This window comes from Phlebotomus papatasi, chromosome 2, assembly GCF_024763615.1.
Source record: "Phlebotomus papatasi isolate M1 chromosome 2, Ppap_2.1, whole genome shotgun sequence".
Classification (NCBI taxonomy): Eukaryota; Metazoa; Arthropoda; class Insecta; order Diptera; family Psychodidae; genus Phlebotomus; species Phlebotomus papatasi.
This window is the reverse complement of record NC_077223.1, coordinates 16883398-17015297: the sequence shown is the minus strand read 5'-3', so window position 1 is coordinate 17015297 and position 131900 is coordinate 16883398. Positions and strand designations below refer to the sequence as shown.

Here is a 131900-nt window from a genome sequence, read left to right as displayed (position 1 = left end):
AACACAATTTAAAATCTGACCGTCCGATAAGGAGTCACAGCTCCAACCAACAAGATGCTTATAATTTATTCGTGGCGTACTAATTAAGCAATTCCGATGATCGTTTCTTGTTGTCGTGTTCAACACTCAAAGTAAATTAAACGAACCCGAGGAAGAGACATAAGGCTGTGTCACCAGAATTTTCTCTCCTTCATCACCATTCTTTAAAGACTGCCATGGATCAGCGAGATGGTGTATAGCTTAAGCGCGGATGGCGAGGTGTGAAAAAGACTGAGAAGAGGATCATTAAGTTACTCATTAAGTTGAACACAAAGGCGACAGACACCTCTTCAGTATGGCTCCTCGGACGCTGCTGGGGACAGTGGGCAATGAAGGTGAAAATAGAAGTAACATCTAAGAGGTTGGAAGCCTTCAAAACGCGCCAACAGACACTCCCTCGGTGTCGCACATCGGCAATTGAGTATCAATTTCCATTGATCACCGAGTGCTGGTTCTGTTTTGGCATCAACCATAAGAAAAGTATAGAGAGAGACAACAGGGATGTGGAGAAGCCTCTTAATGGCCGCAAGAACTTAACCAATCTTTATTTTTCCAGCTTAAAATGTGTAAGATGAACATTATGGGAACAGAAAATTGTCATTGAGGAACAGATAAATTCTCTCAAAATGCATCACAAACATCTTACCAGAGGTCTCAACAAGGAGTGATTTTACACACTTTGATGTTTATTTATTTCAACAGGAATTTTATATTCATGAGCAAAGGGTTGGACTTAGGCTGATAGAGCCCTATTTTAAGGGATTAGGAGGACTACGCAAGAAGCAAAATAGCTGCCTTATAGAACCAAGTATTAGACAAATCTTTTAGTTCACTTTTAAAAGACTTAAAGTGAAAATTTTCTGTGGAAATTCCTATAGCAGCTCTTAAGATCCTTAAGAGTGCGCCACTTGACTTATAGTAATCTCAGTGATGGAAGCAAGAGCGTTATAAGCAAATAAATAGGTTTTTGGTTCTATAGTGTCTTACTTAGGGAATTCTACAAGACTTTTTTAAGAAAAAAATTGCTGCTTAGGTAGTTCTCGAAAGTAAATATATATCGATTTAAATTTTGTAATGCAGTCTTTGTTTTATAAATTTAAAAGGTCCTCGAAATTAGACTTCTTTTGATACTAATTTTAATTGTTATTACCAGGGGAAGAATACGATATATTCGACGCTCTAACTAACATAGTGGTAAGTTCTCCCGGTTCTCCCTGGAAACAATTTATTTAAATTAATGGTCCAATGTTTTTCCCTTTGCCTGAGTCATTTCTTAGTGTGTTCCTTATCCATCAGATATCAGGACCGAACAGTGAGTGATAGCATCTGAAGCCTTTGAAAAATTTCTTCTATAAGTCTACGAAATTATCTCCTTCATAAATATATCTTCACGGTAATCTTCACTCCTGATATTCCGTTTTAAATATACGAATGATCTTCATTTATATCCATTTGTACCGTAAATTCTGATAACTTTGTATTCCGAAAGTAACTTTGCACGCATGCTTTTCTTAAATTCATGAACTTATGAATGGTACAAAAGTCTAAAGGACGGTCTAAAGACCATTCGTTGTGCTAGTACTAAAGAAAAGTTTACGAAAAGCAGGGTTGCAATGTCACCCTCATTTACGGTATATATATTCGAAGACATTTAAGCTCATTTAAAGATTGTAGCTCTTAAAGTCCTTTATGGCCTCTACACATTGGAAGCAATATTTGTCAAAAATTGCATTTTTGACAGAATTTTGACGTTCGCGCCTATAGCATTGCAGGTAATTTCCTTCAAGAAAGCAATTTTTGACGAAAATTGCTCCCAATGTGTAGAGGCCTTTATGCACCACCAATTCCATTTCAAAAGTAATAAAATCTTTGTTTTTGTATTGCATAATATTTTATAGGGGCCATACACATTCCGCATTTCATTGCGGACTATCTTAAGATCCTAATCTAATTTTATTGCCTTACTTTGTAGTGTGAAGACTGAATTAGACTTGAAGGCAAATGGTGTTATTTCAAAGTTTGAAATAATGTTTTTAAAATCTTTATTTTCGCACAGTATAAATATCTCTATGGAAGAATAGATTCGTATAAGATTAAATTAATGTCAATTCTGTTTTATACACATATTTTCAGAAATAATTAATACAAAAAGATCAGATTTGAATTTCAATCTAGTAGTAATAAGCAATTGAAATTGGATTGGGCGTTAACTTCAAGCAAATTAGGATTAATCGTAATCTAATTACATTTAGCATATATCCAGGGGCCCATCAAGCCTAATAAAAAGTGAAGCTGTTTTTCATTTTTCCTTGTAAAAATTTTGCAGATATTGCACCCCGTCTTAAACAAATTTGCTCGTAATTCTTGTATAATTTTGGCGAACATTATGAAATATGTATTTTTAGATAGCTTTTAATGCACGATTTCGAAATATATCAGACCGATAAGTCAATTCTCTTTTAGAAAAAACTTGCCAAAAATCTTCAGTGCATCTATGCAAAAACGTATGCAAAAATGAAATGTCGAGAGGACCCTGATATACCATTATTTTTAATAACATCACAAAATTTCAAATAGGTTAAAACCACATTGAAATTCTTTGTTTGGTATTTAGTAGATTATTCACTTAAAAGAGTGATTTTAACAATAAAACTTAGGTATTTTCTGTTTTAGAACTGAATGTCCAGGTTTTGTCAATGATTTTTATCGGGTTCGTCGCTTATTTTGTTGAAGTCTTTCGTTTTATTTAGTTCATATAATGCTAATATGATTGCCAAATTATTTATTTAATTGTAATTAGCAACATATGGACTAGAAAAGGTTTAAAAAATGGAAAATTATGTTAATTGTCCTTACAAAATCTGTACTAAAAGAACAAACAATTTAAAATTTATTTTGTTCGAAAAACCGTAACTATATTTTTTTTTTTATATTTATAGTGCATAAATGAGGTTATAATATAAATAAATATTTATCAAGACGGTCCAAACACTTTTTAGTACATGATTTTTTTTATTTGAGTACTAAAATCCTATTTACAAAATAACTTTTTGCTAAGTCCGTTTCGTGTAATTACGTCTAGTAATATAATAAAATCGATATGCATGGTATAAATAACAAAAAAAATCGCTGTACTAAAATTGTACTAAAATTTATATAGCTTTGAATATCAATTATTTCAGGCTTAATACTTGTCTGAACCCTGTAAGTGTGTATTTTTATTTTTAGAACATAGTCCTAGAAGGTTTGAAAACAAAGACCAGAACATGCCTTTCGCCCCTGACCGATATTCCTAGATTGACCCTGGTGCGCCCGAAGAACTCGCTGAGAATCAGACTTCGAAGCGTTTTATCTCTGTTTAATGCTTCTAAATTAGTTCGGAACGCTTGGAACTCTATCTCAACACTCTGCCTTGTTGAAATTCCGTGTGATTCTCCGTGCTGTGGAGATTGAGACATTTGCCCATGTCGCGGCGGAAGGGTCGGCCGGGAGGTGATGTTCAATTTTAATTGCCATTTTGGCACAAAGTGGCGCTCAGTGGTCTCACGTCTTTTTTATCCTTATTTTCTACATATACATATTCCCTCACGATGGCTCCGGCGAAGGTGGAGTTAATCTGTGAGGAAGGGCGTCAAAGGGAGGCCTTCGACGGCCAATTCGCCACTAATTAACGCGCATATGTGCAAGAAGCTCGCCGACGCGGCGCAAACTTGGAGGCCATAAATTAAATCACAACGAAATGTGCTTTATCCAGTCTTTTGCTGACCAATTGGTGACACTTTTAGTGGGCATCCCCATAGTGCAACCCTTTCGAAATTTAATTATGGAATTCTTTAGGATGGGAACTATGCTACCAGGATTTTTCAGTAACGTTCAAGCAAGAATAATGGTGTCATTAATCCCAAAATAGCCGGGCTCTTGTTTGTCTCGAGACATCTGCCTAGGAAAGACTTTAATTGGCCTAAAAGAGGCTCTCGAGTGTGAGTTTCATCGATCGTTTTGTTTAATTAATTAGAATCCAAATTTGGCGGTATGTTGGACTATCGATTGTAATTATAGATTTTAACGAGATGATCAACAATTCTCAGCCTCCCATCGTTTTATGAAGACTCTTTGGTCAAAATTCATCTGAAGAGTTGTCTGCTGGCGGGGGGCGCCTTGTAATATCCACGGTGAATTGTTATATTCACCATTCGGAAACTCTTCGGTAGTCAATTTATTTACAAGCCCAAAAGCGAGAGGAATTACACACGGACAACACCTTTTTCGTTGATGTGAATCCCATGTAAAATGAATTGCTTCGCGATGATTTTGCTATTTTTCGTCTCCCTCGCAAACAATGAATAAAAGAAGGTATTTCTACAAAAACGTTCCATCCTCTTTAACGCCCGAAAAAGAGAAGGCACCGAGTGATCTTTTGCCCATTACATAGTTAATTATTCTCACAAGACATACTGTCGAATTTTTCAGTCAATTCAATTTCAATTTGTGCTACACGATGCCTTTTGTTGGGAGGAAGACACCATTGAGACTATCTCTGAATTGATTATTGGTATTTTAGCCAATTTTGCGATGTGAGAGAAAGAAATTGATTTTTTTTTTCATTCTGCGGAGATTGCCTCTGAAATTTGAGCTGGAATAAAATGAAAATGAAATTCCAGAAGTGGAAAGGAATTTTAAGTCAATTGGAATTTAATAGCCAAAATAACACTAAATTTTTATTATTCACTAAAAGATCTTTCGTGCAAATTTTTGAATATTTTGAATTCCGACCGTTACTACTTCATGCATGTGTTCTTGGAAAATTCCTTTAAAATGAACACTGGGAATCCAATCTAAAGAGATTTTGTAATGGAAACCTTTTTATGGCTTTATTAATTGTATTAAAATATATTCATATAAAAAGATAGACCTAACCTATGCATAATGAAAACGTTCTTCAATAGATCAGCAAAAGTTTTATAAACTATTAAATTGAAGTATCAGTTCTCAATCGTTTTAAAATGTACGGAGAAATTAAAGATTGCAACAGTCTGAATTCCTTGAATAATAAGAAACACGTTATCCTGTTAAATGTTATACATTGTAGACCTGAGGAAGGGGCCAACAAGCTCCGAAACGTTGTCCGAGTAATAAAGGAGGAGAAGGATCTAGGTCAAATCTGTGTTTCTTATTATTAAAAAAATTAATCTACTGACCGATCATCTAATATTCTGAATTCCCTTATATCCAATTCGTTATAACTGTTCCCATTATCGCTGCAATTGTTCTCAATTCGTGTCACGAATACACGCTTTAGAAAAATTTAAATAATTTATTTATTTTTTTTATTTTTTCTTAATAATTTAAATATAAAGGGCTTTAAAAAAAATGTTTTGTTTAAAGCAACTTACTAAATTTTCTAAAGAAATTCATAATTTTCAAACTTTTTCTTGAAGTTTTTCTTATATTTTTACAAATTTGTAGTTCAAGAAACAAAATAGTTGCCTTATAGAACCAAGGCTTTGACAAGTTTTTTAATACACCTTTAAAAGATTTATAATGAGAATTTTATGTTAAAATTATTGTAGAAGCTTTTAAGCCCTTGAAGAGAGAGCCATTTTGCTTTTAGTAGTCTCAGTAACGGGACCATGTGCGCTATAAACAGATTATAAAAAAATAGTCTTATAATGCCTTCAGAGAGTTCTACAAGACTATATTAAGAAAACCTTACTTCTTGGGTAAATTTCTTAGACGTATGTGAATATCAGAGTATTGAAGTAAAAAAAGTATTTAAGAATAAGTGAACTGAAAGACTGTACAAAATTGTAAGTTTAAATGGTCTGCTTTTTTTTAAGTTTCATGTCTAATTAATAAATAAACAAATTAAGGGGTGCATTTAGAGCTTTCTACGTAATTTAATTGAGTTTTTATTGGGAATTTGTGAAAGATAATCCTAGAACGTCTAAATCTAAAACTATAATTTATTTATAGATTATTTATTTGTGACTGAATACATCAAACAATTAATAATTTGGTGAAAAGCGCCATGGAATCATGGAAGGTCTCTAAACTGGAATTGTTGTCTCAAAATTTGTTGAGATGATATAAAAATATGCATCACAACACGAAGTAAATGAAAGTTATGCAAATTCAGCGACCAAATCATTTATAGTCAGCAACCTAATTCTGCGGTAAATCTAATTCGAAATCTACCAAATCCTAATGATTTTTTACAATATTTTTACCCTGGAATACCTCGAAAGTCAAGAAAATTTCATCAAATGTAAATTCAGATCCCTTTCTTTCTCAAAGGATTTGTATATACCTATCCCACTCTTTCACACTCTTCTTCTTCTTTCGAACATCACAAGAAATTTCATTTAAGTTGTAAAGAGTGAGATAAACATATGCAAATGCTTGAGAAAGAAAGGGATATGAATTTTGATTTGATGAAATATTTCTGGTCTTAAAGGACTGCTGGAGGCACAAGAAATAAAAATATTATTAAAAAAAATTAATTGTTTTGGTAAATTTAAAAGAATTAAATTTCAAGATATGTCTTTAGTCATACCTTAATCTTAATAATCTTTTGTAGGGTCAAAAGAACACCTGTTCGTCAGGGAACACTTATATTGGCAATTGCGTCAAAATATTCAACATTTTCTTATGTAGGGGAATGTTGGCATGGTTCGCACAGAGTGAACCTTCAAACAACGCAAATTTTGTCTTTATTTGCAAAGAGCTAGTTCGTCCTTTCTTAGCCAGAAGATAGATAATTATTAAGCTCATGAAACGAAATGAAAAATGGTAAGTCAGGCTCTTTGCAAACAAAGAAAAAATTCGCATCGTTTGAAGGTTCACTCTGTGCGAACCATGCCTACATTCCCTTAATCTAGTAAAATGCAAGTAATGTGACAATTCTTTATTAATCTACCTTTTTCTATAAAGATAGGTGACCAAATTTCATATCCTAATGGTGGAAAATGTGGTGCCAATAGGTCATGATACGAAGGTGTTCCTTCGACCTTAATTAATAATTCTCTCATGCGAAGCGAAAATTTAAGAGAAATCATTAAATCTTGTCAATGACATTTTTGAAATGAAATATTTACCTTTTCTAATTTTATTATTTTGGATTAGTCTAAACCTCTGGCATGTAGACACATTCATTGTAAATTCAATAAAAGTGGGAATAAAATGCGGATGAAATTCTTTAAGAACATTCTCAAAATAGAGCAAGCCTAATTGAAAATCTTAATATTGATCTTTTACAGCATCAGTATCAATTTATTCTAAGAAGTACGTGATGCAACAAGTCTAAAACTACCGGAAAATTTCCATCAAATCCTTCTTAAATGCGTTAAAAGAAATTAAATATTTAATTGATGTGTGAAAGTGCAGCTTTTAGGAGAATCTCCGTGAAATTTGTCCGTCATCCTCCAACCCTTTTAGTGTCTTCTGTAAAAATCTAATTCTCAATGGCATTGAGAGCGTGAAAAAAATTAAATATTTGTTTCAAATAATGAAAAAGAAGCTGACTGAATACCCTCATGCTGCTCTAACGGTCTTAAGATCCAGAGGAACCTCTCAAAAGGTCCTGATGACTGCATAACAATGCGACGAGAAGGCAAAAGGATCCCATTCTTTTGATAGGAAGCTCCTGACCAAGTTGATTGAGGAGTTTCCATGACAAATTGTACGATTTGCTAACGAGACTCTCGCGGGAAATGCGTGAAAAATTGGAGTGAGATTGTTTGGGCGTGAGCAGAATAATTGATTGGGATTCAGTGAAGAGAAAATGATCCTGCAAATTGTCTGGGGCAAATTGATTAATTTCTCCCCAACCCTTCGAATGGGCAAAGCTGCTACGGATTTATTTTGAAGGCGCGAACTCGAGAACCCCAACAAAGGCTATTGAAAGCTCACCTCGCTTCAATTAATCATTTTTAATAAGTTGATTTTGTTACTTGGTCGCCGAGTTGCGCCAAAAATTGTTCTTTCGCAGAGTTGGAGACTTTTCTAAGGGTAGATTGGAATTCAAATTAGTGAATCGGTCCAACAGAGACATTTCTGTACTGAAGAAATATTGGAGATTTGACTAAATTTTTGAGCAGATTAAAGATATATTTTTGTTAAAATTAAATAGTAAAATTTGTTCAAAAGGACTTCAAGAAGATAAAAAAGAATAACCTTTGATATTCAAATTAAATTTTATATTTTTGATAATAGGTTAGGTATCAAATGTGGAAATGTAATGTACTAAAAATCACTGAGAAGTTTTGTTTCTTACAATTGTCGAATATTTTTATTAAATTAAAGAAAAAAATAATACGAGACATTAATAGTGCTATTTAAATATTCCAATGAAAAATGCAAATGGAAAATCTTTATCCTGAACATTTTTTTTAGAACATGACTGTTCTTACGTGCTTCTAATAGACTTTTCTTTGTATTGGTTCCTGTCACGACTATTTGGTGTTTATAACCTGGCGAGAATTTCGGAAAACAGTGAAGGCAGGACCCATCACAAAGTGTAGTCGATAATGCAGAAGCACTTGAGAAGAGTAAAGTACTAAAAAAAGCATGTTAGTTTCTCATTGGAATAGCACCATGAACAAATAATAAATTCGTGGGGGAGAAGTAGAAATTATTCCAGAAAAGAATATTTTTAAATAATTTAAATTCATATATCATAGTAAACTCAGATGAAATTTATAAGACTTCTATCAAGGAAAATTAGTAAAACAAATACATGAAAAAATTCACGATTATTTGAAAAATTTGAAGAAAGAGAATTCTTGCTGTTTCAGATAAAGAATTTCTGAGGAAACTTCTAAGTGAAGAAATTTATTTTATCCAAATTTCTGCAAAAATACCATGAAGTACTAAAATGTACAAATAATTTAAAATTTTTTGAAAATAAGTTATTAACTCGCTATTAATTAAATTACAATGTATGATACAGAACCGATAACAACATTTTTTTCTAAGAAAGTAAAGAAATTTTTAAACGTCAAAAGTACTAAAATATTCCGGATAAGGTAAAGTGCTCTCAAGTCGACCGGTTCCTTAATTCGACGTATGATCGGGCGTAATATTAGGCGTATGATCTAACATTAATAGGTCAATTATTCCATAAATAAATACGTTTAGTGATAATTTCATAGAAATCGACCATCAAACAGTCAAAAATTGGCCCATCGGTCGAGTCGAGGAACCGGTCGACTCGAGAGCACTTTACCTTATACAATTTAATGTCTAAATATATTCCTGAATTTAAATTTATTAAGAATGAATTTAAAGAATTTTCTGAAGAAAAAATATTTTTACAGTAACAATGCATTTCATGCTTGTTTAAAAAATTCCATGACATTCGGAGAATTAGAAAATCTTACTGTTTATATTAGTACAGATCTGTTCTAATATTAAATTTTGTATTAAAAACTTTAGAAACTGACATAAATGTAAACAACATATTTCCGTGCATGAAACTACTTTTGAGGTACTTCTAGTCTAGTTTTTAACACTTTTATGAGATCAAAAAAAAAGTAAAAAGAACGAAAAAAAGGAAAATTACGTTATTGTCCTTACGAAAATTGTACGTAAAAGAACAATTTTAAAAAATATTTTGTTCAAAAAACCAACACTAATATTTTCTGTGCCTTTTTTTTATAATGTATGAAAAAGTTTCTAAAAATTACATTTTTAGAAACATTTTCCAAACATTTTTTAGTACACGATTTTTTATTTGAGTACTAGAATTTTGTAACCCATATCGCTTCTTGCTTAGTCCCTTTTTTGTATAATTACGCCAAGTTTTAAACTATAATAAAATCTATGAGCAAGTAACAGAAAAAGAGCTGTACTAAATTATCATCATAATTTTCAATCTTTATCCTTATTGGGGTCGCGGGTTCATGACATTAAGGTAGCTTTTGCTTGTCCATCCTTCGCCACTTCAGGCAAGGTTCTGAATTTGATTTAAAACCCTGTCCTAGGTCTGCCTCGAGATCGACGCCTCCTAACAATAGCTTGCATAGCTTTTCTGGGGAATCTTTTTCGCACTGTACTAAAATTGTACTAAAATTTTTAACACTTTTCAAAATGACTATTTCGATTAAATATTTTTTTGGATTGAAAAATTGAATTTTCTTTACTAATATTGGCTTAGTTTTTAGTTTTTAGTACAGACATTCTTATATTTTTTTCTATTTCGAGATTTCATTTCAAAGATTTCCCATTTCTTGACCATCTCAACTCTGTTTCCATGTGAAAAATGCCTCGCGAAAAGGCTTGGAAAAGAGTCACAGTGGATGTGAAAAGGTGGATTTGCACCTTTTTGTCACCACGGCGTGCGAAGAGGAGTCAAAAGGGAGCCACGCAAGATGTCCATAAATCACCCCAAATGGACTCTGCCACCAATAATCTCAATAATTGGATGATTTATTGGTGAATATTAGCTGATGGCAGCCAGAAGAAGTGACTCCCGCTCCATCGTGAGTGTCTCACAAGTGCAACTGAACGTCGTAAATAATCCCCTTTGTGGCATCTTCAACTTCTCTCTCTCTTGGCATCGTGAATTTTATTTTTGCTTTAGCCCAATGGACTCCGGAATCTAAACAAATATTTTCCCAATTCACTCCACCACTCAATACGCAATTTACGACTTACCTTTTTATGCCTTCTGCATCTTCTTCATTCGATCTGGAGGAATGGACCAGAAATTCAAGAGATTGGCCTTAACTATCGATTTATTGATGTTTTTGGTAAGAAATTCATGTAAAAGGACACCAATAGAGATATCAAAGTTAATAAGACAAATTATAAATTTTTGGTATCTTGAATAAACTAGTTCTTAAGATTATTTTTTTAATATATAAAATAAAATTATTTAAATTTAAATATTAAGTAAATAAGTGACAGTTATAATTCAATTTTAAAAATCAAATTGCCAACTTTTAGGCGTTTTAAAAAATTCCCGGCTGCATTTTTAATAAGATTTTTCTCAAGGGGGAGATATTAGGGTTGAAAGTGGTGTACGGTTGAAAATGAAGTGCTTAGAAGTCTTTGGAAGTGGAGGTGCCCGAATATAAAGTCTTTTCTGCCTTATTCCGTATTTTTTCAGACTACGCTACTTTTAGTTGAAATTTTTAATTCGCGCGGCAGTATAATTTGAAAAGATCTTTTTTGACATTTTACAAGTTCGGTTATGACAGAACCAGCATAACGATCACGAGTGTAGAAAAATTCCCATACGCATTTGTATGTGAAAGTAAGAAATTGGCTTCAATTTTGAAGGCCACTCGCCGAGGAATAGTTTGTAATATTTTATGTTAGCGTAATTTTGAAGAGATCTAAGTGATGGATTTCCGTTAAAAAAAAAACATTTTGTAGGTTTATTGAGATCGTGTCCTTGCTCTAAAGATGATTAAAAGTGGCTTTGAAAATTTCGAAATAAGAATTAATTTTTCGAAATATCAATTCCATTTTAAACGGTCTCTAATATTGATAACTCGCTTTGATTGGTAATATTGATAACTCGCTATATGATTACCATATTTTTCACTGAAAGGAATAAGAGGAACTGTATAAATGTGGCCATATTTCTTCTGATATGCTGCAATAAAGATCCTTTTCTGAATCGGGATTGATTGGTGACAGGTGATGAGAAATTTCTCTAATACAACAATAACGAAAAAGGTCCTGAAAAAAATAGCCAAGCATGTGGCAAAAGTTAATTAGCAATCATTAAAAACCTTTCCCAAGAATGCAAAATGTTTTAATTTTAAAGGATTTTGGAGCCAAGGAGAGAATAAAGTTTAATAAAAAGTGAAGACACTTCTAAAGTGCTAAATTAGTTGTTGTACTCGTACTTTTGGTCTCTTACAGACTTTTCAACACAGTTTCAATAGTTACAAATAACAATACATTTTTTTTAAAGATATTCTATTTTCCAAAAGTTGCTTCATTGGTCTCTTAACTCTTTCGCGTCACACTTTTATTCAGCAGATGAATTCATGTAAAATTGAGTTTTTCCTAATGCTTTATGATCAAATATAATAGTTCAGAGAGGAAAAAAATTTTCAATTGCGTGAAACTTCGGAAAAACTCCGGGTCATATATGACCCTATTGTCCTCAAGGGAAGTGTACATACCATTTTCAAAATCTATATCACGGGCTTTTTAAGAGCTTTTTTTGCTTAAAGTTAATAATTTGGCCAAAACCATGGCAAACTGGATTGTCTTGATGAACACTGTACTCCTGGTGTTCAAGGAATCTTCCTGGTAATCCCTTGAACAGTCACTGTCACAATATTTTGAGTGGTATTTGGCAAAAATAAACTTATCTATATTTATCCACACACAATATAATTGCATAATATGAGACTGTTGCAGAATACTCTAAAATATTGCAAAATATGTTATAATTCATCAGATATAAGATAAAATGTCCAGGAGCAAGATGTCCCACCTGCATTTCACAAAGAAAACAATGTCCCAACTACATTTCGCTATAGGTTTGGGACATTGTTACCCTTGGGGACAATAGGATCGTATATGACCCGGAAAATTCTACACGCTTTTCTGGAAAATTGAGAGTAGTTTATTATATCAAAATATGCAATATACAATCTTTGGATATTCTATTTTGTGTTTCTAAAGAACTTTTTGCTGAAAAAAATAAATTAATATAAAAAATTTTGAAAAAGAAAAGTCATTTCACAAAGTTCGAAATTAGTGATTATTGATCTCAAATATTTTCTTTTCCTGAATATCTGGAGTATTGAGAAAATTAGCCAAGAATCTTACATCCTTCTATTATGATGTCGTGCACAAACCGATAGATTTCAATTAATGTAAATATTAAAAAAAAATGTTTTTTCCCCGGGTCTTATATGACCCTAATGATGCGAAAGAGTTAAGAAAATTCAAAATATATTGACACCTCTTCGTAAAACACAAATAATATTTAATTATTGAAAGTATGAAAGAACATCTCTAGCTAGAAATTCATAATATAAGCAAAATATTAAAAATATGAATAAAAATAAATTTCTTGAGATTTTAAAAGAATTTTTCTAATTAGGTTTTTCATCAGATAAAGTAAATTATTGATTTCTAAGTATGAGAAGTGCAGGAAGTACTGGAAGCTATTGCAGAATTTTCGAGAGTGTTGTGAAGTTTTGGAAGTGCAAAGAGCTCTGCTATACAAATTGTGGAAGTGCCTGGAAGTGGCGTACACATTTTCAACCTAATATCTCCCCCTTGATTTTTCCATAAATTGTCTAATTTAATATTTTACTGACCATAACGCAAAGCCAAAAATATAATTAAATATTGAAAATAGTTTATAAATAAGTTTAATTCTTTTCCATAATTTTCTTCAATTTTTTTTTAAAGAATTTTAAGAGTGTACCCAGTCAGTAATTCAATTCAAATCAAATAAGACTGAAATTTGCCGGCATTTCGGCGTTAAATATTTATTTGAAATCGTAACAGAAATCGATTATTCATTGAAAAAACAGCGCTCTCTAACAAAAGTTCTGCAACTTTTTGTAAATTCTCAAGATGCTATTGACAGTCCTCAATAGAGGTCACAGTGATCAGCAAGAATTGTTAGCAGTTTCATCGATTTCAATTGACAGTGACATTAGGACGCCCAGCGCAAAAATATTGTTGACATTTTGAATATGTCTGGCGAGTGGTGTGGACGCACGAATCCAAGCTGTGTTTCCCAGTAAATATTGTGGCTTTTCCAGTGAGTTTCCGTGAAAGTGCGTTTGGAAGGAAGTTGTACTTTGAGGAAATACCCCAAAGTGTTGGTTGAATTGTTATTTTTTTGAGTGAAAAGTGCTTTTTTTCTCTGTGTATTGCAACTCTGTTAGTGTCTCGCTGTTTGAGGGATTCCCAAGGGATTCCTGTGTTGATTGGGGGTGTTTAGTGGTTCAGGTGATCCCAATGTGTGATACAGCAATGGGAGAAGTGCCGCCGGCGGACGTTGTGGACTGTGCTGCTGCAGCAATGGAAGATCTCGCGAGGCAGAACTACTTCCTCCGTGAGAAGCTCCGGGAAGTGACTTCAGACAGGGACAGGCTACTCTGCGAAGTAGCCAATTTGCGACTGGAACTAGATATGGCTGAGCTCAAGAGACTCCCGGACGACAAGTAAGTCTCTATTTTTCTCTATTATGCATTTCAATATACTCCATGCGTGCAAGAGATCTCTGACCACGAATCTGGGTCACTTCTCTGGCCACTTTCGCACCTTCTGCCAATATCTCACCCATCGATTTCCACTGTCCGTTTGATTTTTCATCAACCCTCCGGACAATGAACTACCCACCTTCGGAGAGGCGCACTGTTGCGCGTCACCCAGAAAAATCCTGCGCACTACCCACTTCCCGTCACTTCCTGTTTCCCAACATCTCCCCTTCACCCCAGTTTTTTCATCCTCCAATCGGCTTGACTTCCTGCCCAGAATGTCCTTTCCATGGGACACTCAAGATAAGACCCAAAGATTGCAAAGAGATTGCAAAAGCTAATCGACAGAAAGTGCCAAGGGAATTACGAGCAACTATAATGACTTCTAAAATGAATTTTAAAAAATTAAAAAAAAAACACGAATGAAATATTTAAACATTTACTTTAGAAATGAACAATTACACAGATTTTGACATTTTACTATTTTTTTTAATGATATATTTTGGCTAAAATATAAAAAACATCTTAAGTCTGATATAAGAATCACACAAATGTTCTGGAAAAAAAAGAAATTACAAAGCGGCACAATATTAGCGACTATACTAAAAATTGCAAGAAATTGTCATAACTATTTTTAGTTTATTCCTCAGAAATTAAAAAAATCGGCACAAAAGTGGCAGTTGTGTACTAAAAATCGGCATAATTTTAGTACAATTCAGTTTAAAATTTGACAGATTTAAAGTAGAGTAGTCTCTCAATCAATCGGCTCTTTTTCAATCGGGCGAAAAATTTTGTTGACAATTTTCAAGTTTAATTATGAAGCTAAATTGTTCAAATTCGCTGTAGGTCTTCCTATTTTATCGTGATCCTTAATAATTAAGCGCTTTTTGTGAAATTTACAAAGGCTTTGACGCCCAAATCTATCGATAAACCGGATGACATTTAGCCCCAATTGCCCAATTGAGAGAGAGTCTACTGTATTTTGCAATTTAGTTTCTAATTCTGGGCAAATATAGCGGAGAATTTTTAGAACAAGAATAGGCAAGTTCTGGGATGTTCTAAAAATACTAGAATATTGCGTAGCTTATGAAATGACAAAATTTTCTCTCTAATTCTATTTATAAGAATGTACTAAGCTTTTTAGACAATTTATGATTATTTAATTTGTGCAAATTAAATGAATAAAAAAAGCACAAAATTTAGAAGAAAACATTTAGAACAACATTATTACAGTTAAATATTTATTTTTTATTTTATTATATCTTACAAATAAATTCGGAAATTCTATATAATATAATAAAATATAATAATAAATCGATATAATAAAATAAAGAATAAATATTCAACTGTAATAATGTTGTTCTAAATGTTTTCTTATAAATTTTATGCATTTTTATTCATTTGCACTAATTTAAGTAATCACAAATTGTCTGAAAAGCTTTTTTTATAAATAGAATTAGAGAAAAAATTTCATCATTTCTTAAGTTAAACAATATTCTAGTACTTTTTAGAACTTCCCAGAACTTGCCTATTTTTGTTCTAAGTTCTAATTCTTCTTATTCGGAAATTATATAAAAGTCTTTTGTTTTTTTTTATTTCAAAATGTCACTACTAAACTATACTAATTAAATAATTCTATTATGCGTGAGACTAATTCGTTGTTGCAGAATTTGCATTTGAAATGTTTCAAAAACTTTGAAATTAAAAGGTTTAGTTGAAAGGATTTAAAGATACAAATTCTTGATAGAGATGGTAAAATTTCAGAAATTTCACAGCAGTCGCCACCTACTTTAGGCGGAAATTCATGAAATTTCTTGAAATTTACCAATTGATAGATTGATAGAATAAAAACTTCAAAAAAGGATAAATTTGAAAATTAGTTTTTGAATTTAGATCCTCATTTATAGGTTACGTTTTCTCCTCATAAAACCACGAACTTTTCGGAGATTTTATGGTTTCGTTTTCCAATCTAACTAATTTTGTCAATTTGTCAATAAATGAATTGAGAATCTTTTGGAAATTACATTATAAATTTATCTAGAGTAAAGTGATACAAGTTGGACATATTGTTATAAGTTGGACAATTCGCCGGTACAAGTTGGACAGGGATTTTTTCTTGATAAATACAGTACAATTTTTTTTTAAGCACAAGGAACCAAATTATAAAACTAAAACATTAAAAATATACAAATAAAAATGAAGTACTAAATTTATCAAGAAAAAAAGCCCTGTCCAACTTAACTTTTAAATAAATTTTAAGACTGTGTAACACTCATTTTGTTAATTTTGAAATCATAGTATTTTTTACTTCTCTAATTTCCCGTTTTATAGTTTTTTTTTTAATTACTTTACTCGTTATTAAATATTTATTTCTGAAGATATTTCACTCGTAATGCGTTCTCTAATTGGTCAAATATTGGTCACACTCAGAGCTTTATCCAATCAGATACATTGGGCCTAAAATTTCATGCCTTCATTGGGAACGATATTTGTCAAAAATTTACATTTTGTAAATCGCCTACTACGGGTTAAATGTCAAAATTCTGGGCTAGTCCGCTCCCACCTGACGAACACCGAATTATCAGTCAAAAATTGATTAGGTATACGTATCGGTTTTCCTTATTGTCAAAATTCTGTCAAAATGACAATGTAGGGCTTTCCAGTCTCAAAAAATTTACCATAAATTACTTTATTGCAGAATATTGCATTTTCAATTAATTCAAAAGTTCTTGCCCAGGGAATATGCGTTTTCTTTTCCGTATTCCTTGTAGTTTCTATTTAAGTAAAATATTATAGAACTTATGAGCAGGCACTCAAGAATTTTATTACCATTCCTTATTCAAAAATTAAAATTGAAATTAATAAGTCGTTTGAGGATATTTTCAAACTTTAAACAGAAAAAAAATCCTAAAATTGTTCGTAAATGTTTGTTAATTCCCTCTGAGGACTTACGAAATTTTCGTAAATCGAAGAACCCACTAAAAAGTTCGTAAAAGTTTGTATTTTTTTACAAACATTCTTCGTAACATGATCATTTGACGAGACCACGAGACCTTTTTGTTCTTTTACAAACATTTTTTCGTCAATGTTCATTAAACATTAAACATTTAGTTAGACAAAAATGTACGATCAAATGTTTGTTAAAAAACAATAAATGCTCGGAAAATTATATTGTTATGTAAAATGTTTGTGAAAGAACTACAAACTTTTACGAACCTTTTAATGGATCCCCAGTAAGAATTCGCAAACATTTATACAAAAATTACAAATTTTTTTTCTGTGTGTAAGTACGACTAGTAAATTTAATTTACTCCTTATAAATCTTTCTCGAAGTACACTTATAAGACCTTAATAAGTATTGGTTCTATAAGTCAGTTATTTTGTTTCTTGGGTGGTTAATGCCCTAGACACACTTACGACTTAAGCCGGAAGACGGTTTAACGAAATTATAACAAAAATAGTGATTTGACTAAATTCCAATAGTTTCGCCACTAACTAAGGCATTTCTCGGCGTAAGCCGAAACACAGTTTAATCAGAAACGGATTTAAATCGACGACTTAGAATTTAAGTCGAACGACTCGATTTTTTTTTACAAAATTCGTTTTAATCAGTTTTTAGATACTTCTTAATACAGTAGACTCTCTCTCAATTGGGCATTTGGGGCAAAATGTCATCCGGTTTATCGATAGATTTGGGCGTCAAAGCCTTTGTAAATTCCACAAAAAGCGCTCAATTATAAAGAATCACGATAAAGTAGGAAGAATTACAGCGAATTTGAGCAAATTAGTTTCATAATTAAACGTGAAAATTGTCAACAAAATTTTCGCCCGATTGAAAAAGAGCCGATTGAGCGAGAGTCTACTGTACCCTCTACCTTCCCTGTGAATATTATACTTGAAAGATAATTATTTTCAAATTTATAGAGATTTTAAATCTCAAAAATCCTATACTCTGCATGTAAAATCTCAGCCTCAAGTCGCTCTACTGTAAAATTTGCCTACTGCGAATTATTCGTTTCTTATTCTGAGCGATCGAAATGTAATCTGATCATTATTTTGATTATAATTCAGTTAAGCCGTCTTTCGGCTTAAGTTATAAGTGTGTCTAGAGGGCATAATACTGCCACTGACTTATCGGTATAGATTTCCTATCAAATATGACATAAAACCTAAATTAGAAATCTGGGATTTGGGTCTGTGACGTTGCTGTGAATGCTCTAAATTTCTTCTCCATAGAATTGATTAGAAGAAAATGGATAATAATAACTACAGAAACAAATCATTGAACAAATACTCAATGACCCTTTGTACTTAAGTCCATAAACCTCACTTGAATTCAATTGAAATTTAATCCAATTGCTTGAGAAGTGATTAAGACTAAAGACAGTCGACTGCATTAACAGCGATAAGACGTGCTCATTTGTGTGTTGATTGATGTTTTCAATTACATTTTGAATTGTCTTTGTTTCAAGTCAACTTTAAACCAAATTGTATCTGCGGTTGTTTCCAAACTTTCCGCGGTGTCACGCTCATTGAATTTTTGGTTCTTGGGTGTTAACTCCAGCATTTTGCCAAATGGTTTTCCCCATCAGCACTTAGAATTTCACAGTGTTTAGATTTTATTGATTTGCTGGGAAAAATGTGGGATACTTTTTAACAGTGGCAGCAACTGTGCGAGATGGAACTGTTGTTGCTGGTTGTCGCTTCGGGTGATCTGCAAAATGTTAATTTTCTCGAAACAAACAATTAATAAACACACGGTCATTTTTGCCCCCAAGAGAACGTGCTACACTGCATTTTTGTCACGAATTTTATCGATATGAGCAGCACAAGTCAACGTGCAATTTTCTTTGGTGTTTGCTAACCAAATGTTTGTGAGAACATTTGGGCTTTCAGATGGATATTTTCCCTGGATTCCATTTAGTTAAAGTTCATGGGTGAAAAAAAATCGACAGGGGTGCATTTTATTTGAGGTGTTTCCAAGTGAGTCATCAGACTTTGTTTTGTTGTTTGATTCAAAGGCGGTTTGCTTATATAATGGTGTTCCTTTTACAATTTGGTTATGGGAGTTATGAGGTTATTTTAAATTTGTGAGGTTATCCTTTGTTTAACCTCAAAATTCGAGATTATTTTAGATGTGGTGAAAAACCAAAGCTTTCCATTTCCTCGCTATTTTCATCACTTATTTGGGCTTCTGAGATGCACTTAAAACAATTTGGCATGTTTCCAAAAAGCATTCCAAAATATAAAAAAAAAATGATTACTTAAAGAGCAAGTGAAACACACAATAGAGATAGACGGAACTCATTCACTGAGAAAAAAACGGGGGTGCGATTAACTTTTTTTCCTCATAACTTTAACACTTTTTAGGTGTAAAAATATATCAACATTTTTTAATGTTAATTTTACACCTTTTTTGAGGGTAAAATTAACATGAAAAAGGGTAACTTTAATCCCCAATACACCTAAAAAGCATAATATTTACACTGATTTCGGATCAATACTGCATGGTAAAATAAATATTTCCAGAATGTTATTTTAACTTTTTCGGATTTCTCTCATTGTTATTTTACTAACAATTAGGCATATGTCAACGCCAGACATTTTTGATTAGGTCAATTATAGTATTACAATTGGTAAAGTTAATTTTCATTTTTCTAACCTCAAACTAATAATTTTGAATTTTCTTTGAGGTTATGTTCACAAAAATATGAATTTTCAGCTTTTTCATTAAGAGTTTGTATTCTACACAAAATTCTTGATGTCTCTTTATTCTATAAAAAAATGTGAAACGTAAAAACGTGAAAGAAACGTGAATTTGAGGTTATGTTCAATTATACCCTCTTCTAACTTGAATATAGAATGATCTTCAACTTCTTAATAGCGTTTTTTCGGATATACCAAATTTTAATCTGTAGTCTGATCCTGGTAGTTATACAAGATGTAATTCTCAGAACGGTGCATCATACTGTTATTCTGAAGAATAAAAAAATGTGCTTAAATATGCTTTGACTTTTCAGGTTAGAACGAACATAACCTCATATTTAGGTATTACAAGCTTTTAAATTAATTTCTAAAAATGGCGTTCAAGATTTAGTTGTTCGACTGAGAGTTTAAATTATTTTGCTCCAGATTAGGACAATTTTGAGCATTTTGTCACCTATATTGAGGTTAAGTTTACGACAAATCTTCATTGAAAATTAACATATTTAACTAAATTAACATACCACTACGTCATGATCAATTTGATAAAAGTATACTCATTTAAAGTTTTTCTACAGTAGACTCTCTCAATTGGGCATTTGGGGCAAAATGTCATCCGGTTTATCGATAGATTTGGGCGTCAAAGCCTTTGTTAATTCCACAAAAAGCGCTCAATTATAAAGAATCACGATAAAGTAGGAAGAATTACAGCGAATTTGAGCAAATTAGCTTCATAATTAAACGTGAAAATTGTCAACAAAATTTTTCTCCCGATTGAAAAAGAGCCGATTAAGCGAGAGTCTACTGTATTTCAAAATATATCTTCATGTTTAGGTTATGTTAAACATAACCTTTTATATTAAATTTAAATTTTAAGTGGATTAAGTGAAATAAGGCCCTTCATTGAGATTATAAAATTATAACCAAATTTTGCGAGTAGGATTTTATTTTGAGGTTGTATCGCTTACTTAAATACGCTTTATTTTTTGAGGTTATATTGAACATAACCTCACATTCTCAAAGAATCTCTGGGCTAAATAAGACAGTTGAAGGTGCGTAAGAACATTTCTGTTTTGCAAAGTATCTGCTAAGCATTTGTAAAATTCTTTGTCGTGGAACGTGCCTTGGTAGAGCAATAAACATTTCATGGTACTTTGGACATCATTAGTGTCCGCGAAGGCGGCAAAATCAGAGCCACCGAAAGTGATGCTGAGCGAGTAGGTGGATTTCGAAGATCACAAGAACTGCCCAAAACGGACAAAATTGATCTTAATTGCACAAGATCGAGCGGTCATAGATTATGTTAGAGTGTCTGTAAATGTGACAGAAGTGCGTGGAATTGGCCAAATTTGTTAATTAGATTTTTTTCTTGTATCTTGTCAAATGTATCACATTTATTAATGTCATTTACCTTAAAAGTAAAGATTTTGTGGGAAATATTATTTTTGGGGTAATTTTTTGCTCTGTTGAATAGCTTTTTTTTATGGAGTTTTATTGACTGTAAAATAGTTATATTTGCTAATTTTTTGGGTGATTGCTTTTCTTTATCATTTGACCGAATTCTCTTTTTTTTTTGACACACTCAAAATCGACTTTCAGCTACTTAATTTTTCTTTCTTTGCTATCGACTGTTTGAGGATTGATGATCAAAGGTTGGCGATACTATTGATTTCTCTTTTTGAGATTTGCATTTTCATTGGAATTGAGATAAGAATTTTCCTAGGAAAGTCAAAAATTTGTAATTTGCAATTGTATGACGTGTGTATTTGTCTTGTTCTTTGTGTTTTAAGTGAATATATTTCTTCAAATGGTTGATGTTGAGAGAGAGAATATAAATTCTCCAATTCATATAATAAAACCAGAGTGTTTTAGAATTGAAAAGCGTAATCGAGAGTTGGTGTGAGTCAGAAGCAAATAAATTAACATTTGCTAGCTCTTTGGCTTTGTTTCTCACAGAATATAACTTCTCTATGTTGAATTTTAAAATTGCCATACAGTGTTTTCCACACATTTTTAACCCTTTCATACACTCTGGCAATTAATTGAGAAAGAAATTGTGATGGAACTTTGGGTTATAACATCGTTCCCATCCACCCAGGGTACAATCTCAGTTGGTGATCTAGCGATAAATGAACAATTAACACTTGATTGGTGTTGATGATATGCAAAAGAAGGCACTTTTAGCACCTCAACATTTAATTGAAGACTGGGATACAAGAGAGAATAGGCCTCTGGTGGGTGTTTTGTTCTAATTTTGAGACACTTTCCGTGGGATTTTCCTCCAGACAATTTCCCAAATTAGATCTTGGAGAAAGAGACCTCTTCGAAGAAGCCTCTTCAACCTCTCTGTGAGTCTGCTTTTGAAGTGAATTGATTTTTTTTTGTTACCCATTCAGCAATTGTTACTCAATTATCTGCCATCACTATAGTTACACAATTTTCTGTGAATTGATGGTTTGAATGGTTAATTAGGTGAATTTTCGCGTAATTCAATTTTTGGGCACAAAATTGCCCCTTTTACGCAATTAATTATAAAATCATTACATTATCACCACGTCACAACCACAATATCACCCCTTTATTACCATCAGCTTTTATTTTGATTGATTTATCGCGCAAAGTTGCACAGAAAAGAAATCTCTCTGTGATTTATAGCCTCGAAAGAGAAATGTTTCATGATTATATTTAGTTAATTGATTGTCCAGCTGAAATGCATCAATGCATGAACGCATCTTTTTTTTGCGAGAGCAAAGAATTTCTTCGTTGTTTATAGTTGATGTTTTTCGGGCGTGTGTTACAAAAACCCAGAATTACTGATCCACATTAAACACCACTCTTCCTCATTATTGTAAAATTTATATTAACTTTTTCTCTTTACAATATCACTTCCCGTGAATTATTTCACGATGTATAAATTAATTGAGTGGCCATGTTTTGAATTAGACTCACTAAATAAGTGGCAATAATTTCTTACGTCTTTCACTAAATTTGTGCCCCAATGAAATATTAAGTGTATGGAATAAGTTTAGAGATTAATTAGATGTTTCGTCATGTTTTTGAGGGTTCGTTTTGAGATTCACTAGCACTTGAAGTATCGTTTGAGTGGTACACATACAGATCCGTGTCAAAAATCCCCTTGCATATTTAAATATTTTATATGGGACTATCGAAACTATTGCTTAGTTTATTTTATTAAAGAATTTAAATGCCTCATATTGGATTGTTTTAATAAAGAAAATAACTTAACCGATCCTTGGTCTGGCTTCTTTTTTAGTACTAAAAATATAAAATGTAAAGCATTTTTTTTATTCTAAATTAATTCCCACTGAACAATTGCAAAATACTTTATACAACTGAATACAAGAATTGCAAATATTCGTCACAAATGTTGTAAATAATCATGTACTTTTAGTACATTACTAAATTTAGTACACACACCTGTTTTTAAATATTTTCAATATAGTATTACATACTCCTTTATTAACTTGTTTCTTTAGGAGATTTAGTATGTTACCTATATTATACCTTTATGGTTTGATGTACTAAAACAAATTAACATTAATAGTACTAAAACGTGTTATGTTTACATTTTAGAACATCCGATCTCAATTTAATATTTTGCACAAAAATGGATATCTACAAAGCTAATCACGATTAGTTAACAACATTTATCTGTCCTACTATCAAAAAGTAGTAGCATCACTGAGAGAAATCCGAAAAAGTTAAAATAACATTCCGGAAATGTTTATTTTATCCTGCAGTATTGATCCGAAATTGGTGTAAATATTACCCTTTTTATGTGTATTAGGCGTTAAAGTTACCCATTTTCATGTTAATTTTACCCTTAAAAAGGTGTAAAATTTACATTAAAAAATCGTCGGTTGCCTCAGCAACTGTGCTAACTGCATTTGCTTTGTGTCAGCATCGTTGTAAGCAACGCATCGCTGCGCGGCGTTTGCAATGAATGCAGACACAAAGCAGATGCAGTTAGCACAGTTGCTGAGGCAAACGACGAAATGTTGATATATTTTTACACCTAAAAAGCGTTAAAGTTACAAGGAAAAAAAGTTAATTGCACCCTCTTTTTTTCTCAGTGATATACTCCCTACTATATATACCAACACTGCAACAAAGTTGTCAAATATTCTGGAATTTAAAACACTCTTATTTGAATAGTTTACTGTCAAAAGTTGAGATTTTTTAAATAAGTATTCTTGGGCTTTTTTCTAGGCGAAGGTTTCCTGGCTTCGCACACACTGATTTCGAACACTTGATATTTTTCCATATTCTTTAAATGAATCTGACTTAATTTTTTTCAGGAATTACGTGGCTTAGTACTAGATATTAAATTGCATTGCCATTAGTCAGATTCATTAAAGGTATATGGGAAAACTATGCAGTGTTCGAAGCCAGAGTGTGTACGAAGCCTGAAAACCTTCCCTTAAAAAACAAATATCGATTTAACTTTTTAGTACAAGATATTCGCTGAATAAAAACTAAATGTGTAATTTTGCATTGTATTGTTATTATTTATTATTTTTTTTCTAGTTCTTCTACTCGCTTGTTTTCTTAGAGTGTTTCTATAAAATGATAACAAACATAAATCTTGAAAACATAAAAAAAAGAAATTAAAAGAATATTTGTACAACTTTTTAGAACTTAAATAGTTTCTAAAATCTCCATTAGGAGTACCATTGTTGACTGTGGAGATATGAATCAGTAGTCAGAGTCATCTATTAGCGAACAATAAAAGTAAACCAATAAAAAATACAGTTAAACATTTTTATGGTGGGAACTGTATAACTCTAGTGTTTCCTCTTCCGTATCGCAAGAGGGTAAAAACTACCACGGAAATTAACCCTGAGGAAGATTGTGTATACATAAAAAAATTATTCATGTTATACTATGAAGTTCTTAATTAAAAATATGCTACACATTCAATTGAGGGAAATTTTTTATACATGTGACGATCGTATCACTTTGTTGTCACACATTACATGGAGAAGAATAAGAGAGGAGTTCTTTCGTATATATAATGTTGGAAGAGCGAGAGGAAAAGTCTTTTGAGGCACCACAATAAATTTAATTATGAATGCACGCGTTCTCGAAAGAGCTATTTCTGTATGGATATTAAGTGTCTTTAATAATTTTAATGCTTGCACTAGACTCTAACACAAACACTGGATGGTGTGGACTTCTTTTGTGTTTTATTGCATCCGCATTACACGCCCAGCCAATGGGGTGATGATTGTGAGGAGGCTGGAAAGGAGTTGGAGAATCAAAGACGATATATAGAAATTTATCAAATTGAAGAGACTGCAAATGATTCTAAATAATTTTCTCTCACTTATGCACTTTGGAGGCAATTTTTCTTCATCAATTTCCAAGTTTGTTTGCCTGGGTGAAGACAACATTTTTTTATTTAATTTTTTTCTAAGTCCCCTTGCTCAGTAGATCTTGGTAGAATCTCTCAGATGGTCTGGAATGAGATGGAAAATGTTACGGTTTCTCGTGTGCAGTGTCTATCATATTTTTCTTTGCCATCGCTATGAATTAAGAATAGAAATAGAGTGAGAGAGGAGTACACAAGAAGACCGTTTTCACATGCTGAGAATTGTTAAGATAGAGTTGGAGGAAGATGAAAAAATGGATAGAAGAAAGGCGACTTATGTGATGCGCGAATAACATGATTTTTTTCACGTAGATGAAAATCCCAACAATATCTCATGCTTGGTTCTTTTCCATTCCACGTTCTTCAGCATTAGGGGAGAATGGGATAGTTTTAATTTCCGCGTTCTTTAATGTCAGGGAATTTCTGGTGAGGAGGGAGACTAGAACTCCTGACATTTGTGTAACATATAGCGAGAATTCTATCACTTGACTCACTGCGGGTCCTTAATGGTTTTATTAAAAAGATCTAACTTGCATTTTTATTAATTAATTGATCATTTTGGTAATTAATGAAAGGCGGTGTTCTCAATGCTATACGTTGTTTTCAACTTTGGAACGTTTTTGGGGCATGTTTCTTAGGGGATCTCAGTGGCGCAATAGATAAGACCGTTGGGTCTTGGGCGATGAGATCTAGGGGAAGGTTTTGAAGCTTCGTACTAAAAAAGGAGTCCAAGATTTAAGATTTTTTACTGAATGCCACACACACCGAATCAATTATATCACTATGTCAAAAAAATCTCCTACTTTTTGAGTTCATAATTCTGCCTCACAAAATTCCGGGAAGTCCTTGGATTTTCCTCTACAGGAAAATGAAAATGTAACGGCATTTTTTACGAGGGTGCCCTGGTTAACTCAGCTTCGTACCACTTTTTCCCACCTCTGTAGGCCTCATTTTCCCCGAAAACATTACACCAGACACAAAAATTTGGGCATTGCTACTTAGATGGAACTTTCATCTACTTGTTTTCACCATTTGTAGGAGGTATCACGCATTAAAAATCAATTTTAAGCTATTTTTCTAACACATGTTTTTTGACACTCGGAGAACCATTTTTTCCCTGCATTGTGACCGTCAGTTAAGAGCTTGGTTAGGTATGATTCTCTCATAATCACACATATTGTAATCCTCGGATTTTCTCTAACACCTCCAATTGGTTTTACAGAACATATGCCGGACGTAACTGATTTCAAAAATGACCAGCCACCTATTTAAAGTGAAATGTGGGAAGTTCCATTTTAAAACAAGGAAAATTGAATGAGAAATACTTAAAATACATCGAAGTGGCAATTTAAGAATCACATCTACCATAAGCAGCCTAGTTTCATTACTGCACAAATCAGAAAGCACTTATCACATCTATTGTAATCTTCGTATTTTCTCTAATACTTCGAATCTGTCTTACAGAACATTTTTTGAACAGCAGTGATTCTTAGAATTATCAGTGATTAATTTAAAGTAAAATATGAAAAATTCCGCTTGAAAAGAAAGCAAATTGGATGAAAAATTCTCAAAATGCACCGCATAGGCAATGAAAGAATCACACTTACCATAAGCAGATACAGGCTTAATGTTTGATTTGACAGAAGTGAAATAAAAACATCTGATGAAGTCTCATTTTGATGGGGAAGTGCGTGTTTTCCTTCGAGATTTTAGTGAAAATTGTTTGATATCCCAATTTTCTTGTGAATTTATTCAGTGGTCACTAATTTTGACAGATGTTTTTACGAAGCTGCAAAATTCAATTTTCCTTAGCTACAAGGGTGGTAATTTTTATGAATTTTCCTCCACCCAGAAAAACGGCCCCCTTCAAGCAAAAGATTTTCACGGTAAATATTAACCCTAATAAACCCTCTATAACTTGGAGTAGTTGCTTTTTCGAAAAGACACTTGCAGTGTGCAAAAATGCATAAAATATTACACATCATTATTATGATTTTAGATCTATTTTTTTATTTTTGCCTTTTGGACCCAGGAAAAAAGGCCTGGGCTTCCAAGTTTGTCAGGAAATGTGAGATGTAGGACTAGCTTTTAGATTATATGTCCATGGATGAAATTCATTTAGTAACTTGGAAAAAAATCAACTTTTACGAAGCTGCAACGTTACGAAGCTGCAAAATCTTCCCCTATGGTTCGACTCTCACAGTTGTGAGTTCGAGTCCCGTCCGGTGCACGGAAGAACCATTCACCACGGGGAAGGCGTTCCTGGGCGATCTACGATCAGCAGATTCTTCCAATACGAGCACATTGTAATACAAAATAAAGTGTCTCGACACGATTAATTAAAATAATGATAATGTTTCTTAACTATTCTCATATCATAAAGTATAATACAATAAGAGAAGGCTTTCAGGCTTCGCACACATGTAGCTTCGAACACTTCATATTTTTTCGATATTCCTTCTATGAATTTGCCATAAAAGCAATGTTTTAATAGCCAGTCTCATTAAAAATGACAATTACATATTTCTTGAAAAAATTAGGTCAGATTCATTAAATGAATATGGGAAAAAATATGAAGTGTTCGTAGCTAGATTATGTGCGAAGCCTGAAAACCTTCCCCTACCTAGTTAGCTTTTATCTTATTTACGATTGTCTTTCTAAAATTGTCATAAGATTCTAATCAAAATCTTTGTACAAAACTGCCCCCCTATCCCCTGTTGCATATAGTGTTGCTCTGTTTATTGTTTGTGTTTTCCCACCGTGGGCAACGATACCAGCGGGAAAATTAATTTGTAAAGTTCTTTCACGAGTCGCCACCATCCGGCTTCAATTTTCCCGTGAGGGTGATTGAAACTGTTACGAGAAGTCATAATAATAATCACTTCGGGGGTGAGATTATATGGTCAGAATGATGCGTCATGTTTGAAATTTGAATTAAAACGGTGGGAAATGTACGAGTTGAAATTTCAATTGTTGAAGCACTCCGATGTGTTTGTACACAATAAAAGTTTAAATTTCATCATGACCTTTCGTCCAAATGAAAATGACAAATATTTAATCAATCGATTCCGGGGAAGAGTCAATATAGCAACTCTTGGTTCCAAGCACATTCAGAGAATGGAAACATCAAATGTCCCCCGGAGGAAGAAGAGGGAACAAAGTGCTGACAGAGAGTGTCTGATAAGGGAAATGACCTTAACCACCATTATTTCCCATGAACTCACATATTGGAAGCTTATTTTTCTGGGGACACATTTCTCTCATTTCTCACTACTGGGGATCAACCTTGTCCACAACCGGAGTCATCCACATAATCCCACAATGATGAAAGGCTGTCACGTGCCCCGATTTAAATTTGGTGGGAAGGCAAATAAGAGCATCAGGGCAGAAAGTTGCATTAATTGATTTTTCAGGCATCATTTGCTCCCTGAATGATTTTCTCAAGGAACACACCAATGGTCTTCCACTCATGAAATATCGGTGGAACAATCGAAGTTTATTGCTCAAAGTGAGTGTGTATGAAAATAATTGAAAATTATTTCCTCGATGTTGGCTTTTTTTTATCTTAATGGCACTAACATAAATATTTGCTGTTTGACATTAGAGCTCTGGCGATGCTTGAGGATTTTCTATGAGATTTATTCTGGCTGAAAATATTGCTTTCACATCGTCATCATTTTGTATAATTCACTTAGTGGACGCTCTGATGGAGATTGGATTAGGGGAGTTATGGTCTCTATGAGTTTGGTCAGAGTTGAGCTTTCCTCTGTTGTGCTATCAAGTTTGGATATGGAAAACTTTTTTATTAAAATCGCATTAATGATGCCTATTTACTCTTGAGTTAAGTATTTAAATCAGGAAATCGTTGCAGGATTATAGGACTTATCATTAAATAATTTTATTTTAGGAAAATTATATAGTATTCGTACTTGTTATTGTTATTCAGAATTTAATCATTTGTTATATATATTACTATACAAAATATCAATTGTGTTTTTGGAAATGCTTAATTTATTAGTACTAAAGTGGAGCGGTGTATAATTGGGTGTTTAATTTTGATAATGTTTGGATTTAAATTTAAATTGAAACTGAATTTATAATCTTGGCACGATTTTGACCTTCATATTTCAATTAAGAAATTAATCTAGTGTTGTAGAGTTTTAGACCATTTATCTTTATATCTTCTTCAAATAATTCAGCATTTATTGAATTGCAAAACCGAATTATTATACATCGTCATAAAAAAAATGAATAGGTTCATTCCTGGAACTGAGATTGAAATTAAGATCATGCAAATTTTTTTACCTTGGTATTTCAAAGTTAAAAGTTATTGCAATTTTTTAGTTTTGTTTTTTAAATACCTTTATTTTAAAACTTTTCAGTCTCAGAATTGAAGTTAATGCCTTTTTAATTGAGTTTATTTAATTTTAATATAAATATAAATTAGGATCTTATACAATCTAACCTATAATCAGGCTTAAGCACATGGTTTAATAAGGGTTACAGACTGGAGACTTATAAGTGATCTTCAGACTAGAGGTTTAGCCCAGTTCCAGAAGATCTCAAAATCGTAAATAGCAAACAATTTTATTGCTTTTTCTAAATTTAATATGTCATTTGTCCTTAATAATCCAATTCTAAGGTAAATTTTTCCAAAAAATCTTGATTGTTGAAAAATTATTATAGTTAAGCCATATGGCTAAGTCTCAGATCTGAAGCCCGTATTATAAGTGGTGTTCCGACTAGAGGTTTAGCCCAGTTCACGAAGGTTTCCAATTCCTAAATAGCGAACAAATTTATAGCTTTTTAAGAGCCTAATTGCTTAATTATCTTTAATAATCCAATCCTTACGTTAATTTTTGCAAAAAAAAATGTGATTGATAAGGAATTAGAGCAGTTAAGTCATAAGCCTTAGATCCTTTTCTCTAATTCCTTATCATATCAATCAAGATTTTTGGTAAAATATTGACTTAGAATTGGGTACTAAAGGAAAATTATTCATTGGATTCTGAAAAACCAATAAAATTGGTTGCTGTTAAGAATTTTGTAGCCTTAAGCAACAGGGCTAAGCCTGGATTTTGATAAGCACTTTGGTCCAGTTTTCGAAGATCTTGAAGTCCTCTATAACAAAGAATAGTATTTTTTCAAAATATAGTGGGCCATTTGCCTTTAATACCCTACTCTGAGTTAAAATTTTCTTAAGTCTTGTTTGATTAGAAGTTAGAGAAGTTAAGCCATATCAGTAAACTTTAGTCTCCGTATAAAGCGGTCCTTATACGGGTTTCAGACATAAGGCTTAGCCATAAGGCTTAACTTCTCTTATTTTTTATCAGTTGAAAATTTTTGGAAAATCTTGACTTAGAAACGGATTATTAAGAAAAATTAATCTATTTCAATCTGAAGAACAAATTGAATTGGTTGCTATTTAGGATTTTGAGTCTTTCGGGAACTGGACTAAACCTCTAGTCTGAAGATCGCTTTAGACTAGAAGTTTAGTCCAGTTCCTGAAAGTCTTATAATTCATAATAGCAAATAATTTTTTTCACGTATTCATAAACTAATGGTTTATTTACCTTTAATATCTAATCTTAAATCAAATTAACAAAAAAATCTTGACTGAAGGCCGTATGTCTGAAGCCTGTACGAGGTTCCTTCTATATCAAACAAAACATCAAGACAAGACATCAAAACAAGACATCAAACAAAATATATCTCATTCTTATGAGTCAAATACTTATTATTATCGTATTGATTAGTGTCTTACTCTGACCTTGGATTTTAACTTTAGGAACCTAGCTTATCCGTACAGGCGCTCTTAAAAGGTTTCCATATTAGAAGTTTAGCCCAGATCCTCTATGTTTTGAATTTTCAAAGAGCAAGAAACCGCAATAATTTTTCAAGTTTCAACATTTAATTGATCAATTTAACTGAAAATAAATTAGTGCGATATTAGTCATAGTGACGAAACTTAAGTCTGAAGACTGTGACCCCTAAAGTCGTCTTTAGACCAGAGGGTTACCCTAGTTTCCAAAGGTCTCACATTTCCCAACAACAAGTAATTCTACTGATTTTTTTGTCAAAATCTGATACTGTGCTGTCTCTTTATATGCACAGCTTTTGTGTCGGTTTCATTCAAAATCATTTTGTTTACATTTTGACAAAGTAATAAAGAAAATTATTTTCTTGGTAACTAATTTTTCTTGTTTTTAATTTTCTTAATTTTATTTTTTCTGTCTCTTATTATATTTAAAATAACACGGGAAATTCTAGAACAATAAAAAAATGATAATTTATTAAAAGAAAGAAAAAAACCGTTGGGAATTTAAAAAAAGTTGTGCATATTCAGAGAGAGAACTGTCAAAAAAGTACCCAAACTGTGCATATAGCGAGACAGCACTGTAGATCAATTTACTGTCTTGGGTACTTCTATCCTAGTTTTAAAAAAATCTTAAAATTCCCTTTTTACAACATCAATCCAGTTAAGTCAAATGGATAAATCTTAAGCCTGAATCCTGAACAAATAATACGCAATAAGTATTATTTTTTCTGAATGAATAAATTATTAAATTTTCAAGAAAATCTCAATTAAAATCTTCCTTGCTTGGCTGATTACTAGGGGAATGTAGGTATGGTTCGCACATAGTGAACCTTCAAACGATGCGAATTTTCTCTTTGTTTGTAAAGAGCTAGGTCGTCACGTCTTAGCCATACGATAGTTGATTATTAACCTCATAAGGCGAGATGAGAAATGGTAAACCAGTTCTTTGCAAACAAAGAGAAAATTCGCATCGTTTGAAGGTTCACTCTGTGCGAACCATGCCCACATTCCCCTAAGTGATTTTGGGGTTTAAAATTGGACCTCATAGTCCAATTCAATAAGGCGTGAGACTTTCTATTCTAATTTCATTTCCAAGAGCATTCTCTTAATAAAACGCTAATAGAGAAAGGCTAGTCGGTCTAAATCTGTCTCCAAAAATTCTCTTTTTGTTCTTCTATGAAGAGTGACAGTTTAGATTAATAGTTCTGTAATCAGTTCCGTGATTTTCTCCCTAGAATATTCATCAACAAACATTAACCGTCGTACTTCAATTTTCCAGTCCAATGCAGACAGTCGCGACAAAGATTAACTTTACAAAGTGATCTTCCAGTTCTTATGATCATTTATTATGTCACCCTATTAGCACCAAAAATGCCTTTTATTAAGAATGCTTTTTGTATGTTGGTTTTCCGTCAACTACTGAAATTATTGTTTCACGAGGAGGGCGATTATTGATCTCACACGAGGAATAAATGCTAATTGAAGTCTCGTGTTTGGATACTTGGAGCCAACATCCCATATAAAAGACCTATTGAAAGTTTTAATGCCTTTCCTCTCGGGGTCTTCAAAGTCACCTGGATGAATTTTTCAGCAGGATGCAATATTTGCCGCCAAATTGCACGAGACATAAGGGCAGGTGTTTTAGTGAAATTGCATACACCTGCTCCCTCTTTCTGGTGTCTGACTCACCCCTTTTCGGGGTCATATTGACCTCTCATCCACTTGGATGAAATGGTGCAATTTGTCAAAGTGTGATCAGTGAATTTCCATAAATTTTCCAACCTTATCATTTGGTTAAAGCTGAACGGAATATCATTTTCAAGCACATTTGTGTGTTAAAAAAGTTTTTTTTATCAATAGTTCGTAGTGCTTGGGGGTTCTTTTATGGCACAATTTTCATAGTATATGTGCTTTGGATTATGTTTTGCGAGGGAATAAGCAGTAAAAGAGAAATATATCACTTTTTGATAATTTGTTATTGCACTCGGTATGTGAGTGATTTTCCAAGAGAGCGGCAATAGCACATTTCAAGGCAAAAAGAAACCGCCACAAGGTCGCTTTTTGGAGGCATTTGGTGACCAAATGTGAATCTTGATCACTTCATGGGGCTTCGTTCAATGCTGCACATCAATTAAAAGTGATATTTTTGCGATGGTGTACAGTATTTAAAAAGTTGTGATAAACTAGTTTAACAGGTTTAAACATGCGCAAGAACTATAATTTTTATTTAAACGTTTTCGGGGATAAACGGTATAAGATAGCGGACATTGGGGTTTGATTGTTTTGAAAGAAATCGTATTCTTTTTTATTGGAAATATCTCAGGGTGAGAATATAAGCTAAACTACTGATCTATCGCTATAGGGGGATCGGGTTATTATCTCATCATCTGCACGATCGATAATTGATCAATTAACTGGTGGAATTTGTGTCAAGTGACTGAGATTCATTGATTGTGAGTATTTTATTTTTTTTACGCAAAAATTAAATGAAGCCAGGCGGATTTTCTTGAATCGCACATTCTCCCACAGTTGAGAAAAATCTAATTAACTCATTAGAATTTTGATTGCTGTCTTTCTTCTTTGGGTGTAAAACATCAACCTATTTAGCATTTAATGGGAATAACGATGGGATGTTCTAAAAGCGCGTCTCATGCTTTCTGATGGGAGTGGATACAACAAAAAAAAACTGTCCAGACGAAAATTATAAATAGAGATTCTCTTTTAGTACATATGATGAATGGTGAATTTTTGGATGGAGAGAGGAATTGAGGGTAATATCTGAGAGTGAATTAAAGTGTGAATGAGTCCAATGAACTCGTCAGTATCTTCCGGCTATGAGTGTCTGGATGATCATCAGCTGTCGCTGGTTTTGTGCAAAAGTGACAATTAAAAGTGTTCTCTCTTGTATGCTCTTGTGCAGGTGATTCATGATGAACATAATAAAAAAGAAGAACGAGTTATGTGACGGCAGGAAGAGACAATCTCACATTGTGGTTGAGATACATTATTCTTGACATAATTTCTTATCTTTTAAATAAAAGAATCAAGGAGTAAACCATGTGGAAACAAACTAAACAAGTCCTAAGGCAAAATATTATATGTCTTCCAATGTAAATATTCTAGTCATTCATTATACAGGAAAACTGCAATAACAAATTGAGTATTTATACTCCTTATTCTCAAGAATACAATTTTGGTTCGAAAATATGTTATTTTCGTAGAATTACTTGGAATTTATGTATTTGAGTATTAAGTAATAACAGAATACAATATTTTCTTACAATCAATATACTCAGAAAAATTTGTTACCAAGGCACAATTTTGTATGCTGTATGATTTTAGAACATGCACTAAATATGATTCTATGTTAACTTTTTGAACACGTTAGAACTCATAAGTTTCTGAAGAGGATGAAGTTGTTATTTGTATAATCGTTTTTCATCGTGTTTCTTTTTTTATGATTTTCTGATATATAATTTTGTGCTAAATAATCAAATATTACACATTTTTTCATGAAATATAATTCAGAAAGAATTTTTAGTACACCTCGAAATTTAAGAAGAATTTTTTAAGAAATCTGTCTAATTTGCAAATTCTTTTGATTTGGAATAAAACCAATTTTATAACATGGCAGAAACTTATGCACTCCCTAAAAGTCAAAGAATTTCACATATTTTTTAGTACTGAGGAATTTATTTCCTTTGTTGTAAAAATTTCGCTGCAAAATTTTTGGAATAAATTGACAAGGTTCTAATTCTCGTTCTGCATGGACTTTACTGCCAATTTTCCCATTATTGCCTAACTAGAATTCGTACTAATATTTTAGTTAAAATTCTCTTAATTTTTTGTGACTTATAAGTGTCGTGTACTAATTTTTAGTACATTGGATTTTTTCGTACTGATTACATAGTGGTAAAATATAATTGTTTATTTGGTTTTCGATGTCTCGTTTTCAATTTTATTATCTTTATAACTAAGAACAATAATTAATTAATTTATTATAATTTTTAGTATTATAAACAGTACATTTCTCTCAGTGTAAGAATTAGATCATAAAAGAACAATTATACTGCTGGATTTTTTCTCAAAATATATAATGCGTCTTACACATTTCCAAGAGCAAAGAAATAATACTAAGATATAAATGTTGAAAAATAAATCAAAATACAATCGCGCGAAGTGCGTGTTTATGGAAAATTAATTATGTACCACCTGAAGTTAGTGATTAATTCAGCAAATGCGAAGACAATTGCTGATGATTGTGTCAAGACAATGCGTTTCTTTTCCACTCAAGTTTATTTTTTTTTAGTATTTGACTGTTTTGGGTGTGGATTTGCAGAGAGAGACTGCATTGATGAATGAATGCCTCAGAGAATTATTCCCTCCATTGTTGGGGGGGTCTTCGTGTTTTCTGCCACCATGTGAAATACCGTGGAACAATTCACAATTTCATAATCAAAATGAAATTAGTAATTGCAATGGATGTATGGATATTGCATTTTCAATTGGAAAACGCGAAAAGCATGACAATCTCATGAGATGGTATACGCGGTTATGCATTTTGTTTACAATTTGTCTGTTTTGGACGAAAAAGTTTCTGCCACTATTATTGGGAGTTTATTCAGGCGGAAGCTCTCCAAAGCCCAAGTGAAAGTTCACAAGAAAGTATATACTATACTTAAGTATTTTATTGAAAACTATTTTCACGTTGCACCTTCTGTCCTATTTTCTCATTTTTATTTCTCGGAAAATGGTAGTGAATTGGAAAGTTCAAGGCTTCCAAAGTGAGCAAATTTATTCCAATGAGATCATCAAAGGGGTTGGTTCTGTGGGTGCGATTCTACTGAATTTTATGTAATGGACAAAATAATTTTTGGTTCATGAATTCTCTCAGCGTTTTCCCTTTTATTTTTCCTCAAACACCAAAAATTTGCCATGACAACATGAAGTGCCTTATCGCAGATCGAAAGACGTTTGCGTGGAAAGTTTTCTTGCAAGGGGGGTTTGGAATTTGAGGGTAGAAAAATGCAGCTCACGGGAGAGAAATCCCCTCGAGTCACTTTCTCATAGAGAAGCTCTATATATTATATGGGAAATAGAGAAACTTCCTTTTCTTGGTGTAATGAATCCTCACAGGAGGAGTCAACAGTATTGCCTTTCATTTTAACTTTCAAAAAGCTTTTAAATTTGCCAATATATAAATTCTGTGGGGACGTGAACTGAATAATAAAAATGTCATTGTTGTTCAACAAAAATTTAACACTGCTCTAACTCTAACTTAGAGAAACATTTTTATGCCTCACAATTTTTCACTAAATATAGGAGTAATTTAATTTTAATACTCTTGTTAAGAGGCCTTTTATAAAGTGGAACTTTTTATAGAACTTTATCAAATTTATTAATTCAACATATTCGTTACCAGAAAATTAACATCAAAAGTGTTTTTTTTTTGTTTTCTTTTTTTCGTGACGCCTAATGCCCAGCGCACAATAACTTTTGTTTCGTAAACATGTTTTTGATTTTTCTATAAGTGAATGTGAAAGTTTTCTATTTCAAACCTAAATCTAGTCATCTCGCTCACTCTCATAGAAAATTTTGAAAACATGTTTATAAACAAAAATTATTGTGTGCTGGGCATAATAAATTAATGCCAAGTGCACAGTAACTTTTGTTTGTAAATATGTTTCCATAATTTCCTATAAGAGTGAGCAAGATGACTAGATCTAGATCTCATTCACTCTCATTGAAATGTTTAAAGCACGTTTGTATTTCAGTCACTCTTAAATAGGGGGAAGTGGGGCACATTTGAAAGTGGGGCACAAAATTGGGATTTTTCTTATATTTTTAAATGTAATTAAGCCATGTCATAATGTCATTTAGCTTCTCAATCTGTTTGACTAGCTAAATTATATCACGATAAGGCTCAATTTTATTTAAAAATGGGTGAGAAATCCCAATTTCAAATGTGCCCCAGTTTTAAAGGTGCCCCACTTCCCCCTACAGTTTTGAAAAGATGTTTTCGAAACAAGTCACTGTGCGTTGGGCATAACGCACAATAATTCGTTTTTGAAACTTATCATGAGAGTGAGCGAGATAACATAGATTTAATTTAGATTTCACTCACTCCCAGTGAAATGTAAAAAATATGTTTATTAAGCAAAAGTCATAATGCATTATGACCAGCGCACAATAACTTTTGTTTGTAAACATGTTTTCAAAATTTCCTATGAGAATGAGCGAGATGACTAGATCTAGATCTCATTCACTCTCACTGAAATGTCAAAAACATGTTTAATAAACAAAAGTTATTGTGCGTTGGGCATTAGGCATTATGGACAACGCACAATAATTTTTGTTTTGTAAACATGTTTTTTGAAATTTCTATGAGAGTGAATTTAACAGAGATCTAGTCATCTCCCTCTCTTTCATACGAAATTTTCAAAATAAATGTTTACAAACTAAAGTTGTTGTGCGTTGGGCATTATGGCTGACACATAATATCTTTAATTTTGTAAACAGATTTTAAAAAAACTGCCTACACAGAAAAAATGTTTCGTAAAATTGTTCGTAATTGCTAGTGAATTTCAAATGGGGACTTACAAAATCCAAAATGCGTAAAATTTGTACTTTTTTACAAAGATTATTCGTAATATATGATCACTTGACGAGCATTTCGACCACTCAGAATATAATGCGACTAACTCGATTTTTTGCAAAATTCGTTTTTTTCGCTTTTCGGGTACTCCGTGACACCCTCTACCTTCCCTGTGAATATTATACCGAAAAGTTAATTATTCCCAAAGTTATATCGGTTCCGATACTTAAAAATCCTATGATCAGCATGTAAAATCTCAGCTTTAAATCACTCTTCTGTAAAGTTGGCCATTCGCGAGTTAGTCGTATTATATTCTGAGTGGTCGATTTTTTGTTCTCTTACAAACCTTTATTCGTAAATGTTCGTAAACACGCAGAAAGATATTCATAAAATTTTGTCAATTGTTCGTAAATTTTTGCCAAACAAATAAAAATGTGCTTCTAATTGCTACTTGTAATGCAAAAATTGCTTGTAAAAAAACGAAAAATTCTCGTCAAGTGTTCATTGTTCATGTTACGAACAAAGTTTGTAAAAAAGTACAAACTTTTTCGAACTTTTTAGTGACTTACGAGCATTTCGAAAGTCCCCAATAGGAATTAACAAACAATGTTGTGAATTTTTTTTCTATGTATGAGAAAGTGCGAATTGATCAGAAGATTTCACAAAGTCCCACTGAAATGTCAAGAACATGTTTACAAAGTAAAAGATATTAATGGCCAACGCACAACAACTCTTGTTTTGTAAACATGTTTTTGACATTTCAATGAGTTTGAGAGAGACCTAGATCTAGTTATTTCCCTCACTCTTATAGGCAATTTTGAAAACATGTTTACTAACAAAATTTGTTGTGCGCTGGGCATAATACGCTAGGCATAACATAAAATAATCGCTCTTTAGGAATCAATTCACAAGATGTTTTTGTCCTTTTCCAAGGCTAAATTAAACCCGAACCGTTGTTAAACGATAATAATAAAGTGCATGAGGTAAAGTGCCCTCAAGTCGACCGATTCCTCAATTCGACCGGTAGAGTTATTTATATTTAAATTATTTATATTTGCATTAATATTTGGCGTATGATCTAACATTAATAGGTCAATTATTCCATAAATAAATACAAATCAGTGACAATTTTATAGGACACCGGTCGAGTCGAGAAACCGGTCGACTCGAGGGCACTTTACCTTACTCAATGTCCTGAGCTAAAGTACCGTGTTAGCTTGGATACTAAAAATTACGATTTCTTTGTTTTGATATTTCGTAAAGTAGAACTCTATGTTTAATATCACCTTTATTATCATATGTTAAACTAATTTATAAAAATGATAATAGTAAGTACTAAAAACCCTTATGGTCTCTACATACTAGAACAATTTATGTCCATATTGAAGAGTTTTTCCTGCACAGGTGTAGAGAATTTGCTTCAATATGAACATAAATTTCTCTAGTGTGTAAAGGCCATAAGGGTTTTTAGTACTTACTATAGTAGAACTACAAGCCATTCTCGTAGTTTAGATTATCAAGATTGTTTAAATTTTAACACAAAGACTTTGTGTTTTAAAAACATTGTTTTGAAAACTACTGTTAGGTTTCATTCCTTCGCTCTAACACCTTAACAAAGAAAGTTTTGGTATGTACTAAAGATGTACTAAACTTGATTACGATCATGTACTAAATTTTTTAAGATTCATAAATTTGTTAACTTTCCGCTTCTTTATGTAAACGAAGAATTCTTTATGGAGTATGGGTGGAATCACCGTCCGATTATCTTTATTATTTTATTGTATCATTCTTAAGTGCGCTATTATAAGTTTTACTGCCATTTTGCTATTCTTTTGGAAAAGCTCTCTGATTTCCCCTGAACACAGGGTGAACGCCCATTCTTCGCCAAGCCCCTGTTCTAGGCAATGTCCCAAGAGTTCTAACGACACTGCAGTGGCATGATTTTTAATGCGATTTTGATCTCAGATAAACCGTTCTTTAACCCACGTGATGTTGGGTAAAAGAGGCATAAGGGTGGGTTTTTCTGAGGCATCCTGTATGCGACATCATAGAAAGCATAAAAGGTGGAAGAAGATGGTGAGAGAAGAAAAGCCGAGACATGCACGAAGTGCCATCGGGCCTTTATGGGGTGCTTTTGCCCATAACAATTGTGAAGAAGAGGGAATATCCGAAGGGGGACGCACGCATTTTGCAATTGAAGTCACATCGTGAAGGGAAAAAGCACATCGGTACGGCCAAAAGGGAGGTGAACGTCCAATTGAACGAATCGCGAAATTTTCCCAACTTGTCTATATATTTTCTCTGTGTCCTTTTTAACTTTATTCCTCTGAAACTGCCATACTCAAAGGTGATGCTTTTTCCCAGCAATTTGTGCATTTTTCACTGATTTTCCTTGAGGACTTTTTGTGAGATTTTATAGTTTTCTTTTTGTTGGGATATTTGTGCATTAGAGATTGGGAGGAGTCTATTGGAATTTTTTGTGCAGTTGGGAAAATCGAAGTGAGGAAAAGTTGAAAAATTAACCTGAGGCATTATGGATGAGTGTGTATGATGAGATAAGGAAATTGGCTTATGCAGTGAAAGTGAAGTGTAAAGGGATGAGCTCGATAGAGAGCATCTAAGGCTCTAGGCTAGAGCTCAGTGAAAATTGTGTCTGTGATTTAGTGAGACAATAAAGTGTTTCTCTGAGGTATTTTTCCATCCGATTTTCACTTAAGATTTTGTGGTATATAACGTCTGCATATTAGTTGCTGCAGGCATATGTAACGTCATATGGTTGATTTTTGGTAGTGCAAAAGACAGTCTCTAGAGTATCTTGAGTCTCCCTCGCGATTCATCCGTCGTACAAGAGCGACCATTTATCGATTTTTCCGTTTACATGAGTTCATACATAGCATTTTATGGGTGCTAGAGAGAGAGAAAATCGACAAAATAGCAATAGGGGAGAGTCACGCAGCTCTCCTGCAAGCAACATTTTGTGAAGAGGGTTGGCGAAAATATCTCATATTCGTGTCGCTCTAGTTGTACCATCGTTTAAATTGAAACACTGACTCTGCAGACAACTTCCTCACAAGACGGGCAACTACATACAATCGTCCCCAAAAGTGGTTTTGTGTCCCTTTTATTTCCAGTTGGGGTGAAAAATTGCACAATAGCACGTCTTTTAGTTGTCCTGCAGAAATGTGATATATTATTTTACCCTCTTGAATGTGATCAGTTGCTCTTCAAGGTAAACTTACCAAGTGTCTGTGTCTATCTGAAATATAAAGTAAAACTCTTCCGGTCATCTGACCATCCCTGCTGATATATTTTTTTCCATCGAGAATCTGTACAAGAAAATCATTCAACGTGTGGGGAAAAAATCCTGTGCAACGCAAACACTCACCGAGAGTGAGCAATATGAGTGTTGCTGACGTCTACGGGTGAGTTTTTCCCATTCAATTTTCTCCATATAGCTAATGAATCTCCACACCAGAGGAATTTTCCATTTGTACCAAATTGATTTTGATGCCCCGAGGATGCTACATTTTCAAATAAATGGATAGCAAATGAAATTCTGGATATATTATCGCACAATTGCATCAAGACCAACTGAATTTTATATTAGGAGGAAATTCAAAATTTTTAAATTTATGCAATTCTGGTTAATTACTTAATTGCGAAAAAAGGGATTAAATTGTACTGCTAATAGAGAAATTACAAAAAACAAAAAGATAAAAAATTACATCTGAGTTTAAAAATAAAATCAGTAAATAGAAGTTAATAGAGTTTGCCGTTTCCATCGCTAATGAGCGATATGCAACCTGCCATGGAAATGGACTTTTTGGCACAGTAACTGCAATATTAGAGGCTTTTTTGTGGTTGGTTTTGTGACAAAATAGCAACCTCGAAATGTTGTATAACATAATTTTCACACAATGAAATTCATGTATTTACAGCGATCTCGACCTTAAATTAAGCACTAGAAAGTGTTATTTAATTAATGTCAAAATGTTAAAATGACAAAATCAGAAAAATAAGACGAAATTATAATTGAAAATCTTACACACGTAACATGGAGAACAATCCTCTAAAATTTGTATTAGAAATCACATGGCAAACTTTTAGTACAGAGTTTTTTTAAGCATTAATTTATTACACAAACGTTTTTGTTGCTATTGTGAACTGGGAAACATTACAAAAAAATATGCAGAGAACCGAAAAATACATTGTAGAAAGAAATACTATTACTTATATTTTAAAATAATATGGTTTCAAGTTTTAGTACATGTACGAAAAGTCTGAAAACAAAGCAGTGACACAGTAGAAAAAATATGTGAAATTATAATTGAAATTTCTTCTACACAATACGATAAACAATCCTCTTAAATTCGTATTAGAAACAATTTGTTAAAATGTTAGTATGTCGTTTTTATTGTATTTATTTAGTACTCATACATTTTGATTCTCATTTGTTTAGAGACTTGACAAATCAGGAATAAGTAAAGACATACGATTTATAAATTTACACTATAACGTGTACTACAAGATAGTCTGATTTTATAACTTAGTACATGTACGAAAAATTCAACAAATAACCATGGCAAGTGAAGAAAAAATATGAAATATATATTGGAAATTTTAGCACACAAAATGATCTACAACCCTCCTCAACTCGTAATTGAATTCATTAATCAATTTAATTAATTTCTGCGTCAAACCGTCCAAATGGTGACATCGTCCCAGAAAGTGTTTTATGAAGTCCAAGTGTATGTAATTGTTCAAGTAATTCCCCAGAAACCTGATAAGAGCTTCCCCATACCTACCCATACCTGAGGAAGGAGACAACCAATCTCCGAAACGTCGTAGCAGGAGGAAATAGAAAAGTTTTTAAAAAGGTCTATACCGTGTTTCTTGACTTAAAATTCATTAATCAGTCCAAATTGATCAGTTCACTTAATTTTAGTACAGCGCTTTTAATAGTATTCATTTACTATAAGCAGATGTATTTATTGCTATTTATTTGTTAGATTTAATTGATCAGCAAATTAATTGAAACATCCATCTTGGAATAAACACTGTATAATCTATTTTAAAAAATAGGTTTCCATGACTTAGAACATGTACTAAGAATCCATATTATATTCACACTGGAAAGTACATTATATCGCTATGATTTCATAAAATATTTGATTCTCTTGAGTCTCTTGAGTAAAATTTTTCATGAAGATTGACTCATGAATTTTCAGATAATATCCTGCATTATTGAGTAGCACAACTCTTTTATGAGAATTACTGAAGATATTCAATGAAAGTTCTTGTTAGAATATTCTCTGTAGAGATTTCTGAGGGAAAATTTTTGAGGGCACAATGAACGTCAAAAAAAAGAAAAATATATTTATTCGCGGAGAATGTGGGATTTTCCAGAGGAAATTTTATAGATAATTCTATATGAGTCTCTGGCAAACATCCAAATGTAAATCTTTCTTCCTCTCTTGGTCTGTCCATGACACGAAGAGCATTTTGTGCAAGAAGTCATTAAATAATTTATATCATGTTCTCTCACACCGTTTTTCACAGGCTAAATTGCATCTTTTAGAGACAGACTCTATATGAAACTGATACTACTACTAAACGTTCATTGAATCTCGAAATCAGATGGAGAGATATTTCTTGCATAACATTTTTGGGGAAAAATTGCCAAAATTGGCATAACTTCTTCATTCCACCCACTGATGGTTCAATAATAAATATTTGTGACACAAATATTGCCAAGGTGACAAATTGGCGCCAGATTTTTATTCAATGATGACTTTATATTTATTTCTTTGCTGTGGTTTTCTTGCAATATCTCGGATTTCTCTCCGCCTCTTGACATTTTTCACGTGCTTGAGGTGTCTTTTTTTCGGTGGTAATTCACAAGATTGGACCGTGGGACGCAAAGAGGAACTATATTGTCACGTTTCTTGTGGTTTTTGATTAGTTGGATAGGTATACCATTTGTATGTTTTGGACACTTATCAAATCAGTTTTGTTCGTATACTGTGGGTGGATAAGCTTCCTTGAAATTTAGTACAATATTTTTTAGAACAAAAATAATGTATTTGTTATTTTTTTTTAATTTGTAAGTTGTAGAACATAAACTCTACGAAGTACTAAAAGTTAAGTACTATTCCTTGATTTTTAGGATCGGTTTTTTTAAATATTTATAGCGCAAAAACTATCTGATTACCAACTCTGTAGAAACTTTGGACAACTTAAGAAAAAGGTAATTTATGAATTTTCAAGTGACAAGTCCCCGCAAATTTCCGTTTAAACTTTGTCAAGTACTAAAAAATTTCTAATTGATTTACTTAAATTGAAGTTTGACTGTTAAAAGTGCAGGATTATTCATCCATACGTTTGACAACTACTAACGATCATAAACTATTCCGGGATTTGAATTTGACAATCTTGACATTTTAGAAGTTTTACTGTCAAAGTTATCAATTTTTTATAAGAATTTTTGTTTTTTTAATAAACATATATTCATACAAGAAATTCAAAATAATTTAAAGGTAAATTTAGTACATAAATATTATCTTAGTACTAAGATTTTTCTAAATTACAAATATGTCTTTTTACTATGTGTTTAAATTATCTTTATATTTTTCTAAAACAAATTTATACATAAATTCGTTTACTTTTTATTGTTTCCTTTAGTACTTTGAAACTAAGGCTGTAATAATATTATGAAACATTTATATCGTGTTTAATTACCACCTATAATGAATGTTGTTTGTTTCTGTTTTAAAACTTTGCAAATTTTTTCCAGCATTAATGTACTGAAAATTTAACCTAATGGGAAATTAATTTAGCAAACTATTACATTTACAACTGAACAGAGTAGAAATTCTAGAGTGTTGTGGTATAACTTTTCCCTGAGGAAATATTTGAATTATTTAATTCCCTCATATTAAAAGCGCAATTTCGTATTTTGGCAAAATTCAAATATTAGGTCATCATTTGATGATAAAAAGTTGAAGATAAGAGTATAATCCGCGATACGGAAATTGATAAAATTTCTCTCTATTCAATTGTAGGGCGATAAAAGCTGTGAAAATGGAGTATTTCTCGAAAATACCGATTTTACTATCAACATTTCCAATGTTTTCCTCTGGTATTCTTTTTTTGTGCACATATTTATTTATCTACGTCATTTATTGTAGATAATTTGGCATTTTGAGGGAGAAAATCAAAACTAGTGAGTCAGAATTTTTCCTGTTAAAAGTTTCCATCAATGATGAATCGAATACCCGAGAGATTTTATGTGGAGTATCAAATTGGGTAAAAATAGATTTTTCTCCAATTTTCACTCAAATGGAATTTTCTTTATACCTGAAAAGTTTGGGAGGGAAAGAAGCGGTCTTTTCGAAGGTACAAAGAGAGAAAGAATAAACATCCAAACGTGATTTTAATGAGCAATTTTATATTTTCATTTTGTGGTTTTCCTATGCTCCTGGAAGGTCTGGTTTTGATTCTTCAAATAAAAGTGCATGGAGTTTTTCGCGTTGCTCATTTTCAGTCCCAGATTGCGATTGAATTTGTGTTGTAGAGTGTCAGAGAATTTCCCCATGTAAAAATATACAGAAAAGTGAGTGAGAGAGAGCGTGAAAAGAAGGAGGAAAAATATGATTATAGAGCACGAAATACTCAATGTTTACACTGATGGAATTTTCTTTTTTTCTTGTTGTGTAAAAATACGCAAAGTGAGTGGCACTGAAAGTCTTTGTGGAAATTTACTTTTCAATTTTTTTTAAAAGAATTTTTGAGGAAATTTTAGGTGCACTTTTGCATTTATTTAGTGATTATTTCGCTGAAGTACTTCGCAAAAAGAGGCCAAATTAAGAGAAGTCTAAATGAAGCATTTTATTCAATAGTGCATTTAACTTTCAATCTCACAATGTATCTGAAGATACAAACAAATAAATTTTATAAATAAAATAAATAACCAGGAAATTTGTTCAAAATAAGCATAAATTTTAAGTCTATCCATGATGTTATTCCTGATTCCTGCATTTTCTTCTCAATGTATTTTCTCTTTAGTCCCAAATAATTTTACTTGTATTAAATTTTTATTTCAATGCTTTATCCATTAACTAAAACTCAACTCAAGGATCATTATGACAGATGAGTTTCATTATGTATTTTTCATTTTTTTTTATTCTATCAAATTTTTCTTATATTTTATTATATATTTTTATTTTCAACTAGGCCATTAATCCAATTCACTTTGTACAAACATCAGTATTTGAATGAAATTATTTAATTTGCAGTCTGCAATATTTTAGAGAGATATTCGTTTGATTTGGATACAACAAAAATTGAATTATTTAAATTTTTCTCGTCAAAGAGTGAATTTTAAATGAATTGAATTTCAGTAACAAGCTTCTTACAAGAATTATTTTAAGTTATTTTGATAATTCAAGTATTATCATCTATCAGTCTCTTAGGAGAAATAAAAGAAAATTCACATTAATCGAAGGCATGAACGTTCGAAGGGAGGGTGCTTTCCCCTATAGGGGGTTCCGGGATTATGCACATATATTATGCATGTTTGCCTGCTATTGGGAGCAAATACACTCAGTCCCGGGATTAAGCACATTTTCGGGACCGAAAAAAACGCGCAAAACGGCACTAGGGGAAAGTGCTCTCCCTTCGAACGTTCATGCCTTCGAATAATGTGAATTTCTTTGGTTTTTCATAAAATATTTGCACTAAATTATCACGGAATTATCAACAATTGATGATAAGCCAAGTAATATTTGATAGAAATGTGTAAGTCTCTTAGGAAAACTAAAAGAAAATTCACATTGTTCGAAGTCATGAACGTTCGAAGGGAGAGCACTTTCTCCTACGCATCGAGAAAATTTGTATATCCGCAGGGGCTTTCTTTTGAGTAAATCGTCTGTAGAACGAATTTCGCGCGGAGTAAAAGTAGTTCATAGAAAAAGATTCAACTGTTTAATAAAAGTGCGTTAACAGTACTTTTTAGCCAGAGTTCTTCAATAAATGGTTAGAATATTTAAAAAAAATTATATTAATAAAAGCAGTTAAAGTTTTAGATAGATACATTCAGGCGATTTCAAAAATGATTTCATAAATTAACTCGCAATTTGAGGCAAACTTCCATAATTATACGTGCATAATTCCGTCAGGTGCATAATCCCGAAGGATTTAATGCCGGGACTGAGTGTATTGATCCTTTGAAAGTTGCACTTTGAGACGTCTTTTGAAAAGGATCACCTGCTGAGAACCCTCAAAGTAGGAAAGAACCTATATATGTTTGAGACGCAGTTTGAAATGTGATCGATTATTTTTTTGATTATAAATAAATGTGACAAAAACACCAATCGATTTATTTTAAAATAATTTACACTAGTGTGTTTACAAAGTGTTATACAAAATTTCAAGACAATTTCTGAGTTTTGATCTTAAAGTCAAAACATAAAAATGTATCTCAAACATTCCGGCTCTCCCCTACATGAAATTTTTATTAACATTTTTCAATAAATTTCTCTGGAACACCACACAGTTCACTTTAACTCCTACATTTTCCCATTTGATAATGTCATTTATTTGGAATTCTGCTACTGAGGGATCATTTTAAAGGATAATTCTGCCATTTCTAGTAAGATTTTGCTCTACAATTTCTGATAAGACAAGTACATTAGTACTCAATAATTAACTTGTAAGACTTTGCTCTCACCCACGGAAACCGTTTATCTTAATTTTCCTACCCGATATTGTTTTATTTGCGCTGAAAATTCGATAAAAAAAATTTTCACTTTTCGAAAATATTAATTTCATCCACTGAAAATATTCTGTTGTTCTTTTTGAAAAGTTCGAGTTGAAGAATTTTTCACAGGATCACTATAGGGCAACCCTTACCTTGAATTACTGAAGTGATCTTTTTAAGAAAGATCAATTTTACTCATTTGCTTTCGTGAAATTGAGCCTTTTATGTGATGTGATGACCCTTTTAGGAGGTTACCCAGTGACCCTTTCATTTTTACCGGTGTATGCAAATATTTTTGCACTGTAAATGTAAAAAAAAAATTATGAACATTTAACGCCGAAAGTCGAGAGAAACCTCTGTCGGCTTTGCTTAAATGCTCCTGTAAATTATTCGAGAAAAATTTCCTGAATGTACCTAGGGTAAGTGTGTCAAATTCCGCCGGCTTGCAATTCCGGCCACTTTTTTTGTTCCTCGAATTTCAATGAATTTTAGTTTTTGCGTACTCCAGAGATCATACAATGCAAAAACATAACAAAAATGTCGTTTTGATAAACGAGATAATGTGAAAAAGACACTGAAAGAATTCTAGGAAGGCAAGGAACTTTAAGAATGTAGGTGACAGAAATAGGCCAACAAAGCTGTGTCTACATCTTTATTTATTTTAAAATAGAATAAGAATGATTTGTTGGAAAATGAAAATGATAAACTGCGTATAAAGTCCCAAGCAACACTCCTTAAAAAGAAGGAATTAAAAAATCGATTTGTATTAAAAATGTTACATTTCAAACTTGAGACTTTGGCGCTTGCATGCAACTATGCCGAAATTTGGCACAGTTACCCTATATGCAAATTTTCTAGATTCACTAAACCATTTCACGAGCTTTTCTCTGGTCCGGAAAATGTGCATAATCCCGAAACCCCCTTAATTGATCTAAAAGGCATTCAAACCCAAGACATTTCCACGCCAGAACAAGGGCTCTAATCTATCATGGTGCTATTTCATTGAAAACTAAAAAAAAATAAAGAAAAAAATCTCTTAACACATGAATGGGATGCCAATAGGGGATACTTTGGTAACATTGAATACGCGGTGGCACCAAACATTGCAATTTTTTACTAAGATGTTTGACTTCAGAGGACGAGACCGGTATGAATTTGTAGATACTAGCGGGATGCTTGTCCACTGAAGAAAAGATCGTCATAGTCCAAGTAGTTTAGAATGAAAATCAATGTTCGGTGCTATCTCATATTCGATGGTGTTACAGTTTCTCCTATATTGAAACAATGCAATGAAATAAAATAAAACACACGGGCATTTTCATGTGTTACAGTGCTATTCCAATGGAAAATGAACATGTTTTTTTTAGCACTTTACTGTTCTCAAGTACTTCTGCATTATCAACATTTCCTTTTGTTGGTTACTGTCTCGACTGCCTTCCCCAGTAATTATCATGTCCAAAACCACCAAATACTTGTGAAAGGGACCAGTACAAAGAAGAGTCGATAATGCAGAACCACTAGAGAACAGTAAAGTACTAAAAAAATGTTAGTTTCTCATTGGAATAAGAACAATAATAGTACTATTCCAAAAACTGAATAGAATATTAGAGAATGTAGAGGAAAAATGAAATTTTGCCTTAATATTCTTTAGTACATGATCACATCAATCAGAAAGAAATACAATGAAGTGAGACACAGAGCCATGTTTTCAATCATGAAACATTATTCAGCGGAATAGCCCCATTATTCGTTTTCTTTAAAATTATTTTTAGTTCAAGAAATAATTCATCACAAATATTTCACTTTTTTGTACTCTTTAAAGAACAAATTTATTTCAGGAAAAAATAAATTTAAAAATATTGCACTTGTTTAAAATGTGAAACCATGGCTGATTTATTTTGAATCCTAAAATACTTTCGCTATGCACGAATTTAAATGTGGTGAAATATTTATTTTTTTGTCATTCACCTAAATTCTTATTTAATTTGTCCACATTTCGCCATGCGATGACATTAAAGGCTAAAATTTGACACAAAAACCTACATTTTGACATTAACGCCTAAATTGTGACTTTAACGCCTACATGAACGCCCAAATGCGAATGGATCCTTATGATTCATGAATTTGCAATATTTGTACTGACATTAGGGAAAGCGAGTGGATATGTGTGAAAAGACTTATTTACTGAATGGTCTGTGGATGGCATTTTCATCTGTGACACCAAATCCCGTGGGTGTTGATTGATTTGCGAGACAGCATGAATTGTAAATTCTACCCCCACGATGTCCCAACATTTCCCCAAGTTTCAAATTTTACCCCAAATCACTGATTTGTGAATGTATGGTCTAGTGGATAAAGTTTAGTAAGGAGGAGTGTCGATGGTGCGGAAAACTCCCACGCAATGAATTTACGATGCGAGGGAATAGTGGTTTAGTGGAACTGTCCAAAATGCGACATTGAAGTATGCATTTTGGGATGGGAGTGGAAGCTACACTAATCAATGCTTAAAATTACACATGGTGTAAGTGTAGAAAAAGAATTGGAAATTTACTTAAAGTAAAGTGTTAATTGATGTAAATTAGCTTTTTATTGCCATGGCAGAATTTATCGAGGAGTTTTTGCCATTCACTGTGGCACAATTTCTCAATTATCTTTCAGTCAGAACATGAAGCTTCTCGTCAAGATATCGCGTTTTTTGATGAACTGAGACAGTTCACTGATTTTCTGGGAAATTTGTGTCGAAGCGGTCGAAGCCATTGAAATCAAAAGTTGTTATTTTCAGTTTCAAAAAGATTTGACCACAGATATGGATGAAAAGAAATAAATTTTATGTCTTTTACCTCAATGTTCTCAGAAAATTGTCTGTGATTCCTAAATGGGTATGGGAATTAGCTACCAATTTGCTGAGAATATTCAGTATTTACAATAAATAAGTAATAATCGATGCGAATTAATGATGCCAAAGATGGAAAACATATCTTGGAGTATTAAAATTTTTATGTAATATTTACGAGTAATAAAATGCATGGGAAATAACGCTTCAAGTGTCTATGGCGTGGATGTCAAAAGGGAGGGGTGTTTGTTGCAAAGAACACAATAGAATGTTCTTTTTTCCATTCTATTTTCAACATTTTAATTTCCTTGAGAGATTTTCTCAAGTAGTATCGAATTTCTTCACTGCTGCATAAGTCATTGATGGACTCAGCATACATTGTAGGCGTCTGGTTGGAGAGTGAGAGTGAAGAAGTCATTAGAGACTTGTGGAGAAATGATGTAACACTCTTGGTAAAAGAACTCTCCAATGGAAAAAAATAACAAAACATTTTTCAATGAAACATTGAAACAATAAAATTCATATATTTTGGGCAATAAAAGAGATCGATTAGTAGTCGCTCGACTGGTGGCACTTTTGTTGATAACTAATGGTAGTGTTTTCTTATATGGTGACAAAAACTGCCACTTGCCTCAGAAACGTGATCCGAAGTGACTATGTGAGGCGAATTTAATGAATTTCTGCAAGAAAGCACGTAATACGTTGGAATAAACCGCCAAAATGTAAGAAGTCTCCAAAGCTACATCTATAAGCTTGGCAACTTGTTAGCGAATTATGTCATGTGCTCCGAGATGGCACTGTATATAAGATTGGTTTGAGTATTTGCTACGAGTTTAGGCTTTAGGCTAATGAAAATTTCACTCGTAATTTTCAACAATTTATTTTCTCATAAAGTTCTTGTTCATTGTAAATAGTAACGGAAATTAAATTCGCGATGCAGTAGAGTTCCTCAAATTTGAACATTTGGAGGGTGTAGATGACATTTCTCACTCCTCATATTTGAACAATATTTTCAAAAACGTAAAGGACTTCATGTAAAATTTACTTTCCTAAATTAAGGAAAATAATTTTAGAGAAAGTTATCAATTGAATTTGTTCTTAGATAGGTGGAATTTGTTGAGGAAATTAATATAATGCGACAATACTAAGGAAACACAAGAGAAAAGTAGTTTCAATTCAGAGTCCATGCAAAATTTCTTTTACGTAATCTCATTTTTTTACATTTTGAATGCAACCGTCGTTCAAATTTTAGGAGTTCAAATTTGAAGAACTCGACTGTATTAGAAAAGATTTTAGGGCTTGAAATTTCAAGCAAATCAAGGGACAATATAAAAAAATTAAAAATATGTTTAGCTCCACTAATGCAACACGTTTTCTTTGATTATTTATTTATGTAGGCCAAATTAGTTGAATTTTCCATTGAAAACTCAATGATAAGGTAATGCTAACTATACAGCTGTCAAAATGGAAGCTGTCAATGGCTCAAGCAGTCAATATAATTCATCAGCGTCACCTTGTCCTACAAACTAGTAAAATTAATTCCACAATTTTTAGAAGAATGGATCACATTTGATCTCTTGAAAGGATCACTAGTGTCTCCTGAAATATATGCACATTTATCACGATAAATTAAATATTATCGTAAACTTATTACTCATATAAAACCTAAAATAAAACAAACTCACAGGTACTCTTATAATATCTATCTCATTTGAGCGAACACCAAAGATTACTTCTTCATTGTATTTATTCGTTTATTCCAGAAGTGGTAAAACAGGGACACTTTCAAAGAATCCTCGGTGATCCTTTCATTTTGCCAGTGCAGAATTACCTGAGGAAATTTTAAGAATATTACGCAAAAAAATACAACGGAAGAAAAATAGCTCATCTAATTATACAGTGGTTGCAATTTTCTGTTGATTAGAGATTTCAGATCAATTTTTGCGTCATTTACTTTCAAAATTTAATATGTTTTTTTTAACTATATTTTTCCTTAAATATTTACCACAGATTTTCATTGTCTTATGGATAAAACTTAGCTACGTTTAAAATTTTTTTCTTGCAGGCATGAGGAATAGTGATTTGCAGTACGTTCTTTTTTTCATACGGCAACCCTTGGCTTTTCTGGTATGCCTAGAAATATCAATTCATAGACTTTTTCGTTTATTTAAGCAAAATTCCATGACTTTCACTTAATTTAACTAAAATTAGCCAGAAATATGACAAAAATTTTAAACAAAATGATTAAACAATAGTCACTTCATTGTGTTTTTCATTGGAAAACATGGTCGATCGATGAAAAATTTGATGGTGAATAGGTACACTTTTAATTTTTCTGAAGAAATTAAAAAAATAAAATTTGTGAATATGAATGGATTTTCGCTTTATTTGGAGCAAAATTTACTAAATAATAAAATAGTGGTATAGAAAATATATAAATATAATAATTTAGTACTGTATTTATCATGAAAACAATGACGTTTCCATTTGGAGTAGCGAAAAATTTCCATTTGGAGCAGGTTTTGAATTAGCTTAATTTACCCTACCAGTCTTACAAGAAATTCTCTTATGAATTATGAATGTAATGGATGAATGTAATGAATTATGAATGTTATGAATGTAATGGAACGTTTGTTTTCCGGGGTCAAAGACAAGAGCGATTTCTAGATCCAATGGCGACTAATTGCAATCGATTCTATTTTTGATTCTTAATTCTTTTTTATTAAATCAAAGTGCAAATCATATCAATTATCTCATCGTATTTTTGGGATGATATGGATAGATTTTAATAGCTTTATTGCATAGTTATTCCAAAAATGAAATCTTCGAATTCAGGGGTCTAAAGTTTGCCTTAGGCGTCAAAGGTCAAAGTTTGAATTTGTTCTATTCCAAATTTAAACATTAGAAAAGCACAGTTTATCCTCGGATTATCTTTATACTTCCCTTAATATATCTATCTTTATTCTAAAATAATATTATTTCATTTAAAATAATATTTTACAATGTCTTTTTGCCTTTTCTGAACTCTATAAATTACAATAAATTGCATTCCTGAGAATGAAATAAATGAAACCTAAAGTTAAGTAAATACCAAAGCTCAGCTTTGTACTGCAGTTCATCTTTCTGCCACACGATGGTGTTGTAGATGCTGTATTATGCTTAATCGTTGAAGAGTTTTTCAAAAAAAAAAAAATATATAATTTGCATAATTACATAAAAATATGGTGTTATTTGCAAAATTTCCATTCATGGCAGATGTGCAAAGTATTCGGTGATACGATTATAATTGCGCAATTTTGTTACAAATAAAAGTAAATAATCCGCCCCCATTTCGCCTCCCATATTTGCTTAAAACTTCACATGATTGCACAATTATAATTATTTTTAATTAAGATATGCAGAAATTGAGGTGGATTTTTTCCCCATTATTGGTGCCTTATGTATATCAAATTTCCACCCACTCGATGGGAAAAAATATGTGTTACAATGTGTTGTTCACGATAGTGTTTTTTTTGTGAATTTTTGAGTGGCACAAATTGAAATTCAATTATTTTTTTTTTAATATCACCATTGAAGCTTTTGTCTCACTTTGTCACATCCCATTCACTTTTAGGCACGATGAAAGGCAATTACAGGGCTTAATTGACAAATAATGCTCTTTGATGTGCAACATTTACTGATGGAACTATTAATGGAGTTTCTGTTGAAAATTAGCATCCGAAGTTGGGTGATTATCTCACTTTTCCGTAAAATAATTGCATAATTTATTATCTACCAATATTTTGCATATCAGTTGGTTTTATTTCAACTCTGAATATTTTTCCGAGATTGCATTTGGAGTTAGCACCTTTTATATACAGAAAAAGCTGAATAAGCTTGAAAGGCTCGCTGACTCTGAGGAATTTTTGATATCTTTTCATTGTTTTGATGTGATTTTTTTTTGGAGATATATTTTGAACACTTTAAATGGTCTGCCTGAACACTAAATCTCAACAATGAACTTTACAGCGAAAATTTTTATAGTTAATGGCTTTCTGGATGGCAGACTTGGTGCTGAATCGTACGTTTCATCGCAAAGTAATATATTGGATATTTTATTGTTCTAACATGTGTTCCAGACTTATAAAGTAAAAGAGTGATCGATTTTTATAATTTCGAACAAATTAATTCGGATCAGAACGGCTAATTTTTAAATGATCAAAAATTTTAATATCGCTTGACAATAAACAAAAATTTCAATACGATTTTCACCAAAGAAAACCATCTCCAGTTTTACCAAGAGATAAGGCATTCGAAGAGCAGTTTCGAAAGCCCAAAAAGATAAATACTACTTTTTGTTTTGTCCGTGTGGTGGCTGCAAAATTTTCTATTCGATTTCCGAAATGTCGTAGGTGTCAACAGAGTGTCAAATCTTCATTTTAAAAGGGAGAAAATCAATTAAACGAGGCACACAATATACCCGTCTTATTAATATATCCATTAATTAATTATTAAATTATTAATTAAATTAAATTAAATTAAATAATTAATTTAAAAAAATTAATCATTGAACAAGTTTCTTGCTAATTTCATCGCGTCTATTAGCATTGCGCGTCTATTAGTAGGAAAATTCAAAATTCTGTTTGAATTTTCGAACATCCAAGACGCTTTTATAGAACCAAACTCCGACCGTCAGTACACCGAATTAGTATAGCACAGTAGCCTCTCAATTTCGGGCATTCAGAACCGAAATGTCACTTGATTTTTTACTCACCAAGTTTTATTTTATACTGACCAAATTTTATTTTTTACTGACCAAATTTAACTTTTTACCGGCCAAGTTTGACTTTTCTCCGACCGAATTTGATTTCTAACTGACCAAATTTTATTTTATACTGACCAAATTTTATTTTTTACTGACTAAATTTGATTTTTTACTGACCAAAATATACGCTGATAAAATTTGATTTTTTACTGACCAGATTCTTTATTTTGTACTGACCATATTTTATTTTTTACTGACCGTATCTTATTTTCTACTGACCGTATTTGTTTTTTTACTGACCAAATTTGGCTTTTTACTGACCAAATTTAATTTTTTACCGATTTTTTTAAAAAGTTTTTTACTGCCCATATTTAATATTTTACTGACCGTATTTTATTTTAACTGACCACATTTTATTTTTTACTGACCAAATTTTATTTTTACTGACCAAATTTTATTTTTTACTGACCAAATTTTATATTTTACTTCTCAAATTTTATTTTTCACTGACCAAAAAGTCGTAGCCTGTAAAATCACATCATTATTAAAAGACAAACCATGGTAAATTTGAGCACATTTGCTTCATTCGAAAACTTGAAAAATGTCAATAAATTTTTTTTCAAATTTAACTGCTGCCCGAAATTAAAAGTAGTCGGGTCTTAAAGAGCCGAATTAGCGAGAGTCTACTGTATCTTTAATAAAAAACTTTAAAAAAGACAATACCAGGTGCCCTTAGTTAAAGTTGGTATTATTTCTTTAAGCTCACTATTCTACTTTCTATTCGAACTTTCGATACTTTTGACAACTTTGAGATTACTCAAGTAATAAATTTTCCTGTAAACTATTACAATTTTTTTCTACGAATGTTATGAAATTTTTGCAATCGATAGAAAATTTAGTATTTTAGTGCAAATATTTCTTTAGAATAAATCGATTGTCTTATCTACTTTATAAGTTTCGAAATCTTTCTACTGACTAATTTTATAAATATATGGAATATGTAATAAGATCTTATTTCAATACCTTTTCTCGCTCAATCGTTTTTTTTTATTTCTCTACCACCCAATTAATTAAGTTTTTAGAGCCTAAAATTGGTCCATAGAACCATTCCTGCAATGACTTTTATTGATGACATAAAACACTTTTAATTTGGTGAAGCGCTTTGCTTTGTGCTTTCCATGGGCGGATATTGTTCAAGCCGGATATGAATATTCCAAAAGAGAGTGGTCACTGGCTCAGTGCTTTTTCTTTCCATCCCAGAGCAAATTAAAAAATATGTTATTTATTAATTTCTTTTCACTCTCTTGAGAATTTCATGGAAGTTTGGAATAAATTAACAAATTTATTGATGTCAATCTCATTTAAAATCTCCCTCCAGATGTAGGTGTTCAATTTGTGTCTATCGTGCGACACAATCAATGGTAATTTTTCTGATCTAGAAGAACCTTTTCATTCTTCTCAATCTGTTCAGTTCTCTTTTCATCGGTTGATTTGTGCTTCTGTGAGTGGGTGACTCCTTCAATCAAGTTGCTGGGAAACTCGTTGAACTTGTTAATTTCCATTCAGAGGCGTTTTGTGCATGTTGACTTTTGTATTTCAAATGTCTTATTTCATGTTTTTTTTCTCTCTCTTCAACTTATTTATTCTAAATGAAAAGAATAGGAAGATGAACATTAACAATTGAGAAACTCTCTAAACCCATTTGATTCTCCTAAATTGTAGCAATTCTTACATTGAATTTTCCTTTGGAGCTCATTTATTTACCACATGGCTTTCACTCTCAACTTTGTTTGGAGAGATGGGATGGGATAGAGCAGAGAATTCTAAAATCAATTGAATTTTTATAGGCAACAAATGCAATAGAAGAGGTTGGGCTTTGTTTATTTTGTGTTCAAAAAGGCACAGAGAAGTAGGAAGACCTTTTCTGAATGCCCGAACACTTGGTCTCTTTTCTATGGCTTATAAATTAATTTCGCTATAGGGTAAAGTGGTACAAGTTGGACAATGGTACAATTTGGACAGGGCTTTTTGTCTTGATATATTTAGTACTTCATTTTTATTTGTATATTTTTAATGCTTTAGTTTTATAATTTGGTTCCTTGTGCTTAAAAACAAATTTTGTACTGTATTTATCAAAGAAAAAAGTACCGGCGTATTGTCCAACTTGTAACACTAATTCCAAATTATATCACTTTACCCTACTAAATAAGAAATGTAAATAAAAAACTACGCAACTAAAAAAAAAGGAATGCTTTTTTTTAGTTTCGTTTCATAGAGCGGTCTTATGAGGGAGTCTTCGAAAAATCAGAAGACTTATACTCTCGGAAGATTTGTACTCTAAGCCTCAGACAGACAAAACGAGGACTGGAAAATACCGGAAGATTACTGTTCCAAATTTTTTAGATTTGTAAAATTATGTTTAAATAAAAACACTAAAGGTAGGGTAAATGCCCTAATTCAAAACCATTTCCAGGCGCTTTATCATTGACAGAAGATTCAACACATTAAGCTCATATTTTTTCTGAAGAAAATTACATAAATTTGCTCCTTGACTCTTCTAGAATGTTACTGTTTAGTGAAAATTCTTTAGATATAATTTGAAAAGTTCTTAAATACAAGAAAAATACTCGAGCGTAAAATGCTTCTATTGGAAACATATTAATCCAAATGGAGACAAGGGAAAGTTTCTAATTGGAAACAAACAGTGTAAGTGAAACCGCGACGAAAGGCTTCCAAAACCTTGTTGAGTTGCTCTTGAGTGCAGGATTTGTTCTTATTCCTGGTCTTTTTTCATTTCCCATCTAAAACAATAAAAAATCTCTCCAAAAGAATCATATTTCCGGGGTTTCCTATTGAAGTATTTGCAGACACTTCAGAAAAACCTTTTTTGTTCATGAAATAGGTAATTATTTCATTTGAAAACTTCACGTACCGTTAAAAATAAAGATGAGAACTTAATTTAACTAAAATTAGCCAGAAATATGACATAAATGTTAAAGAAAACGAATAAACAACAATTACCTCATTGTGTTTTTCATTGGAAAACATGGTCGATCGATGAAAAATTCGATGGTGTAAAAAATTCTATGAAAAATTCGAAACTGTGATATAGAAAATATATAAATATAATAATTTAGTACTGTATTTATCATGAAAACAATGACGTTTCCATTTGGAGTAGCGAAAAATTTCCATTTAGAGCAGGTTTTCAATTAGCTTAATTTACCCTAATGGAAAATATATGATGAATAATAAAATAGGAACACTTTGTTTTCATTAGTTGATTGCTCGATCGATTCTGCGATCTTGTGTTTCTGAGCACTGTGCCCAAGTTTGAACTTTTCCTTTGCCAAAGATTCCAAATACAGTGGCACCTAAGGCACAAAATCCTGCAGCAATATAGAAAACGATTTTCCATTCATCTTTGGATCCATTCTGAACCAGGAAACCTACTATCGATGGACCCACGACTCCTGGAATGACTGCAATAGTGAAGGAGATCCCCATGATAACTGACGCATAATTAGGTGCAAAGTCAAGGATGTTGGAACTGAAAAATGTAATATACATTAATTGTTGAATTCAGATTCCGTTCAACGATAACTTACTAGTACGTTACTCTCGTAACAGCCGTAAGCCCTATTGCAATTATGAGGGAAGTACTAACAGCTGTTGCACTGTTCAAGTTGGGTACAAGTGATAGTAAGCATGCTGTTACGAGGAATCCAGAAGCAATAAATATCTTCCTAACTTGTTGAGTAGTAAGAATATTTCTAGACCGAATGAAGTCACTGAGTGGACTAACTAAGTACACTGTTATGATATATATTAGATATGGGGCTGCAGCTATTATACCAGTTTGTCCTAAATCGTACTTTAGAACATCATTAAGAAAAGTTGGAATTTCTGCTTGAAAAATAATACTGCACCAAGTATCACAGAAGTTGACAACAGTGATAGCAATAACGGCTGACGAAGAGAAGATAGCCTTCCAAGGTGTTCGAAGATCTTTTTTATCACTTAAATTTTCGAGGTTACACTCGATGTAGGCTCTTTCTTCTGGCGAAATTCGGGGATCACTTGCTGGATCTCTTTTGATGTAGATCATCCAAATGATAAACCAGACACAACCTATGCCTCCTGAACAGTAAATAAAAATTTAGAATGAAAATCTGTGCCTGCGCTATAAGCAAACTTTCTCACCGAAAAGATAAAATATACTCTCCCAACCAAGATATTGTGCTAGTAAACCAGATACTAGGAAAGAAGTAAATGTTCCTATTGCACATCCACTGTGGACTATCCCAGTAATTGTAGTCCTTTCGTAAATCGGAACCCAATGGGCATATACGTCTTGAATACTTGGAAATACCAAACCCTAAAAATCATCACTTCAATAAGGAAAGCTATACCAGTAGCCGAATTTTACAATATCAAATTTGAGAATGAGATTTTCAAATTTGAGAATCCTATTCTCAAACTCACACTACTCAGAATACTCACATTGATTTGAGAACGTTTTGTTTGAAAAATCGCACGCAAATCGCACAATAAGATGCTCAATCATATTGCAATATTCATAAAAAATAATAAATAGTATCATTTTAGATGTTTTTGAACATATTTGTTTTTAGTAAATGTGAAAGATGAAAAGGTTGAGTTTACTGAATTATCAAACTCAAACTTTTTTGCTCAAACTCAAACAATTTTACTCACATTGAGTTGAAACTCAACTCACATTGGAGACGCTCAGAGCAAGAGTGGTCTCCATTGTATGCCATTCCCTATTAAAACGGTCTACTTTTGCTCTGAGCATCTCATTGTGCAAGTTGCATGCGATTTTTCGAACAAAACGTTCTCAAATCAATGTGAGTATTTTGAGTAGTGTGAGTTTGAGAATAGGATTCTCAAATTTGAAAATCTCATTCTCAAATTTGATATTGTAAAATTCGGCTACAGATAATTTAAAAAAAAAGCATATTTACATCAAATAAACCCAGTAAGATTCTCGTAATTACCAAGGGTATAACCCCCTGTTTAGCCGCAAGTGGTGAAACTAACATCAGGATGGATCCGACTCCTACACCAACACCAAACAGCTAGAAAAAATTATTTAAAGTTTCGCCTATTCAAATAACATCTCAATACTTACAACATGTCCACCAAATCGGGCAGCTAAAATCCCTCCAATAAATTGTGTCCATATGCAGCCGTAGAAGACTGAACTAAGGATCAATCCTTGTTCCTTAGAGTTCCAGTCAAATTCTTGCTTTTCAACAATAGTTCCATTCACTAAAATCACATTCACTTTCTGAGTCATTGCAACAATTGCAACACTCATGCTCAAATTTGTGGTGTAAGTATTAAAGAAGCCTAGCATGCTCATAACAGTGACGATGTATCTTCGAAATTTCCATATTTTCCAATTGAATTGTTCCTTTGCTTTTGGTAATCTATTGCAGTGAAAGAAAATTAACCCTGAATTCATTTATTTGACAACATTTTCACTTGCTTTTCATCGCTTTCGGTTATTGTAGGAGCTAAATCCTGAGTGGACACTTCAAACTTTCCAGAAATTTCACTCAAATTCATTATTAACGTATGAAATCTGGCTTTAAACTAAAACAGGGAGCCACACAGTAGTAGAATAAATAGGTGAGATTGTTATAAGATTCTCTCCTCTGATAGTGAAGATCTTGTGTGAAAATTTACATTTACAACAGCACTATACACCAAATAGATTTCAATTAAATTATTTCAAGTTTACCGAGCTCATGACGTTAACATTTTTCACTCAACTGCATTTTTTGGGATGAGAATTTTTATTTTTATGACAAAACTAAAAATAGTTTTTATTCAGATTCCTATATCATTATTTTCTTGGAGTGTTATTTTTATCCTTTGAAAAATTGCAAAAACAAAAAACATTTATCATTCATTTCTATTTTTATGTACAGTATAGCAAGAAAGTGTATTAAAAGTTGTATTGTTATTGTAAATTGTATTGTTTGTATTACATTTTGTGTTGTAGATTTTAATTAAACACGTCATGGATGAAACTAAACTAAAAAATTAATTTCGATTAAAATCGTATATATAATGTTTGCAAATTAGGTTTTTCGCATTTTTCCGTATTTAAATTTCTAATGATTCTCGATTTGGTATACCAGAGAGTTCAGTTTTGAAAGAAAATTTCGGAAACTAAGAAAAAATCCACGAATTCGCTCCTATGACACAGAAAAATTGCATACCCTCAGGAAATATCTTAAGAATCGGTTACGGAAACGCCGTGATATATGCAACACATTATGAACGTCAGTTTTTTGGCTTTATCAGCGCTAACAGTTCATAGCAAGTACATTTGCATACATTCAGGAGAATTTCAAAAATGTTTTTTTTTATGAATTACCTCCCAATAGTAGGCAATTCATATAAAATTCTTTTAATCCGCTTTCATTAAACCCGGACTTCCCTGTATTAAAATAAAAGAAATAAGTGTTCAAAGATGTGCTAAGAAGGATAATTCTTTCCGTTCACAGCTAGAGTTTGATTCTCTTAAAGTGTCTCCACTAAAAAGAAAATAATGCTGTATTTCTTTCAAACAAAATGTTTGTGCTTTGTTATAAAAAATTATGAAATTCCACACTAAAAAGCTATATGTTAAAATTTAGGGGAGACCGGGGTAGAATTAGCCAGCAAATGAAATTTTTCATTGCGTATAATTCGTAGAAAAAATGTTTGTATCAGACTGATAAATATTTCTTTGAATACGAAGGAAGGTATTTTCTTCGAATAAATAATGGTTTCCTCAATATTCCTTCTAAGGAGAACTATAACATGCCATTGTCTAATTCTATGTGTGGCTAATCTACCCCGGTCCCCCTACTCAGTGTTTATATTTATGGAGAATTGCAACGGAAATAAAATATTATGGATTTGGTTCCATTGGATTGCAATTCTTACAATAAAGTGATGACTTGACACTTAAAGTATTTTAAAAAAGTCGTTTTGAATAAGTCTTAAGTCGCCTTACGGAAGTTTGAAAAAATGAAAACATCTCTTTATAAGCATTTAAGAGTGATATTCGAATTTTTCAAACTCCGGGTTATGAGCACATGGAATCTTCACTGAGAAAAAAAGAGGGTGCGATTAACTTTTTTCCTCAGAACTTTAACACTTTTTAGGTGTAAAAACATATCAACATTTTTAATGCTAAATTTGCACATTTTTAAGGGTAAAAATAACATGAAAAAGGGTAATTTTAACCCCTAATACACCTAAAAAGGGTAATATTTACACCGATTTTGGATCAATACTGCAGGGTAAAATTAACATTTTCGGAATGTTATTTTAACTTTTCCGGATTTCTCTCAGTGTATGCATTTTGTGTCGGGATCTGATTCTCCAATAGTGTCTCGGCTAAAATATAAAAGCTTTTCATTTGTATAAAATGCCATTGATGTTTGAAGAATTCACGAATTTAATAATACTACAGAAATATTATAAGCACAATTTCTTAGATATTCACCACAACAAAATAAAAAACTGACAGAAGTTGACATTCAAGACACTTCGAAATTCGATCAGGAAATACTCTACCGTGGACAAAACGAGAAGTAAAATGTCTTTTTTACTTTCGAAACCGATTTTCGATTTTTTTTCATTTTTTTTTTTTTTTTTTGGAAAGCTCCGGTTTTGAGCACTCGGAATGAATCTATAGTAATTCACTTGAAAGATCGTTTAAACACTTATTTGATACTGGTTTGTAAAATGTGTTTGTTTTATAATAATTAATTCAGGTTAATGCTACATATTTTTTGCAATTGTGCTCAAAACCCTGATAATTTACATCAAGTCTAATATTTAAGCATCAGAGTGCACAATATTTGTTCTCTAATCCAATAAGGTTTCGCACATCATTTCAATGTGCTTCATCTCTATAATAAATGAAGAGAGGCTGTATGAAATGGCATAAAAAACTTATGTAAACTCTCACATTTATTAGTGTTATGTACACATATCATGATCATGTTGGAGAAAGAGGAACGTTTTGATGGTGAAAGATGAAAGCATTATGCAAACGCACTTTGACTTCAAGCATAAAGTTTGTGATTTGATTGAGGAGTGCATGTAAATTGTCTTTTGGCTAGAGTAATGTACGTGTGATGAAAAATGTGGGAAAGAATTGAAGAGAAAAGGTATTTGAAGAATCTAATTGCAATTAATTTTATTAGTTTTTTTTTATTGAGTGATTTTTATAGTGTTGAGAGTTAAACGCCGTGGTAATAAGTTTCATTGAATGAACTTTTTGGAAGAGGTATAAAAAATCCTTTGTAGAATTTCTTCATCAAGTGTCCATGTTGAATCCCGCTTGAGGCTATAGGTTTCCACCTCGATTTTTCACACGATCCATCGTCTTGGAAGCTGCTGGTGTGTCTCCCTAATCAAATATTCATATGAGAGATCCACAAGTCTTGCGTAATCTCCCGTTTGGAGTCAGGTTTGAGTCACTTGTACTCAATGTTGAATGTAATTTTCTTTGCTACATGAAAAAAAATCAAATTTGTGAGATAATTGGCCGTTTGTTCTTTCGATGGGTCACAAAAAGAAGCAGTCTAAACGTGTGTTAATCCCATCATTATCAAATTATTCAATTTGCATGTAGCAACTCACTGACCGACTTTGCAGATGGATTGAGGGGAAAAACATTCATGGAATTTGTACAAAGTGTTTCTTCAATGAAAGTGAAAACTATGTTTGGAAATTTTGAGCGAAATAATACATATAAGAAATATATTCCGTTACTGGCGCTCTTTTGTATTCAGCAGATTTTTTTTATGTCCAAATTTGTGTCTTCCAAAAGAAGAAGGAAGTGTTGAATAAATTTGCGTGCCGTTGACCAAGATTTTTGGCTGTTCTTGTAGACAACACTGAAAAAGAGACTCGACTTAATTTTTTTTTGGTGAAAAAAAGAAGTGGTTAAAATTGATGCCTTGGCCAAGATAATACTTCCATATTAGGTTAAAATTCAACATTTTATTATAATCCATAAAAAAAATTTTCCTCAATAATTAAGCTAAAGATCGTATTATGAGAAAAAAAATTATTGCGTGGTCGAAAAGTCGAAGAATTGACGAGTTGAGCTGACTTAAAACAATCAATAAATCATGGTTATAAAAAAAACAACCACAAGTTCTTTGAGAAAAATCGCGTTGGTGGCTGAAGAATTTTCTTCTGCGCCAACTCAGGTGCTTCATGGTCGATGGGGATTGATCATAAGAAGAAGATTCAAGTATCGGATTTATTGGATGCACGCTGGAAGCCGTTATAGTAGCTATGAGAAGTGCTTTTTTTTCGAAAGTCTTATAGCAGCAAATTGACTCTAATTCTAAGCAACTCAAATGTTGAAAATCACGTAATTACAGTGCTTTGATCACTATCTAACACTAAAATCATTCGTATGATTTCTCAGAATATTTCTGCCTTCTCCCACCTGAACGTCATCATCGTGGTTTTGACTTCAGGTGATCGACATTCTTAATTAGATCATAGATCATAAACTGATCGATGAAGTTGACGATCGATCTTCTCATAAAGACATGATAGTTTTGTAACTCAGGGCCTAGAGGAGGCTTTCGATTTTGCTGATCTTGTGATCATTGAAAGTATCGTGATACGTGATATACTTGAGATTGTTATTATAAATTGCACTTGTAGAAAAAAGAATAAAATATGAGGACTTGAAAAATATTAAGATATCAACTAAGGAATAAAATATAACCCCAACAGCGAATTTCTTCCTAAAGGAATAGTTCCTTTGAAGAATTTAAAGAGCTTTTTCAATAGGGGAGACTGGGGCAAAAAGTAACAAAACGGATATTTTTTTTTTTACAAGCTGCCCTAGCACCCCAGAAATTTCTAATTACTGCAGTTTTATAGGAAATTTACTGCTCTACAACTTTGTGAAAGTCATTTTCCTCTATTTTATAAGGAAAAACATTTATCGAGCTGCTTTCTAAAAAGTAATTTTGTGACCATTCTCAAAAATGCTGGGGGAAAGAGTTCCAGGCGTACCAGGTATGGGATATTATCACATTTTGATTTGCTTTATTACGGGATTTCGTAAATTTAAAAAAAATACCTAGGTGGACATATTTTCATAGGAAATTTATTCCTTTCCACGGAATATATATCGTGGAATATATATCGTTTAGATATTACCTAAACGATAAAAGCGCTTTTCAAGCTATTTTAGGAAAAAACACACAAAAGACTGCAAATCGTTTGACCAATGCAAACAAAAAGCGGCGAGACATCGTAATGACGTTTTTTCTCGCCGTGAGATATCGGAAATTGCTTCAGTCTTTGTTACTTTTTGCTCTATACCTATTGTTACTTTTTACCCCAAGTGGTCATTTTTAATAAAATGATTTCTGGAGCAAAGCATCTTTGTAAAATTCTAAAATAAATATTGGTTTCGTATTCAAAGAAACCAAATCATTTAGGAAATATTTACCAGTGCATCAATTTTGGAAAATAAGTAGGTCAAAATTGATATCTGCTGTAAGGAAAATATTTCAAAAATGTGGCTAAAAATTTCAATATTTTTTATTTTATAAATTCCTTGTTCGAATTCTAAGAAACTTACCACTTTGAAGAAGGTCTATTACGGGCTTCAGACCTAAGGCTTAGCCATATGACTTAACTTCTCTAATTTCTTATCAGTCAATATTTTTTTTGGAAAATTTTGACTTAGGATTGGATTATTAACTCTTTCGCGTCCATAGGGTCATATATGACCCGGGGAAAAAAGTTTCTTTTTGGCTATTTACATTAATTGAAATCTAACTGGAGTCTTGAGAAAATGAGCCAAGAATCTTACATCCTTCTATTATGATGTCGTGCACGAACAGATAGATTTCAATTAATGTAAATACCCAAAAAAAACTTTTTTCCCCGAGTCATGACATTACCCTATGGACGCGAAAGAGTTAAGGGCAAATGACCTATTACACTTTGAAAAATCAATAAAATCGGTTGCTGTTTAAGGTTTTGAGACCCTCCGGAACTGAGCTAAACCTCTAGTCTGAAGACGGTCTATGGAGGCCATCTATGGAAAAAAAATTTAAACCACTATCTCTTTTATCTTGGAAGATATTGAATTTTAAAAATTTCAATTTGTGACTTTTTGCCCCAGTCTCCCCTACTTATTTGCTAAAACTTTGTATAATATATTCAAGATAACTAAGCCTAGGTGATTTCCCATGGGGTATTAAAAGTATTTAAAAATACATAATACATTTCTCGATAACTTATTATCTAAGAATTTTTATATCTTTGAGAGTCATGATTGCATGAAGGTGCCCCACCCTCTTCTAGTTTTGAAATTTCTGAAAATTTATCACTGTGTATTTTTTTTTAAATAAAAAATCTGATAAAATCTTTTTGTAAAAGCGCGATCTTTACGTGATCTTTTGATCTTCGGGTGAAATATATAAATTTTATTTCTTCTTAATTTATTACAAATTTTCAATGATCGCGATCTTCAAGTGAAACTTGCCCTATCTTCACGGAGAAACACGAAAGTGATCTCTTCGACCCTCAATCATGGTGTGGTCGATTGATCTCTATTGGAAGATCAAACTGAAATATCGATGATCCAGACTTTTCCACGATGATCTTGTGGAAAATTGTGGGTATTTGGGCTGCCTTGAAGATAATTTTAGCGTCTCAAACGATGGGGGATTGATGAGTTTTCCCCATATTCATCAAATGGAGACTTTAAATGATGATTTGTGCATTTTTCACGCCATTTGGTGTGTTCCCCACCGTGAATAGATGAAAAGCTTAGTGAGTAAACGGGCGGGAGAAGCTCCACCATTACTGAAATATTGTGATCTTGCGATCGCCTGAGTCGGTTTAAAGCACATTCACTTGTATGAGAGAGAGTTTAACTTGGTGAGTCTCTATAGAAAATGTTCATGAGTTTCAATATACGAGAGGCAACATAGTGCTGTGTTGTTGGTTATTTAGTCGCTTATTCGAGGTGATTCGTGTTGGGTGTGTGTTGGATGAAAATTCATGGATTTATTGTTAATCTAAAAGTGCCAGGAAAATATTCTATTTTGAGAAAACTAATTGCTGGTGAAATAATTGTGAGATTGAGATGAAAATGTGTTTGTGATCAGCTGTAGATTTTCTGAGGACTTTCCTGGATTGTTCTCGTGATTTAGTGTGTCTTAAAAAGAGAAATAAGATAACAGAGTGGTTAAAAACAGTGAGAAGCCAAAAAGTTAATATTAAGAAAAAAAAATCTTGAATAGTAGTTTCAAGCCAAAACTCGTTACTTCAAAACTGTGCTAATCTTACCAAGTGTGGCTATGTAGAATTGTGATGTAATTGTATGTTGAGGAGAGAAGAAAAGAGTTACACTGCTGAGATTGTGAATCGTGGAAAATTGGGTAGAAAATGCATACATATATGGATACAAAAGTGTAAAGGAAAAAAAATGATATATCTTATTACGTGATTTGTGTTGCAAATTCAAGCATTATCGAATCATCTCTTGCGAATATAGTATAATATGCTAATTTTTTTCTCTATATACATATCTTTCTACCAAAGAGACACAAATAAGAAAAGACTGTACATACAGTTGTTGAGAGCGTAAAAAATATTACATATGTAAGAAAAATCAGATATTTCCGTGTTGAACATGGGAGAAAAAGAAAATTGATTACCTTTTGCGCGTTTTGGCTACAGGGCAAGAGGTTGTCTATAGGAAGTTTCATCTCAACAATGTGTTGTTTCTCCCAGTGATTGACTCCAATTGAATTTAAATCAATTTCCGGACTCGTCACACTCATTTACACACTCAATGAACACCTTTTTTTGCGATATTGTTACAACAACAACGAAAAAAAAGTCAAAATCACGACTCCACCTTTCTCTTTAATCAATTCTTGTTCGATAGTGTCTTGTTTGCAGCTCATTTGACTTTCTTTGCTGTGACTCCCAGCTGTTTTGTTCAGCAACACCGCTAATTCGGTATTACAGGGGCACATGTCCGTTTTAGATTATTATCCAGGAAGCGACTTTAAAAGTTAATTTCCAATTATTTTCTCTTTAAATACCCTTAAACACTTTCAATTTATTTGGTTTGATGAGCATTTATATTTGAATCAAATTACTCCACATTTCAAGTATGAAAATATTTTATTATTTAAATAAAATTATTTAGAAAAAAGGCCGCCAGGTGAAAGCTATGTTTACAATCATGCAAAAAAATTTAATGAAGAATATTTCTAATAATGCTCTTGAGATTGTTACGTTAGATGAATATCTTATAAATTTCCTATCAGAAAACAATTTCTAAATTGAGAAAAATCACCATACACCCCTGTAATACAGTATGAGCGGGATTAAAAAATAAAAAAAATGCCTTGCAATTTCATGTTCTCGTGGATCAATTTGGGGTCAATTTGCCTCAATCGCCAATGGTCATGGTGCTATAAAGATCACTTCTTGCCACACAACAGCGTTTTATGAGTTTTTAATGTCGCTGGGATATTTATCCTAATATAGTGTTTGGAATTTTTGCTTATTTTTTCCGCCAAATTTAAGAGTTCGATGGTATCAGAATGTTTCACTTGCTTCACAGTCCCTGTCACGAGATTTGTATCACATTGTCCTTGATTGGAAGAAATATACTTTTGTGGCCTTTTTACTCTTTAAAGCACAACTGTATGGTTTAATACACTTTTAATTATGAAACTTTCACACAATTGTGCCATATGTGCTGACGCTAGGTCTTTCTCTTTCTGGCAAATGACATTTTTTTTTCATATTTGGAACACATTTAGTGATAAATGACCTTCTGGTTAATTTCTTGGTGTTTGTGGAATAGTTTTTAATTGGGAGCTGAAACAGGTTGAAATTATTGCTGGTCAGCTCTGTGGTAGATTAAAGTCAAAATAGAAAATTAAAACAAATTCGAAATAGGGTTTAAGGAGCGCATTTTCGGCAGAGAACACTTATTAGCACTTTCGTCAAAATATTTAAAATTATTTGATATAAATAAAATGTAAGTTATATGAGGTTTTTTCATTAATCTACCTTTTCCTATAAGAATAGTTGTACAAATTTCGTACATCAAATGGTATAAAATTGGGTGCTAGTAGGTCACGATACGATTTTTTAAAGTGCCAGTAGGTGTACCTTCGACCCTATTAAGTTTCCTAGGGAACGTAAGGAGCTAACGGAAAGTTTTTCAAGCTTATTTTTGGTAATTGTGTGCTAAGTGTACAACAGTCCCTGAAGAAAAATATTTAACCTGAAAATGGAGAACGGACGACAGAGGAGTTAGATCCTATCGAAACGAAATTCAAAATAGTTTTGATTTTTTTTACATTACACTTCTTTTAAAACACAAAAAAACCTAGTTTCGACTTGTCACCGCAGCGATCACGAATGTTGTTGAAAATTTAACAGAAATAAGCAAGAATTTTAGCTTTTTGGTTCAATTTCATTACTTGTGGCTCTGGCACACCTTTTAGATTAGGAAAATTTCATAAAGTAAAAATTCACTGCTCTTTTTTCCTCAAAAGATTCAAATAAGTCTATCTCACTTATTTGGTCTCAAAATTGGACTGAACTAAATTTAATTTAGTATGATGTTCAAAAGAAGAAGAAGAGTGCGAAAGAGTAGGGTAGACATACGCAAAGCTTTTAAGAAAGAAAGGGATGTGAATTTTGACTTTATGAAATATTCTTGATCTAAAAAGTGTGCCGGATCCATTAGCATTTACTGTTCTTTGGGTGACGACAAAAAATTTTGGTCGATTGAAATTGATCGTCGTCGAAATTGATCGTCGATTGAAATTGATTTCTTCAATTACTAAAGACCAATTTTATTGTATGTTACCTATAAAATTTTAAATTAATTAAAGAGTTACTACTCCAATTTTGCAAATCAATCAATTTAAAGTGCGTGCAAATCTTTGATGAATGCTTCTTCGTTTCGTGTCAATTGATCCAGAGTTGTGAATTCGAAAGTGCTTTAAAATGATAAAAGTCTTGTGCCTTTACTCTCAAGGGAATTGAATTTTCTGACTTTCTTTGAAATTGCCACTCTCTGCGATTTCTTTTCACCATTCCAGCTCCATAAGTGAAGTTATTAAATTACAGAGAATCTTCCCACAAAATTTGATTGAAATGATAGCCCTGGATTGTATCTCTCTCTAGTGGTTCGCGTTGAATTTAGAGTAAAGTGAAAAGAGTGTGAATTATTGATGATTTTTAACTCTCACTCTTCTCCCCAATTTTTTGTGCATTTAACATTTTATCGGGCAATTCTGCGCGCTTCTCAGACTTTTCATAATTAATGGTTTTCTTTTTTTTTCGCACGAAACATCATCTGTGCTATTTTTAATTGGTGAAAATTGCGTATCCACGTGTCAAAATGTCGTTTTTCATTCCCAAGAGGTGCTTCTATCGCTAAATTTTAATCATATGAGACAATAGGAAGACCTTGATGTCTTGCTCTTTCACCTATTTCGTGTGTGGTTTTTCCCAAAATAATTTATATATTCTCTGTTATTTTTTTTCCTACTGAAAGCTATATCATAAAACTTATGAAAAAGACAAATTATATCACTCTGTGATGACTCGAAAGTCAAATTAGTGTGAATTATTTGTGTAAATTTGATCTTTGATGGCGTATAACATTTTTTTTCCTATGTGTACCTTTCTTATTTATGCCTCATTGCTCCTCATCTCTGGACACACAAATCAAGGCTTCGTTCTTATGTTTTTTTTTCCTTTGGTAGACGGTGAATAATTGGACAATTTAGCGACAAAAACAATAGCAATTTGTTGATTGGTTTTTGCTTAAACAACATGGAAAAAAAAAGAAGATGTTGTGTTTCCTCAATAAAAATACTTCTAAGAAAATTACTGAGGCAGCCAAATTACCAATTATAATTAATATTATACCACAAATAAGAGGCACACAAACCACAAAAATTTTATCTAAAATGTTTAAATGGCTCCCATGGTAATGTCTATCTTTTGAATACATTTTCGATAAAAAAGTAACTCCAGTTTAAACTTGATTAAAAGTCGTGAATTTTGGAATAGCATCCGTTTGGTAGATTTTCAAACAGACGGTTTCTAAGAAAGTGTATCACTTTTTCACCACTTTGAGTGGTAAATCACGAAGAAGACCAGAATTTGAGGGATGATAAAAAATAAACATTTTACTGAGATTTTAGGCTGTATAAAGAGTTGGACAAATTTATTTATGATTTTAGATCAATTTTATTTTATTTTAGTACATTTTAGTACAATATTTTATTTTAGTTTACACGATCTAATAAGAAATATTTATATATTTCCTTAAACTCACCCCTAAAATTTACAAAAGTAGTATGTATTATATTGGGTAATTTTGAGGTTCTTAAGTGCTATTTAGTACACTTTAGTAAATCTTTTTTTTTTTTAAATCTATTCAAATGGCATTTCACATAAAGCTTCATCAAAATTTAATAAAAGAAGCAATGCAATTTCAAATTTAAGACTAAATATTAATTTATGTTCTTAAAAATGAAGCGACATACTTTCTAAACATCTTAGTATTTTGCACTATACTAAATATATTTTTTGTACTAAAATTTTTAGTACTAATTTAATAGAAAAGCTTTCAGTATTTGAAAAAAAATGTCGCCTTGTTTCATCTCATGATGTAAGTGAAAGAGAATCACTTTAAGACATACAGCATCAGAGTGATGATGAAAAACATGTAAAAGCTGTGCTAATAATTCCAAACATACCATCAATTTACACAGAGCTCTCTAGCATCAAATTCAACCATCATCGCAAGTTTCTGTGATGTGAGTAACATGTGTGTATAAGCAGACAATCTATTAATAGAGGATGGATATTCATTGATATTAATCATATGGATCGTATCTCTGTGCTCTGTTCGTTTTTGGGATATTCTCTTTTTGCTTGGGTGTATAATAATGTGTGAATTCTCTCAAGAAGTGCTCTCTGTTTGTTTGCCCCAGAAGATGATGCTGTTGATTGTCATAGTGGATGCAAAATATAACTTTCATTTGGGTTGAAATTTCAATTGGCCGAGGTCAATTGCCACTGGTAGGCAATTGTTCCCAGAAATTGTTGGCTTGCGCTTATTGCTTGCTATATATATATATATATATATACCCATAGAGATTGACTAGGGCGAGTGAATATTGCGGAGTGACCTACTTCTGCCCTATCAACTCCACGCATCAGATGGCATACCATCGTCCATATACAGTTGTTTTTCTCCAGTGCCTGAGCACTCAAGATGCTCATCAAACTCATATTTCCAGTATGTATCAAAAAATGCATCTTCTTGGTCTTCTACTACTTGAGTAACTTGAAACACCAGATTTAAGACAATTACTCCGGACAGGCTCCATGGTTTTATGACTGCCTTGTGGTCACGAGAATGACAACAAACTGTATATAGTGATTCATGAGGCACACGATGACGCCACTTTTAAGGTGGTATGAATTCTTGTCAAGGAGAACAATTCTGCGAAGTGTCGGAGCTTCTGGTTCAAGGAAGTTGTTCGTAGAGATGTTAGGATAGGGGTGTCTAAAGTTCTCAAACTGCATTCATATCAATCAAATGTCAAGTTTAATCAAGATTGAAAAGTCATTGTCTGTGCAGAAATTTTCTTATGACTTTAGAAGAGAACAATCGTGATATCTTAAGAGTAATGTGAGGGCGAAACTTTACTTTCTAGGACCGTTACATTTGGACCCATTATCCTCTAATTGATAGTTCTTTCCTTAAAGGCGTGTTGAATTTTTCTCGATCGTTTTCCGGATTGAATTCTCTAAATCTGGAGGTTTTAACCTTGATAGTTTGATGTTAACGTATTTTCGTAAAATTCTGGAGCCCTATAAAATTAATAGGAACCTCTTCTAAAATCTCTCAAAAACCAACAGTATGGTAAAGTGCTACAAGTTAGACAATGGTACAAGTTGGACAGGGCTTTTTTCTTGTTAAATTTATTACTTCATTTTTATTTGTATATTTTTAATGCTTTAGTTTTATAATTTGGTTCCTTGTGCTTAAAAAAATTTAGTACTGCATTTATCAAGAAAAAAACCATGTCCAACTTGTACCAGCGAATTATCCAAATTGTAACATTATGTCCAACTTGTATCACTTTACCCTATTAAAAAAAATGCTCGATTTGTCTTCGCGAAATATATTTTTGGATTTACGGTTTACGGAAACATCACAAGAACCTCTTATTAATCTCATAACCAAATGAGCGGTGTTTTTTTTGTCAAGCTTCCTATGAAGGGCTCTTAAGTTTTCAAAACAAAGTGGTTTGAGTATACTTTTTTTTCTCAGATTTCAAGTTCTCGCCATAAGTTTACAAAACATTATAGCATTTATTTAGAAGTGGGATTTACCCATATAAGAAACATGTGAACCTCTTGTTGATTAATGTCTTTTTCATTGCAAATTCTCGCGAATTTCGCGATCGTGCCTATTCGAGTGGCAAAAGTGAGGGGTCCGTGATGTACGATGGGATCCAAAAAGAACGGAAATTGCCGAGAAATGTGAAATAGTGGCGTTTTGTCTAAATGGTCAAGTAAACAATTGAAAGATTGAATAGCTATTTTGATGGAAGATAACAAGATGTGGAAAAACCTCATCTTACAATTCTCCCATCATCATCTTAAAATTCTTTGACATGGTAATAGGTTATTAGACAGAGATGTGTTGGGTTGAAGGGAGAGGTCAGTAAATGATGGTTAATAATTTGTCACGGACTTAGTGTGTTGAAATTGTACGCCTTCCTATGCTGGATGTCCATTGAAAATTATCCATGTGAAAAATGTAGTTTCATGTGGTGAGAATATGGATGAATCACAGTTTCAAGAGACACCATACAAATTCATTACATTTGATTATTTGTCTACCCCCGCAAATTGAAAAAGATACCTTTTTTTATTCACGTCTACGGAGTTGGATTTGAGTGGGAGAGGATGTGTATAAAATTGAATTCAATGGAAATTGCTTCCCATCACATGTCTTTCTCGCTTTTTTGTCACGCTTTTTAGGGGGGAATCTCTGTTCAAAATTAAGATGGTCCATATGATCTTGCCACAGTGATCATGTGGAGAAGCGTGAGATCTCTTTGATGAGGTTTTTCCTGAGTATCAGGGGATTCAGGGACTTCTAACCACATCGATCACCATCGATCTTATAGATGATCTTGAAAACTTTTCAATTGATCGTGTGGTTGGTGATCGCATGCAATTGAGTGATCATGAGTTTAAACAACTCCAATTAAACCTTGTGTAGTCTTATTGATGTTTACACCTCCAGCTTGGATGCTCTATTGATGAACTGTGATAGTCAGCAACAAAAAGATTGTGATGAGTTAGTTTTATCTTGTAGGAGCTGTGATTCTTTCATTGTGATCCAATAAGAGAGAAATTCCTGTAAAATATTCAAAACAGTATTGTGTTTAAACCCTTTGTTTTTAGTTCAAGAAATTGCGTAGGACCAGTCCAGAGCACTTTAGGCAAATTCCGAAATAGAATTTGATGGTAAAGAATGAGCCCAATCTTACATTGAATGTTTAATAAGGTATCAAAGTTCTCTGGATGACTTTTTTACGTTTAAATGTTCTTTGTCAACTTTTAAGAGCTAAATATTCTCGACGATCAGCCTGAGTCTTATTTGTTCCCTCACATGTTTTTAAAAATATGCAAAGATATCCTCTACCTTGTTAATGTGTGCTCAACTAGGAATAGTTGACTGAATCAGGGGCCCATCAAACCTATTAAAAAGTGAAGCTGTTTTTCACTCTTCCTTGTAAAATTTTTGGGAATTTTGCACCGCGACTTAAACAAATTTGCTCCTAATTCTAGTATTATTTCGGCGAACATTATGAAATATGTATTTTTAGATAGCTTTTAATGAACGATTTCCAAATATATCAGACTGATAAGTCAATTCTCTTTAGGAAAAAACTTGCCAATAGTCTTCACTGCGTCTATGCAAATGGAAAAATGAAATGTCGAGAGGCCCCTGACTGAATAGTAGCATCACAATAGCTGTGATTTATAAAGAATCACAGGTGGGAGAGCAATTATTTCTGATTTAAAGTTGAATAGATTCAATGACTAAAACACCTTAAACATCTATTTCTAAACGAATACCGCAAAATGTTTACTGTACTGAATTCTAAACCGTGTACTCTTTTTCTTCTCTTCTCAACACTAAAAAGTGCGCCTTTTTTTCTCTTCAGTGCAGTGTTTTAGTGTGTAGTTTTGTGGGTGAATAAGAGAAACCAAATAAAAAGGCCCCTGTGAGTCATGAAGGAGCTCATGTGTTCAGAGAGGAAACACAATAAGAAAAAAAATCGTTGAATTTGAATAAAGGTAGATGTTAGGGGTGACGATATAGTGTTGGCCAAAAAAGACAACCCGAGCAGACAATAGTGTTAGCCACTGTTGTGTGGTCGCTGGACTCACTCTGCATACATAATACAATGCCTGAGCCGGATTTTCCGTTTGTTGTTGGTGACGGAAGCAGATCCGTCGTTGGGCCAACCATGGTGTTTGTGGGCGATGGAAGGAGTCGTATAAGACGTGTCGTTAGAACCACAACACGTCACGTCACTGTCGTGAGTTACACTTCAAATAGCTCCCAGAGCAGTCGAACTCACACCAGTCACCATGTCACGACAGTCAGGTAAATTGCATTTCGCCAACGCAAGTTGGACTTTCTGCCAGAAAGTTGAGTGGGTGGGGTATTGTTGCTCTTTGGAATAGTTCTCGGTCAAGAGGAAATTGAATTTTCACTCAAGATGGTCATGCTACTAATGGTTCTAACTTTAATGTGATAGTTTGTGAAGGAGTGTCTTGTACATAAGTTTGAAGAAGTTGTAGTATTGATTACTTGCATAACAATGTTGAGAATCTGGAAAGAATTTTTTTAAAGATTATTTCCTTGAATTGAAATACACAAACCTTTTATCTTAAGGATACAGTATTTTATTCAGGAACAGAAACTTCTACAATCCATCAGCAACTCTGGCCTCTGGAAATCTTCCTAATGGCTTCTATACACTATAGGAATTTATGTACACATTCGATAGTTACATTAGATCCCGGCATTATGCATACATTTTCGGGACCGAAAGAAAAACGCGAGAAATGGCATTACGCATCAATCTAGCCCCTTTCGGTTTTTGGATCAGTACCTTTTTGGACATTGTATGGTACACGGTAATCATCAAGATTTTTAAAGATTTTTGAGTTTTTAGAAAGCCGTCGGGAGTCCGGGATATTTTTTACAATCACTCTTGGAAACTCTTGGTATACCAGGAATTTCCGAAAATTCGGAAAATGTTCAGAAGTTCGCGGGAGTCTCAATAAACCGGAACAGTCTCCGAAGCCGTCGGATCTTGGAGAAACCTAGAGAAACCATAGGGATGCTAAGAACCTTTGGTAACACAGGGATCCCTTGTAAGACTGAGAAACATTCGTGACTTTAGGAAACTCGAAATATTCTCGGAAATTAGATAAATCTTTGAGAATTCAGAAAATCTTCAGAAATCACTGAGACCTCAGCTAACCCTGGTCTCCACGGTACAACATTTTCTTTTTTATTTGTTTTCTATCCTTCATCTTTTTGTCGTATGGATAAATTAACAATTACACATTTGTGTTTGTACACAACTTTTACAATTTTTGTGTAAAATTTCATAAAATTATTACAAAATGTGTAAATATTATTTACTATATGTCTAACAATAAACAAAAAAAAAGTCCACTAGCTCCTGTATCATGTGAGACAGGAGATTTGATGACGGCTAATTCAGCCGCTATTGACGTGGCCCGTTTCTGGGCAAGACATGTATAAGTATTTTTATGCCTCGACTCGATTAATAAATAATAAACAAAAATACACCTTTATATAAATTTAAATTGAAAATCCTAGTAAAACAGCATATGATTTTAAACTGTATACCCTTTCGAATTTATTTTGTTGTATACGAAATTTTTGATCATTTTTAAAAATTAGGAAAATTGGTTAAACAAAGAATGATCCCAAAAAATTAAAGGATCAAGATATATTTTTTTCACTCTTCCTGTCGTCTTTTCGAGTATAATTCTTAATTTAATTTGAATATAGGGTCGTAGGAACACCTCTTCGACGAACCACTATTGACACTTCTGTCAAAATGTTGAAATTTGTTTAATATATGTAATATGACGTTTTTTCTATAATAGGGGAGACCGGGGCCGAATTAGCCACGTATAGTATTAGATAGTAGTATCTGATAGTTTGCCTGTGAAGTAATATTGAGGAAACCACTCTTTATTCTAAATTATATATGGGCCAATCCATCTCAAAACGACCGAAAAAATCGCAAATCGAGGGGTCATGGTCTTAGATGTTTTTGAATTTTACATATGTTAAAGTACACGATAAAATAATATACCCCTATTTTTTTTTTCGTCCGAAAAAAAAATCCTGGCCGGAGATACATGGCGTCAAAGATGGCGCCTCGCGCTTCATTCCTCAATTGCGATTTTTAGCAAATATTTTAAAATGCTCTATTTCGGGAACGGGTTGAGATTTCTTCTTACTCTTTTTTTTATTTGAAAGATAATTTTATACTCTTTAAAACGATATACTTGATTTTGCATTATCTGCTTAAGTTTTTTTGTAACGGTCTTTTAAAAAATTTTTGAAAAAACTTAAAAATTAATTTTTCTCAAAAACCCCATTCTCAAAAATTTTGATTTTTTTACTGTTGATCAGTAACATTGAGTACTATATTCCCTGAAAAGGCGAGCTTCCACTTTTGCACTTACTTTTTTTTAAAAATATTTGAAAAATTACCATATTTTCAAAATTAAAAATAACCAGTTAAACTCAAAATTTTGAGTTCAACTTTTCAGGGAATATAGTACTCCACAATACTTATAAACAGCCAAAAAATCAAAATTTTTCGAAATCAAGTTTTTGAAAAAAAAAATTTTTTTTTAAGTTTTAAATAAAAATGTCTTTTATTGACAAAAATCAAACTTTAAGATACATTTGACACATGTGTCAATATGTAGATTTTTTTTAAACGGAATTTCAAAAAAAAATTTTTTTTTAATTTTTTCAAAAATAATCCAAAAAAATTTCCAAATTTTTTTTTTGAAAAAGTAAAAGAAAACAAAAAAAACATAATTAGTACATGTGTTTAATATGATTTAAAGGCTTATTTTTGTCAATAAAAGACATTTTTATTTAAAACTCAAAAAAAAATTTTTTTTTCAAAAACTTGATTTCGAAAAATTTTGATTTTTTGGCTGTTTATAAGTATTGTGGAGTACTATATTCCCTGAAAAGTTGAACTCAAAATTTTGAGTTTAACTGGTTATTTTTAATTTTGAAAATATGGTAATTTTTCAAATATTTTTAAAAAAAAGTAAGTGCAAAAGTGGAAGCTCGCCTTTTCAGGGAATGTAGTACTCAATGTTACTGATCAACAGTAAAAAAATGAAATTTTTTTTAGAATGGGGTTTTTGATAAAAATTAATTTTTAAATTTTTTTAAAATTTTTTTAAAAGACAGTTACAAAGAAAGTTAAGCAGATAATGCAAAATTAAGTATATCGTTTTAAAGAGTATAAAATTATCTTTCAAATAAAAAAAAGAGTAAGAAAAAATCTCAACCCGTTCCCGAAATAGAGCATTTTAATATATTTGCTAAAAATCGCAATTGAGGAATGAAGCGCGAGGCGCCATCTTTGACACCATGTATCTCTGGCCAGGATTTTTTTTCGGACGAAAAAAAAATAGGGGTATATTATTTTATCGTGTACTTTAACATATGTAAAATTCAGAAACATCTAAGACCATGAAGGGTACCCCTATGGTCGTCTTGAGATGGATTGGCCCATATGTACTTCCCTTCCTATTCATTGAAATATTTATCAGACTCATACAAACATTTTTTTTTACAAATTATACGAATTTGAAAATCTCACTTGGTGGCTAATTCTACCTAGGTCTCTCCTATACTTCTTTCTAATTTCAAATTTCATATCCCAAATGGTACAGAGTAGGGTATCAATAGGTCCTCCTGGCACTAGGTGTGCTTACAGCTCCTGTCTAAAATTGATACAAATTCTTTGTTGAATCACGCTCAGTTCTTCTATTTATACATATCTACAATTGGAACATCGAATAAACGGATTCTTGCAAGACCCTTTTAATATTTGGAAATATTTTACATAACATGACTAATTTTAGTAATCAATACCAACAATCGCAAGTTCTATACATAATTTTGATTTGTATGTGAACACTCACTGAAAATTGCCTTTTCGTTTTTAATACTGCCAAAACTGCTGCACGTGATGATAGAAAACCTTGATATACCTACTGGAACACTTATCTCTATGTATGTATGTTTTGCATGATTGCACATCGCATAAGAAATTGTTGTTTTGGAAATTCGCACACGATATCGATCGCAACTGTTGCAATAAATTCAGTGCTTTAATTGAAGCATCTTCAATGGAGATTCTTATCTTGAAACAAGTCAGAAAATTGTAGGTTTTTGAATGTGCAATATTGCCTAATCACGAGCATATATCAGGGAAGAAATTGAAGCTTTCGAGATTTGGATGGTAATTTAATTAGCACCTTGAGAATCTGAGCAAGTTTTAGCAATTATCTTTTAGTCACCGAGAATTGTAAATGTTTTTTCGCCTCATCTTGTCTTCTTAGCAGTGAAAAAAGGCGCGAAATTGATGAAATCATCGCAATAGGTCAATCGTTTCTTGCTTATTAACGAGCTCAGTGGTTGAGACATGCTGCTCAGAGTTTTGGGATCAAGAGGGGAGAAAAAAAAGAATTCAATGGAATGTTTAAAAAAAGAAATGTAGGGGATTTGTATTTAAAAAACAGGTTGAATAGTAACTTAAAAGTGTGTTTTTACCTTTGATTCATGGCCACGAGGCCAATGCAGTTTGTCAATTTTTAATGACTCTTTTTCTCCTTCGTTCTTATTGTTTTGTTATTTTCATTTACAGTCACGTACATCATTGTTATGATATTTCATTGTCTCAGCTTTTTCGACTTCCACTTTTCTGATGGATAGAAATGTGTGAAAGGAAGGGAAAATAGGTACAAAGTGAAATATTATCACCTGTTTTGAGGTCTCATGGTTTAAAATTATACCACGGATTTACTACAACTTTGGATTTTGATATTTGTTTTCGCAAAATACTTTTCAAGTCCAAATATTTTCAATAAAACGTGAGTTCAATATTAAAGGTGAAAACATATTGACCGTCAAAACTAGAAAACAGTCAGCTGGGACACGTACTAAATAGCAATAAAGAGTTCGTGTTAGTAATGCGGCCAAAATATACTATTTTTTTCAATTCTAGACCCCACTTTTCTTTATATTTGCTTAAAACTCTTCCTTTTTTCTCAAGAAAATTCTCTAGATCTAGGACTCATGTCATGACATTTTATGTGTCTCTGCTCACTGTTGATTTCATCGTGCAAATCTTATGTTGCTATTCCAATGAAAAATGAAAAGAGAAAATCTTCCTCCAGAATATTTTTTTAGTACACGACTGCTCTCATGTGTTTCTGCATAAGTGATTGTTCGTTTTATTGGTTCCTGTCACAATTGATGGTGCTATTCCAGTGAAAAAAATGAACAAGTTTTTCTTACCACTTTACTGTTCCCAAGTGCTTCTATATAAGGTAAAGTACCCTTTATTCGACCGGTTCCTCTATTCGACCGGTAGATTTATTTATTCAATTTAATTATATTTGCTATAATATTTTGTGTATGATCTAACATTAATAGGTCAATTATTCTTTAAATAATACGAATCAGTGACAAATTCATAGAAATTGATGAAATTCACCATCAAATATTCAAAAATTGACCCACCGGTCGAATAGAGGAACCCGGTCGAGTAAGGGTACTTTACCTTAATCGACTATTTAGTGGATTTTAGAACACAGCGAGAACATAGAGAAAACAGTCGAGACAGGAACCAATACAAAGGATAGTCGATAATGCAGAAACACTTGAAAGTGAAGGATTAGCATGAGTTTTATGGATTCTCATGGTAAATCTGTGAAATTTTGTAAGAAAGACAAATTTCCCATCACCTTTAGTGGAAAATTGAGGGTTTAAGTTTTTCATTTGGCTCTGAGGCATTTAAAAAATAATTTTCTTAACCACTGTGCTTGGGTTGATTATCCGAATGAGAGAAAGGTCAGCGAGTTCTCTTGGCTTTTGCTCTGACGAAGGCTGGCAAATGCATGCAAAATGTTGAAACAATAAGGTGACTGTTCTGTAATTCGTGATTCTTGTCTTATTATCTCAATCGGTTTATTTTCTCAGTCCAAACCTTAATAAACTGCTAAACTAGTTTTCTCAGATATACCGTTTTTACCTCACTGCACATGAGATAAATTCACGTTGATTTTTCTTGAGATGAATTTCCGGTTCAATTTGTATTTTATTTTATCCAATGTGTGTTGTATTGGACTAGAAGAGTACCTCTTTCAAGATGTTTTTTTTTTCTATCTACCCATAAGCTGCACTGAGATATTATTTTTATTCAATCCAATAATAGTCAAAGAGTGGCACAAAGTAGCGCAGAGTTATATGAATGAAAATTCTATTGATGGACAAAACTGTAAATTCGTTTAATAAATTTCAATTGTAATGAAATTTTACGATTAAATGAGTCCCAAGACTAAGTCCACCATCATTGCTTCGTGACCCGAATTCACTCTCTCCATTCCATTGCTCAATTGACTCCATTTGTTCCCCATTTTCGCCTCAGTTCTCTGCAACATATGTAATCATTTCGCTGGCTAATTCTATGCTTTTATTCTAACAACATGCCCTGGATGCGTAATGCAGAAGAACAAGCGATGAAAAGGTGTGTTTATAATCTTCCAACTCTGGTCAGTGGAGGATCATACCACCTGGATTGACTTGGAACAAATACTGTGGCCGTCATTATGGAAATTGTGAAGTGTGCCACCTGCCTTTTTTTCAACTCCACCTTCTTTGCGTTTTTCGGTCAAGATAATCCCTCGACGGTGCCTCCGAGCGCTTAAAGATCTTCAATGCAATCTTCTGGCATTTGTTTATAGCATTGACAGTGAGAGAATTCAATAATTAATACAATTAAAGTTTCTTTGCCTGATTGTAAACATTAACCATCACTTTTATGCTTTCCCAGAATTCTCATAAATTATGTCTACCGCACGCAGTTTTTTTTTTTAATGGAAAAACAAATGCTTTATTTATCATTTATACTTCTTGTTATAACAGCTGGCACCCTTGCAAAAAGACATAATAAGTTTTTGTTCAGAATATCATTCTATATAATCGGTTAAAAGCTAAACAACTTCCTGGACTTAAAGCAACATTGAATTTTTTTGCATAATTCTATTTCAAGGAGATTTGTGTATGACTGTTATAAAACTTTTTCGGCTAAACTTCTTACAAATCGATTGCATTTATAACAGAAATACGTTGTTTATATATTTCCTGTTATTTTGCGTGATGAAAATTGAAATAAAGCTAGAGTTGAGTATAGAAGCAATATAATATCGCTTTTTGAAGTCACAAGGGCATAACATTGACATTAAACTTGGGAGATAAGTTAGAGAATGAGATAAATTTGAAGCTGTTATACCCAAAAGTCATAATGCTAAACGTCAAAATCCAGAAAGGGCCAATTTTCCGAAAGACAAAATCCCGAATATTCAAAATCTTAAAAGGGCCAACTTATACAGAGGATAATGTGTAAAAGGCTATTTATACCGCTGCATTAGATTGGGATTGAACTGTTCTAAAATCGGATTTCGGATAATTAAGTCTTAATCTAAGGCAGTAATCTAAACGATTTCATTGAGGTCATTTAGACTGTCGTATTAGATTCTTACTGAGTTGTCCCAAAAACCGATTTTGGGACAATTTAATCTCAATCCAATGCGGCGGTGTAAACGGCCTCTAAAACGTGTAAAACAATTTTATATTTTAAGATCGTTTTGAATTCTTATTACTTTTAAATGACACGGTGGAAATGAATAGTAGAAATTAAATTTGGTCGGACAAATATCAAGTTTGTGCAGTATTTTATTACGATATTTATAAGCAGAGAAATTTTCATGCAGGATTAGGGTAAGTGTGCCAAATTTCGGCATATTTGCATGCAAGCACCAAACTCTCAAGTTTTAAATGTAATAATATTTAATAGAAATTGATTTTTTTTCATTCCTTCTACTTAAGGAGTGTTGCTTAGAACCTTGTAGACAGTTTATCGTCTGTATTTACTTTAAAATCGTTCTTAATACATTTTAAAATGAATAAAAATGTAGACATAGCTTTGATACCCTATTTCGGCCACCTTCATTCTCATAGTTCCTGCGCTTCGGGAATTCATCCAATATCTTTTTCACGTCATCTCGTTTGTCGAAGCTACATTTTTTGTTAGGGGAAAGTGCCCATGCTTGATACTATTGGAAGCTTCGTAATGACTAAATTTTCTATGTTTCACAATATATATGTGATTCATCTCAACCATATTTTAAAAACTATGGGAAAGTGGCCAGTTTTTAAAATATATTGCGGAGTCACGTTTATTGAGAAACATAGGAAAAATTTTGTCATTACGAAGCTTCCAATGGTATCAAGTATGGGCACTTTCCCCTATGCTTTTGCATTGCATAATCTCTAGAGTACGTAAAATCTAAAAGTTCATGGAAATTCGAGGAAAAAAAAGGTGGCTGAAATTGCAAGCTGGCCGGAATTTGGCACACTTACCCTATAAGCAGAGAAATTTTCATGTAGGCTTAAGTTAAATATAAAATAAAGTTTTTCATTTGCCGTTGAGCAATTAATACTTAATTAATTAATATTAATCAGGCCAATATTTGTAATAATTTAGACCAAATTTAACTGTCTAAATTTAAACTTTTCCTGTTGATTTGTTTTTGGCTCTTTTGAATTTATCTTCAGCATTATTCGACAGAATTGTTAGTTTTTTTTATGAAAATTAACACACTTATGTTGTACACTTAAAATATATGTAAGAAATAATAGGAAAACATAAAAATTTAAGTTATTGTTTTAACGGTCTGATTAATCCTACAACCTCACATTCACTATCCAAACTAAAATTAAAATAAAGACATTAAATTGAGTACTTTTTTAAAAGATGTTGTAAGTAATGTTATAATGGGCAAAAGTTTTTTCAATCAATAATAAAAATTTAACTAAAATTTTCTCTGAAAACCTTTGTCTATTCTTTTATCGTGTTGGTGAACTTTTAATTGCAAAAAAGGCCTCATAATTACATTCATTTCTTCTTCAGGGTTATTTCAAATTGAGCTGCAATTTAAATTGCTGTTCATTCCAGGAAGTGCATACATACTGCATACAGAAATAAAAAAAAAAAACTGTCGTGTCAGAACATTGCCCGAGAACAATTCTTCCGCTCATTTGGCAAAATAAAATTCAAACTATTTCAACTGATGATATATGGAGTGCAATTGTTGATCAAATTGCGTCAAAGAAGTGCCGACACGGGGGCAAAAAACACGTGGCAAATATTTTAAATTTTCCTTTCGTGATCATCGCTCATAAACATAAAATTGATCTATAATTTGATGAATGATCGCAATGATGGCCATTTAATGGTGTGAGATATAAAAATGTATCATGAAATATTAATTTCTTGTAGAAATTCACAGTAACTGATGGAGTGGAAAAAAAGAGTGGTTGGGCTGTTTGAAGGAGGTGGAGATGTTTATGAAATGCACCTGGCGTGTGTCTGCAATCTGGCCGAATGATCCTCCGCGCATTGTATGGCCTTTTGAGAGCATTTCAGTGTCGGAGGATGGCTTTTTGGGTGCTTTTGGGAAGACAGAAGAAAAATTATTGGGAAAAAACATCTGCCGTTCGATGGCATATTTTTTCCGAGGTTTTCGAGAGATGATATGGGTTCCACAAGACACGTTCCATACCTCTGCATCAGCCCTATCTGATTCAGATAGGGCAGTTTGCGGAATTTTCGCTTTGGATGTTCGTATTTACGTAACTTCTTGTTTTGAGTTTTTAAACTAATCTCGAAAACGATATATTTAGCTAATGTAGCCAACAATATCATCTATTTAAGCGAAAAAAAATTAAACCGATTATCCAAAGACGGAAAGCAATAGCCAAAAACGAAAAAGACATGTTTCCCATTCCGATTTTCGGGATAGTGGACAAAGAAAAGATCGTGCAACAACAATGTAGTACACAATTTTGTCGCGATTTCTTCGAATGGGTCACTGAATATTCACCTGTAGTCAATTATTGTGATTTTTTCACCTCAATTTGGCTGCATATGCTCACCAAGCAGACTGCCAGCTGCTTGCAATTTTTGCTCTCGGGCAAATCTCGAGGTGATTTTTTACTCTACTCTATTTTTTTTTCTCCCTCGTGGTTAGGTAACTCCTTTTACTTTCATACACTTGCTGTCTATGCTATTTATTCATATTTTATGTGTGTATTATTATTTTTCGCAAATCACCAACATAGCTTGTGTTGGCTTTTGACTTATGGATTGATCCACTTCGTGCTACAATTTTTTTCCCTTATTTGATCAATATCCACGGGTGATTTTTTTTCTAAATGGTTCTCCAAGTCATGTTAGAGTAACTTCTTTCCTATGCTGTTGCCCATTAAGCGGATGGTGTGGAAAAAGAAAATAAAAGAAATACAGCGTTGCGCCTGAAATAGTAATACAAGGAAAAAATAGATATTTTTTAAAGAAACTTTTATTTTGAAAAAGGCAATTGAGGTCACAAAGTAGTTGTCACCGTTGCATCAGGTATTTTATTTAAATTTCCTTTTAAATAGTAAAGAAGTTTTATGTGGTTAATGAAAAGGTCATATTTATGATGCACTAACTAAACTAAGCCATAAGATGAAATTAGAAAAAATTGTCGCAGGTACGAAATACATTAATACATATTGTATTACAGTTTTCGAATACCAGTCAAAATCCCGAAAGGACCAAATTCTCAAATACCAAAATTCAAAAGTTTGCGATTAAAAAACAAGAACCAAAAAAGAAAAGCAATACAAAAAATTTTATTTTTTCCTAAGAAAAGGATTCCTGTCAAAATTCCAATAGCCAAAATCCCGAAAAAAGAACCATAATCCCGAAAACCAAAGTCCCAAATTGTTAAGAGTATCATATCCACTCCCTCGATTGCACCTGTCCTAGATAGTGGCAAAGGGAAATTGTCTGTGTTTTGAGAAATTATATCCCACATAAATCCTCCGTTCAAGATTTTGACCATTCGGGATTTTGGTTTTCGGGATTTCGGCTTTCGGAATTTTAGCGTTCGGGATTTTTGGTTTCTGGATTTTGGCCCATTCGGGATTTTGGTTTTTGGGATTTTCGGCTTTCGGGATTTTAGCGTTCGGGATTTTTGGTTTCTGGATTTTGTCCCATTCGGAATTTTGGTTTTCTGGATTTCGGCTTTCGGGATTTTAGCGTTTGGGATTTTTGGTTTCTGGATTTTGGCCCATTCGGGATTTTGGTTTTCGGGATTTCGGCTTTCGGGATTTTAGCGTTTGGGATTTTTGGTTTCTGGATTTTGACCATTCGGAATTTTGATTTTCGGGATTTCGGCTTTCTGAAATTTAAGCGTTCGGGATTTTTGGTTGCTGGATTTTGGCCCATTCGGTATTTTGATTTTTGGGATTTCGGCTTTCGGGATTTTAGCGTTCGGGATTTTTGGTTTCTGGATTTTGGCCCATTCGGGATTTTAGCTGTCACCACAATTTAATTTTAGATTCCGAAATATTCCATTCTTAAGGACAACGATTTGTTTCAAATGAGAAAAAACATTTTCCTGAACTGAAGTTTGCTGTTGTCCACATTTAATCCCGTATTTTAATTTCTTAAAATATTTTAATACCATTACTTTCTTTCTAGTTGCTTTACGTGTAGTGCTTCAATTTTAAAAACTAAAATCTGAAGAGAACTAAAAAGTAATAAATTAAAAAAAACTGCTAAATAAAAATAAACTGAAATTAAAGTTTTTTATAAGATGGTAATAAAGAAAAAGATATTGAGTTTATTTTCTGAATCTTTATTTCTCATCACATATTATTTTAATTTTTTAGAGTCCGTTCAATTGTTGTGTTTTAAAATAAATTCTAATTTTATTTCTTCATTTAATTTCTAATTATTCTGTTATTTTTCTAAAAGTATATTTTATACTCTTTTTTTTGTCTGAAATCCACCTCGTTAGCCCTGAAACTGAACTAAACTCTATATGGTAATAGCCCAAATTAATAAAAACAATTTATAGAATAGAAAACGCTTGCCTTACTATTTCTTGCTCAGCTCTGTTGAAGAAAAGTATGTTTTGTTATTTTTTTAGTAACTTGTTGGGTATAAATTAGTCTCAAAGGGATTTTACCATGTTTCTCTCTCTCTCCCAAAAGTCAAATGACAACCAAATGTGCCGAATGAGGACAAATTTTCAGAGTTTTTCACTTGTAAAACTCTCCTACATAATCCCGGGTATCATGGAGTGTGAATAATTCTGGTAGAAAAATTGCCTAGAATTCTATTGAGAGAGACATGTATCGGAGAAACATGAAATGTTTATGGTGATCTTGGACTTAAGAAATTCGATGGACCACCCAACACGTATTGGAACCAATTAATTATGGGCCTCTTGAGAATTTTGTTCAGAAGGATGCTTTTGTTGTGTATGGATTTTTTTTTAAATATTGTTTTCTGTGTGAAAAAAATCAAATTTTCCACTCTATTCCATTTCATTTCAACTCAAATGTGGCTTTTTTATTTGAGGGTGGTAAGAGGTAAAAAAAAACACGCTGAAACCTCATAAAAAGGACAAACAGTGAAGGTCGTGTTCATTTATACGAAATCATAAAGTCTTGTTTACCTCCAAGGACCGTGTAAAAAATGTTAATGGTCTTATGGGATGGTTCATGAGAGGCTATTAAAGAGATTACTTTCGACAATTGTCTTCCTTTCGTCAGCGCCTTTAGAAGATATAGGAGAGGATGGGGCAGTCCTACACAAATTGAACTAAATTAATGTTTTTGATTTCAAGGCCCTATTATCAAGCTCCATTTCTTAAGTTCGGGTTTTATGAAAATATCATATAAGAAACAATTTATAAATATTAATTTATTGTTCTAAAAATATACATAAATCTAAAGATGTATTTGTGTGGAGCTGCCCCATCCTCCCATATGGCAATTAAATCAATATTAAACAGCTGCTATGAGATCTCATGTCTTTCTCCATCTCCATTCTTAAGGAATAACAGAAAGATTCTTCATCTTGACGACACGTTTAGTATTATCTCAGACAGTGGTTTCGGTGTTTCAGAAAGAGAGTATCGAATGACGACAATTTTTGTGTAAATTATCTCTTTTTGCTCTCACTTTGTGTATTTTCTTCATCAACAACTTGAACATCAAATAATGAGTCAGTCATGGTAATTTTCATTAACCACCTGACAAACACTTTTTTTCACAGTAGTCTATATAGATTTTCGCCCAATCAGGAGCTCATATGTCTGGGATTTTTTTTCTCCAATGGCAATTATCTTCCCCTTTATCCATTTTTTATGCCATCTTGTGCATCGAAGATCCGAGATTAAATTCGAATAAATTTGTGCCTGTTGAATAATATTCGAAAAAAGGAGGAAGATGGTGAATGAAAAAAAATTGGTATAACACAAAGAGATTGTAAGGCTTTTGTCCGATGAACAGCTGCTGTCCCTTGAGGAGGCGAAAATAAAACATCAGACACATCAACAAAAAGCATAACAGAGCAGAAGCAATGAAGATTCAAGACAAGGTAAAGGACCCAAAATCCTCAACCAGACAAAAAAAACTGATTCAATTTTGGGTAGAAATTCCAAGTTACTTTTTATTGCAATTCCCTCGACAGTTGTTGACATAGAAGATGAAATTTGCAACATATTTCCTACAATTTGGTACTCTTACATGAAATATTCTCTGTGCTTGGCTGCCGCCCCTCGTGAGCCACGCGAGATTGTCTTACACAACCCTCCTCATCATTTCAATCCACGAAAGTCGTAAATGTATGATGGAATTGCTCCCCAGAAATCTCGTGTATCTTCCTTGTGTACTTAAGAGTTTAGAGTTCTGAAAGTTTGATTCGAATCTTGAAAGTTTCGGTAATATTTCCCAAAGATGTTTTGTAGGTGGTACGTAGACTATATGGGTTTAAAGGCTAAGCGAGATACCTAAAACGATCTTTAGAATAGAAATTTAACCCAATTCCTGAAAGGCCTTGCATTTCAAAATAGGCAATTGCAGATTCTTCAAAATCTCTGATTAGATTACAATGGAAATGTTTTCGAAAGTGTTTTAAGAAATCTGAGATGATTATTGAATGTCAAGGACCTGTTAAGTAACCTACTTACTTACTACTTTGGGATGTCCCTTTGGTGACATATTGAATCGAACTCTATCGTTTGTAATCCACAGACTAGCCGACTACCAAACCCGGTGGGCTTATTCCCTTTTGGCATCTTTGATGCCACCATATCATCCATGGAGATGGCCTGCCCCTGTGTGTGGTGATGGAATAACATCACAGCACTACCACTTCCCTCCCTCTTGCACACATTACGGACAATAAGGTTTGCCACCTCTGACTCATGCTGCGATCATGGGGAAGAGGGGGTAAGAACAAAGAGACGGACGAGAGAGTGATTAGTCTCCGATTGATCACCAACCTGAAAGGACGTGTGACGGGTGTGCAGTCCAGAGGGAGTGAGTGGTTGGAAAAGGGGAACGGGTGGCAGGTTGAGATCTCGTCCCTGACCCCTTCTGACCCTCTAAATACTATTGCCCTGGACATTAAAGACGTTAATCCCCATCTGAAGTTTACACGTTTAGTACTTAGATATCATTGGACAAGGCTTTGAAGTCCTTTCTGATCTTCCGGATTCTGAAGTATATTTTGTCTACCGTGGGTGATGGTGACTACACCCTTGTTTTTCGTAAGCTTTTCAGTAATCCTAGCACTCAAGGGTAATTTTTAGACTATCCGTGTAAGTGCCCTTATGGTCTTTAGATTATCCTTAAGTACTTGAATTAAAGAGAAGCTTACGAAAAGTAGGGGTTCAAAGTTTCCAGCAGAGTACAACGTCACCCGCAACTACGGGATATGAAATAGCTTCATTTACTAGACTTTTACTTAGAACACTGTTGAATTATGTAATTGTACTTGGTGTATGAGGATTAATAAGAGAGTCTATCTAGCCCCTATGTTTTAAATCTTACTATTAAAAGAGCTGTGGACTTTCAAGACATGGGTGTTAAATGTAGGAGTCTAAAAGAGATTAACCTAGCGCTAAAGCGCTTCATACATTCATTTATTCATTTTTCACCTTCTTATCCCTAATGTGGTCTGTGGTTTCCGGGTTAGAGCACTAAGTTTAGGCCTCTACGGCTCTTTTTACGTAACTACCTCAGGAAGCTTATCGGGGTCTAAGTCGGTCGAATGAATTTCCCCATGGAAAAATTGCTCTCAAATCTTAGTCGCAGTAGATAAAAAGAAAACCTAATGCAGATTTGGAACATCATGGCTTTAATAGTAGTAGAACTTGGTGTAGTTCTTGTATCGATACTTGCTGTGTACACCTGTGCGAGTCTTTGCCGTATAGTATTGTTGTCAAGGCAATTGGTGGAAGTCGGCTTTCACGATGGTTTCGTCGTCCATTAAAACACATCTTTCAAAACCTTTAAGAAGGTGATCATTCAGCTTTCTGGACCTTGTTTTGGCGGACTGTCGTTGCATATCTGCACAATGAGGTATAGGTTGGGCTTTATGTGTCACTAAATCATTCTTCTTCTTAATTTTATGAACTAAGTAGTGTGAAATACCCGTCTTTTTGGCCACATTTCGGAGGGATAGAGAAGGGTTCCTCTTAAAGTACCCCAGCATCTTTTTCGTCGCGGTATTGAATTACAGGCTTCTTACCACCAGCTTGCTTTCGAACAATCGTCTTTGTATCCTTGAATCGCAATACTACCTTTCGGACTGTTGAGTGCGACATTCCGGTGAGTTTTCCTATTTCTGCATAAGTTGCATTTGGATTTTGTAGGTAAATGTCAACTATCTGTTGTCGGATTCTCTCCATCTTCTTGAGATATCTCAACCAAAACTCAATATTTTTTAACGAGAATGGTATCAAAATGAAACTAATGAAATGCACTAAAAATGACAACTGACAAACAAAAAGTAAACAATAGTTGAAACTATCAAAATCATATCGAGTGTTGGGGAAATTCAAACGATTCCACTCTTTATTTCAAGATGTTCCAAAGTTTGATCCTCAATTCGTTTCAACCACCCGGGCCTGGATCTACCCTAATCAGTACTTAATGATCTTACGTTCTACGTCATAATGACATTTGTTTGTGCATCCTGTCCTCGTCTGTTTAAAATGCCTCCTCGTTGTAAATCATCCAAGTTACGGACTTTAATCACATTTTGCAAAATTTGCAAAATTTGCAAAATTTCACAGACACCCTAATGTCTAACGTAACTTTAAAAGAAACACCTCTGTTTTCATCTGTGGAAAACAGGAAAATTCTGTTATCATTCTGTCATCACCTACCTTCAGACACATATCTTTCCATCGTGTGGTAACCCTCCTGTTTTTCGAGAAAATTAATTCGTGTGTAGCTCACCTTTTATCATTTGAGGGCCTCGTGTGTTGGTGGAAAGTGAGAATGAAGGAGAACATGAAATGCACGAAAAATTCAATCTCTTGTACTAAATAGCAGGGGCCTGAAAAAAAATACGATGGAATGGGAAGCAGCTGGTGCTGAAGAAAACGGCCAGATGAGTGAAAGAAAGAGAAAATCCACTGAGGATTCCGAACAAGAAGTGTTCTTCAGGAGAGGGCTTCAACCCAAATGGCTTAGTTACTGTTTGAGCCTCGTTGATGTTCCACGCGTTTTTCCGTGGGCAAAATTCGCGCGGTATTTTCTTTAGCCAAACTTTGGAATACTTTGGGGAGAATTTGTGGTATTCTTAAAGTGTGATAAATATTGTGATTGTGGAGTGAGAGATCCTGAGGGAAATCTCACCGAAGAATATGCTACTATTTCCTATTTGTTTCAAGTAAATACTGAAGAGTGCTTGAGTTAGGAACTGTTTTATGAAAATAGTTGAAAAGAACACTTTTTGTTGATTTTGCCTGTGTTCTTTGTGTTTTTTGTTTGAGTTCTGAACTTTTGCAAGAATGATCATTTGCATTTCTGGATTTATAATTGGGGGAAGGTAGCAGAATTATATTTTATTTTTTTTTCTAGACTTTTTTGAAATTGAGTTGTTGAGCTTGCTTTATTTTCTTCTTTTACGTTGCTACAAACAAAGTAATAGTTCCATATTCATTTCCATTTGATCAACCATGTAGAACGCAATCGAGTCAGTAAATTACAATGATGACAATGTTAATGTCTCTTGGCTTATGTGTCTGTTGTCTCTGAAGGTATAAAAGAGACATCTGTGCCATCGGATATTTAATTAATTTTGTATCATTAAAATTGCTTTTGAATGCAAAGAGCATTGCTACATATTGTGAACACTGTAACTAAGGGAAAATTGTCCATTTGCCTGTATTTTTCACCTCAATATTTCTTTAATGTGAAAGCGACTCAACTGTCCAATATTTTCACAATGAATTTCCTCATTAACGTGCACCAGATACTCCCATTTCGAGATGAAGGGAAAGACGGAAAATTGCCTTTCTGTTTGACCAACAAATGAGATTATGGCAAGAACGTTGATTTCACATCAATTTCCTACAAAGTTTCTTGTGGCTTTTTTGTGAGCTCTCTAAAGTGTGAAAAATCTCTAATAACCCGGTGAAGCAATTAAAATAAAAACTCTCCGAGTTAAATAACATCGAAATTGTTAGTAAATTGTGAAGGTGAAATAAATTAGATACGGTGGATTCATCAAAAATCTGTCGATTAAAAATCAGTTTCGGAATAAGGAGATTAAAAAGAGTATATATTGAAGGTTGAGAAACTCTTCTCAACAAATTTTCAAGGAGAAGCTGTATAGATAAATTAGGAGGTGGAGATGGAAGATTCCCAGAAAAATATCCAGGAGAAAATTCAATTAAGAGAATTTGCCAATTTTGAGGAAGATGTTTACTAATTGAATTTTCTGTCTAAATGAAAAGTTTTAATACGATTTTGTGAGTGAAAATTCAAATGGTTTTTCAATGATTTGATTTTCTTCCAAAGTACTTTGAGAGGTTTTAGCTTAGCAGAAAATTATATACATTTACTATGTTGAAAATTTTAAGATGAAAATGTGCTTTAAGAAAGATCCTGTTACCTAAGAAAATTTCTTTGTCTCCATGGTATAAATAATCCTAAGTAAGATTATTACCCTCACAATTTTTTTGGAAAAAATCACTCCAAAAAGAAGTAAATTTTACGTTGTTAAAAATAGTAGGAGAAGGCTGTAGGAGCCTGAAAACGGGCTCTATTGGGAGCAATTTTCGTTAAAAGTTTTGTTTTTAAAGAAATTTCCTGTAGTCCTGTAGGTCGAAACGTCAACATTCGGTCGAAAATTCAATTTTTGATGAAAATTGCTCCTAGTGTGTAGAGGCCTTTACTACAAAAATTGTTTTTAATTTTATTGAATGCATAAAAAAGGGTTTAAGGATCTTTTGGAGCTTGCGATATGTAATTTTTAAAAAGAATTACATAAATTCTCATATACTGGAAGGATCATATAAGGATTACCTATATGATTTAATTGCTCTAAAAAAATAACTTTGAAATGGATTATAAAAAACCTACTCCCTGGAAAATGGCCTTCAAAGTTGAAGCCACTTTCTCACATTCACATACAGATTCGTATGGAAATTTTTCTGCACTCTTGACCGTTACACGATATATGTCACAATTGAGGTATGCCTTGTACACAGGACTCTGTGCCTTGTAAAGGGGGATAAATATTCTATATTTCCATCTAAAAAGTTTTTCGGAACCCGAAGTATAAGCTGAGTTTGGAAGCAATTTATGAGTTCACTTCAAACAGCTCCATATAAAAAAAAACCTTTTGCCAGGGGGTAGTAAAAAACAAATCATATATTACATTATGAAAAACCTATAAAATTGTTTACTATTTAGAATTGTGAGACTTTAAGGCACTGATAAGCCTCCAGTGTGAGACCGTTTTATGATGATTTGCTAAAGGTCGGACAATGCATAAATTCGGACACACCTGAAGTCGGACAATTAAAGGCGGCTTCAGCACAAAAATGCATGTAAAATTAGGCTGCTAAAGTGCCCGATTTGCCAAATTTTACCCTATTTAACTTCAAATAATTCCTTTATCTAAAAATTGTTTTATTTTGTTTCTTCAGTTGAATTTAATTGCGAAGCAAATCTCGTGAATTTATCAGCGAACTTTTATCACTTTGCAGAGGCTCTTATTGAGTTTCTCAGTTCTGTCATTAGCTGCTCAATAAAGACATTCCCTTTTAACTTGATGGATATCTTTGCGATGTTTTCCTTCTAATTAGATTTCTCTTTGTTTGCAGTTTCCCCCAAAAAGTGGCGGACCGACAGTCGCCGGCTTATGCGGTGCAGGGCAACACTGGGGGGTATGTTTACCTTCAGCAACAGCATTATGCTCCTCCGCAGCAAGTTGTCTATCAGCACCAAATCTGCCCGGCCCAGCAGGTGATTCACTCGGGTCACCAGAACGTCCAGACCACCCTCCACAAGAAGGGCTCCGTACGCAATGGTGGCGACGTCCTGAAAAGGACAAGAACACAAAATGCGTAAGTTGAAATTCTTTTATTTTTAACCGCCAAAATGTAGTGTTAAAAAAGCAAATTAAGAGTGAAAACGAGATGTTTTCACTGAAAATTAAATGCTCAACGGAAATTATTATGAGCGTTTATTAACTATGCACAACAAATGAATTTCACTCGAATAGCCAAAAATGAAATACAATTATAAAAACATAAAAAAAAAAATAGTGAAACATTTCCTCAATGACCAAAACAGAGAAAGAGAAACACGTGACTGAGAAAGGTATAACACAAGAAGAAAAAATTAACACAAATATTTACCAGAGGAAAACACAAGGCAAATAATTTTTTCATGGACAGTTTTGCAAAATAATAAATTGTGAAAGATTTCTTGGAAAATGCTTGGAATTTGTTTGCTCATAGAATATGGATTAAATTTCAAATTTGGCAATTTTTCTTTGAACAAAAAAAAACCAATAATAAAAAATCTGGGAGCTACTCAAAGAACTGATTGATCTTCCTCCCTCAAAGGCGTATCCAACATTTTGCGATAAATATTACCTTTTTTATTTTGCAATTTTCACAGCTCTTACGCAAGACAATCACTTCCCGAAATTCAACAAAAAAAAAATGTTACTAAAAATTTCTTACCTTTCGTCACTTCATGTGTTGTTATTTCGGCTTTTTCACCGCCAAGAGTGAGAGCTAATGTTTGAGGGGCTTTTTTTCTGGTGACTAACTCAAAACTAAAACACCATGCAGAGACAGAGACAACCTGCAATATTTCTGTTAATGGACACGAATGAATTATAATTCCTCTGACTTGCCGTATTATGCAATGTTGGACTTTTTTTTGTATGTTTGTGCACAGTTTTAAACATTAGGGTGACTTTTGTGTTGTGTTTGTCGCGCTTCATCCTCAATTTCCTTCCGTAGTGGATGTTTTGAAGAGCTCCGAAGCCATTTAGGAAGTTCCAAGAAATTTTCAAGAGAGGTTGACATGGAAAAAAAGTGAAAAACAGTACGATAAGAGGTTTGAATAGGGGCTTTTAAATTTTATAGGGTAAAGATAAATTGAGATGTTCTTTGAAACACTGCGTGAAAGGTTATCAAGATGTTAAAAAGTGAGTTGAAAATTCAAATTGAGATGATTATTGAGGGAATTTTAAAAATGTTAATAAATTTTTAGAGAGAAAACTTTTATTGATTAAGAAAATTTTCAACGAGCAATAAGAATTTTCTTGGTTCATACGAAAGTGGTCCTTAGAACAATTTTATTTAAAATTTAAATCATAAAAAGCTAACGTAATTAATAAATAAATTTTCTGAATTGTCAACTTTCTTATACAAAATACATAAATTGCTTTTCAGACTTGAAACTCAAATTAAATTAAAAGAGAAAACAGAGACACTGAAGAAGTCCCGGCTGTCTTTACTCAAATATTCAACTTAAATTTTCTAACAGTAAATTTGTTTAAGTCTATATATTTTTTTGTTTTGAAATAATATTTAAAACAATTTTTTTTTTAATTTAAAAGCTTATAAATTGTTATCCAAATATCTTGTTTCAATTTTTAGCATTTTTGTTCAATTAACGAGTATTTTATTTGAAAGTATTTTATTTTTATTTATTTATTTCAATTTTATATTCTGAGTCGTCGAATTGAGGCTTATCGTAATGTAATTTGTGAATCTAAATTAAATCACAATAAGTTTCAGTTACATTTGAAAACATAAAATTCCGAATTCTAAATCTACCCCAAGTCAAGGGTGCCCCACTTCCCTATTGAGGAAATTAATTGAGAAAGGACTGTAGGGTGGTGGCATTACTTGTGGCCGGTCTATACTTATAACCACGTCGCAATTTTTGTTAGAAAATGATTCCAAAAACCAAAAAATATGTGATGTGCTATTAAAACACAACAAATATTTTTAATTTTGAGGTTTTCGAAATCATTTTGTGACATTGTAAAGTGTTTTACGAAGTGGCCATAAGTAAAGACAGAGGCCACAAGTAATGCCGCCACCCTATTTAAATACAATACTAAATTTTCAGTATTGGTTCAAATAACGACATATTCATTTCAGGTTCATTAATTTCTATTTTAAATTTGAATTGAAATTGAAATTGAATTTAATTTTAATTTCGATCAAAAAAATTCCACGAAACCGAAATTCACATCGCACTCTTTCTTATATGTTTTGCATATGGCTATTTCATTCTATCTAGCGCACTTGGATCAAACAGATCAAACAAAATTGAATTTGATCAATTTGCTCAGTTTGTTTGTTCAAGAGTAAAAAAGAGTGAGTGAAAATGAGATAGACATTATATAAAACATTTGAGAAAGAAAGGGATATGAATTTTGAGTTCATAAAATTTTCCTGATCCAGAAGATGTCCTAAAGCTATTAAAAACATATGTTAAAATAAAAAAAAGAAACAATTGAAAGGATGTAAATGGTTGTCAAATGGCTCCGGCACACATTTTTGATCAAGAAAATTTCATAAAGTCAAAATTTACATCCCTTTCTTTCGTAAAGGCTCTGCTATTTCTATCCTACTCTTTCGCGCTCTTCTTCTTCTTTTAAACATCACACCAAATTAAATTTAGTTCAGTTCAGTTTTGAGACCGAAAAAGTGGGAGAGACTTATGCAAATCTTTTTTAGAAAGAAAGAGATGTGAACTTTGATTTCATGAAATTTTACCGATCTAAAAGGTATGCCAAATGGCATTGAAAATAATTTTGTTGAAAATTTATACTTTAAACTGAAATTTAGAACAATAATGGTTTTCCAGATGAACTCTTAAAAATCAGAAATAAATAAATACAATTTTTTAAATAATGCCTTAGTTTTGTTTCTAAGCAATCAGTATTTTTAAATTTAAATTAAATAGAAATCGGAAAAGTAATTTGTTTTCTCACGAATAATTCATTCAAAGAAAGTATTATCCCCTGTAATAATTTATAGTTGTTTCAAGTCTATGTAACTCATTTGAAATATCATAATTTTTATTTTGATTTTAACTTCTTTATTATTATGAGTTTCCTGCTTAGTGGAATATTTCTCTAGAATAAAAAATAATAGAATTATGAGAATTATTGATTTATGTTCCGATTTTGATCTCCGTTGTTTTTCTTAACTTCTGTGTCTTTACAATCTGTTGATTTATCCCAAGAAACTCTCAAGCCGCTTTTTAGAGATATCTTAATGATAATAAGAAACATGTGAAGTGATTAGCCTTTTTTGGTATGTATGATAATTCTGTGTGGGCGGGTTGAAAAAACGCTTGGAAAACATTGTTTCTGTTGATGGTGGAATTTCCAGTGTTATCTGTTGACGATGAACAGATTGTGTTAGTCTCACGCAGTGTCAACAAAATCCCAATTGCTCGTCTCTCCAAATTACAGAATAATTTTCCCGCACCAAAGTCTTATCACATATCACCTGATAGTGCACAGATGTTGGCATAAGTTTATGCAGTGAGTGTTCCTCTGGAGCTTCTCTCGAGCTCTCTCTCTGGTGATATTCTAATTATTTTATTGGACCACGTCTCATCTATGGTTGTCCTATGGCCCAAGAAATGAGGAAAATCGTGTTAGATGTGGCTTTTGTGTTGATTGAAGTGGATGGCAGATTCTTCACCATGATCCGTGGTGGATTGAAAAGTTTCTTAGTGCCTCTTGTGATATTTTTCCAACAATTCATCCTTAGAAAGTGAGTCTCACTGGAGCTTTAATCTTGAGATGCAGTGACTTGTGATTTATGGGGAAATTTCTTGAATAGCGCGGGAGTGGTCGTTTTTCACACTGACTGTCAACTTCCCCCTCTGTCTTTCTTTTCCGCGCGGAAAATTCAATCTCTATGCGTAAGACATCTTGCATGGCACTTTTCCCCTCATTTCTCACACACAAGAAAAGATTATTTTATCCGTCACGACGATCGTCGAGAAGCGTCGTAAGTTTTTGGGACATTTTCCTCTTGGAGATGTCTCCGTGGGTGCAGTTTAAAGTGCGACACCAAAGAATTCGGTTGAAATTGTTGTGTGAATTGGTAGTTTTTTTTTTGGGATAAAAGGATGAAAGAAGTGTGAGAAGATGTATAGGAAGAAGTTTGTGAATAAGACGGAAATTATTCAAGAGGAAATAGACTGAATTATCCTTCCTCTGGTGGCCAAGAATGTCTTTGTTCCATTTGATAATACCTCAGACGGAAGTAAAATATCCCTACAGCAGTGGCATGAAAAGGGCAAAAAGGACACTTTTTACCGCCAGTTTTAAATCTCTGTATAAAGAGCTATAACCACTTTTCGCTATTTTGATTAAATAGTTTCATATTGAATAATTTTGTGTGCAATATTTTATTGAACTTAGGCATATTGAAGAACACTTAAGAAATTTAGTTAGCTATTATAAAGTAAGTTACAAATCTGAATCCTTTATTTGTTCAAAATCAACTTAAACTTTAAATTAAATTTCTTTCCTAAAAATTGTGTTGTTTTAAAAGTTTTAAAGCAGTGGCGGATAGCGGTGATAATAGTGGCCAAAAGTGGTAACAAAAGGAAAATTTTGCATTATCAAGGAAAATATTATCTTAAACAATTTAATATAGCAAAAAATATTGTTTATCGGTTCTAATCAAATTTGGTTATTTTTAATGTTCTGGCGAAAAGTGGTTAAACTACCATATTCTTTTATAAAAGATTATTGCCAAAATTGTTTTGCGGTGTCAGATGAAAGTGATGAAAGTGTTCTTTTTACCCTCTACAGAAGAAGAAATTATTGTCTGTACAAATTTCAGTGGTCTATTGAATTTGTGGCCTGTTTATCACCCACAACTAACAATTTTCCCACACATTCTGCAAATCTATTAGAGTGAAAATTTTATGAGTCACTACTGGAAACAAAGACATACTTTTTCTTTACTCTCTCATCATTTGTACTTTTCACTGAAGGGGAGATCTCGTAAGAATATTACGAGAAGATGCAGAGGAAACGTCTAACAATTCAATTGACTCATTCATTGTTTATGTTTTTTTTTACTCATGGATTTTGTAGCTTCAAAAGAATCGAAGGAAGTTTTGTAAGAATCTCTCTTGTGGATATTTCCTCGCGGATGTTTCATGGGGAACAAAAATCAAAGTTCTTTCATTGGAGTTGCGTGCTATTTTTGGTAGAAAGATGCCCCTTCTTACTTGTCTTTGTCCCCATCGATTGCGCTCATTAAATTCTTCTCGTAAAATCCTTCATTAGGCGTCTGTCTTAATTTTCAAAACTCAATATTGCTTCTCAGACTCTTAATTAGATCGGTTGATTGTTCCTTAGGGGTGAGTTAAATTATATACCAGTTGTTTTTGAATTTTCAGTAAATGATTACGGTTTTAGTGCTTTTAAGGGAGTGTAAGGGCCTTGACAGACATGAGGATTAGCCGAGAGACGGCTTACCGTAATTATATTAGAAATAATGGTTAAAGTGCATTTCCATCATTTTCCACTAAGTCGTCTCTCGGCTTAAGTCGTAAGTGTGTCTAGGGCATAATACGCTAGACTAACTTACGGTTTGTGCCGAGAAACTATTTAGTGGGAAACTGATGGGAATGTAATCTATTCATTATTTTGAATAGAATTACGTTAAACCGTCTCTCGGCTTAAGTCGTAGGTGTATCCGGCATGTAAACATTTAAAACGTCCGTTGCCGTCCTACCGTTGCCCTATTCTAGAACGAAACTTTATGCTACACTTTTTCAGAAACACCTCATGATAATTACTTGAGTATATTTCAAAAATATCTGCCTTTCACCATTTCGATTGAACAATTTGACATAACCTAACAAGATCATAAATTTATCCAACATTTGATAAATTACTAAATAATTTTTGAAATGTTTTTTTTTTCATTTATCATCCTCAGATGTTTAAAATCGAAATTGACTTCCGTTTAATAGCATTAGTTTGGAATTTTATAAATTTTAATTAAACTTAAGATTCAATCTTTGATTTTATCTTATAAAAACAACAGTAGGTTTTATTACTTAAATGAATTTTTTAAATCGCTTAGTCGTATCATCTTAAACTATTAAATATCCTCTGGTAGCTCTATAACAAGCATTTCTTCAGCTCCAGTGCTCGTGATAATTAAATGACTATCACGTTTCAATTAACATTCATCAATTTGTAAATCAGTCAAGAAGGAAGTTGGATTTATCTGTATGAGAATTTGCAAGTAAAATTGACCTTAAAGAAAATATATCTATAATAATATACTTCCTAGTATTCCTCACAGTTTGCTAATTCGTCCTTTCTAAATTTCATCTCTATACCGTCTTATTTGTTTCAGTAATTAGAATAATTCACAATTTAGGAAGATATTTGCAGACATACTGTCTGAAGATTGAGCTTGCAAATTGATGGATTTAGCGGAGGAATTCCAAATTCATTCAATGAAACTTTAATAGTATAAATTCAAGGTAGAGAAAACATTTGTTTTGATTCTCTTGCATAGTGATTTACAAACAACCGTGGATTTTTTTCTTGGTGATGGAAATAATGTGGCTTTAATGAATTAATAGGTGGTCTCTAAGTGGTAAGATCGCATCATCAATTATCTCTGAATTGTTCAACTTTGTAAAGCTTGTATAGCTATTGCCCATAGATATTTCCGTGAGATTTTTTTTAATATCTGAAGAGTTTCTCACATCAGTGACATTTTCATATCAATTTCCTTTGCGGTTTTTCTGGGAAATTCACTTTCGCCGTGAGGTGAATGTGAAGTTTTCCACTCTAACTTTCACCCCAAAGTGTACACTTGATAAGAGTTATACGCTCAAATGTTTGATCTTATGTTTAACCACGGCTCATGAGTTTCAAATGTGCAAAACCGCATATTTAAATCGAAATATTTCATAACCCTAGACTTCAGGTGAGAAATTTATACTGGATATCATTTACTCATTGCTTTCAGGCCAAACAATTAAGGGACTAAAATTTAGAGCTTCCGGCTTCTGAATAAGTATCTAATTCCGGGAAAAATGTGCACTTTATTGCACGATATCCCTGCACTATCTTGTCTGAAAAAAATTGCAAAAGGGATCGTTGTAGAGTAATGGGATTCCACTGAGCTTTCAAGACATCTTCTGATCCTTCCAACATTTCCCTCCAACAAAAATTGAAACAAAAATGTAATTTTCCAAAAAATACAGCTAATGAAAAGTACCTAGACATAATTTTTTTCTTGAATCGTACGAGTAAGGAAGACCCAGGACCGAATTAGTCAGCAAATAGAAATCTTTGCGTATAATTTGTGAAGAAAATTTCGAATAGGAATAGGAGTAAATGGGGCACCTTTAAAATAGGATACCTTTGAAATCATGCTTTTTTCTCCTATTCTTAAATAGAAGTGGACCTTACCGTGATATAATTCAGCTTTATAAACCAATTGTGAAGCTAAATTACATTTCGATAAGTCTTAATTACTTTTTAAAATAGGGGAAAAGGGGCGAATTTCAAAGGTACTCCATTTCAAAGATGTCCACTTCCCCCTAGAGTTGTTTACTCTTGAATTAATAATGGTTTACTCAATATGCTTTCTAAAGCAGAAAACACACAACATTGTCTAATTCTTCCTTTGATTAATTCTCAGTTGTGATCGACTTATTAAGCAAGCTTTTAAGCATTTAATAAGTACTTAATTTAATGCAATATTTTAATTTTAAGTAGTTGTAGAACGTGTAGAACAATGAACTAATTAGCAAACGTATGAAAATTAGACAATTCTAGAAAGATCTTAGCTTACATTGTACAAGGCTTCACTTTTGAAAACATAAAATTTATGGATAGCAATTTAGTATAGGGGAAGACTTTCAGACTTCACACACATTCTGGCTCCGAACATTTCATATTTTTCCATATTCCTTTAAGGAATCTAATCAATCCATGGCAATATATTTCAATAGCTAGTCTTAAGTAAGATATTTGCTGAAAAAAAATAGGTGAAATTCAAAAAAGAAATATGAAGTGTTCGCAACCAGAGTGTGTGCGAAACCTAAAAGCCTTCCCTTATAGGAAATATGTTCTATAGTATACTTTCAAATAGCCAGTATTCAATAGAAACTAACTGGACTTAGTTGACTTGAACTTAGCTTATAAAGTTTTGTCAAAATCAGGAGCCTATCAAGCCTAATAAAAAGTGAAGCTATTTTTCACTTTTCCTTGTAAAAATTTTGCAGATACTGCACAGCGACTTAAACAAATTTGTTCGTAGTTCTTGTATTATTTCGGCGAACATTATGACATACGTATTTTTAGATAGCCTTTAATACACGATTTCAAAATATATCAAACTGATAAGTCAATTCTCTTTAGGAAAAAACTTGCCAATAGTCTTCAGTGTCTTTATGCAAAAACTTATGGAAAAATGAAATATCGAGAGGCCCCTGGTCAAAATAGTCTTGAAAAACTTCAGCTGCCTGACCCTACCCCAACCTCCCTTACTCTGTACAATACCAAACACAAGTTTGTGAAAGAAATATCGAAAAAGATATAAGTTTTGTAGGATTCAAGCGTATGCGCTCATATTAAAAAGTGATTTCAATATTTTAGGGTTAAACTTTATTCTTGAAATAAATTTTTCCATGTAGGTGGGGTAGTTTCACACATCTCTATAATTTTTTAACGCCTCTTTCCAAATAAAGTCAATCTTATAATTTTTTGTTAGTTTTATTTTTATCTTGGCTATCTTAAAATCACAATTCTTAGATATTAAGTTATGCTTAGTTTGAAACTGCCCCACTCTTCCCTACTATCGATCATTTTTGAAAGTTTTCCTATGAAAATATTTCCAATAAGTTGTTTTTGTATTGGCTTTGTCAGAATTATCAGGTGAAAATAATCACGTCAGCTGTAGAAATAGCAAAAGTATATCTCACAAAATTCCTATTGTATCCATTTTTCACAAATCTTATCTCGCGATAGCATGAGTGTGTTATCAGGTAGTGCTAATTTTCAGAGTCTTTGAAGTCTTGTCTAATAAGTTTGGGCGGTAATTTTTGCCGTGACATATAAAATTAGTTCGATTGTTGAAGTTGTCTGGGCTGGGAGTGATTCTTCAAAAGTAATACTGTATTTACTTAAATCCCATTTAAATTACGTATTGTCACGTGTTGACGCAAAGCAAGTGTTTCCTCAGCAATTTCCACAAGTGTTGAAATCTTGGGAAATCCTAATGCACAAGAATAATGTATTAACACCATCTAAGACTAAATGATCAATTGTTTGATACATTGCTGTGGTATTATTGTTGGTTGGAGGTGGATATAGTGTGGTGGTTTTTTTTTGGGTGGAGAGCGATTGTCTCCAAAACTATTTATTTTGTATTAAATGGAAGACAGTGTCGTAGTGAATGGTGCTTCATGAGGTGAAAAGTAACACAATGCCCCCAGAAATATCGTCGTCGTCGGCGCCAATTCCGGCGACAAGAAACGATGTCGGGAGGAGTATTTCACTACAAAGTGCAGTTGCAGAAGACCAAGAGACAAATAAGCACCCATCGCGCCTTAAGAGTGGAACAAGAGTGCAAATTAAGATTATTTGGTAGGTGCCCCCCTAAAGTTCCCCCTCAAAATCTCGAAAATAATTTGTTTGTGAGGTGTCCCAAAGAAAAATATAGCATCCCACTTGTTCGCCAATAGAGCTTCACTAATGAGATTTTTTCCCTGGGTGATGAAACCATGACAAATATATACCTTTCGAGATATAAGTGTTAGTGTGTGGAAATCTAAGCAAATGAGAGATATAAATGATGCTAGAAAAGCTTTTGGAATGAAAGAAAAAGAATTGTGTGATCTTTCTGCTCTTCTAATTTTAGTCACATTTCCCTTATAGAAATTTTCATGGAATTTTTCCTACCATAGAGTGTATCTGAATCTTTCACTTTCTCTCTATAAAATAGACCTCGTGATGGTAGGTTTAAAAGAAAGAGCGTAATCCAAAATATTGACATACTAAATGCAATGAGGGAGTAATTTGTGACTGAAAGTGCGATAAAATAATTGATTATATGAGTGACTTTATAACGTAATTTTGTCAACAAAATTTCACTCTCGAATTTCACTTTCTTCCGGATTAAAGTATGTATTTAAAATTTCAGGGGGATTTAATTTATCCCATTGGCTCTGATGATATAGAATGTTATAAAGTTCCGGTCACGTTTTGAAAGTTCAAAATAAAACTCATAGGATTAAAATTACCAACATTAATTCCTATTCATTCTATTCGCTACACAAGTTAAATACAAAACGTTTTATATAATTTAAATATTATACAATACTTAATAAAGGGAGAAAATCATATTTGATAAGTTATTTTATAGAGAACTTTAAAGTAAAGAAAATCTCGTGTAAATATCAGCAAATGGAAAATTTTATTTGTCCTACAAATGACTAAGTTTGTGAGACTTTTTCAAAAATATCGTTAATATTTTCTGTACAAAATGCAAATTACTATAAAAATTTTGATTTGAAAAAATGTTTATATCTTATTTCAAAATTAACCATCTCATGTTATTTTGGAAGGTATAATTATCTGTTAATAAAGAAGAATCTTTATAAGAGGGATACGTGGATCTTGTATACCTCTTCTAAGCTGGATTGTTTAGTATTTGAATGAAACATTTTTTTTCTTGATCACAACTTATTTCACAGGATGAAAAGTAGTGTAAAACACTCCGAAAATTAAATTACCTTTAGCTTTTTTTATATAAAATTCTCGTAGAAATCAAAATGTCAATATTTTTCCAAAAATCATTCGTTCAAATACGATTCAAAAAACTGTCCTTTTAAAAGAAATTTTTTGTTTTTTTTTTTTAATTTCGCAACGTTTCAACGACTGAATTTCTAAAATTTTTAAATGAAAATATCAGAAAATATTATTCTTTTAAATATGCTTAAGTGGTTTTATTATTTATTTTTTTTTATTACGTTAAAAAATAGAGAACATGTAGGGGAGACTGGGGCAAAAAGTCACAAATCGAAAATTTCAAAATTCAGTATCTTGCAAGGTAAAAAAAAAATAACGGCACAAATTTTTTCTATAGATAGCCTCCATAGACCTTTTTCAATGTCGTAAGTTTCTAAGAAATTCAAACAAGGAATTCAGAAAATAAAAAATATCGAAATTTTTAGCCCTATTTTTGAAATATTTTCCTTGCAGAAGATAACAATTATTACCTACTTATTTTCCAAAATTGATGCACTGGTGAATATTTTCTAAATAATTTGAATCTTTTGAATACGAATCCGCTTTCTATTTTATAATTTCACAAAAGTTCTTTTCTCCAGAAATCCTTTTATTGAAAATGGCCATTTGGGGTAAAAAGTAACAAAAGGTATAGAGCAAAAAGTAACAAAAAAAGCGAAGCAATTTCTGATACCTCACGCCGAAAGAAACATTATCATGTCTCGCCGCTTGTTGTTTTCATTGGTTAAACGATTTGCAGTCCTTTGTGTGTTTTTTTCTAAAATAGCTTGAAAAGCGCTTTTCTCGTTTTCTCACTTTTCTCGCAGAGAAAACGGTGTTTTACAAAGGTGTAGATGAATAAATTTTCTATGAAAATATGTCCTCTAAGTATTTTTTTTCAAATTTACGAAAGCCTGTAATGAAGCGAATCAAAATATGATAATACCCAATGTCTGGTACTATTTACCCCAGCATTTTTGAGAATAGTCATAAAATTATCTTTTAGAAATTGGCTCGATAAACGTATTTCTTTACAAAATAGATCAAAATTACTTTCTTAAAGTTGTAGAGCGGTAAATTTCCTATAAAACTGCGCTAATTAGAAATTTTTGAAGCGCTCGAGCAGCTTGTAAAAAAATAAAATATCCGTTTTGTGACTTTTTACCCCAGTCTCCCCTACTTAATTTTAAGCCTGTGACCTTTAAAGGCGTTATGTGGGTCAAAAGGCCTGGAAAACAGCATATTTTTTTCTATTTTTTTAATATTATAAATTTATATTTAAAATCTTAGTAATTCAACCGTTTGGGCCTGATATTCAAAGACTTAGAAGAAACTTACTGCATGACCCACGTAACCCGTTAACCCTTTAAGGACGAGTAGGACTCCGGTGTACTAAAACCAAAAACCGTTTTTTCTGACTATTTAGAAAAATATACTTAATAATCTCACTATTTTTTAAATTATTTTTACTAGCAATATCTTGAGATCTTCTTGATCTTCTGTAAAAACGTTCCTTACTTGCCAAAATTTTTTAAGAAATGCTAAAAATAAATAATTGATTAAACCTTACCATCCTAAAATATGTTTTTTTCAATATTTAAAAACTCATTTTATATGAAAATTTCATTCATTGTTTTCACAGAAAGTACTGAAACTTTAGAAATTTCAGACGATGTGCAAGAATACAATTAGTATTCTATTAGAATAAGAATACAATTAATACAAGAAGAATGAATTTAAAATATTAAAAGCAAAAGTACATAAAAATGCGTTAAAAAAAAAACGAATTATTAAAATGTATTATGCCTAATTAAAATATGCTTATCTTCTTTAAAAAAAAAAAGAATAACGATTTCACCTAAGATAAGTGAATTTGTTTCTGCCATTTTTCGTTTTTCTTTTTTATTTATTTTAATTTATTTATTTATTTTTATTTTGTAAAAGTACCTTCTAAATTCCGTTTCTAAACTTAAAACTTCAAAAATACCTTCTACTAAATATTTCGATCAAAAAAATTAAATTTTTACTACGAAATTATTGAGTATTAACACTAAACCTACCGACCGTTTCTGGTCGTTTTTCGGTCAAATGACAAACCGTGGTAGGGTATGATACTCAACAAGTTTGTCTTGGAAAAGAGCAAAAAATTAAAATTTTTAACACTAAAAAATATTTTAAGAAATTCATAAAGTTTTATAGTGACGTCTTAATTTTAAACCGGTCAATTTAATCGGGTCTTGGTAGGTTTAGTGTTAATGCGTTAAAGCAAGTTCTAAAAAACATATTTATGAAAAGTATTTTAGAAATCAAATTGTTTATTGCTAATACTATTCACACTATTGTTTTTATTTAATTTATTTGATATAGAAAATTTTAAGAAAATTCCTAAGCCTAATTTATTTTATATAATGGACTTTTAAGGCGTTAATTAATCTGCCCAGTATATAAAGCTTCCTGAATGTTCGAAAGTTGAATTTAGTGAACTTTATTTTTCTTTCCAGGTACGAATTGTCCCAGGATTTGCTGGAAAAGCAGATAGAACTTCTGGAGAGGAAATATGGTGGTGTTAGGGCACGAAATGCCGCCATAACGATCCAGAGGGCTTTTCGTCACTACACCATGGTGAAGAAGTTTGCGTCCATCACGGCCATGGCCAAGGCTGAGAAACGTCTCAGTCGTCGCGTTCCGGGCCAGAGTCCTTCGTCATTTACGGATGAGAATGGGCAACTGATAACCTCCACATATGTGGACTCTGACGCCCCCGTGAACTCGGGCGGAGTCACGGTGAACATGCAGCAGCAGCAAATGCAGCAAGGGCAACACAGTCAGGCGCAACGTGTCTGTGCCACGTGAGTGTTCTAATTGCATTTGCTTATGGATTTTTTTTCTTTATTCCTATTTGTTCTATGATTGTGTGTGGTTTTTTTTCTGTCTGAGCAGAATAACGGCATCCCCGACGAGTCAACAGGCGCAGCAGTGTCGCGTGGCGCCAACGAGGTCCATGTCCCTGAGGGAACGACGGAGTCTCGATGCCAGTCCCATTCCGCGAAGTCAGTCGGGAACGACATCACCCATGCCGGCCACATGTTGGGCACAGGCACAGCATCAAGCACACACTCATCCGCACGTGAATGTCCTGCACGCCGAACAGCATTACTACAGCACACCGGCAGCTGTTCAGTACCATCAGCCAATGGGGATTCCTAGCCAGTATCGCCAAGACGAGATGAGCTTCAATTCCAGCGGACATCTAGATGCATCTTCACATTCCATGAATGTGTCCTGGGTAAGTCTAATTTACATTTACCTATTCTGTAAATTCTCAAATCCTTTTTTTTGACCGACCTCCCATTATCCGACTATCAATTTAGCACTATTAATTTACTTGCGGCGATAAAGTTTTTTATTTGTTTAATCGAATCGATGTTTTTATTTAAAGAATTATCCTACAAAAAAATTCAACAATCGAAAGTAAAAACACGCGTCCTTATGAAAAGCTCGCCTTCCTGAATGGTTTTTTTTTCAATGGAATAATAGAATTATATCGAAAGAAAATATAAAAAATGAACTTTTTTTTCTACTGTTGATTTGAAAAATTATTTTTACGAATAAAATCAATAAAATACTCAGGGGAAAGTAGCCTGCCTTTGATTGCGACAGCCTTTGAATGCTTCAATTTTTCTCTTATTTTCCAAAGCTAAAATTCCATTTTGTTAATAGAAATTAATAGAAAATAGTTAATAGTATTAATTATAGTTCACAAAATACAATTTTTACTTTGAGAAATAAGAGAAAAATTGAAGCATTCAAAGGCTGCCGCATTCAAAGGCAGACCATGTTCCTCTACTTTGAAATATTCATAAAATAGATTTAACTTCTGTTCTTCTGTCAGAATTTGATCACCATGAACAATCTTCTGAAATTCCACAAGTTCTACTAACATTGAACGTATAGGGAAAAGTACTCTCCCTTAGAACGTTCATGCCTTCGAATAATGTGAATTTCTTCTACTTTTCTTCACATAATTATCAATAAATTGATGATAAACTAACTAATATTTAATACATATAAATAGGTCTCTTAGGAGAACTAAAAGTTAATTCATATAATTCGAAGGCATGAACGTTCGAAGGGAGTGTACTTTCCCCTACATAAAACGGCCACTAAGGGCGCTATATTCTACCTTCACAGAATATAATAAAATTGCTTAGATAAAATACAGTTTACTTATAATTGAAAATTCTTACAATCTTCAAAACATATTAACAGAAATTCAGAGCTTATATTGATCAAATCGGTATTTTACTGCTTACAAAGTCAGTGCCATTATTATTTATTTGTTGAAATGTAAACGTGCATGTTTAATATCAACTTTATCCTATTTTTGAATTTATGCAACATTGTAATTTCTAAGCATCTTCTAAAACAGATCTCTTTTGGATTGATTTATAATTATTTATTCATTCTTTAATTAAAAAAAATATTGTTTGGTTGCTTTGAAAAGGAAATAATAATACAGTCAATACTCACTCAATCGGCTCTTTTTCAATCGGGCGAAAAATTTTCTTGACAATTTTCACGTTTAATTATCAAACTAATTCGCTCAAATTCACTGTAGTTCGTCCTATTTTATCGTGATTCTTTATAATTGAGCGCTTTTTATGGAATTTACAAAGGCTTTGACGCTCAATTCTATCGCTAAACCGGATGATATTTTGCCCCATATTCCCGATTGAGAGAGAGTCTACTGTATGGGAGATCCGGAAGACCAGAGATATTTCGACAAGGGGCTTGCTATTAATCCATTCATTCAATGTACTAGAAATAATTGAGATAGAATGCTAATATTTGGAATTAGATTTTTGGAAATCAATAAATGATTTAAAAACGAGAAAAGAAAAGAATTATCGATTATGGAGTCGCGGGGAGCTATTATCAAACACGCGTCTGAATTCTAAATTCTTTACATTAATTCATAACGTCATTGATTAGGCTATAAAGTGGTTCATAATCGATTGGAATCGGCTTAGGCTTGTTAGGAATTCCAAGACCTCTCCAACGAGTACAAAATGATACCATTCTGTTGAGAAATACACTCCGTTATTAGGGATTTTAGACTGTTTAAAATCAGGAACTCGATACTTAGGCTTAAGATGCCCTTTGTATCCCCCGTGTTTCTTACACTGGTAAAAATGAATGGATCACCAGAGATCAGATCAAAAGAATCATGGCCTAAAAGGTTCATTTTCATCAAATCACTTGAATTGAATTGATTCTTCTTTAATGAATCGTATATCTTTTCGTATAAGTTCGAAATATCCGTCTGAACAACCTCTAAAACATATCTAAAAACGAAAAAAATCGGAAGACTCGTTTTATTTATTTATTTATTTAAATGAAAAATTGCCTTTGAAACTGTGTATTTCTTACTTATAGAGGCGAAAATACAGGCAAGATATTATTTGCGTCCACCACCGTCTCAGCGTTGGTAACCAGCCTAACCTAAGCCAAACGGTGGAAATGCTCCTTCTCAGGTTGTATAAGCCAAAGAGGGGACAGTACAGTATAACAGAAGCAAAAAAAAAAAACAGAAAAAACCAAAGGCAAGAAAAAAGTAGTCAAAACGTTACAAAGGCTTGGATCAATTGCTGTCTTCTCTCGCTTTCGAGCAATTTCGAAATAATATACGGTTTTAGAGTGGTAGAGGAGAGATAGGGGAAAATAAGAGACATGTTAATGGTCTCAGAGTCAACTTATGGGTGAGATGGGGGGGGGGTAGGGTCCTCCGAATCTCCCAAGTTTCTATAAACCGTTTGGCCTCAAGGCGTGGCAACAGCCGGACACAGACCCACAGACGCACAGACCTGACAAACGGACAAACAACGTCATATCATTTCACAAAAATCGTCTGAAAAGCGATGATATATGTTGAGAAAACTTGTCCCCGGGGGGGGGGGGGGTGAAAAAATCAAGGAATTTGTATACTCCTTTCTATCTCTCTCTCTCTGCGCAGTTTGAGCTGTAAAAAAATGTTACTTGTACCTGACCTCAATTCTGAAGTCAAGATCAAGACCATAATCAAGAAAATTTCAAGATTTTAGTACTCTGAAATTTAAAAAAATGAAAATACAATGATGTCAAATGTCTTAGAGAATCCTAATATCAGGGGATGACATTAGCTCTGAAAAATGCTACCGGTTTTAGTGTAAATTTTTTCCTGTTTTCGTACACATTTCACGAGATATCTCCAAAACTACGTAGATTGCCATTTTGGGGTTTTCGGTTGCCTATTGGTTATTAAATTAGCTTTTATTTTGTATTAGTATTTTTTGCTAATTCATTCCACAATGACAGAAAACAGCTAATAAACTCCAAAGTTTTTTTGGCACGCTGGAAACATATGGGAAACATAATATCATGCCCCTGCCTACTATCCAAGACACAAACCGTGTGGATTTCAAGAGTTCCTATTTTAGAACTAATATTTCAAAATTTGAGTATGTTCCTTGCCTCAATGAAATAATTCCAAGGAGCTCTCGAAATTAATCGAAATGGCACCCATTCTAAGATTATGTAAATCCAACTACAACACCCTGAGAGTACCTGCAAAAAATCATGCCTAGTATAACCATTTAAACCTAAAGTTTATAATATGTAAAAAAAATTATTTGAACTTTCTGTATTTAACTGTATTACGTCTCAAGCATATTTTAGTTCGGTCTAATACTAATTTTCCTAATTTTCGTAGCAAACTAACAAGAAGTTCGAAAAAAATTTTAGGGAAATTGAGAGGTTTGTCAGAAATGATCTTTCGTTAAGTTTGGAAAATCTTGAAATCTTGATTTTCAGGCAGGATATTATAAATTCTACAAGTCCATCGTGCAAGAATATAAAATATTGATCTTGGAAATGTTTGACAGCTTGAGCGAATTTTAGCTATCATCAACACCAATTATCTTGTATAACTTACCATTTACCTTTAATCTGAGACACATTCCCCTCTTCAATACTGAGAGACAGAATTGATTTAATAGAACAACTATCATCGTACAAACAATACTGAAATTATAAGACAATTCTCATACTTCTTTGATTTTATTATTAAGCTAATTTCATCCCTATTGCTCGAAGACTGTAAAGGATGGATGGTGTCTTGGATTAAGGGAAAGTGATGTGTTGTACATGATAATTCGTATTGTCCATTGCTAATCTTGTTTAAATTTTAACCAGACAATCTCCAAATCGAAGAGATAATAGTCAGTGTTTTGTCTGATACCCCACGTTAATTTAAACTCAGATAAAATTCCTTTTTTTTAGAACTCTCCCTACTTTCCTAAAATCAAATATCTTGTTGCTGGAGCCAATTTTAAACGAGTTAAAAAAAAACTTTTGGCGGAGATATCAACATAATGTCTCTGAATCACCTTCAAAAATCCCTTTCAAATCTCATAATCTCCACCCAGCTTAACTGTAATCCGGGTTTCCCCGAGAGTTTTCTTTTCTAACATTTAACACATCCCACACTCTCTTCCAGAACTCTCACCAAAGTCCACATACGCCATATTACACAGCTGCCCAGATTTATTCAAGACCCCGGGGCACCAATTCGAGTGCATCAGCGGCCGCAGCAGCTGCAGCTGCAGCGGCGGCTAAGCGTACTCCGCCCGAAGTACCAAAGCGCACGTCTTCCATTACTTCCGGCGGGACGCCACGTGGGGCAGATCTCATGCAACCTCGTGCCCTGCGTCCCAATGGACTCTGCAAGACGGCTGAAAATGGAAGTTTGTCTTCTGTGCAGTCTTCAGGCAGTGACAGTAGCGCCTCCACGGAGAGGATGCAGTGCGAGATTGGATCAGATAGATCCAATTCGCCTCAATGGAAGCGAAAGCCCACCGAACAGCGTGGAGTTCCGATGGCTCAGAGCCCAGATTTGGCTGGAAGTGTAACAGGATCAGCAGAATCTGAGTGTCTGAGTTCTCACACATCAGCTGCTCAGTATGCCCTGGAGCAGCATGAACAGATCGCTACACCGACCAGCTATAAGGTTTCTGAGACGATCAGAAAGCGTCAGTACCGGATTGGGTTGAATTTGTTCAACAAGAAACCAGAAAAGGGAGTGACGTACTTGATCCGAAGGGGTTTCCTGGAGAATACACCGCAAGGAGTGGCGAGATTTCTGATCTCGCGCAAGGGACTGTCGAGGCAGATGATTGGAGAATATCTGGGAAATCTGCAGAATCCCTTCAATATGGCAGTCCTGGAGTGCTTTGCAGGTGAGCTGGATCTCTGTGGCATGCAGGTTGATGTGGCACTGAGAAAGTTCCAGGCGTACTTCCGGATGCCAGGAGAGGCGCAAAAGATTGAACGGCTAATGGAGGTGTTCTCCCAGAGATACTGCCAGTGCAACTCGGACATTGTGGCCAGATTGCGATCTTCTGATACGGTAAGTCGAGATTCATCAGATACTCTTCCTCCTAGAGCATCGATTGCTCTAACTTAGAGCATTTTCAGTACTCTGAAAAAGTTTGTAAAAAGGACGTTCTTCCATACAGAATATGGAAAAGTTTTGTCAAATCGGCTAACTGGATTTTGTTAAAAGATTGTCAAAAAAAAAAGTTTTGTCAAATTGGTAAATAATATCCTTTTGACAAAATTTCAACAAAATTTGTTCGTTTAACAAGGCATTTTTTCAGAGTAGCAAATGATTAACAAATAATTTTGTGAACCAAACCCTTCGTACCAGAAACCAAATAAAGTACCTGTGAAATTTTCGTGAAATTTTGGAAAATTTCATGAAATTTTGAGAAATTTTAAATTTCTTTAGTGAAATTTTACGTAATTGATTTAGCTGTGATTCCTTCATAATCACACCTATTGTGATACTCCGATTTTCTAAAAGTGCTCCGATCGAGCTGAAATTCACAGGGTATATGTTTTGAACATCCCAGATGCCGAAAATCATAAGCCGGCAATTTCGGGTCCGGCCGGCCGTCCGGCCGGCCGTAGTACGCAATATCTCCAGTTTGTAGAGCGATATCTTCATAATTTTTTTAAAAATATATCTACTTGCGCGTACGACGATTTCTATGCTATTAGTTTTTTGAAAAACCGGTTCTAAACCAGTTTTTCTAGGTTTTCTCGAAATTGGCCTATTCAATTTGAACCATTTTATGTTCATGTTGTAGCGCTACTTGAGTAGACCAATTTAAAAAAAAAATGGAGATTGTTCCATGATTTCTCGAGATATTTCAAGTTGAAGATTGCAATTTTAAGAAATTTTGCTCATAGCGTCGGGTGGGAAAAAAAGCGGAAGAAGCGGCATGACACCTGGTGTTGCTCCATTTTCGTGGATTTTCGCGGGTAGGGAGAAATTTCGTGGGTCCCGAGAAATTTCGCGGATTTTCGCAGGTCGTGAAATTTTTCTCGAATTTTCGCGGGCCGCCAAATTTTTCGCGGATTCTCAGGAACCGCGAAATTTTTTTCGGGTCGTGAAATTTTTCTCGAATTTTTGCGGGCCGCCAAATTTTTCGTGGATTTTCGCGGATTTTCAGGAACCGCGAAATTTTTCGCGGATTTTCGCGGGTTGTGACAGTTTTCGCGGATTTTCGCGGATAGCGAGAAATTTCGCAGGTCCCGAGAAATTTCGCGGATTCTCGCGGGTCGTGAAATTTTTCTCGAATTTTCGCGGGCCGCCAAATTTTTCGCGAATTTTCGCGGGTCGTAAATTTTTCGCGGATTTTCGTGGGTCGCGAAATTTTTCCTCGATTTTCGCGAGTCGCGAAATTTTTCACGGGTCGCGAAAAATTTCGCGGATTTCGCGGGTCGCAAAATTTTTCGCGAATTTTCAAGGACCGCGAAATTTTTCGAGAATTTTCGCGGATTTTCAGGAACCGCGAAATTTTTGCAGATTTTGCACTTCTTAAGCCTAAACGAAACTCTAGTGTGATGTCAAGTTGGAGGCTTTGATCTCTCATAGTTTCTGAGAAAATCGATTTTAAAGTTTTTTGACAATTTTATGCATTTTTCTTCCAATGTTTTTCATTTTCAAGTGAAATTTTGCATATATCAAGCCTGGAATAGGCTCTAAATGGATGTAAAGTTTGAGGCCTCTATCTCTCATAGTTTCCGAGAAAATCGACTTTAAAAATTTTCAGACACATCCAATTTTCCTTATTAATAACGATAATATGTTACATACAGTTTAAGAATTATTAAACGAAATTTGCATTATTTATGTATAAATATCGTTCGAGTTTGCCACAATCCAAATTTGCAATGAAGGAATCACACCTCTGTAAGCAGATCTTATCATTGGCTTTAAAACGGAATTATATCTTTATTGTGCTCTTAAGCTTTCACGAATAAAGTTTTGAAAATTTGTTTAGGTACTAAAATAATTAGAGTTTAGACTTAAATTATGTGTTTTTTTTGTAAATGAGGTCTTAAAAATTTTGGAAAACTTTGTATTTGCGAAATTTTATTGATATTTTAAGAAAATACGGTATTTTTTGCAACTTATCACAATAACTGTAAGTTTAGACTTGAAATTTTGGGATATATGATATTCCGTCAGTGTTTTTTTCACAACTATTTTTTAAACTTTGACAAGTGATTCATTTTATCTGCAAGAAGGTTTAAATTGACGAGAAAATATCTCTATTCTTGAAATTTAGGACATTTTAATATTTTTGTCCATGAAGTATTGGAAATTTTCAGTAATTATGAAATTTTTGGAAAAATATGATGAAATTTTTGGAAATTTACAGGAAATATCATGAAATTTTTGGAAATTTACAGGAAATATCATGAAATTTTTCCTTTTAATGAAAAGAACGGTGATATTTGACGTGGTATTGCTACATTTTGCAATTTGTGTTTGAACAGGTATTTGTTCTGGCCTTCGCGATAATTATGCTGAATACGGATTTGCATACGCCAAATCTCAAGCCAGAGAGACGAATGCGCGTGGAGGATTTCATAAAGAATCTCCGCGGCATTGACGATTGCCACGACATCGACACTGACATGCTCTGTGGTATCTATGAACGCATCAAAGCCAATGAATTCAAGCCGGGATCCGACCATGTGACGCAAGTCATGAAGGTGCAGGCAACAATTGTGGGAAAAAAACCCAATTTGGCGCTGCCACATCGACGTCTTGTGTGCTACTGCAGGCTCTACGAGATTCCTGACATTAATAAGAAGGAACGCGCTGGAGTTCATCAGCGTGAGGTGTTTCTCTTCAATGATCTCCTCGTGATTACAAAGATTCTCAGCAAGAAGAAATCTTCCGTCACGTATACCTTCCGGAATTCCTATCCACTCTGTGGCATGGTCGTTACTCTTCTGGATGTGCCAAGTAAGTTTGCTCAATATTGCCGATTTTTCATGAATTTGCCGATTTCTCTGCTTTTTGGAATGACATGCAATCCCTAGGGAATCCTGTTTGCTTAAGATACTCAAACTGAGCAGAACTTTAGTCTATTTTCATTTTGTTTGTTGATAAAAATTTTTTATTCTGAAAATAATCTAAGATTTTTGACAATTTCCGCCTATTTATCTGCCGATTTGTAGGTAATTCTGTCATTAGATAACTCTTCTCTTTACAGAATTCAAAACTTTGCTTTAAAATTGCATTTTTATTAAATTTTACCGATTAAACGCATTTCAATTTCGCCGATAATCGTGTAAACATTGCCAATTTTTGCCTATTTTCGCCGATTTCCAACGTTTTTGGCATATTCTAAAGAATTCCATTATCCTCTGTCTTTTAGACTATCCATATTGCATTCGACTATCACAGAAGGTGGATGGGAAGGTGCTGATAACGTTTAATGCGCGCAACGAACATGATCGCTGCAAATTTGCTGAAGATCTGCGTGAGTCGATCTGCGAAATGGACGAGATGGAGGCTCTACGCATCGAGGCGGAGCTGGAGCGTCAAAAATCGGGCCGCGGCGGAAATCGCAGCGGAAATGCCGAGAATCGCGACAGTGGCGTTGCCGATGTGGAAGTCTGCCCGTGTCCGTACCAGACTTCGCCGAGCGAAACCACGCAACACGATGCTCAGCTGAAGAGGAGCGCCCTAAGCAATTCCCTCCTGGATATGCACGAGCAATGTAAGTTAATCAAATTTCTGAAATTTACTTAAACCTGCAGAAATTTTCGTGAAATTTTATGAAATTTTCAATTCCTCAAATGCAAGTTTGTCTAACTCTCAAGAAAATATTTTAAACTTTGTTTAATAGTATAAAATTTGAATATTTTATTGAAACTTTGAGAAGTGTTTTTTTTTATATTTTATTAAAACTTCAATTAAGTTATTTGGAAATTTGAAGGTTTTTGAAATTTCGCAAATCAATAAACTCAGAATTTTTTATTGCAAAATTTTATTCAATTAATGAAATGCTCAATTCCGGAACTTTATTATGATGTTTCATTAGATTTTTTAAATTTTGATTAGTCATTGTAATAATTCCAAAATTCCGGAATTTTTTAAATTTCAAAATTCCTAGATTCAAATTTTTCACCTACGTGTACTGCAATCCTATATCACTGGGGCCCGAAAATCTACGATTTTATGATCCGGTTTAGGGATTCCAACACGGAAAATCACAGGATTCTGGAATTTTTAGGGGCACAAAGAATTCTTGGGACTCCTGAATTTTTCAGTATCCCCGAATTTTTATAATTCCAAAATTTCGAAACCCAAGGATTTTCAGGGTTCCAGGATTTTTTTAGATCGCCGAAATTTCGGAATCTTGAGTTCCTCGGAGTCCCAGAATATTCAGAAATCTCAAATTTCTGGATCTTAGGATTTTTATGGTTCTAGGACCCTCGACATCCATAAATTTTCGGAATCCTGAGTTTTTCTAGGTCCCAGAATAATCAGAATTCCAACATTTTGGGATCCTGGGATTTTCAAGGTATCAGGATTTCTAAGATCTCATGAATTTCTGGATCTTGAGGTTTCCGGGGTCACAGAAAATTCAAAATTCTAGAATTGCGGGATCCTGATATTTTCTGGCTTCCAGGATTTTTAAGATCCCGGAAATTTCGGGAGCTTGAGGTTTTCAAGTTCGGTTCAAGTTTCAGTTTCGGAATCCTGTATTTTTCTGGGTTTCAGAATTCCAGAATTTTAAGGTCTCTTGGATTTTCAGGGTTCCAGGATTTTTTAGATCCCGTGATTATCCTGATACTGAATTTTTCGGAGTTATACAACATTCAGAATTCCAGAATTTCGGGATCCTGGAATTTTATGGGTCTAAGATTTTTGAATAACCAGGATTTTCGGGATTCTGAGTTATTCGGGATTGCAGAACATTCAGAATTCAAGAATTTCGGGATCCTATGATTTTCAGGGTCCCAAGATTTTCGAGATTCCAAGATTTTTAGTCAGGATCTGGAAATTCATCCCTAATAACGCGAAATTCCAAAATTCGGGATCCAAAGATACCGTCTACGAAACCCTAAACTAAACCGTTCCTCGACGATCAATTTTTAATCAATTAAGATCTTTAAATTTCTAAAATTAAAAAAAAAACACTTTTAAAGTTTATTTTTACTTCTTGAAAATCTAGTTGAAATTTTGGAATATTTAAATGAATTACAGTGAAGTTTTCACAGTTTAGAAAAAATATTTCTTTGCTGAACTTTTTAATTTTAAAGCTCCCAAGATTGAAGTAACATATTAATATGTATAAGTTTATACATATTATATGTTTATTATATGTATAAGTTTATACAGATTTTTAAACGTTTTTAACTCAGTTTTATTACCAAATAATCGCAAATGTTTGGAAATTTATTTGAAATATTGTGAAGTTTAGCAGAATATGTACATAATTTTTAATTTGAGTATTATATAATTAAAAAGCTTTTGCCATCGAAGTTTGCCATTTTAGGATTTCTTCATGAAATATTTCTAAATATTTACAGTTCCATCGAATTTTTGAAAGCTTTCCGTTGAAATTTTGGTAATTTTCTAAGAAATTTAATGATTTTTTTTGTTTTAAGCTTAGTGCAAATGTATAAGTTTTTCTTTGAACTTTATTTAACTGCTAAACTTTGACTAAGCTTGCAGTTTTTTTGGGAATTTTCATGAAATATTGCCAAATTTTCACGGTTATGCAGAACTTTAAAATGCTTTTGATTGAAATTTAGGTAAATGTAAATCATTAGGAAATATTGGTGGATCTTCACAATTTCGCAAAAAGTTTAATGCTTTCACGTTTTTAATTAAATTTTATCCAACACTGAGAAAAAAAAAACGGGGGTGCGATTAACTTTTTTTACTCATAACTTTAACGCTTTTTAGATGTAAAAATATATCAACATTTTTTAATGTTAATTTTGCACCTTTTTAAGGGTAAAATTAACATGAAAAGGGGTAACTTTAACCCATAATACACCTAAAAAGGGTAATATTTACACCGATTTTGGATCAATACTGCAGAGTAAAATAAACATTTCCGGAATGTTATTTTAACTTTTTCGGATTTCTCTCAGTGAATGCTTATGCTTATATTTAGGGCTTGCAATTTTGGAAATTTTTCATGAAACTTTCCTGTTTTTTTTTTATTTGAATTTCTTCGAATATTTTTTAATTTAGCAGAATTATATATTTTCCAATTAATTTTGTACGATGTTAGGGCTTGCAATTTTGCGAAAATTACATGAAATATTGTGAAATTTTTGCATTTTCAATAGCGAAAATTGCTGAATCTCTTTGCAGTTGGGAATGAGAAGCCTCAGCGCCGTGGAAGTGTTGGTTCCTTGGACAGTGGCATGTCCATTAGCTTCCAGTCCACTTCGGCCAGCAGCGGCTCCCGCAGTGATTCCAAAGTGCGCCTGATGCATCCGGGAACGGCGTCGGGAACGCCACAAGCCAACACAACACCCCTCCATCATCCCCAACCGGGCTTTCTGGGGGGTATCTTTCACAAGCGTGAGCGCAAGCCATCTCGCTCCGAAGATGCTGGAAGTGCTTTTGGGCGTTCCACCGAAGTCTAATCATCTTGTACATTGACAAACTAATTTAATTCTGCTGTTGAGTTCTCTTTTTTTGAAGAAGAAAAAAATGGGTTCGCTTTCACACCTTCAACCTTTTAACGCTCTAACTAAAGGGTTTTCTTTTCTTCCGACTGAAGAAAAAAAGCCAAAGAAAATCCTCGACTCAGAATTAGGATGAAGAAGAACGATGAATTTGGGAATTGGTTGGGGAATAAGCAATGGCGATTTAAGTTATATAATTGTATAAAAAAAAATGTGTGTAAATATTTCATTGGAGTGTATCGCGAAGAATAATCTTCGTGTAATCTTTCCCTCATCCCCCCTTCGATTTATTTTTCTAAAAAACAAAATCATCAAAAAAATATTTCTCTAAAGAAAAAAATGGTATTTTGATTCATCATAGATTTAAGGGCAATTAAAATGAAAAAAAAATACGAGAAAAAGATGAAACATTTTGTCTAGTCTTGAAATTTAAAAAAAATTATAAATTACAAAAAATCTACACAATTTAATCAAATAAAAAAAGGTATTCTTCGAGCAGATTAAAAAGTATTATAAAAAATATAATGCATTAAAAAAAATAATTGTAAAATTTGCGAGTTGCTCGAAAATTCCGTTTCTCTTTTTCCTCTCCCAAAAAAAAAATCAAACACATTTAGTGGATTTTACCCTTCCCAAGTAAATGATGCAAAATAACTAAAGAAAACTACATATTGATGTAAAATTCAGAGGCAAATAAAATAATTTAAAAAAATATATCAACTTTGTTTTTATTCCTTTTTCCAATGCGGAATTGTCTTTGAATTGGTTGAACTCAAATGGATGGAAGTATTTCAGGTAAGATTTATTACTGAGAAAAAAAGAGGGTGCGATTAACTTTTTTTCCTCATAATTTTAACACTTTTTAGGTGTAAAAATATATCAACATTTTTTAATGTTAATTTTGCACCTTTTTAAGGATAAAATTAACATGAAAAAGGGTAACTTTAACCCCTAATACACCTAAAAAGGGTAATATTTACACCGATTTTGGATCAATACTGCAGGGTAAAATTAACATTTCTGGAATGTTATTTTAACTTTCGGATTTCTCTCATGTATAAACTTTTTTTTTTATTTATTTAACTTAAAATTCTTCTCGTTCCATTAGATAAAAAACATAAATTTCTTTTGACTATTTCATAGACATTTAGAAGCTTCAAAGCTTTCTGAATTTCCGAAAAAAAAGAATATTCTGCGTACGACCTAAAAAACATGATCCTTTTCTCAATAAACCCCACATTTCGAAGGCAATGAATCCCAATTCTAATGTCTCCGGCACACCTTTTAGATCAGGAAAATTTCATGAAGTCGAAATTCGAAGCCCTTTCTCATATTCTTTGCACATGTCTATCTCATTCTCTTGCACTCTTCTTCTTCTTTTAAACATCACACCAAATTCAATTTCAATCAATCGAATTTGGTATGCGAAAAAATGAGATAGTCATATGCAAAACATGTGAGAAAGAAAGGGATGCGAATTTCGTCTTCATGAAATTTTCCTGGTCTAAAAGGTGTGCCAGAGCCATAACCGTGCTATCACATTAGTATTTTTTCAATTTGTAAATTCAATTTAATTTTCAGATGAACTGTCCCTATGCGTTATATTGCATTAAAAATGATTTGAATTGATAGATTTTCGCTTAATACTTGGCCACCAAAATGTGTTTAAACATAATAGCATAAATGTGGTTGCTCAATTAAATTTGAATTCAGCAAATCCAGTCCGTAAAAAGTGTCTCGTCGTTAAAGGGTTAACTCTTTCGCGTCACACTTTTATTCAGCAGATGAATTCATGTAAAATTAAGTTTTTCCTAATGCTTTATGATCAAATATAATAGTTCAGAGAGGAAAAAAAAATCCATTGCGTGAAAACTCGGAAAAACTCCGGGTCATATATGACCCTGTTGTCCTCAAGGGAAGTGTATTTACCATTTTCAAAATCTATATCACGGGCTTTGTAAGAGTTTTTTTTTTTGCTTGAAGTTATTAATTTGGCCAAAACTATGGCAAACTGGATTGTCTTGATGAACACTGTACTCCTGATGTTGAAGGAATCTTCCTGGTAATCCCTTGAACAGTCTCTGTCACAATATTTTGAGTGGTATTTGGCAAAAATAAACTTATCAACATATTTATTCACACACAATACAACGGCACAATATGAGACGCTTGCAGAATACTCTAAAATATTGCAAAATATGTTATAATTCATCAGATATAAGATGAAATGTCCAGGAGCAAGATGTCCCATCTGCATTTCACAAAGAAAAACAATGTCCCAACTACATTTCGCTATAGGTTTGGGACGAAAACACTGTTACCCTTGGGGACAATAGGGTCATATATGACGCGGAAAATTCTACACGCTTTTCTGGAAAATTGAGAGTAGTTTATTATATCAAAATATGCAATATACAGTCTTTGGATATTCTATTTTGTGTGTTCTAGAGAACTTTTTGCTGAAAAAAATAAATTAATATAAAAAATTTTGAAAAAGAAAAGTCATTTCACAAAGTTCGAAATTAGTGATTTTTGATCTCAAATATTTTCTTTTCCTGAATATCTGGAGTCCTGAGAAAATTAGCCAAGAATCTTACATCATTCTATTATGATGTCGTGCACAAACAGATACATTTTAATTTATGTAAATAGTCAAAAAAATTGTTTTTTCCTCGGATCATATGGACCCTAATGACGCGAAAGAGTTATGTGCTTTTCTTAGTCATCCTGGCATTCTGACTTCTCGGGAAAAGGCCCTAGAAGTTCTAGGTAAACTTCCAGACAATCTGTGTGCTGTTTGTAAGCCTTCCGGACACTGAAATTCATTTCATTGGATCACCATAAATGTCATTTACTCAAAAAATCCTTTTTATCCTTGTAAAAATGGACAAATCTCACATTTTTTAAACTGTAAGGATTCTAGAATAGTTTCTTTTTCTTTGTAAAGGAAGAAAAGAATTAAAAACTTACGAGAAACATAAAAATTTTCCAATTTTTTATCAGTGTTTTTTAACGACCTCTCCTTTGTTCTCAAAGAAACCTGCAAGTTTTACAAATTTATCACAATTATCGCATTTTTTATATTTATTAGACCTCTTGCAACAAAATTAGGCAAGAAACGATTTTTTCCTTTAGTGGTGGTTCCTCTGGTATATCTGCAGGAGATATCTTTGGGATAAGTTATGGAAACGCCGTGATGTATGCAAGATATTTTCGGCACCAATTTTTTAGTTTAATTTAATTTAATTTTTAGTTTATTTTTTTTTAATTTCAAATTTACCGCATGAAAAATATTTGCATACATTTAGGGGTCTTTCAAAAATTATTGTATAAATAAGCTCCTAATAGTAGGCAATTTATAACAAATTCTTTCAGTCCGTTTTCACTCAAGCCGGAACTCCCTATATCCTATCTCCAATTCTTCTAGAACATTGACTGATGGGTTAATGAGGAATGTACTTTTCAAATCTTTTGTGAAAAGCTTAATAATTTTAATTACCTCTTCAGGGTTTAGATGTTTTTCTGATTATTTCGTTCGTACATGACAATGCCCTTGAATTCTTTCTAAGAATCTTCAAAGTCGGAAGTTAAACAGTTCTTACAAGCATTCAGTTGCGTAATAATTCTTTTATTTGGATCAGTAAGTCACGATCGGTAAGTAAATGATACAACAATATCATAAATTTTATTACTTCAAAGTAAATTAAATAAGTTATAAACGTTATAAATGCTTAAAAAAATATTTTTCGCAGAGAAAATATTAAAATTTGACCATCTTGGGATTTCAAAAATTAAATTAAGGACCAAAATTAAATTTCGATATACCGGATACACTCAGTCCCGGGATTATGCACGTTTTCAGGACCGAAAAACACGCGCGAAATGGTATTATGCATCGAGGAATTTGCATATCCGCAGGCGGTTTCTTTTGAATAAATCGGTCGGAGAACGAATTTTGCGCGGAGTAAAAGTAATGAAAACGAAAAGATTCAACTGTTTAATAAAAATGCATTAACAAACAGTACTTTTTGGTTAGAGTTCTTCAATAAATGGTTAGAATATTTAAAAAAAATTACCTTAATAAAAAAAAGTTTTATTCTGAAAAAGCTGCAGTGATTCAAATTTTCCGCATCGCAACATAGTATACATTCAGGCGTATTTCAAAAATGATTTCATAAATTGATTCCCAAAAGTAGGCAGATTTGCATAATTGTATGTGCATAATCTCGTCAGGTGCATAATCCCGAAGTGCATAATGCCGGGACTGAGTGTATACCATCAATTATATTCTAAATTTCTAATTTTTTTTATATAGAAAATGTTCTATTCCTCCGCTTAAAATAATTTCTTCTAATTTCGAATTCTAAGCAAAAAAGAAAAAAAGAAAATTAGTTTTCTTCATATTTTTTCTGTATTTTCCACGAAATCTTTACATCTCATTCTTCTGTTGCAACACAAAATCCTTATCCATTGTCCTTGTAAGTCGTTGTGTTAGGAATGTGGGACTAGACAGCCCTAGGATTCTTTCTTCGTTGAGAGACTGAAGTGGGCTAAAAATGCAACTGATTTGTGAGGGTGTGGATCACAAGACAGCTTATGTTCCTCCAGGTGCAAAATACACACAAACACCAAATAAAATGCCAGGGAAGCCCTGAAGAGCCCCCAAGTCGAGAGACACTGAGTGAATTACACGTAGTACAGTCGGACCACGGATTTCGTTATAAGGATATCACCGTTGTAGAAACTAGTCTCAATTGTTACGTTTCCGCTGAAATTGAAAAAAAATGTCCAGGTCTTCCTACACATTTCAAAGAAATCTTCCGGCCTTCCGGAAACTTACTTGAGAACTTTGGCGGGCATCATTTGACTCTCTGGCGCAGCTTCAATGGTCGATTGCCAGGTATTGGTTGAATTGGGACTCACCCAGCCCATCTCGAAGAACCATTCTTCCATAATTCGCCCCTTGAAGAGGACTTTTTGGTCCAGCCGGAAGTTTTCCATCGCTTCCACCGTGCTAAAATTGATCTCCCGCGAAATTGCTCGCAAATCGAGGATTTTAACAGGAACTCGTGCTTCGTGCTCTACGTCCGGACATGAGAAGTCCTTATTCTCTTGCCAAATAATATTCCCCGTGTCTGCATCCCGGACAATCATCCAATTTCTGTCCGGAACAAAAGTAAACACCCACACGTACAGTGACCATCTGGGAGAAATAGATTAAATATACTCACATCTGGAAGCCTTCAAGGATCTTGAGGCCTCTGTCGATTTGCTGTGTTAATTCAGTCATCTGATCCGTGGGTTCTTTCTCCGGATTTTCCATCTTTCACTGGGATATTCAACAAAATCTGCAAGGCCGATGCGACAACCAGAAAATACTGTCAAAATGTCCAACCCAGCAGACATACTGCATAAAATTTTGAAATGCTAAACCGTCAGTAGCTGATAAGCTCATTTACAAATCTTACAAAACTTGTAAGAAACAAAAAAATTAAATAAATATAAAATTAAGTGTATTACTTTAATTTCATTTAATATAATAAACTTTTTTCTAATTTTCAGAAGATGAAATTTGTAGCTCCGCTTTACTTTCTTTAAAATGAGCCCAGAATGTAATACATCTGAATCAAAATTAAGAAAGCAGTACAAATGATATCAATAAATTGTTAATTAACTCGAGAAAATACATAGAAAATTATTTTTAACACTTCGTAGAACCCTAACTTAAAGTGTCACGGATGGACCAAGTGGCAGCCGCTGCCACTTATCGGATTTTACATAATATTTTAATATTTTTACATATATTTTAACATTCGGAGCCTCAGTCAGTTCTTTTCTGGTGTCTGAATCAGAAATGTTATCTCCTTGGGTACTGTATCTAAAGATTTCTAACCATTCGATGTTTTCATCTTTATCAGAATCATGGAGTAGGGGAATGTGGTCTGCCTTTTAATACGGCAGCCTTTGAATTTTTAATTTTTCTCTTATTTTTCAAAGCAAAAATTCTACTTTATGAACAATAGTTAATACTATTAACTATTTTCTATTAACTTCACTTAACAAAATGGAATTTTAGCTTTGGGAAATAAGAGAAAAATTGAAGCATTCTGATTTTGACGCATTTAAAGGTATGTCACTTTTCCCTATATTTCATCTCAATAATTAGCAAAATGCTTTCAAACTGTTCTTTTAGGGTTTTTAAACATTAATAATCAAGAAAATAACATCTGCAGAATGTCAAACCCTCATATAAAATGCATATGGCAGCAACTGCCACTTGGTCCATCCGAGTGCAGTTTTTTGTTTTTGCAGTATATTTACATTAATATTTAATTTTTATTAAAACTTTTATAACGAAAAAATAGCCAGATAAATTCTGCACACATTCAATCAGGCCTCCAGGCGAAATGATATATTCTTCACTATAAAAAATAACATTGAAAACTAAATTGGCAGCGGCTGCCACTAGGGTCCATCCAAGTGTTAAAAAAAACTATAATATAGATATATCTTATGTTAGAATATACCCACAGAATGAATTTATTGTAACTTCCTAACTTTAAAAAAACCTAATTATCTATAACTAAAACCAATAACAGATATACTCAGTCCCGGCATTAAGTCCTTCGGAATTATGCACCTGATGGAATTATGCAAGTTAGCCTACCTTTGGGAGTCAATTTATGAAATCATTTTTGAAATTTCCCCTGAATGTATACTATTTTGCGACGCCAGAAATTTGAAAACATTTTGCTACTTTTTCAGAATAAAAATTTAATTTCTTTTATTAAGGTAATCTTTTCAAATATTCCAAATATTTATTGATGAACTCTGGTCAAAAAGTACTGTTTGTTAATGCATTTCTATAAAACAGTTGAATCTTTTTGTTTGAACTACTTTTACTCCGCGCGAAATTCATTCTACGGCCGATTTACTCAAAAGGAAGCCCCTGAGGGTATGTAAATTTTCTCTAGGAGTAATGCCATTTCGCGCGTTGTTTTTTTTTTGGTTCCGAAAATGTGCATAATACCGGGATTGAGTGTAATAGAAAGAGTTTTTTATTTATTATCTAACAATACAGGGGGTTCCAGATTTATGCATATTTTCAGGACCCAAGAAACTCGCGAGAAATGACTTTGCATACAGAAAATTTGCATACCCTCAAGAGATTTCTTCAAATTTACCGCCTCAAAAAATATGGATACATTTAGGAGTTTTTCAATAAAGATTTCACAAATTAACTCCTAGTGGTAGGCAAAAATTCATATAAGTGTTTACAGTTTACATAATCCCACTGTATGCATAATCCCGTGCCCCCTGTACAATGGGCTTTTAAATGGTTGGATGATTGGGATGGAAACTGACAGATAAAAACTCTTGGCGAGAAGAGGGATTTTTTTTACTTTTCAGTCTTTCACAGCTGTCACCCGAATATTGGAGAGCTCTGTGTAGTATTTACCATAATTATCGCTTATCGTCTATAATATTTGTAAGAATGTAAATATCAAATATCCAGAAACCTTAATACTTTTAATTTTTTACTGGAGAAAATAATTTAATACTATTTATGACAAATAACTGAATTGAAGATACAAATTTCATATATAAACCTCATATATAAATTTGATTTGTCCATCACATAAGATCACATCGATCACATCTGTACATTTTTATTGCGCTCTTTTCCAAATTTATGAATTCACAGGTAAAATTATTATGTACTATTTTTTGTGAAATTATAATTTTATTACATGCTCAAATTTAATTAGTTTTTACATACAAATTCGCTTTATTTTTTTTTTAACCTTCCTGACTATTTTGATAATGGCGACAATTGACTTCGCGCTAAATTTATAACTTTTATTACTTTTAATTTATAACTAAATTTTTTACAATAGTATTGCCATGCAAACACTCGAATTTTATTCTATAAAACTCCAAGTTATAGTACTGTAAATCATTTAGCAATACGAAAGTCATCAAAATTTCCACGCAGAATTATTGTAAGTCGCAAATTTTCCTGATTTTTCCTATTGTAAATTGAGTTGCAATACCTAAAATTTCTCAATTGAACTTTTTTACAGATTAGAGTATTGTAAAACATTTTACCATAATTAAAGATTAAATATTTTCCGGTGAATACTATTGTTACCCTTTTTACAATAATATCCTTTGGAACAGGTTCGATAAATGCTCCGAGATATTTTTAGTTTTTTTTTTTAAATAACTTTTGCAGGAAGAAATTAATCAACATAAAATTTTGTGGGGATTTAAGATCTAAGATTTCTGCATCCAAAGATATCAGTTTTCTTATCTTATTTGGAGCCGACGATATGTGCATGCATATGCAAAAAATCATATCACTTCAAACAGTTTAGCGCCCGAATTTCTCTATAATTCGGGTGAGATTTCGGTCCTAAATGCCTGATTTTAAGAGAGCTACTGTAAGTCATAGTACTCAGGAAAAATATCAGTACTCGTAAGTGTATAGGGGATGGATCTTATAAACGGTTAGGTAGAGGACAAGGTTTAGAATGGAAGAGTTGGTGCTCAAGAATTTGATTGTAGGATGAGTCCAGTGTTGCCAAGAAGATTACGAGCTGTTCGCTCTACAGTGATCTTCTTAGTGATGGTGAGGTAGATACTGAGCGAATTAATGAAAAATGCGCTCAAAATCTCTGCCTCACGTATAAGAAAAAGACTTACTCGTTCTTCTTCTTGAATGACGAAGTGATAAGTGACTTTATTTCACATAATTACAATCTTTTATACTAAAATTGAATTGTGTCGAGTGATGTGGGAAATTGGGTGGGAAAAAGTGCAAGTTAGGTGGATTTTTGTCGTTCCATATTCTAAGTGGGTTACCTAATTTTAATTGAGTGTATGTTTTTGTTAGTACTTGTGCAATTTTTAAATAATCTTTCATATAGTTCCACGAAGGTTTCCTTTAACTTCCTCATGTTCAGGTCTGAACATCTTGGCCGGGCGAAACTGGTGAAGAGCGATGCTGTCGAAGTCGGTTGATTCGTTCTGCTAAGCTGATTCCCTTTTCTGTTGTCTCAGATTGCTTCCGTATCCGTAGGATAAGTTTGTTCCAGTATTTTCGAGTTTGCCATAGGGTGAATAGAGCAACGCATCCTATGACTGCACTGAGGATGGTAAAACCAGGATGTCGGGATAGTTTATGTAACGTAAATGCCTTGCTCATGTTGGTTTTGAACTGGATAGTTGGATCAATCGTCAACTCAGGATTCATGTCCACGACCTTGATTTTATGGATGGTGGTGTTGAGTTTTCGTGTTTCCAAGGCTAGTGGCTTGATGTAACTCGATGTCGCCTTGGATGTCATCTCCATTGTAGTCCTTAGAGTAGTTAGTCTGGTTTGAATGAGACAGTTCCCAGTTGCCTTGATGACCGTTGTGTTTTGTAGCAGAACTTCCTCTCGATTGCCATTGCATATGATGGCTACGTGTTCGGGTTCCTTTGGAATGCACATCCATGTATTGTGCATAGTAAGACGAGTCCACACTGATGACTTCAATTGTAGTTCTACTAGCTCGCATTGACGTTTTGGATGGCGATCGTATATCTCGTCTATCACACAGATTGGATTGTTCTGGATGCTGTGTACTGCGTCAGGTTGACACGCTACTTCATTATTTGTGAGAATAGCGCAATTTTTTAGATTTACGGGGAAGTATGTCTGGGCATTGTAGTTTACGGCCAACGAGTTTGTATTGATGATTGTCGTCAGAAGTGTCCCGTTGTCCAATCTAAGTGGTGTAGGCGTGATATGCAGCACGTTGTACTTTCCAACTTCAAGAATTAGAAGCTTTCCGTAGAGTCGCAACTGGTCTTCTTGAGCACTCCACTCCATGTTGGGAAGGAGAGAAGGATATATTTGGAAGGAGGTACCAATTTTGGATATGGTTTTTTGTATGACCGTGGTTAGATCTTTGTGGGAAATGAAATCTATGACATGTCCTCGACCAGTCTTCGCGTTGATGATTCTCTTGTAGTGTTCTTCAAGCTCTTCGAAGTAGTCCATTGTATTGGTATATGTATAAGCGAATTCTACTCTCAATCTATTGTGATCAGTAGCCGTGTACCAATTGTCTACTTCTGATATGAGTTTTTGGACTTGTTGTATCTTTTGTTCCAAGTGATTCAATTTTGCATCTAATATTCCTTTTGTTTGATTAATTCTGGTGTTAAGCATCATGGACTGTTGGTTTACGAGTTCTAACATAGCGTGTTGATTTGCCTCAAGTGTATCAATGTCCTTGTATACATCATCGTTGACGCCAAAGACTGATGTGAGTAGTTTGCCAAGTAGACCTCTTCGTTTTCTGTTGTTTTTGCGAGATGTAATATCATCAATTAAATTATGCAGAAGTTCTCTTTTATGTTTGATATGATTGAGCATCGGAGCACATCGTAAATCATTTACGAAATCGTGTACTATCTGGCAATTTGTTATGGTTTCGTTGTATATTTTGTCGATCAGTGTAGCATCTTTTGTGAATTGTGTGAATGGGTAGTCGATCTCTAAACGAAGTGTTCCTCGTTTTATTCTCGCCACACCGAGTCTTTCTATGTATAGCCCGGGTGAAGGATTGAACAAAGTGTAATCCTGATTCTTTGCAGTTGTTGGAGCGAATACTGTAAATGTGAATAAACACATAAAAACAGCTGCTATGGAGTGTTTTGAGTGTGATTTTTTGTTTGTTGTTCTATTTGATTTCACTTGCTCAGCATTTTTTGGGATGTCAATTGGAAGCTTGCAAATTTTTGTTATAGGCCTCTTCTTGATGGTTTTGTCATTTGTGCGTACTGAGACTACGCGTGTAAGTCCATCATCTCCTGGATGTTTCTCAACTATTTTTCCCATGGGCCAATTCAGAGGCTGAGAGTTGTCGTCTTTCAGTAGCACTAGATCACCTTCCTCAAGTGATGTGGTTTCTCTTTGCCATTTAGTTCGTTGTTGTAAAAGCTGCAGATAATCTTTAGTCCATCTTCTCCAGAGTTCTTGGTGCATTCTTGTGATTAATCTCCATCTTTTAGTTGGGTTTTCCTCTTCAACCATTGCCTCTGGTGGTGCCAGGAG

General features: G+C 33.1%; 3 protein-coding genes across 9 annotated transcripts; 1 reads left to right on the top strand and 2 right to left on the bottom strand.

The window, feature by feature from the left end:
• The first annotated feature begins 13688 nt into the window (after positions 1–13688).
• On the top strand, positions 13689–121424 carry LOC129802822 (IQ motif and SEC7 domain-containing protein 2). Of its 6 annotated transcripts, none has more exons than XM_055848926.1 (9): positions 67063–67525; positions 75392–75837; positions 94791–95033; positions 108241–108588; positions 108680–109025; positions 113274–114182; positions 116624–117098; positions 117514–117858; positions 120474–121424. In XM_055848926.1, the coding sequence occupies exons 2-9, from the start codon at positions 75635–75637 to the stop codon at positions 120749–120751; spliced, it is 3147 nt and encodes a 1048-aa protein (XP_055704901.1). In that variant the 5' UTR covers positions 67063–67525; positions 75392–75634; the 3' UTR covers positions 120752–121424. The 6 variants fall into 6 exon arrangements, with proteins under 6 accessions (XP_055704903.1, XP_055704904.1, XP_055704901.1 ...); XM_055848927.1 differs by having other exon boundaries at positions 67106–67356; XM_055848925.1 differs by having other exon boundaries at positions 67106–67558.
• On the bottom strand, positions 58074–60690 carry LOC129802824 (vesicular glutamate transporter 2-like). 2 transcript variants are annotated; one of them, XM_055848932.1, is made up of 6 exons: positions 60573–60690; positions 60217–60517; positions 60050–60163; positions 59268–59442; positions 58673–59204; positions 58074–58614 (listed from the first exon to the last, which is right to left on the bottom strand). In XM_055848932.1, the coding sequence occupies exons 1-6, from the start codon at positions 60581–60583 to the stop codon at positions 58341–58343; spliced, it is 1407 nt and encodes a 468-aa protein (XP_055704907.1). In that variant the 5' UTR covers positions 60584–60690; the 3' UTR covers positions 58074–58340. The 2 variants fall into 2 exon arrangements, with proteins under 2 accessions (XP_055704907.1, XP_055704906.1); XM_055848931.1 differs by having other exon boundaries at positions 60217–60690.
• Positions 121425–125185: 3761 nt separating the features above from the next.
• Positions 125186–126202, bottom strand: LOC129802821 (probable cGMP 3',5'-cyclic phosphodiesterase subunit delta). Its single transcript, XM_055848924.1, has 3 exons — positions 126025–126202; positions 125634–125954; positions 125186–125561 (listed from the first exon to the last, which is right to left on the bottom strand). Exons 1-3 carry the CDS (start codon positions 126114–126116, stop codon positions 125480–125482), a joined length of 495 nt encoding a protein of 164 aa, XP_055704899.1. The 5' UTR covers positions 126117–126202; the 3' UTR covers positions 125186–125479.
• Positions 126203–131900: the final 5698 nt, after the last annotated feature.

Bases quoted from the DNA above. Each gene is read 5' to 3' on its own strand.
- LOC129802822 (XM_055848928.1), top strand. From the start codon at position 13,981: ATGTGTGATACAGCAATGGGAGAAGTGCCGCCGGCGGACGTTGTGGAC. The intron at 14,187-94,790 runs GTAAGTCTCTAT...CTTTGTTTGCAG, and splicing joins AAGAGACTCCCGGACGACAA to TTTCCCCCAAAAAGTGGCGG. The intron at 109,026-113,273 runs GTAAGTCTAATT...ACTCTCTTCCAG, and splicing joins ATTCCATGAATGTGTCCTGG to AACTCTCACCAAAGTCCACA.
- LOC129802824 (XM_055848931.1), bottom strand. From the start codon at position 60,552: ATGAATTCAGGGTTAATTTTCTTTCACTGCAATAGATTACCAAAAGCA. The intron at 60,164-60,216 runs GTAAGTATTGAG...AATTTTTTCTAG, and splicing joins CCCGATTTGGTGGACATGTT to CTGTTTGGTGTTGGTGTAGG. The intron at 59,205-59,267 runs GTGAGAAAGTTT...TTTACTGTTCAG, and splicing joins GAGTATATTTTATCTTTTCG to GAGGCATAGGTTGTGTCTGG.
- LOC129802821 (XM_055848924.1), bottom strand. From the start codon at position 126,116: ATGGAAAATCCGGAGAAAGAACCCACGGATCAGATGACTGAATTAACA. The intron at 125,955-126,024 runs GTGAGTATATTT...TGTTCCGGACAG, and splicing joins ATCCTTGAAGGCTTCCAGAT to AAATTGGATGATTGTCCGGG. The intron at 125,562-125,633 runs GTAAGTTTCCGG...TTTCAATTTCAG, and splicing joins ATGCCCGCCAAAGTTCTCAA to CGGAAACGTAACAATTGAGA.